At 44.5% G+C, this 144,179-nt stretch overlaps 3 protein-coding genes across 4 annotated transcripts; 1 reads left to right on the top strand and 2 right to left on the bottom strand.

Moving 5' to 3' along the window:
- Positions 1–27,324: 27,324 nt before the first annotated feature.
- CDKN1C (cyclin dependent kinase inhibitor 1C) lies at positions 27,325–30,941 on the bottom strand. Its single transcript, XM_083756073.1, has 3 exons — positions 29,311–30,941; positions 28,664–28,790; positions 27,325–28,109 (listed from the first exon to the last, which is right to left on the bottom strand). The coding sequence occupies exons 1-2, from the start codon at positions 29,903–29,905 to the stop codon at positions 28,669–28,671; spliced, it is 717 nt and encodes a 238-aa protein (XP_083612199.1). The 5' UTR covers positions 29,906–30,941; the 3' UTR covers positions 27,325–28,109; positions 28,664–28,668.
- Positions 30,942–48,698: 17,757 nt separating this feature from the next.
- On the top strand, positions 48,699–117,281 carry SLC67A1 (solute carrier family 67 member 1). The gene is made up of 11 exons (XM_083722173.1): positions 48,699–48,826; positions 55,111–55,329; positions 56,730–56,827; positions 58,005–58,150; positions 58,867–58,999; positions 81,554–81,669; positions 82,838–82,948; positions 86,770–86,870; positions 107,021–107,122; positions 112,689–112,809; positions 116,994–117,281. The coding sequence occupies exons 2-11, from the start codon at positions 55,147–55,149 to the stop codon at positions 117,179–117,181; spliced, it is 1,299 nt and encodes a 432-aa protein (XP_083578299.1). The 5' UTR covers positions 48,699–48,826; positions 55,111–55,146; the 3' UTR covers positions 117,182–117,281.
- A 2,313-nt stretch (positions 117,282–119,594) lies between these two features.
- LOC310837351 (pleckstrin homology-like domain family A member 2) lies at positions 119,595–123,077 on the bottom strand. Of its 2 annotated transcripts, none has more exons than XM_083723800.1 (2): positions 122,074–123,077; positions 119,595–120,040 (listed from the first exon to the last, which is right to left on the bottom strand). In XM_083723800.1, the coding sequence occupies exon 1, from the start codon at positions 122,544–122,546 to the stop codon at positions 122,115–122,117; it is 432 nt and encodes a 143-aa protein (XP_083579926.1). In that variant the 5' UTR covers positions 122,547–123,077; the 3' UTR covers positions 119,595–120,040; positions 122,074–122,114. The 2 variants fall into 2 exon arrangements, with proteins under 2 accessions (XP_083579926.1, XP_083579925.1); XM_083723799.1 differs by having other exon boundaries at positions 119,595–120,037; positions 122,074–123,074.
- Between the last annotated feature and the right edge of the window lie 21,102 nt (positions 123,078–144,179).

The following is a 144,179-nucleotide window of genomic DNA, read 5'->3' as shown; positions in this document are numbered from 1 at the left end:
GCCCAATGAAATGAACCAAACAATCATTATTTTTTACATGCATGTAGGACTGGAGTCTGTGCACGCAGCACAATCCTATGCAAGTTTAGTTGGAAATGAGCCACACTAACTTGAATATATCCAAGTGTGTTTAGGTGCCAGCTTTGGAGTGCAACCCTAGGCATACTTATTAGGCCATCAGCCACACTGAATACATCAGGTCTTACCTAGTGTGTGTCAGATTAAACTAAGTCTACAACTATATGCATACTTACCTGGGAGCAAGTTGGGATTTACTCAGTGGGATTTACTTCTGTGCAGATAGTCTTAGGACTGCACTGTACAGTTATTTGGTTTTGCTTTCTTGTTACTACAGATAAATAAAGCTTTAGTTGTGTCTTTGCCGCTTATTATGTGCTCTTTGGCAAATGGAGATATTTCAATTTATCATTTGGAGTAAAGGGCTAACCTTTGTGAACTGGGAAACATTAGGGCTAACATTTGTGAGTTTATCTCGTCTGGTTAGCATGACACATATTTGGTTTCAGTTGTGTGTTGTTTTTTTTAAAAAAAGCATGCATAAATAATTGCACATGCCTATTCTGTGTAGCCAATCTATACCATCCTTTCCTTCAAAAATGTACAATCCTGGACTGTCAAATAATTCCCTGTCCCACCGCTGAAGAGTAATGAAGAATTCCCCCTATCCAAGCTGCAGGCAACTTCCATTCTATTCCTTCCTTTTCCTTTCCAAAAGCAGTAGAGCCACGAGTCTCCTGTCACTCAGCCTTCTGCCCGGCTGATCATTGTGAAAAGAGCCACCCAGATGATAGAAGCACATGAATATTGACTGCAAACAAATGCGGACAGAGCGGCACCTGGAGGCCCTAAATACAGCCCTGGAGCCTGGAGGGAAGGAAGGTCGCTAGCAAGAGCAGGGCACCTCCACTACACTCCTTCCTGGAAGCTGCAGGTCCCTTGGTGACACTGGCCTTCTCGACACCCTCACATTCTCCTGGGCAGACTGGGCAGGAATCAGGAATCCGCCTGGGTCATGTTGCCCCCATTGAGTGCTCTCACTCTTTCCCTCCATCACTGGAACAGTTCACAGATGCAATGGCAGCACTTGTTGACCCTGAGCTGAATGTGTGAACAGTCTCCACTAAACAGAATTAGTTTTGCATGGGGATCATGTGTGTTCATTCACACATGTCAATTGTCACATATTGCTAAGTCTGGGAGACATTTTCCAGGTTGGTGTTTCCTAGCAGATGACTGTGAAACTGCTATTTGCATTGCTAACTGCAATGGCTGTGAAAGGATGGGGAAACTCCATAGCTCAGGGGTAATGCATCTGCCTTGCATGCAGAAGGCTCTACGTTTAATCTCCAGGTAGGTGGGAATGCCACCAATCTGAAACCCTGGATAGAGCTGCTCCCAGTCAGTGGACATAATAGTGGGCTAGAAGGACCAATGGCCCGACCTCCGTATAAGGCAACTTCCTAAACAGCCGTCCTTCTCAACCCAGCAAATGCAACTATACCTCCTCCATTGGACAATCCCATAGCAATGGAGGAAAATTGATTATGTTTTAAGATTAAAGTAAGGTTTATTTATAGTTTTATCCAAGGAAAGCCTTATCATTATCACTTTAAAAATCAACATGCCACAAGACCCTGTTGATTTTGCTGCAACAGATGGTAACATGGCTACCTGTCTGAAAACGTAATATGTTTGAATGAAATCAGTATGTTGGAATGTAGAATGAATGGAACCCACAACATCAGGTGTCCATTGCCTTGTTCACTTTGCAATGTAATAACATCATTTGCCAACAATACTCAACTCCTACATAAGGCAAAGAGGCCAATCTCTACACAAAAGAATAAATAGACACAGATATGACATCGGAAATGGCAATACAATTGAAAAACTAATGTTGGAAGATTTTAACCTCCCAGGATACACTGTAACTAACCTTAAGGTGGCCACATTCAGTATTGCAGGGGTTGTCAACCTAGTCCCTACCGCCCGCTAGTGGGCGTTTCAGGATTCTAGGTGGGTGGTAGGGGGTTCTAAGGCAGACGCTGAATCCTCCTTCCATTGAGCACTGGTGTGCGGTAAGAAATTTTACCATCAAGAAAGATGCATTAGTGGGCGGTAGGTATAAAAAGGTTGACTACACCTGCAGTATTGAAACAAAGGAACTTCAAACGGGGACAGCAATCTGAAACCACTACAATTCATAAAAAAGTTCAATGGTATCACTTGTGGAATGAATCAGAACAACAGATTTTTAACACACTGTGTGTTACTTAACTTTCCAATGCCACAATGGCTTTGTTGTTGTTGTTGTCATAATCAACAACAACAACAACAGTTTTGTGAATTACTGTTATTAATTATGTCCAGAATGGTAGCCATGCTGTTGCAGCAAAAAGAACAGAGAGTCCTGTGGCACCTTAAAGACTAAGAAATTTATTCTGGCATAAGCCTTTGTGGACTACAGTCTACCTTATATATACAAACTAATTTTTTGCAGTTATATATGCATGTGGTTTTGTATATTTCATTTTTCTCTGACTTTGCTCTTTACAACTGCACCACCTCCGACCAAGATTTGTGTATGTGCATCTACGGTATATGTGTCTAGCTATCCAGCTATCCAGCAATCTCCACTATAATTCATATGTCTGAAGGCCCAGCAGAGTCAGAGGCAGCTCTGAGCTGTAAGAAGATGGCAGAAGAATGTGTGTGTTCTAGAAACCACAAAATAAGGAGAAGAGGGGCGGCAGGAAAAAAGGGAAAGAATGGAGTGGCAGAACGCATCAGAGAGGGGGGCCAAAAGAGAGGGAGGGAGATGATGTAGCTCTGTCCACTTTGGGCTCTGACTCCAGCCAATATTGACCCTGGTTCTGCATACTGTCAACTATGTCCTTCCAATTGACTTTCCTTTCGTTTAGCAACTGCCGTATGTGTGTGTGCAAAATTCCTCACCCCTGTTTTAAATGTTTTTGCTTTCCCCACATGTACAATGCAAATGTAAAACCTGCCTTGATTAGCATGCATAAAATTGGGCAGAACAACTGAACTTCACCCCAGAAAGTTATTTTCCTGCATCCAAATCTGCTACAATAACTGTACTGTATCTGATCCGTAATGCAGTGGATTCTGGAGAACCCATTCTTAAACCACCAGGGAGCGAAAATAATATGTGGAAGAGTACACAAATGAGTTTATGTGGCAAGAAATGGTTTCCAATGTGTGTATAGCTCGTTGGCTCTTTACCAGGAGCTACGGTTTCTTCACTTTAAAGAAATATAAAACCAGTCACACGCTGGACTCATCAAATTGTCACACAGTCTCATCAAAGACATGATAAAATATGTATGTAAATACTACAATCTCCACACCAAAGAGCAAGATGTTTTAAGCAGACTTTAAACAAGAGTATTAGCACTCAGAACAAGCACTCCATCATTATTTTGCATCTCTGGGAGAACATTAGGTGTATATTAAATATCCTTTTTGATATGCCTTGCACTTTGTTGCATAGACTGTCGGTCATATGTATGTATAGTATATACTAACACATATAGTCAAATAGACACATGCTTGTATACGTGTGATGAGACCATGTGACGATTTGCTGAGGCCGATATGACTGATTTCATTACCTGTTGTTTCCCCCACTGAAGAGACAGTTGGCTAGAGGCATGATTGGGATTTGTTTCTTGACTAGTACATCGTTCTCTGATCCCCTTTATGCATTGCTTTTCCTGATGTTGTGTCTGGCACATCCTTAAACACAGCCTAGAGTGGCCTCACTGGGCATATGTGGAGGTGTTATGCAATGAGAAAGATGGATTCCATTGACCTCACACATGCTGCTGAAATCTACTAGTGAGTCCTACTTCGTTTTTACTGGGATTCTGGTTGGGTGAAACCCTGAATCCACTGCCAGGGTTCAGCTTGACTTGCATTTGAAAATCCCTATTTTTAAAATAACTAATTTGCAGAACATTCACACTTTTGCACAAATACAGTGTGAGGGGCTTAAGGATACTATAATGTGTAAACAAAGGTTTGTTTTGTTGTTTCTGGGTCTCACACTTTAGACTGCAGTTTATGTTTACATATCTGCTCTCTTTGTTTTACTCAGATAACTTGAATTGTCTTCCACTGTGCTTCAGTACACATCTATATAAATATCCATTGCCTCATTTGCTGATCATTCCCTACTTAAGGGTGTCTGCATTTGATCCTGCTGCTATAGCCCATTTGGGATTCTCTGCAAGGCAATTAAGAGACAGTCTTAAAGGGATTTGGGAAGGAGTTATTATATGCTAGAGAAACTAAACTAGATCTTCCCCCCCACTGCATTGTAAATGCAGTTACATACTTATTTCCCCAACAAAGTCTAGCAGGCTTCATTTTATTATTAAGATTTTCCAGTTATGCTGCAGCACATAATTTAGCTACAGTAGACAGTGCAGTCAGGCAAATTCATCAAAGTAAGGCTGGAGAAAGGCAGGCCCATAGATGCTTGTGTCATTTATTCACCAGCAGATTTCATTGTTGTAGCTGCTTTGGGTTGTCAGCTCTGTCAGCAGAACTCCTATGCATTTATCTCCTGCATGACAGGTAGAAGTGCAACAGGTGCCACCTCTCCTGGCATGGAGATGCTGTGACAATAAGCTGAGACTCACCTTGCAGCAACTTTGACTACCCTGTGTTTTCTTGCAATGGATCAGCTCCTATTCATGCAGTCAGTCTTACTTTTTTTGTTTCCTTTGCTCCCTCCCCATTTCACCTCCCCACCCCCACTGAGTGTCTTCTTCTAAAGTTATTGCTGTGAAGCTCACAGTGTGACCTAGGACCATTCATCGTCGTCATCATAATTAATAATAATTTATTATTTATACCCCAGCCACTCTGGCTGGCTTCCAACAAAATATTAAAATGCAATAGTCCTTCAGGTATTAAAAGCTTCCCTAAACAGGGCTGCCTTCACTATCTCTTAGCCTTACCTACAGCACAGGGTTGTGGTGAGGATAAAATGGGCTGGGGTCAGGAGAGCGATGTACAGTGCCTTGAGTTCCTTGTGGGGAAAGCCAGATATAAATGCAGTTAAACATAAATAAACATGGATGGAAAAGTGGAGAGTGATAATACAATATTTCAGTACACTTAGATGTGGGATGGACGGTTGGGGGGGGGGACAGGATACACCACACAGCTGTGTTTACAGAAATCACATATAAAAACAAAACATTTCTGGCCTTTTAAGGAAGCAGTAGTTGGGGGAAAGTTGGCAGTGCCCCCATTAAAATGGATTCTTCCAGGATGGGACTTTCCAGACCAGTCTGCTATCTTCCCACTCCAGAAAAAAAGATTTCACAATCTACTCTGAAGACCCTTCTTTAAAGAGGGCACTTACTGGGTTGCTAGAGCCATGGAAGCCTGGCAGTGTGGTGTGACAGCATCCAAGAGTCCCAATGAATTTGCCGGGACTTGTTCCCAAATAAGCAGGCACAGGCTTGGACTGCAGGTTTGTTTGGAAGCAAATGATGTTGTTGAAACTTATGGGTCTAACTAGCTTCCAAGTCAATCTGTTTAGTGGTGGTCTATGTTACAGGAAGGGGGGATAATTGAAGTAGGTGCAGACTGGCTTTCACTTTGGCACAATCTGTATTAACTTTAACAATGAAAGAGGTGGCAATTAAAATGGTCCAGGAAACCCGATTTTCTTATTGTTCCAGTTGTATCTGTCTCTACAGCCAGAGCAGGCATTGTAACTCTCCAGCAGTTTGACTTAAAACACACACACACACACACACCAGGAGCATTTTTCTATTGTCTCCCAAGACACCTGGATGCCAGCCAGCCAACCAGTTCGTTTTAGATTTCTCTCTGACCCTGGAAAACTTTTTGCTCTTTCAAGATGGTCCTTTTGGGGGCTGCTTGTTTTCCTCCTGCAGATCCTGTTCTTGTGAAAAGAAACAGATCCAAGAAAGCCCCACCAGAAGCTGGAACCATGTGCAGAGGAGGGTCTGGAAACCAAGCCTTATGAGAACGGTTGAAGGAGTTGGGTATCCTCAGTCTGGTAAAGAGGAGACTCAGTGGAGCTATGAGAGTTTCAAGAAAGGAGATTCTGACTAAACATCAGGAAGAACTTTCTGACGGCAAGAGCTGTTGGACAGTGCAATGGAGTCTCTTGAAAGGCTGTGGACTCTCCTTCCTTGGAGGTTTCTAAGCAGAGCCACCTGTCATGGATGCTTTAGCTGAGATTCCTGCATTGCAGGGGGTTGGACTAGATGACCCTCGAGGTCCCTTCCAACTCAACAGCTCTATGATTCTGTGAAATATCAGGGCAGGAGCCGAAGGAGCAGCATCGGGGAAAGGGACGGGATCTAGCAGACCACTAACTCCCTGCTCTTGATCTCCGCAGGAGAACTGGGGTGATGGTGATAGTCGCGGTAAATCTGCACCATGAAATCTTCCGCTTTCAAACCGCAAATCCCGAGTGGTTTGGCGGGTGATGGTCCCGAAGCCTTCAGGCTGTCGCTCGCTGCAAGTTCCCTGCAGAAGCTGCATCTCCTCCTCGCATCTCTCCCGGCTATTAGCCGCCTATTACGGAGGTGTGGTGCGCTGTCTCGGGCGCCTATTTCATCCCGGCCTGCCCTCCCTCCATTTCCTCCGCCGGCCGGCCGGTCCCCCCCCCCCGCCCCCGCCCAGCTCCATCCCCATCTCAGACAGTTTTGATGAGTGGTTTTTTGTCCGGATGGTTTGTAATGGTGCCTGTTTTGGGGTGTCCCGGGGGGTCCGGGAAGCTTTAATTCGCTGACAAAGGCTCATTTGCAGGTCAATGCCGTGGCACACTCGCCTCTCCCCTCCGCCTCCAGCGCCTTTTGTTCCCCCTCGCCTGCTCCTCATGCCAGATGGCCGCGGAAAATGCTAATTTCTCTCTCTCTTTTCGCCTTTAATTGCGGCTCTTTGCAGATGGGGGCTGCGGAGTGTGTGCTTCATTCAAATGAGATTTGCTTTTGGGTTTCCAGGCACGTTTCTTAAGTCCTATCCGAGTCAGGCAGGGATTAGTTTGACAGGGAAGTGATTAGATTAAAATCTGCACATGGGACTTGCTTCTCTTCTCTCTTTCTCTCTCGCCAAACCCACCTAGGAATAGCCTGTGGTTGAGACCCCAGCCGAAGAGCTGCTCCAGAATGGCAGGTCCCTCGCTTGAGGGCTGACGCATCACAGAACTGATCAGGCCCCACAGATAATCTCCCCAAAGACTTTCTAGAGGAGCCTGCCCACACCTTCAGCGGCCAGATACAGACGAGGTCTCTCCAAGTGAGGAGTCTTTGGCAATCACTCGCAGCCGAGTAAGATTGTCTTCCATGAACATGGTATTAACAGTGTGTCTGCAAGTGACTTTGGAGGCCAATTCTGGATCCACACGTCCTTCCACAGTGGGTACAGAGGTTTCTGCGCCGGGAGTTAATTGTGGTGAGGATTTGCCAAGCATGCCTTCCTCTTAGCATGTTTCTCCCTTTCAACCTGAGTTTGTACTTCTTCAAAGTCCATGACACCTTTGGTAAAGGCTGTTCTCCAATCAGAGTGCTCGCAGGCCAGTGATTCCCAGTTGTCGGTGTTTATACTAGAGTTCTGAATATATGCCTTGAGAGCGACTTTAAACCTCTTTTGTTGTCCACTGGCAATATGCTTTCCATTCTTAAGTTGGGAATAGAGTAGTTCCTTTGGAAGACGATCATCAGGCATCGGCACAACATGACCAGTCCAATGAAGTTGATGTTGAAAAATCATTGCTTTGACACTGGTGATCTTTGTTTCTTCCAGTACACTGACATTAGTTCACCTGTCTTTCCAAGTCATATGTATTTTTCCCCCGGAGACACTGTTGATAGAATCTTTCAAGGGGCTGGAGATGGCATTTATAAGTAGTCCATGTTTCACAAGCATATAGTAAAGTTGGTAGTACAATAGCTTTGTAAACAAGCATTTTTGTTTCCCGGCGAATGTCCTGGGCCTCAAACACTCTGCGTATAAATGGGGAGAAAGCTGCGCTTGCAGAGCTCGGGTGATGCTGGATTTCGGCATCAATGTCATAGAGCTTCAAGCAGGTAGTAGAGAAGCACCAGATGCTCAGATGTTCCTACCAGACCTGCTATATAATGGGAGAAAGTCCTCTTTGGAGGGAAGCTGCTACATCGGCACCATCTTCCCACCACCTTATTTTCCTTGGGAGGAAAGATTGTGTGAATATTCCACATATACAGCTGTGGGAATGTGGGGCTTGGTAGAAATATGCACCTCTATGGCCAGTGTTCAGTCACCAGAGGTGAATATGTAAGGAAGTGCCTGGTCATTTGCATAACAGAACACCCAAGCCAAGCTGTAGAAAGGTGCCTTATATGGAGCAACTTCACTGGTCCAGGTAGCTCAGGAATGTCTTCCTCTGGCCTGGCTGGCAGCAGCTCACCAAGGTAGCAGAACAAAGTTTCCCCAAGCTTCACCTGGAGATGCTGAGGACTGAACCAGTGGCCTTCTGCATGCGTTCAGGCCTTTTCATTCAGTAACTGTTGCACATACCAGCATGCAAAAGGCCCCTGGTGGGTCAATCCTTGATAAGGCTGGGAACAACTCCGACCTGCAACCCCTTGAGCCAGTTTAGAGCTGGAATGAGGAACCCAAGGCTCACAACCTAATTCTATTCGAGAGATGGCAGAGAGAGAAAGACTGTCTGTTGTGGGGAGGGGATTCTGCAGTCTTGCAGTGCAGCAAACACGGCCCACTTTGGCTTGACCAGCTATCAGCTGTAGCTCCAAATCGACTTTTCCTATCGGTCAATGGTACGGAAAAGGCTTCCCACTCCTATTTTAGACAACATTAAGCTAGACAAACAATTGCCGGACTCAGGAGGAGTCAGCTTCCTATGCTTTGCTTTTGAATATTTCTTCACATAAAAGAAGCTCCCTGCAAACATAGTGGGAGAAGAGGTTATATTCTAGTTCTTTGTCAACTTTACTATCTGCAATGTGTTTTTAATGTGGAGCAGCATTCAGAACTGTGCTTCCCCTACTCATAGTCTGTTATACTGCCCATTTTACCACCTCAGCACCTCATTTGGTTACATGGGAAGATCCAGGGCTGCCTGTCATTTATATTGGATGTCAACTGCAATCCTAAATACGCTCACCAGAGTGTAGAAACCCTATAGAACACAGTGAGACATATGTGGATAGAGGTTTGTCCTTTGCCTTCACAGCAAATCTATAATGCAGACCATGATTTTTTCCATTGTACAGATGGGGAATTAGAACTGGGAAAGAAGAAAGGACTTGCTTGTGCTCACACCAATGCATCCATGGTTGAGGATGGCACTAGATTCTCATTTTCTAGAAGACCATGGTTAAAATGTTGATCAACTGAAGCATGATTTTAATTAAAAAAACATATTTAGGGTGTGTGTGTGTGTGTGTGTGAGAGAGAGAGAGAGAGAGAGAGAGAGAGAAGGAGAGAGAGAGAGAGAGAGAGAGAGAGAGAATATTAACCACGTTTAATTCTTATACATTTATTTTTATTTATAATTTCCATATAATGAGCTAAACATTTGTTCAACTCTTCCATCTTTCTTGGAGATGCAAGTGATAACATTCATGTAGACAGACTTAAACATACAGCATAATAGACGCCCCCCTTAAAAAATACCTCTACATTTATTACATTGCAAATAGGATTAAAATATTTATTAGCCTGCTAAAAAAACCAAGCAGCCAGTTCATTCATTCTTTCATTCACCGAACTGGAACATACCTTGGGAAGCATGGTAGGAATTCTCTGGTTAGTCCACCCTATAAGTCATAAGGTAACTAATGGGATAGACTTAGAGGTTAACTATATATTACAGGCAGATTTGTATCACAGATCCCAAGGCTTCCCCTCCCCCTTAAAATAAAAAGCTGCTTTGAGAGGAGTTGTTGAAAAATGTAGAAACAATGCTGGGGGAAGGTGCTTCAGCCTCTTTCAAACTCATTTTTTCTGCTCCAAATCACTCCCATAAGATTCCTATCAGATGCTTTGAAGGCAAGCAGGGAACTGGAACCACGGTGGGGATAGCTTGTGAGAATGCAATTCTGAGCTGAAAAGTTGCAGGTGGACATGGGGTTAAGCACCCACACTGCGTCTCCACTCCAGAATGGCCTCTCCTGAAGGAACATTGATGCGTAAGGTGCTTCAGTGGTCCTCCTTTATTCATTAGGATGGAGAATGACAGTAGTTTCTGAAGTGGTTGGGGCCTTTGTTTCCCATGGACCTCTCTTTTCTCTCACTGATGCTTCTGGTCAAACAAGTTTTGCACATTTGTGGAACCATCTAAAAACATGTTTCAACAGGTGAACATGGGATGAGCATATGCACCAACAGCAGCAATCCCTCTTTCATGGGTGTAGCCAAGGGAGGGCAGGGGGGCAGCTGCCCTCCCCCAGATCAAGTAAAACAATAGAAGTCACTTCAGTTTTGCCCCCTCCCCAAATCCTGGCTATGCCCATGCCCTCTTTCAGACCATCTTAAACTCCAAAAAACAGACGACTGCCTTTCTCTAGCTTTCGTTTGATGATATCCCCAGGGCTCCATTGCTTTTTTGTAGTTGCATTTAATTTAAAGTGATATAAAGGCTTAAGATAAAGCCTGCCAAACTCTAATCCATGGAGTAGAGCAGGGGTAGGCAACCTAAGGCCCAGGGGCCAGATGCGGCCCAATTGCCTTCTAAATCCAGCCCGCAGACGGTCTGGGAATTGGCATGTTTTTACATGAATAGAATGTGCCCTTTTTAAAAAATGCATCTCTGGGTTATTTGTGGGACCTGCCTAGTATTTTTACATGAATAGAATGTGTGCTTTTATTTAAAATGCATCTCTAGGTTATTTGTGGGGCATAGGAATTCATTCTCCCCCCCTCAAAATATAGTCTGGCCCACCACATGGTCTGAAGGATGGTGGACCGGCCCACAACTGAAAAAGGTTGCTGACCTCTGGAATAGAGCGACAGGGCTGGCTGCCCAAGCCAGGCCTCATGCATGTAATGCATTGCAGATGCACTCATTTCACAGGGCACACGTTATGGGACAATGTAAATTGGTTAGTGGTTGTAGCCATAGCTGTTCTAGAACACTTGCACAGGGCAACCTGATTGAATTAGGCAAGGAAAGGCTGTGAGATCCGTGCTGAGCTCTATCCACTGATTTGTTAGATGAGCCTGGGCAAGATGGTTTGTTTTTAATGTTGGGAGCGAATCTTAATGGCACAGAGACTTAAACCAGAATACTACAACATGACGTGAAATGTGTGCATCCGGAAGCTTTAAAGCAGTTTTAAGCATGTCTGTATCTCTGTTCTGTGACTGTGGTGTTTGCCCCAAGGCAGTTTATTTTGCAGGCCTATCTTTAAGCCCAGGGCAAAAGGGAAAGTCTTAAAAGTTCAGTGTGCAGCTGAAGTCTAGGGCACTGCAGGACTGGGGACAACTCACTCAGGGCAGCAAAACTTCCTTTCCATGGAGACAGGGCAGAGTGTGGTACTGGCATGCACAAGCCACTAGCATGGCTTTGTAGCTCCTCAGCCTGTGCTCTAAAGTTCAGCATGTTAGGCTGTGTTTTTGCAAGTTTGGCACCTTTTGCTTTCAGCATATTAAATGTAAGCATCATGAAATGAGGGGGAATCACACCATTTGATCTATTGCTTTTTCCTGTATTAATGTTGCCAGTGCTGCCTGACTGCCAGCTGGTTCATCTGCTGCTGTACTGTAGTGGCTTGTGAGCTAAGAAACCCTGGCTACAAATCCCACCTTCTCTTGAATAAGTCACCAGTCCTTAGTCCCTACTGATCTTATGTTGTACAGGCATATCTTAAGCTTGAAATATCCCAACATAGGAACATTGGAAGCTTCCTTATTCTGAGCCAGTCCAGTGGTCCCATCTAGCTTAGTACTGCCTACACAGACTGGCAGGCTTAATCCCACTGAAAAGCAATACAAGAAACTTCCAAGCAAATCTGTTTGGAACTGGGGTGCAGTTCTTACAAAAAAAAAATTGTCCTTGAAAGCAGCTACCACAAATAAAAGTGCCACATCACAACCTAACATTTTAAAAACTGCATTGCACCCAGAGTCTTATTAAAATACTTCCAAGTTGCTGTGTCACCCATTTGGTGGACTATCCTATATGTTCTTAATTTTTTTAAAAAATGCGAGAACCTTTATTTGCTTAGAGGCTTGCCAGTAAAAAGGCCTCAAGTCTTAATCCGCTTTCTGCTACACACCAATGAAACTTAGGAAGCTCTTTGACTATTGACTTTTTCATGTGGAAACCGATCTGTTGAGACTGGAAGTGAAAAGGGGCCGTTCCTTGGAAGAAGAAGAAGAGGCGGGGGGAAACCCCTCTGAAACTTTGAAGAAGTCGTCATCCTTGGCCTGTGTTATAGCAGCAGCAGCAAAAGCTTTCTGATCCTCAGATTTGTAAACTTGTAGACATAATAATGCCATTTCTCTAGTGTTAGCAGGTGTCCTGTCTGGAAGTTGCTGCCTCAGTCTCCAGCAGTGCTGGGAATTAGAAAATTGTCTGTCTTTCCTGAACCGTGAAGTGCTTCTCTTAAATAAAGGCCAGGTCAGATGTTAAAGGGACATTCTTGTCTTCTGAAGCCGAAATAATCTACAGTCACGTAGAGAAATGAAGGCACCCTTCTCCTGAAATGGTCAATCTCTTGATCGGGCCATTATATTCTGAAGACTGAGATAATGGGTGAGCAAATAAATAAATACAGACTCCTCTGCTTTCTTGACATTTCACAGTATTCCCCTTTCAACTGCCAGTGCATGCTCCATATCAGTGTAACCTATAATCATTTTCATGTTGAGCCTCGACCTTTATAGCCAATATATAATTTCACTGAAAATTATTTCAAGGCTTCTTTTCCCCCAGGCACCCTCAGCCCACTTCCCCGTAATCCTTCCCCCCCCGCCCCCCCCGGCATAGTGTTGTATTGCTTTTACTGAGTTTAACAGTCATGTATCTGTGGGCATCTAAAAATAATATAATAATCTGATACTATTTTCTGTTTCCAACTCCCACCCTAATTATTTTGGATATAAAATAATTAAGAAAGAAATCCTAACACATTTACTTGGAAATAAGTTCTACTGAAATCAGAATTACTTTACAAATAATTCATAAACCAAGTTAAGTGCGGGGCCATGATCAGAGGCACAGATGTGCCAATCTACGTGCGCTCTACGTGGGGCTACCTTTGAAGGTGACCCGGAAACTACAACTAATCCAGAATGCGGCAGCTAGACTGGTGACTGGGAGCAGCTGCCAAGACCATACAGCACTGGTCCTGAAAGACATACATTGGCTGCCAGTATATTTCCGAGCACAATTCAAAGTGTTGGTGCTGACCCTTACAGCCCTAAATGGCCTTGGCCCAGTATACCTGAAGGAGCGTCTCCACCCCCATCGTTCAGCCTGGACACTGAGGTCCAGCTTCGAGGGCCTTCTGGCGGTTCCCTTGCTGTGAGAAGTGAGGTTACAGGGAACCAGGCAGAGGGCTGTTACAAACATCAATAAATATAATACTATGGCTATGAGGCATAAGAGCCAAGGAACTTTGTCCCAGAAACCACATTATCTAGATCAATGTAATGCTGACCTTTAAAGCCCTAAAGGGCCTTGGTCCATTATACCTGTAGGAGCGTCTCCACCCCCATCGTTCAGCCTGGACACTGAGGTCCAGCACCGAGGGCCTTCTGGCGGCTCCCTCACTGCAAGAAGCGAAGTTACAGTGAACCAGGCAGAGGGTCTTCTCGGTAGTGGTGCCGTCCCTGTGGAATGCCCTCCCACCAGATGTCAAAGAGAACAACAACTATCTGACGTTTAGAAGACATCTGAAGGCAGCCCTGTTTAGGGAAGTTTTTAATGACTGATGTTTTAATGTATTTTTAATCTTTTGTTGGAAGCCACCCAGAGTGGCTGGGGAAGCCCAGTCAGATGGGCGGGGTATAAATAATAAATCATTATTATTATCTTAACTGGTGGGCAGGGTTCACAAGGGAACAGATGACACACACACAGAGAGAGCTGTTTAGGATTTTAAATGTTAAAACCAGCACTTTAAGATGAACTTGGTAGCCAGTGTAAATGATGGAAGCCAAAAGTAGTGTGCTCCAGTCTCCAAATTCCAGATAGCTTCCACATTCTTAACCTTTGGAATCCTTTGAATTGTCCTTCAAGGCAACCCTAGATAGAGTTTTGCAGTACTTCAAACTGGGCCTTGGAAAATGAGGGTTTCAAGGAAGGAGGTCCCTCATACAAGCAGGGTTCAGGGCCACAGAGTCTACATCGCTTCAGCAATAACAGAACTCTGTCCTGTGCCAGTGCCTGGCTGCAGTTTTATTTACCTGGCAGAAGCATACCTGCCTCAGGATATATTCATTCACCCACTATTAGAGGAGTAGGGAAGACCAAATACCTTGTCCTGTTGAATTTTTTAAAAAAAATTCTGTAGATGGAAGGCAGGCAGGGTTTCTATGGAATGGCTTTGGGGAATCAAGACTTCAGGAGAGACAGCTGTAGAGTGAATTCTGCATTGTGTTGTCGGGCTGAATCAAAATGGGGTTTATTTTATTATGAGCTGGCCACCCAGCTGCAGTAACCTGATTAGTTCCGTATATATTGGCAGAAGTGTCCCACCATATCTATTTTCCTCCCCATAATCAATTCAGTTTCCAAAGAGGCTCCAGATGGGCTCTTTGCAAGGCTTTTGATTAAGTAGCATAACATATACAGCAGTCTGTCCTTCCCCCACCCAAAAATACAACACACTTGCTATGAACTCACTCCCTTAACAACAATTGAGGAAGGTATATTTAGGAAACGGGAGAAGGAATGAGGGGTGATGAATATGCACGATTGTTGTTATTTACACCGAATACATTGTGACAAAAGATGGATGGATTTTAAAAAGAAAACAAAGATATTCCCAACATTTACCCCTTGTCTCATCCTAAATTATTTCTCTGCTAAATAACAAATACTGGTGTGAAGAGACCTATAAGGAATTAAGGCAAGTGGCTGAAAACAAGGTTTGCATAAAAGAACTAGTATTATTAACCTCTTTCTTCTTGCTGTACAAATTAAGAAGGGGAATTTTTAGCTGGACTTTAATAGGAGCTGTTCTCTGTAAGGTGGGGAACAATGTTTTAAAAAAACCCATCTGTGTACATCTCTTAAATTAACTGATATCAATGAAATAAGGAATTGCACAAAGATTATTATTTTTAAAATATACCCAAGGAGAGACGACAATAACGTGAGTCTGTTCATGAGCTACCCCTCAAATATTACCTATAACTGGAGAGATAATGGTTTCTTTCAGTGACAGAAGCATTCATTAAAGGAGGGACACAAGGAAATGATTTTTAAAATGGCAATTTAGTCAAGCTGATATTGTTTAATTTATACACAGGAGTTGCAGTCACCAATAAATGTTCTCTAGCTGGGTCTGAGGAGGCAAAGAGCGGTTTCCATCTGAACATTTGGCGAGGGATGAGTCTGACAGCCACATCAATAGAAAAATGAATGAAGATTTTCCCACTAGCCAGCTTTCCCTTAATTTCCCTGCAGTGTGCCTAACCCTTTGGGAAAGTGCTGTAGGATTATCGCTTAAGGACACTCCTTCCATTCCAAGGAAGGAGGATTTCAACATGCTAAATTCACTTTCTGGCTGCTGGACAGGAGGAAAATGTTTCAAAAGGAACATTGTAACCTCTGTTCTTGGAAGAATGACCAAAGACAAAGAGAATTTCTAGTTCTCATTAACTCCAGAGGTTAATATTATTCTAATTGGTCCCGTTCTTCTATTGTCACATGAATCCTATATAGAAAATGCTTGATCCTGTAATATTCCTTGTAAACTAAAACTCTGCCATCCCCAAAATGCGAAGCTTCTAAATCTAATCAGTGTGTAATGCACACATCCACATCCTTGTGACAAATGGCACTTTAAAGTCCCCTGACAGATGAAGAAGCCTCAGTTAAATATTTCAAGATCTCCGCTACACAAGTTTCCTCTAATGCATGCACTTTTGGGGGACATCTGTCTTCGGCACCTAATAAAGTGGTCTAGGTATAAAATGAACTTCATAGGATTGCTTTGACACTAAAGGCACATATGGCTCATAATTAGCTGGATATCTCTTATAGTTAAATGATTCCTCCCTCTCTCTCTCTCTCTCGCCCATTCGCATCAATAATAGAAGCAAACAAAGTTCCAATTGTTCCCTGTTGCGGGACATTATGTGCCTGAATAAATGGATGTTGGCTGTGTCTACATGGATTTGCCATATGGCTACAAAGGCCAGAAGAATAGGGGCAGTGTGCTTTGTGCTGGGAATAAGAAGGAGGCAGTGCTATGAAGGGTGTAGCCAGTCAAAGTCGAGGAGGAAAACAGAACAGCACACCTTCCAAAGATAGAAAATGAAAAATCATACTCCCTTGTCCTCTCCTAGGACAAAGCGACTTGGAAAACTATTTCTATTGTTTCCAAGTGGATGTTCACATATTCGGTACCCAAAAAGTGGGCATTTGTTAACCAAGTCTACAAGGGATGCCAATTGGGACTGCAAGAACTGAGACTGCAGAAGGGGAGTAGAATCGGGCTCAAATTCAGTGGCCGAGTAAAATGGCTCTCTGAGTGTTCCTGAATCATCTCCAAGGAATTTTTAAAAAATCCAATGGTTTTCCCTCTCTTGTAGAACCCAAACTCTGTTACTTTGTAGCAGGAAAATATGTGGTAGCGTTTTAGTTTCCTCAAGGATAATTTTGAGTGCAATAAATTCACAGCCCTTACTCACTTGTTGTGGCCAAAGCAAACCTCCTCTTTCAGTAGCAGGGAAATTATGCTCATCTAGCACTCAAACCACAATGTTTCACCCATGGAAAAATGCACTGTGCTCTCCAGCTGGCACTTCACTTGAGATAATTTTGTGTGGATTGTGCCATAGTGCACCTATTAGATAATTCATCCACATGCCCTCTGAAATATAAGACTGTCAAATAATTTATAATAAAAAAATTTGGCCATCTAAAATACATTTGACAGTCTCTCATCAAAGGCTTGTGACTAAACTTTGCAGCCATGGGATGAGAGGACAGACCCTCTTACAGATTAGAAACTGGTTCAACAAAAACAGAGAAAGATGGCATGCCGAAATGGGTTCTCCCAAGGATCTGTACTGGAACCAGTGCTGTTTAACTTTCTCATAAATGAATTGGAGTTAGGAGGGAGCCAGTGAAAGGCCCAAGTTTTAGGATAACACCAAATTATTCAGAGTAGTGAAAATCCAGGTAGACGGTGAAGACTTTCATAAGGAAGAACTGAGAGCTTCATCCTAAAGTGATGCACACTACAGCAGAAAATCTTCACACCAGATAAGAGATTGTGGGGCCATGGTAGACAGCTAATAGAAAATGCCCTCTCAGTCTGAAGGAGCTGTGGGGGGAAAGCAAATTCCATGCTAGGAAAAAGGAATTACCTGGAGGGAGTTCCCTGAGGATCAATATTGGAACCTGTGAGCAGTAATGTAGCCAAGTTTGCTGATGATACCAAATTGTTCCGGAGGATCTAAACAAAAAGTCATTGTAAGGAGCTCCAAAAGGTTCTCTCCAAACTGGGTGAATGGGCAGTAGAAAGGCAAAGCAACGTAAGCATCATATTGAGGCATTAAAAAAACCCAAGCCATTACACCCTAATTTCACATATAAGTTAACAAGGTCTGATATTGCCAGGAATGTGACCTTTGGGCCATAATGGATAGCTGATGAAGGTGTCGACCCAGTGAGTGGCAACTGTGAAAAAGGTGAATTCCATGTTAGGGATAGGAAAGGGATTGATAATAAAAATGCCAGTATCATAATGACATTTATACAAATATACAAAAATACCAGGGACACTTGGAATACTGTGTTCAGTTGTGGTTGCCTCACCTCAAAAAGGTCATTGTAGAGCTGAAGACAGTTCCGAAAGGGCAACTACAATGATCAAGGTGTTGGCTGAAGTCCCCTATGAGGAAAGGTCACACAATATTGGGGACATTTTAGTTCAGAAGGAAGTGCAGTGAGACATGATAGAGGTGTACAGAATTGTGTGTGATGTTGAGAAAGTGGACATCCAGTGAGCCAATTATCTTTCATAATGCATCAAGTGAAGCTGAATCTTGGAAGATTCAGCAGGCAAAAGAATAGTACTTCTTCGCACAGCACATAGACAAACTATGGAATCCACTGTCACAAGATGTAATGATTATCACCAACTTGGGTAGCTTTTAAAAGAGGTTTACACAAACCCATGGAGGTGAGGCCTGTCAGTTCCACTGTTAGAGACAGTGAATATCAGTTGCTGAGAATCACAAGTGAGGAGAGGACTGCTGGACTCAGGGCCTGCCTGCAGGATTCCCATGGGCATCTGGTTGGCCATTGTGAGAACAGGATGCTGGCCTAAATGGGTCTTTGGTCCGATCCAGCAGGGCTCTTCTTATGTTGGACTCCAGCTCCCATTAGCCCCAGCTAGCATAGCCAATAGTCAGGGATGAGGGCCACCAATCCCCCATTCCTGCTGTTACATAGGCTTCTGCCTTATTAAAAACAATTCAAATTGTAATATGTATGACTGACAAGCATACTAACACATTGTCAACTTGTAACTTTTTCCTAAGAGAGAAACCAAATCAACAAATTTCTAAATTATTTATCAGCCTGTGATAATTTTCAGTAGACATTTGTACACCACCTCAGCTTTTGCGCTCTCTTCTAATTCTGTCAATTCACCTAAATATCATTATAACAGAACAACACAATTCCCTGTTTCCATGACATTTTGGAAACTCAAAACAGTATTATTTTTTCCCCTTCTTTTGACATTTTGGTGCTTCCAGGCTGTCACTATTTTCGGGTGGGATTCAGCCACACTCTGGCAAATTCAAAATGCAGAATCATAACTTGATTGGAAGGTCACCTGCTTCCCAAAAAGAACAGACTTTTGTGATAAGGAAAATGACTGGAAAATGTGCTGGATAGTGTGGGTAAAGACTTGCTTTGATCTAACTCCCTACAAACCATTCAGGATGATTACTGAATAAATGGTGTCCTGTCTACAATTTCCCTGGTTTCTAACTTCTACAAAGGCTTCTCCACTCGTGATGGAGCATACATTTCTATAAAGCAGCAGCAGCTGCAAAAACCAATTTGGGAATGTCCTGCAGCATCCTAGCCCGGATTGGAACACCCACTAGTCTAATGCTAAACATAATGTCCACCTCTCAACATCCCAAGATTTCAGCCACTGGCTTGCTGCAGCTTGGAGCTTTTATAGGCATCAAATGGAAGTGGACCGAGGGTACTTCCAGACTGGGCCTTTATATTGCAAGCAAGTCATTGAGATATTGCAAATGGTTAGTTGGCAACAGTTTTGTTTGTTCTTTTAAAAACTTAAACCCAGAATAAAGGGTAGCTGAATACAGACTTGCATTTTGATGCCAACGACATAGGGCAGATCTGAACCATACATTTAAAGCACATTCAATGCATATTTTGGACACATTACTTCCCCTAAGGAATCCTGGGAACTGCAGTTTGGTAAGTGTGTTGAGACCTGGAGCTCTGTGAGGGGGCAACAACAGTTCCCACGATTCTTTAGGGTAAATTGTTTGGTTTAAATGTGCGCTGGGTGTGCTTTGAATGTATGGCGCAGATCTGCCCATAGGTGCCCACATGGATGAGGTGTTCTGATCCCACAATAAACTCCCATCTGGAAGCATCCTGAGAGGGTGGCAGAAATTCATACTGGTGTACAAGGATGATAAACTAAGGGCAGACCACCGCCCCCCCAAAGGTCAGGTGTGCTTAAGCTCACTCATTTCCCTGAGCTCTGGACTGTGGCCGATTTTGACATAGCGTGTAACAGCAAAGATACTGGAAAAGCCAAAATAAAAAGCAAAACAGGCAAACAAACACCCCCACTCCCCAAGATAGCTGAAGTGCTGCTCTTCAATGGGAGCTAATCTCTAGATCTTAAAACCCTTGCAGGAGCATCCAGAATTCAAGGTTAGCTGCTGTGCCGCTTGCCAAGGTCTTTGTGTACAGATAAAATAGGATGCTCTGAAAAGCAGCTAAACTCCTAAATCAGTTTAATAACTGCCTGAGGGTGGCTTCTTGCACCTTAGCGGAGGGCTGCAGCAGCCGAGGCCGGGCCATTTGAAGGCTGAGGCCTGCGGATCTTTCATTTCAGAAGCTCCTATTCTTAGCCATGGGGGTGGGGTGGGCTGAGACAATGGCAGCCCCAGAGACACCTGCTTGCATGAAAGCAAGAGAAAAGCCCATAAATCCTGGAGGATCCAGCTGCCTCCCTCCATGTATTGTTGGCGTTTAATAAGGAGGGGGGAGGCTCCTTTCCCCCCACCCACCCAACTTTCACCTTTCAAAAGGGACAATCGCCTCCAACCAGCGCCATAGGCAGAGAGGCCTATGAAAAACATCCAGTTCTCTTGATTAAGTGATCATACAGTTTGGACGTAAATCAAGGTTACTTTTATGCCGAGGGGGCGGTGCCTGAGCTTAATCCCGGGGAAGAATTTCGAGGGAGAGACGATTCTGTTTTAAATCAGTACAACCGGCTGGATTCTTAAAAAGCTTCCCTGGCTTAGAATATGTGTTGTCGTATCGGACTTCTCTTACTCTTTTTAATATAAAAAGAAAGGACCGGGGCACCGGGTGGAGAGGAGAGAAGATATCCAGAATCCAGAGGCCGCTTGATTCAAGCAGGAGTCGAAAGGCCTCCCACAATAACTAATACTACTGCTAAGAGGAGTAGTATCTCAAGGAACCTCCTCTAAGGAGCTGATATCCAAACAACCCCACAGACCGACCCTGTCGGTCGGAAGAAGATACCGTCGGCGATCGCTTTGTAGCTGGAGGTGGGGGAGGGGAAGGGAAGGGAGGAGAACCCGAGGGGAGCAAGTTCACACACACACACACTCCCAAGACAGGGCTTTTCTGTCAGCTGGGTCCGACCAAGCCCAAGCGGGGCAAAATCAAAGCCAGGATCCCACAAGCGGGAGTCTCACTCCTTTCTGCAGACTGCGGAGAAATCGAGCCTGGCTTCTGAACTGCACACGGAATCTCCTCCTGCACCCTCGACGCCGTGCCCTCCCCCACCCCCCCGCTTCATTTCCCGCTACACTCAGGTCCTAGCAAGCATTCATTGAAAGGAAGCGAGTGGTCCCTGGAAGGACCGCTTCTTACACGTTGCGTGCAAAGCATCTGGAATGGCGGCTCCCAGAGTTTCAAAACACACACACACATACACGTCCCGACAGCGCCTTTCCAGACTTTGGTTCCCTGGAGTACTTGCAGCCGCCTAAGGCCGTTTTACGACGACTGTTTTCACGCGACTCCACAAGTTAAAAGCAACTTGGCGGAGGGGGGGGGGGTAGGCGGGAGCAGGTCCCGCTCCGAATAGCCCCTTTCTCTGAGCGACCTGTTACATGGAAGGAGCTTCCCTGCCTTTGGGTGCCACTGACTCGCAAGGAAGCGCCCTCTTTGAGCGGGAAGCGCCCCCCGGGATCAAAGAAACTGCGCCGAGCTCGGAGCTGCGGGGCGGGAGGAAGGGCGGGGCGAAGGCGGCCGAGAGCGCCGGGCTCCGAAGGGGCGGAGGAACCAGGGTCACTCCTGTGCCACTTATGAATATTAGAGCGCTGCGTAAAGGGGGTGTGGGGGCGTGTAAACGAGACGCAGAAGTTACCGTAAAGGCCAGAAGATATTCGTACACACACACACACACAAAAAAAAAAGACTCCGGACCAGTTTCACTTTACTGCTCCTAATAACCTATTGTTCGACGGGTAATTTGGGGAGACGGATTAACAGCCCTCCCTCAGAATTGCAAAATCAATCTCCTTTGCTCAAGCTACTAGAACCCAGATCTTCCCATTTACGACGAGATCCTAAATTCCAGATCTGTTTACTCGGAAGCCCCATGAATTGGGGTTGGATCGACGGTGCCGTCAGGCCAGGAATTTGGCTCAGTAAGTAGTGCAGTAGGGCAGGACGGGAAGTCAGTAGGGCTGGCTGCTTACCACATTTTGAAGCAAGTGAAATAACACACGTGGCCATCTAAGGAGGGAGGAGCCGCCCCAGGACCATCGAGTTGGATTCTTTTTAATGGGTTAACCTCATAAGTAAAGTTGCACTCCTACAACCCAGTACAGTACTAGGCATATTTACTCACACTTACTCTGATAACCGTGCACAGGATTGCAAGCTTCTGCACACTCCGCAGTAAGTAAATGGGGTTTTCACCGCCTGAGAAATCACTATTTAGGGACAGGCACTACTGCTGACAGAGGCTTAGCATAATAGAATCATGGAGTTCAAAGGGACCCTGAGGATCATCTAGTCCAGCTCGCTGCTACTACAACCTGCACCATTGAACAGTGATCAGTATTAACAGGTTGATATAATCTGGGTACTGAACATGACATGATTTTGTTATGTATGGAAAATTGTCTTTCCAATCCCCCCATCAGAAGTGAACTCTAGTTCATCAAAGCTTAAGGAATCTGTTCATCTTTAAAGTACCAGCTTTGTTTTGCTGCTGCAGGCTAGCATGGTGGCTTATTTTGAAGCTTCCAAACATGGACCTATACTTGAGCAAATCTCACTGGTTTCATCCTATTCTCTTTATGAGTAACTGAATTTAGGGACCATCTACTGCTTATAAAAGGCTCATTCCCAAGTAGAGTTTTTGGATTTGATATCCCGCCTTTCACTCCCCTTCAGGAGTCTCAAAGCGGCTAACAATCTCCTTTCCCTTCCTCCCCCCCAACAAACACTCTGTGAGGTGAGTGGGGCTGAGAGACTTCAAAGAAGTGTGACTGGCCCAAGGTCACCCAGCAGCTGCATGTGGAGGAGCGGAGACGCGAACCCGGTTCCCCAGATTAGGAGACTACCGCTCTTAACCACTACACCACACTGGCTCTCAGTAAGCTTGCATCTGATCCTAAACACTATGGAAAGTAAATTAAAGTGCTGTTTTTGACCTGTTAAAGCCTTAAATGGCTCAGGATCGCAATACCTCAAGGAACGCCTCTTCCCAAATGTACCGACCCAGACCCTGCGATCACCATCTGAGGCCCCCTTCATGAGAGGTCTGTTATCTTTCCACAAGGGCCAACATTGATGCCGAAATCCAGCATTGCCTGAGCTCTGCGAATGTGGCTTTTTCCCGATTGAAGTGCAGAGTGTTTGAGGACTGGGACATTCGCAGGGAAACCAAAATGCTTCTTTACAAAGCTATTGTACTACCAACTTCACTGTATGCTTGTGAAACATGGACCACTTATAAACGCCATCTCCAACTCCTTGAAAGATTCCATCAACGGTGTCTCCGAAAAATTTTACACATCACTTGGGAAGACAAGTGAACTAATATCAGTGTACTGGAAGAAGCAAAGATCACCAGTGTTGAAGCAATGATTCTTCAACATCAACTTCGTTGGACTGGTCACGTTGTATGGAGGCCTGATGATCGTCTTCCAAAGCAACTACTCTATTCTGAACTTAAAAATGGAAAGTATAATGCTGGTGGTCAACAAAAGAGGTTTAAAGACTGTTTCAAGGCAAATCTTTAACAAAAGGAGTATAAACACCAACAACTGGGAAACACTGGCCTGCGAGCACTCCAGTTGGAGAACAGCCTTTACCAATGGTGTCATGGGCTTTGAAGACACTCGAACTCAGGATGCAAGGGAGAAACGTGCTAAGAAGAAGGCACGCTTGGCAAATCAACACCGTGATCAACTCCCGCCTGGAAACCAATGTCCCCACTGTGGAAGGACGTGTGGATTCACAATTGGCCTCCATAGTCACTTATGGACTCATTGTTAAAACGGTGTTTATGGAGACAATCTTACTCGGCTAGGAGTGATTGCCAAAGGAGGAGGAGGAGGGTGGCAATACAAGAATGGGCTTTTTCTTTGCTGGCTCCCCATTTGTTGAATGTTCTCTTTAAGGAAGCTTGCCTGGCCTCTAGACAACACTGATCTTTAAGTAACTGTGGCCTTTTAGAACTGGGTGGGATGTTTTTAATGTATTTCTTTTTCCTCTTGGTTTTAATATATCTATGTGGGTCTCCCCTTTATTTGTCCATCTGTTTGGTTGTAAGTTTCTTTGGGTTGCCCTGGGCAAGATAAAACATCTAACAAATTCAATAAATAATAATATCTGTTTACTTCTGAGTTCGGATTGCAATTGGACTTCAGTAAGTTTTGAGGAAAGCTTTTGATTGCAATTTTATGTAAAGGTAAAGTTCCATTGAAATCAATGGTTCATGTAAATAAGAATGCTATAAATTTTTACTTATATGTGTTACCTGAAAATAAGTCCCATCGGTTTGCTTGGCACTTATTTTGAAGTCTCTTAGGCTCACAGCCTTAATCTATCTGGCTATATTGTATGTGTGAGTGAGGGAGAGATAAGGCACATTTAATTAAAGGCCAAGATTTTGACATTCCAGGAAATTTATGGCTGTGCTGGGAAGCATGCACAACAGATGCAATATTTTGTAAAGATATATGCTATTGTGGACAAGACCAGAATGGCTCTCAGCTATTGAGTTAAGGATTAAGGGCTCCCTGAGTGCATTGACATGGCAGAAGAGCCACTGTGGTTTATCGTGCCAATGATCCATAAATAACGGGTCACTAGGAGATTTAAACGGCCAGTTCAAATCTTTGCAGTAGTGTATGAGGGGTGTGCCAAGGCATGGCACACGTCAGGGGAACTGGAGGCTGCAGAGAAAGAGACTGAAACAGGGTACCGGTTGTTGAGGTCCTTCCATTACATCTCTTTATGTCTTATTGATGGTGGCCAGATCGCAATATGTGAAGTACCTCTCTGAAATGCAACCTGCATTTTGTTGTGATCATTGGCAAAATATTTACCGAGTTCATTGAATCGAAACACTTCTCTTAACAATGGAGTCCTAAACTTGGAATGACATCATACAGAGTGATATTTTTTGTAGCATACTGACAGATGCCCTTTGTCATTTTAAGCTCAAGAGAGGAGATGGAGCCAATCATATCTCACAGGCCCATGGACCTCTTACAATGCACATTGCTGAAAGCAGGTGTTCGTTACATCAGCGCAATTGCTTCTAGGCTGTATTGGGCACTGTGTTTTATGGGTACATCTTAACAATGTGGTGCACAATCGCTGGACATGAGCTGGAGTACAGAATTATGGCAGAAGGTCCCATTGAGCCATACTTAAAACATTCCCCCCCTTTATGGGCTACAATCAGAACCACATTTGCTTCCATAGAAATGAATGGGGCTTCTTTTGAAGTAAATATATTCAAAAGATGGATGTCACATCTTATGCAAAACTAACACTGATTTCTCAACTCCCACCTAAAAACAAATGTTATTGTTATAAAATTTCCATACCACCCTTCATCTGAAGATCACAGGGCAGAGGGCCATATACATACCTTTTAAAGACATTAGCCAATGATATTTTCAGAAGGCGATAGAAAATTCCTTCCTCGTGGCTTTTCTATTGACAAAAACAGTGTGCCTCCAATACACACACAACACCTAGAGTGCACCTTTACAAGCGTATAAAGAGCCAACAGGCTTTCAACCGACCACCATGCATTTCACAGTGTATTCTAACTTGCTGTTCCCTTTCCCACTGTTCCACAGGAGGCATCCATGGAATCAATTAATTGCAGTCATCCTGTGCCTTCGCAGCTGAGCAGTTTAGCTTCATGACGCTTTGCACCTCTAGTCTTAAATATTATAAGGTATAAGCCAGTGCTACTGAAATAAAATTATCCTTCTTTCCAAAGCATGGCTAGGAAAACTATGGCCCTCTAGATGCTGCTTCGATCCCCAGCTCACAGCCATCATTGCCAATAATCAGGGATGTCGTCTAGAGGGAGGCATGGCACATCTATGTTCCAAGATGCAGGTAGGATTAAAGTTAATAAGCCATCCTACATGCAGTAAATACAGTGCTGGGGGTACTGTTTAGGGTGGTTGTTGTTGCTGTTGAGAATTATTTGTAATTTTTTTTTATCGTTTGAACAATTTTATTTTTACATTTTTCAAAATTTATTATATAGATTCTAACTGTTCTTTTTCTCATATTATTTTATCATATATGGGGAAATTGTTCAGTTTAGTTGTGTACTTTCTGAGGTTTTATTGTTCGTGACTTTTGTTGTATTTGTAATTATGTATTTTTTTCATGTTATAAGCCGCCCCAGTATTTAACTATGGAAAGGCAGCATACAAGTAAAATTATGTATGTGTGTATCTCTGTACCTTGAAAAATATTCAAAACAAAAAAATTCCTTCCAGTAGCACCTTAAAGACCAACTAAGTTAGTTCTTGGTATGAGCTTTCGTGTGCATGCACACTTGAAAACTATTGTTTATGCAAATCACAATTCAAAAGACACAGCTAGCAGTTCATATTCAGTGCTGGACTGCTTCTTTTGGTAGTCCATGTGATACAGCAAATTTGTGTTCTGCATAAACAGGTGAGTAGATTGTCTCTCCAGTGTGAACCATACCAGACTGGTGGTACTGGGACATTCAAGGCAGAGAATTTGAAAGTGACTTTTATTTGAATGTGACTTAAGGATGCTTGTGTTTTATGGCTTATGTTTTTCCTTGTATTAGTTAATAAGGCTAATAATGGTACTTTCTGATGTTAGATGGTGGTGGTGCAAAAAAAAAAAAAAAAAAGATTAAGCCATGAGAGTAGGCTCCCTGCTCCCATCCCAAGGTAGTGGGTCTGAAACATGGGGATCAGACAGTGTGGTAGGGCCAAAGAGATACCCAGCTTTTCTCTTCAATGCAGGTATCCACTGGGTGTGGGAGAGAGACAATGGAATAGGGCTAAGATTGCCTTGAGTGTGGTTTTTGTGCAGTACAACGTCTGCAGCCAAACTTTCTTATGCAAGTTGTTTAATCAGGTGTGAGGTGAACATAACTTTAATCTAATGTCAGTCTATCCATCAGGTTTGCTCTCAAAGTACACAGAAGCTGACAGTCCTGCTCTTACATAAGGAACCAATGGCCATTATTGCATAATATTAACAGTGATGTTACACTATATTTTAAGAAGCCAAAGAAAATAAAATTGTGTGCACTGGGGTGGGGGTTCCAATCACAGAGTGATAAGAATAAAAGCTATAAACACCAAGGCAGCTTATTGACATTTGATTCCTTTTTATTTTAACATTGTGGCATAAATTTGCAGTGGCAGTGGTACAGACCGGCTCAGGAACCATTGTATCAGATTTATTTTCAAGTAATAACTAATTTTGATTCATAGCTACATTTTGTGAATGCAAAAAAACCCACTATAAAAATAAATTTACATTTTTGTAAATAACAAAAAAGCAAATATATAGTGCCCTTTGGCTTAACCAAATAAGAAAAACAAAAACCAAACACACAAAACAGACTACTGGGTGTCAACCAAAGTTATCCGCTTTTTTTTTCTTGACATAAATAGAAAATATAAGTTAGTATAACTCTTAAGTTGTTTTTTTGTTTTGTTTTTTTACAAATATACATTTTTTGTTTGTTTTGCACTGAGAGATCAGCAGAGATTAAACATTTATATAAATGACTTTAAAGCTTTTACACTTCTGGCCAGTGTACTCACATTAGGCATAATACATTTTTAATATATATAAAACGTAATACATTGCACAGTTGTAAATTAACACTGCTCCGTCAGGTGGCTTGTAGTCGGGCCACTTTTGCTACATAGAGGTACAAGCAGTTCCTTCTGGGGCACGAGTAGAAGAGGAGGAACGAAAAAAACAAAACGGGGAAGAAGATAAAAACACACACACACAACCAGGGGATTCTTCCTCCCTATTCTGGGTCTCTCTTGCCAGTCCCTTTTAACGTGTGGAGGAGGAAGGGCCTCTCAAGCTCTTGTGTTTCCAAGGAAACAATCACTTCGGTGTTGTAGTGCAAAATCTGCAAGAGAAGAGCAAGCGCATACATAGCACAAACTTGCACAGAGGACTCCCGGGCGACGTCGCAACTGGACGGAGTTGTTGGCCGATACAAAGAGACTCCCCCGCCCGCCCCCTCCTCCTCCTCGCTCTCCCCTCCCCCGAGGAGCAACTGATGAGTCAGCAAAAGCGGTGGAGGAGGGGGCGGAATGGCTTTAAAAAAAAGAAAGAAAAAGCAAGCAAGCCCCATGCAATATCTGACCATCAGGAAGTTACTCCAGATCGGGGGCCCGAGGGAGAAGAATGGGGAACACACCCAACTGACCAGTTAGGAGAGGCTCCTTTTGCAAGCCTCCGCTACCTTCCCATTCCCTTGCAATCCCCGCCAAGTTTTGGCAGCGGCCCCAACTGTTCTGCAAACGACCAGTCACGCACGAGAGGTCGCCCCTCTCCGAGAGGCGGGGCGAGCTGCTTCCCAAGGCCGATCGAAACCCCCCTCCCTCCCAAAAAAAGCTTGCACCCGTTTCTAAGTATTAAAAAATAGCCGATCTTGACGTGCACCCATCGCTCGCTCACCTCGTTCATCGGAGCCTTTTCCGGGGGGTCTGCTCGGCGGGGACAGCAGAGACTGAAGCTGGCAAGGCGCTGGGATGATCCCCGGACACTTTCGAGTCTACGACTCTTTTCCGCTTGGCGAAGAAATCTGCGGATCAGACCCAGGAGAAGGAGGGAGGGAGGGATTAGCAGGGACTCTGTGCGTGTGTGTTATTTTTTGGGGGGTCACTCGAGCCAAGAGCTTCGAGCTGGAAAGGGACACACCCCACCCTCGGTCAGGAACGGGAGAAAAACAATCGCGTTACACAGCAGGGACCCGCCCTGCTTGGCTCGCCCGGGCGCCGCCACGGAGCGCCTGGCTCTGGGCTCCCCCTGTCGGCGAGCGGCGGGCGCCGCAGCTGCTGGGGTTTGTTTACGTCGCAAAGGGGAGGCAGCCGCCGCCGCGGCGATGTGCTGCGTAAGCATTTTCCTTCCCCGCTCCACCAACCCCCGGGTACCTGCGCGGAATTTTAAGCAGAGGCAGCGCCTCCGGGCAACGTTTTAAGACGCCGCGCAGATGAGGAAGGGGTGGGGCGCCCCCATAACTCGGGCTGGGAGGGGCAAAGTGGAAGCAACCCCCCCAAAAAACAGGCACAAGTGCAACCCAATCCGACGGCGGCGCTGCTTACCTGTGATGTGCGCTACACTGGCCGACGACGCCCTTTTCAGCGCCGCCGCGGCGCACGGGACAGGCTTGATTATAATCCCTGAGTAGCTGTGGAGCTGAGCGGCCCGGTTCTCCTGGTTGAGGCGCTCCTCGCCCGCCGACCTAGTGCTTTCCAAGGGGGCCGTCTTGCCCGGAGAGCTGAGCGGGGAGGGGGCCGAGGGCACCCCCGTCCCCTGGGGATCGGCCTCCGCAGGCGCCTCCGCGCTTCCCGGAGGCGGCGGAGGCGCCTTGGAGCGGATCACCAGCACCGGGAAGCGGCACTTGCCGACCTGCAGCGTCTCCCGGTAGAAAGCGGGCACGGCGCCTCCGTCCACCTCTTCCCACTGCAGCCTGCCCGGGCCGCCCAGCGGCGTGTCGCTCTGGAAGTTGTAGTCCCAGCGCTTCTGGCCGTCCTCGCAGATCTCCCGCAGCTTGCTCTTCAGGTCCCGGTTCAGCTCGTCGTGATCCACGGGGCCAAAGAGGTTCCTGCACACCCCGGTGCGAGCGTGCAGCGGGAAAGTCCGCCGAGCCGCCAGGCGCTCCAGAGCCGAGGCGCTCGAGAGGTGCACGTTGGACATGATGGTGGCGGCGCCTAGTAGTAGTAGTAGTAGTAGAAGTAGTAGTAGTAGTAAGAGGGAGCGGGCAGGTTCCTTCTCCGCCCGACGAGGCAGCGGGTCCGATCGCCTTGGCAAATCCAAATCACAACCCCGGAGAGCAGGGCTGGGCTTTCGCCGCCTCCCTTCGCTGGGGGTCCGGAATAACCTGCGCGCGCCCCGATCCCCTCCGCCTTAACCTGCCCACCTTCCGCGCCTCGCTCCGCTTCTAGCAAGCCTGCCTGGGGCTGCCTCGCTTTTTAAAGCTCTCACCGAGTGAGTTCGAGCAAAACATCGATTAACATAATACTATTTCTCTGCAATAACACTCTTGCCATTGGTAGACGCTCCATTCTACCCAGGGCGTCGGACCGCCTCCCCAGGCTCCTTATTGGGTGAAAGGCGAAGTGTGGCAAGGCGCCAAAACTGTCCTTCTCCTTGCCATTGGATAGCGTGGCTTGTCCGTCACGGTTGTGTTTAGAAAACTGAGGGGGGGGGAGTTAGAGAGGGAGAGGAGAGAAGGCGGTGGCGAGTATCATGCGATTTAAAGAGATGGTTGAGTAACATGACACCCAGCCCACGGCTCAGCTCCCTTTGTTTGCAGTCGGCGACGGCTGCTTCTCTGCGAGTACTTTTTTGTTTTGTTATTGTCACTGGGCTAGTTTTTTAACACGAGAACTAGTGGAAGCACAGAATTACTGGAGGATTGGGTGGGTTTTAGGTTTCTGTTTGTGTTTGCAAGATTGAACAACTTTTCTACCCAGCATCTGAGAGTAAAAAATTCAAACGGCTTTGTGTAGAAAACAAAGGTTATATGTACAGTGGGGCTCCAAACGTTAACCGACTTTCAAGGAGTTGACGACTGCAAAAGGCAGCGAAGGGAACGGATTAATCCTAATATGTTTAGCATTCTTAGTAACAAGAGAGTCAATTGCTTGATAGGTTTTGAAACTGCATCCGGACTGGGACATGTAGGAAAATGAAAGCATTCTGTCTTTTTTCATTAAAAGAAAACCACTTAATCTAAGCTCGCTGTCTTAACTACACTGAATTGCCAAAGATTAACTGACTTGTGCGTAATACATCTTTGCAGGTCATTGCAAATGTTGCCATCTGTGGTTACTGGAGGGGGAGTTGAGTTGCCGAACTTTACATCTGCAACCAAGTGTCTGAGGCATCCTGATGGGAGTTTCGTACAGGGCTTCCAGCTTTACCAGAGTGAGGATTTCTCCCCCTCCCTTTGATGCTCCACCCCAACAAAAGAAAAAGAGAGAGCAAGCAAAAGAGTACCCTATTCTCAATGGTTTGGGTTTTTTTTATCTTGGCAGCTTTCACCAAGCTGGTGCCTTCCAGCTGTTTTGGACTACAGTTTCCTTCAGCCCAATCCAGGAGAGCCATGCTAGCTGGGGCTAATGAGGGTTGTAGTCCAAAACATCTGGAGAGCACCAGGTTGGCAAAAAACACCTGGATTAAAAAATTACTGGACCCCGCAGTTCTCCATATCTGTTCTTTATCACAGGAGCAAGGCTTAGTTTATATGCCCTCTACCATTCTTCATCAGGTTGACTACTGTGAGAAGAGGATGCTGGACTAGATGGGCCATTGCCCTGATGCAGCAGATTCTTCTTATGTTGCTAGTATTTAAGGTGTTTTGGTGCTTTATGCTTGAACATCCTGCATTTCAGGGCTTGTCTACACTTTTGCTTGTCCCGCGTTTAAAACGCATGAGTCCAAGTGGTTTTCCTCTTGCCCTGCTCCTTTCCCAGGGAAAACCTGCTCTTTAGTTTTAAATTGGAGTAAGCTACAGTCTAGAGAAAATCCAAATTGCCGTTTGCTCTGATTGAGCACTAAAGAGCAGTTTGGGAGCGGCATGCAAGAGGTATTAAAGTCTTTTAAAGAAAGACTCCCATTCTAATTCATTTCCTTGAGTTGTGAGTGGACGAAACTTTTCCTCTTTGAGGGAATAGCAGGGGAGGAACAGCAGCTCCAATCTACACATGATTTAAAAATATCACAAATATCTTTCAAGAAGTAGCAGAATGGATTTGATACAATAGTCAAAAGTAAAATTACTTGAGATCACCAAAGGTGCTGCAATCCAGGGAAGCAGTGTTGGCCTCTTAAATCAGGAGGACGTGAAGTAGCGTTGGCGGGTGGGGGAATGTCATTACAGCCCCAGTTCCTGGGGGTTTTATCATTGAAATGAAACTTCCAAGAGGACCATATGGCGATTTGCAAGATGGCCTGCAGTCCAGAAAGATGCTGTTCAGTGAACAGTTCATAAAAAGGCTATCATGGTTCAGTGACACTGACAATACACCTCATTAGGCAAGACGTAAACCCCTGTTGGAAGGGTTTTTGATGGGGCAGAAAGAAGAAAAGGTCAGTCATCCAATCAGACTTTCAAGCGAAAACAGGTGATGAAATATTAATTCCTTTGATTTAACAACCTATCAGATCTAGTCCACAAAAGAGATGATGGGACCAAAGCCAATCCCGCTTCGGAGAGTAAATGATCATGGTATACACAGTTATCCCTTTAGCGACTGGTACCCTGCCAAAAGAAGGCAGAATTCAGTTTCTTTTCAAGCCTTGGTAATGATTAACCAATAAAGTATAAGCCCCACAGACTAAGCTTTGTTCACTTTAAAGTTTGTGTTGGTCCACTGTGAGCCTGCCTATCCTATAGATGTGTGTCCATGTATCCGGGAGCAGATAACACCCTGGGCAAGGCGAGTGGAGCCCATGAAGTCAACTGCGCTGCATGCCAGCTGCACTCCAAGTGAAGCAGCTTGTTTGAATGTTTGGCATAGAGCTTGCACTGAGATATTTGGCTCTGCAGATGGCTTAAATGGAAGGAACCTAGGCGAGTAGTCCCCATCTTGTCCCCACACATTCTGTCATCCCCATGGTTTGTGCCACACAGCCTCTTCTTTTGGTGCTGCTCTTAGGGTTGCCCACGTCAGGCTAGTGATGCAGTTATTTAATGTTCTCTCCTGAACAAACAAAACTTTGAATTGGCTTTTATTGTAGTGATTGTTACTATCTAGAAAAGGCAACATGAATGCACAGTGTTTGAATGCAGAAACATATATTGTACTTAGAAAGTATATGTTTCTTGATTATGATGATTGTCTCTCTGTCCCAACCATTTACCCCAGGGGTAGCTGACTTTTCTTGACCTGAGGGCCATATTCGTCCTTGGTCAACTCTCCAGGGGCTGCATAGCAGCATTAGGTATTGTCTCCCCATGCTCTCATACACTTAATCTCATGTGCATGCATACACAGCCCTCAGCTAATCCATACAGGTCAGCTGAGGAAGGAGCTATCACTGGCCTGCTTTCCATTCATTTGCAAAAAGCAATGACATTGAAGACCAATTCTGTGTAATGGAACCCAGCCACCACCTCTGCCACCGTCACTTATCCAGCTCTATAACCAGTGTCCCCCCCCCCTCCGGGTACTCAAGGGAGCCTTCCTCCCCCCAAATTTTCAAAGTGTGGCACCTACTGTAACAACTTCATGGTGAGTACCCGGCTCTGCAGATGTTTTCTATTGAAAAAAGCAATGTCTGTAACAAAGTGCTTCTCGTTGTTATTGTTTAGTCATTTAGTCGTGTCCGACTCTTCATGACCCCATGGACCGGAGCACGCCAGGCACTCCTGTCTTCCACTGTCTCCCGCAGTTTGGTCAAACTCATGTTGGTAGCTTCGAGAACACTGTCCAACTATCTCATCCTCTATTGTCCCCTTCTCCTTGTGCCCTCAATCTTTCCCAGGTCAGGGTCTTTTCCAGGGAGTCTTCTCTTCTCATGAGGTGGCCAAAGTATTGGAGTCTCAGCTTCAGGATCTGTCCTTCCAGTGAGCACTCAGGGCAAACTAATCTGAGGCCTGTTTTCTTGTACATCACAATCCACCCGTCATTGCCTGTTGCCATAACTATGTCCTGAGTTGCAAACTAATTTTCCTGAACTTTGGTGGTTGTGAGTTAGCCATCCTAATGCTCTTTGACTGTGGTGTCCTGAACCACACATGGCATCAGCACAGTGGCTCCTGACAGGCTTGGGTCATCATTCATGGCTAATTTTTCTGATTCTTTAACTAGTATTAAGCCAGAATTCCCTGTTTTGAATGTACTGGGGAAACACTGACTGAACCCAAGAAAGAATCTTCATTGCCGAAGCTCATACACAATGCAAGGAGGGGAGTGTTTAGTCCCAATGCTTGTTCCTGGCATAATAATCCTTGAGTTGTTGCTTGAACTTGACCATTGTGTGGGCTCAGCCATTGTTGTGCAGTACTGTAAATATTCACTTCCAAACACAGTCATTCATAGAACTAAGTGACAAGATTTTGCCACAATTGGTTTTCTGATAGGGAATGAAACAAGGTTAATGTTAGTGAGTTAGCATTAAGCCATTAACCTCACATAAAGTTGATAGTAGCATTAGGCTTAATATTGATTTCCAAGAATACTGATGTTTCATGTTCTCTCTGAAGACTCAATAGCGGTGGCAAAATGAAAATATGTGTTACTGACTCTTCTGTTGCCAGCTTGATGTTACTCCATGGCAAACATGGAAATATTCATGTGACAGAAGCATCTGAGGCCTTGTACTTTGTTTCCCAACTGAGCTCAGTGGAAAATTTTCAGTCTTCTTAGCACAGGGGTGGCTGTCCTAGTCTGGCAGGTGTAGACCATGGTTAGGACACAAGCCTACAGTGTACAAGACCTCACACACATGATTGCCAGACAATGGTAGGGCAAGACAGGCATGCAAAGACAAACCAGGGTTAAGCACAAGGAACCAGACTGAGGCCAAATTCACAGCAAATATTAAAACACTAAGATACCACTTCAAACTGTCATGACTTCCCCAAAAGGATTCTGGGAGCTGTAGTTTATTAAGGGTGCTGACAGTGTTTAGGAGGCCCCGATTCCCCTCACAGAAATGATTCTCAGAGTTCCCTGTGAAAAGGCGTTGATTGTTAAGCCACTCTGGAAAGTGTAGCTTTCTGCAATAAGTTTTATTGTGTTATATTCTGCTCTTCCACCTAAAGTTGCCCAAGGTGGCAAACACATCTGCAATTTTTTTGAGAAAAAAAGGCATTCTAAAACAGTTTAAAAGATGGTAATCTTATAATTGATAAAAATTATATCTCTAGAGAACACAGATACATTAGATCTGGAGAGTGTTAATAACAGGTATGGGTGGCATGCCTACCTTGGCTACAACAAGGTGAAAGTTCACAGAGGATTTACTAACCATATAGTAAGGAATGCTCTATGCAAGGTTTTGACTAGATATCAACAATTATTAGAACCAAAAACGCCATCGTGGCTGTCCCCGCTAGAGGCATTTGCAGTAAAAAAATTAAATGCAGAAAGTAATTGGGCAAATTATAGTCAATTATTAAAAGAAGATCAGGGACAACTGAAGCTCAAAACATTTGAGGAGATAAGACATTACCTCACCGACTGGCTTCAATATCATCAATTAAATAATGTATTTAATTCAGACAAAAAAATAGGGTTTTGGAGAGAAGAATCTAAATTGCGAAAAGTATTATTAAAAAAAAAAGATATTAATATTCAAAACTTATGACCTTTTATTGAAATGCAATCTAAAAGATGAGGAACTAAAAGAAGTTATGGTCAAATGGGCACAAGATATCGGCCACGCAATATATATGGAACAGTGGGAAAGGCTTTGGAGGTTGGACATCAGCTTTACTGCCTGTTACACTGTTAAAGAGAATATAATGAAAATGTTCTATAGGTGGTATTTGACACCTTCCAAACTCGCCAAGATATATAACTTAAAAACCAATCTATGTTGGAAATGTAATAATGCGGAGGGGACAATGATTCATGTATGGTGGGGCTGTGAGAAAATTTAAAAAATCTAGGGGTGTATTCATGAAGAGCTAAAAAAGATGTTTAAAACTTCTACTGAAAAGAAACCAGAGGCACATTTATTAGGTGTTTTGGGAAAAGACATCCCACAGGATAAGAAAAGGCTATTTTTATATGCCACAGCCACAGCCAGATTATTACTTGATAAAAATTGGGAGTTGTTATCCCAACAAAAGATGAATGGATAAGTAACTATGTGAACTTATAAAACTGGTGAAGTTAACAGCAGCCATAAGACATCAGACAAACCAGAAATTAACGAAGGAATGGAAATGCTTTGGGACTGTATGAAAAAATACTGTTCTAAGGATAATATGTTGATATGCATAGACTAAGTTTGTAGAGTAGATAATCAGACAAAATAGATAAATAAGGAATAATATTTAAAAGACGCAAAGTTAATAAGATTAATAACTAGACAGAATGTCGAGTGGTGGTAAAGGGAAGTCACATGGGGACATATTAGACGGTATTGGTTTTCATTTATGTACTATGTAAGTTTCTTTTTCTTTTTTTTGTATGTCTATTTTTGGGTATGTCTGTTCATTCTCTGTATGTCTGTTTTTTGAATATATATTTTTTTTAAAAATGACACCAAGCATAAAAAAGATCTGCCTTGTACAATCCAAATTGAGTTTGTATTTCAACACTGAAGTCTAAATTGTCCGCAGTTAGTGCAGAATGCTGCAGTATAACTGCTGACAGGATGGAGACCTTATTCGCATGAAACACTTATGCCTTGGTGGCCAGTTTGCTACTGGGCCAAGTTCAATGTGTTACTAATAATATATAAAGCCCTTAACAACTTGGGACCAGTGTATCTGTGCGATCACCTTAATAAATAATAATAATATTTTTTTATTTATACCCCACCCTTCCTGGTTCAGAAAACCGGGCTCAGGGTGGCCAACAGCATATTTTAAACAATTGACACAACAAAAAAAGCATAAAATACAATATAAAACAAGGATAACAATAAATTCAGAAATCAAAAATCAATTTAGAGGGAAAATGCATCCAATAAACATTAGATAATCACCAGGGCTAGCTGGCTAAATTAGTCCTATTCGGGCCAGCGAGGAGACCAGGGGAGAATTAGCTGTGGGATCCCGGAGCGGGTAATCTTCATAAAAAGGGAAGGGGGTGGGAAGGAAGGGGAATTAAAGATTAGGCTAAATTCAAATTGAAAGCCAGACGCAATAGCTCTGTTTTACAGGCCCTGCGGAAGGAAGTTAAATCCTGCAGGGCCCTGGTCTCATGGGACAGAGCATTTCTCCAGGTCAGAGCCATCACTGATATAGGCCCAGTTGACCACTTTGCTCTGTGGACTGGCATTCTATACCCTTTCCATATTTGTAATAATACCCATTCCATATTTGTAATAATACCCATTCCATATTTGTAATAAATTGATATTCTACTCTAGCAGCACCCACACTTTGGGTGTGAGGCAGGTACTGTACTCTTGAATGTGCTGGCTTGTCGTGTCTGGAGGCTGAAAGCCAGCAAGGGAAGGCAGGCAGGCAGGCAGTGAGGAGCAGTGGCGTAGCGTGGGTTATCAGCACCCGGGGCAAGGCAAGTAATTTGCGCCCCCTAACCCATGGATTTGTGCCCCCTAACCTGTGGATTTGCGACCCCTAACCCGTGGATTTCCCTAACCCCCAGATGTTGCGCCCGGTGCGGCCGGCCCCCCCTGCACCCCCCACGCTACACCACTGGTGAGGAGATTCTGGTGGCAGCATGGGCTTGAGCTGAGTGGTTAAGACTGCACTTATGAAGCTGGTAATGCCCCACTACTGGGATTAATGTGTGCGTGATCAGACAGACCGGCAGGCCTCCTCCTCCCAGACATATATCCAGTCCTTTCTCCTTGCTAGCACTATTGTTTCTGCTCTCAGCATCACTAGTGCCGATGCTTGTGGTAACAGTTCAATTTAAAAACCAAACGAGAGAACTGGGCAAAACCATTTTACTTCAGCAGGAGGGTGGAGAGGGGGGCAAGGAAGGAAGCAGTTGGGGGCAAATAAGTCAGGAAAGTGTGACCACGCAGCCTTGTGCAATGGCTCCAACCACCGCTCCAACCAAGTGAGACAATTGCACTAGTCAGCTCACCCCATGCACTTTAGCTGATCTCCTTTTAAAGCCATCGAAGCACATGGCTGTCACCACATCTGGGGCCAGGAAACTCCAGCCATTAATTACGTGCAGTGTGACAACGTTCTTGCTTTTCTCTGTCTGGAATCTGCTGCCGGTCAGCTTTATCAAGTTGTAGTATTTTATCGGGTTGTAGTATTTCCAGCACTGTGGTAGCTGTTTTGAGATGGGGCAGGGAGAGCCGGGGGTTTTTTGTTATTGAATCATTAATTGCTTTTCAGTAATTAGAAAAATGGTGCACAAATTCTATTTTTTTTTTTAAAGAAAAAGTTAGAACTTTATTCCATGAGTGTATAAGGGCATATTCAGTCCCTTTCCTCATGACCCCTAGCATATAATTTGCCTTTTTTCACAGCTGTAGCATGCTAATTTAAGTTTTCATTGAATTATTTACCATGATCCTAAGATCATATTCCTTGTTAGTCACCATCAGTTTAGACCCTTTTGGTGTATATTTGAAGATATGTGCATTACTTTACCCCTATGTTGAACCTTGTTTGTCGATTCATCTGGATTAGAGAGAACCCTTTATATTTGCAGTGTAATGGGCTTTTCACCATCCTTAATAATTTGGTGTCATTCCAACACCTGGCCAATTCAACGTTCCTTTTTAACAGATCACTGATGAGCAAATAAACAGCATTGCCCCCAGTACAGATATTTGAGGAACTCTACTTTTACTTCCCACCACTGCAAGGCTTTTCCATTACCTCCCACTCTTACTAAGCCATAAGACGAACCATCTTCTTATCATGACTGCTAAGGTTGCTCAGGAACCTTTGGTGAAGGACTTTGTCAAAAGGTTTTTACACATCTAAATATACAAATAAACCTGATGATCAACATCTGCATACTTGTTTAATAGTTACTAGAATTGTTAGGGCTATTTGCTAAAGAATAGTATGAGGAATCTCCAGTTTTTGCTTCGATGAGATCTTAAATTAGTAGTATAATATTCTACCTAATCTAGTTCACTATGGAGAGAACACCAGTCACTATTACAAGTGTCAAGCATTATCTAAAAAAAGAAAACCCTCTTTCTTCCTAACCAAACCTGCTGAACTCAACTCTACCTTGCTCTCTCCCTTTGCTGTTCTGCCGAGTCACTCTGTGGTTGTGATTCCCTCAGTTTATGCCTTCCACCTGTGTCACTGAATTATTCCTGTCTGATTCTCTGACTCCCATCAGCTTCAGCCAGAATGGCCAATAGCCAGGGATGATGGCCGTTATGCTCCAGCAACAACTGGAGGCTCAAAGGGTCCCCACCCCTGCTTTTTCCTCTTAATTGACACTTACACTAGGGGTAGGTGTTGCTGGGAATTGTAATCCAAAACATCTGGAGGGCACCAGATTGGCCAAGGCTGGCCTAGATCTCTTGATTCAGTATGTGCTGCTGGAACACATCTGGAGCAAGGCCGGTGCCTATGCGGCTTTCATCAATGAAAATGCAATGCAGCAATCACAAAGCCACATATTATGAACAATATAGGTTAAGAAAACAATGCAATCTGAAATGGCAATCAAGCCAGCTGCTTTTTAAACAGCAGCAGAAATTACACACTCAAGGCCTTTTAAAATGAAAACATTTACAGAGGATTGTCTAAGAGAGAATAATGAGGGAGCAGCTGGATTTCCACAGAAGGGCTTCCCGAGTTGCGAAAGTGGTAAAATAAGCTTGACTCTGTGGCCATTTCTATAAGCCAGAATGCATTCTTTACATAAAACCCCAAGGTGCCCTTGGCTTGGGATATATCCCATACTACTTAATGGATGGTTAGGAGTGGACAATTTCTGTATTTTAGTTCTCTGTTCATCAGTGTCAGGTCAATGCAATGCACAACTTGGTGGTGTGGAATCCAGTTGGAATCCCAGAACAGTCACAGTAGAGTCTTGTGTCACAAGTATGTAGTTGTTTTTGATAACCCTCTAGAAGCCAAACAATTCCCAAATAGAAACCAGTCCATCCCTCTCATCCCTAGCCTTATGCTAAGCAGGCTGCTGATCCACAGAATCATAGAATTGTAGTTGTAAAATGAAACTGATTTGTAAAAATGTTACATTGGGGGGGGATACGAAAGACAGACATTGCACTCACTTTTGTAAATCAGGAAGATCTTTAATAAAAAAAGAAAAAAAGAATTGTAGTTGTAAGGGACCCCAAGGGTCATCTAGTCAATCCCCCTTCAGTGCAGGAATCCTTTCCACAGCTGTCCCTGGGTGGCCTCAACCACCAACCCTCTGGAGGACTTCTGGGGAAGATGGCGCCGGGTCAAGTCTCAACTGAGTCTCTGCTGCGTGAGTAGGAGCTCTAATGATCAAATTACCCTGATAAAAAGGCTCAAACTATGAAAATATCTGCCAACTTTTATCAGTAAAAGACTCTGGGAGCTGTCGGGTGAACTTTTAAACCTCCCCCCGCTTTCAAAGCTACTTAAATCAACTTTGAACTACCTCAATTGAAAAGCCCATAAAGCTGTGGGCTGGATAAAATAGCCCTATTTATCTCCGAGTACAAAGATGGTACTTACAAGACAATGTTGCACCAACCCTCTGGTTAACAATTATGCCTTTGGCTTATAGGCAAGATGGTTCCTGCTTTAGTGGTTCTGTCAGTCCTACAGGCCTCCTACTTTTGGGAGTCTTCATTGGTCCCACACTCTATCCCAAATTTCATTTTTCCTGCCAGTTCTCCTTAAAAAACAAACAAACAAACCCTGAAAATTTTCAGCATCTTTTCCTTCATTCAGGTAGCAAGTTCTGGCTCACTGCTCTGTGCTGCATTCAATATATCCTCTTACTGCACACAAATCAGTTGTATGGCTTGAAATGCTTTGCTCCAGAAGTGATCTATTGGTCTCCCCTTCCACAATTATAATTTAGAAGCTATAACACCTATTGTTCTGAGGGCTGCAAATTTTAAGTGTGTGCTTGCCCATAGTTTTCGGAACATTTTATTGTACACAGCAAGCCCCTGGCCACATGGTCCCATGTCTGCATTTTCAGTAGCATAGGGTAAGCAGGGTCAGGCTAAGTAAAAATAAAAGGCAGACAAGGAAGGTGGGCAGCACCCTGGAGAGCTCCAACTGGACTCCAGACAGGGCAGGCTTGAATGTTGCTCCAATAAGTGGAAAACTCAGACTGAGGGCTCGTCCGCACTTACTGTACCTTTGCTCTGCTTTTCTAGGCACAGGTCTGCGTTTTAAAGCTCAGTCAGTAGAACATGAGGCCCTTAATCTCAGGGTTGTGGGTTTGAGCCCCATGTTGGGCGAAAGATTCCTGCATTGCAGAGGGTTGGACTAGATGACCCTTGTGGTCCCTTTCAACGCTACAAATCTGTGATTCTGTCAAGAGAATTGGAGACGTAGCCCAGCGACTGGCCCCTAAGTACTGGCCCCCAAGTACAGCCTCAATATGGCCTGAAGTGCACTCTTGGAGATATTTTTTCTACCCTCCTCAGGTAGTTGCCCAGTAAAAGTGGGGTCCAGTATAAATAGCACCTTTAGGTTATACACTATATATATATTCCCCTTTAAAATGTCTTTGCATTCTGTGAAAGCCACATTTAGGTGGTCAATATTGTGTCTGCTTCTTGAGGCTGTCTCTATTTGCACACAGGGTGAAATGCAACAACAACAACAACAATAATAATAATGGTTACATTCTTGGCCTCCACCCTCTTAGGCCCATTCCAAATTACTGTGTTTTCTGCACTTGACATTATCTCCATATAAAGCCAGAAGTTCTTAAGTGAGAATTTAATTTTCAGATTGGAGTGGGGGTGAAATTCAGAGTTATTTGAGGGAAGCAAAATTATCAAAAGGAGGGACGTGGGTGGTGCGTTTCCATGTGCTGCTCTGGTTCGCCAGGAGCGGCTTAGTTTGTCTGTGGACAAACGCCGGCTCCCTCGGCCTATAGAGCAAGATGAGCGCCACAACCCCAGAGTCGTCTGTGACTGGGCTTAATGGTCAGGGGTACCTTTACCTTTAAATTAGCAAAGGTTTTGGGGTGGAGACTGACTTGGAATAAAAACAGAGGGGACAGAACCCCCTGCCCCAACCTTTCCATAACCATACTTTTGGCAGTAGCGGTGGAACTCCTCCGTGTTTCCATTCTCCCACAACTTACAACGCTCCCTTGGAACAACACCAAATCAGTACATGCCATGTTATTTCAAAGGCATTGTGGATTGCAGAGATAGCCCCTGCTGGCAGCCACCCCTCTCCCCTGTATAATGCTCCCAGAATTATACTATATTAAGATGTGGCCTAATTTTGTGGTGGTGGTGGGGAATACCAGCCATCAGAAAGGCCTGTGGAAAGGAGTTCCACCCCCGCAAGCAAAGTGTTTAGGGAAAGGAGGAGGAAGAGGCTGCTATCCCTGCCTGTCTTATTATGGAACATGAGCTGAGCGAGGAGGAAGGGAGTACAGCTCTGGGATGTTTTTCAGAGCAGGCTTGAGGGTGTCATCTGCTGGAGAACTGGGGTAACTGATGGATTCTCCTTGCTGCGGCGAGTGAGGTGATAATGAGGCTTTCAAGAGTTACTCTTGTTTGTGGCAGATTAGCATGGAGGAAGTCACAGAAGGAGGAAAATAAACAAAGACTCAATGCTTCTGTCCTATTTCATGCTATCAGTTTAAATTATAATGCCTCCTTGCGAGATTCTTTGCATTTCTAATCAAAAGCTTAAAGGATGCCTTTTGGGAAGCTGAATATTTTTTGGTGGAAGTTCTAATGTGGTCTTGAACCTATGCGCTGTTGAGCTTACAGTAGTACCTCGGGTTAAGAACTTAATTCATTCCGGAGGTCCATTCTTAACCTGAAACTGTTCTTAATCTGAAGCACCACTTCAGCTAATGGGGCCTTCCGCTGCCACCGTGCCGCTGCTGCGTGATTTCTGTTCTCATCCTGAAGCAAAGTTCTTAACCCGAGGTACTATTTTTGGGTTAGCGGAGTCTGTAACCTGAAGCGTCTGTAATCCGAGGTACCACTGTACTGCCAGTCCCAGGCGACGATGCATAGGAGTGCAGTCCACATGGTCGACTGATCTGGGATACGACCCCATGTTTCCCTAGCCAAATTCCAACATTATGCCCCCTTTTACCAGCTTACAAGTCTATCACTGTCCGCTGATAATCTTAATAAATAGGGTTTTATCCTACATACCAGCACTCTTTGTGTGTGTGTCAATAGATCAACACAGCTGCATGCATTTGTTGGACTCATGAGGGCTGTCACGATGAGCTCCTGCACTTCAAGATTTGCTACTACATCACAAAGCACACCTTTGTACCTCATAAAATTTCCATTTTCCAAAATCGGTGAATATTTTCACCATCCCTCCAATCTCAGAAATATCCCCCAAAGTGTCCCCTTGAAATGCGTGTGTGGGATTTAGGGGGCATTATTACTTCACTAATGCAAATACACATATATTGTACCAGTTTAAATGTGGAATAATTGGTATTTTGGTGTGTCATTATTATTATTATTATTATTATTATTATTATTATTATTATTATGCTATGAGTACATGGCTTAAGTAGCCAGTGTATATTTTGTTATATGACTAATTGCAACAGAAGACAATTTGGTGTAGCTTTACTAGATATATAAAAAACGGGGTTGGTGGTAGGTTGGAATGGGGAAGGCATTGCAAATTGCCTTTGTGCCCCTCCCCCCTGCCCTGTCTGTGGAATGGTCTCCTAAGTGAGACGCACCTTGATGCCATCAGTGACATCTTTTCCCTGCTGGGTTGAGATTTTCCTTTTTTTCTGGTCATTTGATGGATTATGATCTGGTCATGGCAAGGCTTTATGTTCCTGTCACATCCTTGTGATCCCCTTCCAACTCTACAATTCTATGATTTTATGCTTCAATCTTTGTGCAGAGATTTCAAGAGAAATGTACTCAGTAGCCTCTGGATCTAAGTGACTATTTGTGGTTCTTTGGTGCCCTCTAATGTTCAAAAAGCCATGAAAATCAATATTCAGTACTGAATGTGAAATTGGCAGTAACTGCCAATGTGAAAAGCAAAACACACAGAGAGACATAATTTTATCTGTATTCTGCCTTTCCACAGTTCAAGGCGGCTTACAGCATGAAAAAAACCCCCATAACTAAAGCATAAAAGTAGTCGTAAACAATAAATAAAACATTTTTAAAAACACACAACCAAACGGAACAATTTCCACATAAATCACAGCAAGATCTAAAATAAAGGTACAAAAAAACCCCAATGGCAACAACAGCAAAAAAGAAAACCCACAAAAAATTCCATAAACGCCAGCCTGAGAGTCTGTTCCTGCAGCCTCACCTTTTGTAGCTACAGTCAGTCAGCGCCCTGCCCTCCCAAGCCAGGTGAAAAAGGCCTGAAAGACAGAGAGGCTCCACTACTTTTTAAAGTTGTGTAGAAGTACAAGTTCTTCCTGGTGCTGCTGCTGCTTCAGCACTTTGAAGGGGGAAAAATAAATTTATGATATACATTGAAGGGAATTATAGAAACCTAAAACCTATAGCAGGTTGGATATAGATCTTACGATGTGTAAACCATTAATAATTACCAGCTGCAGGAGAAATAAATTATTTACATCAAGAAGCCTGAAATCGGGAGGGATGGAGGTCAATAGGGTGTAGAAGAATGATTTAAGCTTTCAAAGATACAAAGATACAAGTGTGAAGACAAAGAACTGTAACGGAAACTGATATTATTTTTATGTTATGTTCAGATATTATTATTTTTTATTATTTTTTGTAACTGTTGATTTGTTTTCCCTTTTGGTTATTTAAGTGAAACTCAATAAAAAGAAATTGGGAAAAAAAAATGAAGGGGGGCAAAAACACTCTTGGATAAATTCTCCCTCTAAGAAGCCCTCCCAATATACCTGTCAAAAAAAGACATTCATCCTGCAGAGAAATCCTTTTGTGGTTTGGATAGAACTTGTCAGTATCAATGTGTTGCTTGATAATCATTTTTGTGTATTTTGCATTCAAGAGGATATGTGACTTCTTCATTTGGGGGGAATGGAGAATGAGATTCTAATGTGACAGGCTGGCATAAGTCAGGGCAGCATATAATAGACAATTTCCTCCTCAAAGCATCACTCCAAAGACTTGTTCCTGTCATGTTGTGTTCAAATTTCAGTGTGACACAATGCAAAATGTGAAAGGTACACACACATACAGCTCCTTTGAAATGAGCAGGCGCCGTGGAAGAGCAAGGCGGTGCTCTTAAGACAGCTCCCATTCATTTCAATGGGGGGGGGAGGGTTGCACAGGCAAACTTCCTGATGGATCGGGTCCTTTAAGTACACAATCCCTACTACAGTCCTAAATATACTTCATTGGAAATAAATTCTGTTGAAATGATTGGGGCCCTCCCCCTCCAAATAACTCTGATTAGGACATAAATCACGCTATATCTACATCTGCAGATTAAATCCTTCTATAAAACCACTTAATCCTTCATTTAGAAATATAAATACTGAATTCAAACTCTGGCGGCTCCTTTCTGGAATCGTTGCAATGCTGGGAATGCAAAAGTTGGCTATCATTTCATTAACATCCAAGACGTTAGGAAGATACTGGAACGATGCAGGGTTCTCGAAAGCCTCTTGTGGTTTGTCAGAGGAATGCTGTCAATTTTCTCAGTGCACGCTACATTTTGGAAACAGCAAAAGAGTTTTGAGAGAGGGTTGCAGGAGGGCTTGAGCCTCCTCGAGGCTACAGGATGGGATGCACCCAGGACAGTGAAGTCCTCCTATGCTCCCAGGATGTCCCTTGTCTCTACTTGCACAGGAAAGCTTGACTGCAATGGCTATGAGTTCTCCTTTGGTAGCAACAGCATCTGCTGTGTCTGGTATCTGACCTCTGACTCTCATTCAATGCTATATTTGTAAGGACTGAGCGGATCCAGTCTGTGATCCAGACCAGGATTCCGGAATGCTCTGGCCTAAGAAAGCTGAGTCCACCCCAGGACTTTTGGGAGTTCTGGAAGCAAGAACTCCTGTCTTAATGTAACCCAGCAAGGAAAGTGCTCTGTAGTACAGTGGTACCTCGGGTTACAGATGCTTCAGGTTGTAGATGCTTCAGGTTACAGACTCTGCTAACCCAGAAATAGTACCTCGGTTTAAGAACTTTGCTTCAGGATGAGAACAGAAATTGTGCTCTGGCGACGCGGCAGCAGCACCAGGAGGCCCCATTAGCTAAAGTGGTGCTTCAGGTTAAGAACAGTTTCAGGCTAAGAACAGACCTCCGGAACGAATTAAGTTCTTAACCCGAGGTACCACTGTAATGCTCTTTGTTTAGCAAATGGAGTCTGCATCTAAGTTCTGTGTCTCAGGCCTCTGAACTTAACAGTACTGAGAATGCTTCTGTGTATTGGCAGAATGCCTCCATAATTGCAACCTGCCACCACAAGTCTTTCTAGCCCTTGATTCCCTGGCCTTGTATTTAAATAATAATAATTAGGCATTTGTAAATGAATACACTTGCTTGAGCGACTTTCTACCTCTTACCATGCTGCTCTCTTGATAAGACCTCAGATGTCTCCTCCAGTCCAACACCAAATTGACAATTTCTACACAACTCAGGTCCAATCTGTTAAATAGTGGATAGACATAGCAGACGACGCAGTGATTTCTCCAAAACAGCTCTTGTTTATTCACAGACCAGACCAGAACTGAACAGCAAACAGCTCAGCCAGCCTGCTTTTATAGACAGCCGGCTGTCAACATTGTTGTAACAACAACCCAGGGTTTCCTGCCTAAAGTAACTGGCGTGGACCTGAGTGAAAACTATATACACGATACTCCTAGTGGCCAGGGTGAGAACTTCAATACGTACATAACACAATCAGTTTGAATAATCGGATGAATCTAGGTGCTTAGACCCAGAGTGTCCTTTCCATGAATGGAAGGTCTCCTCTTGCAAAATAATAATAATAATAATAATAATAATAATAATAATAATAATAATAATAATAATAATTTTTATTTGTATCCTGCCCTCCCTGGCCGAGGCCGGACTCAGAGCGGAGCGCAAGTCGAACGTGCTCAACATGAAGCATATTCAACCCGAGGTATGACTGTACAGTCATACCTCGGAATAAATACGCTTCAGGATAAGTATTTTTGGGTTGCGCGCCGCAGCGACCAGGAAGTAAGGGAGCACGTTACTTCCGGGTTTTGCCGCTCGCACATGCTCAGATGGTCAAAATGACATCACGTGCATGCGCGGAAGCGGCGAAACGTGACCCACGCATGCGCAGATGTGCAGTCACGTCTTACGTTCTGTTCAGGATGCGAACGGGGCTCTGGAATGGATTCCATTTGCATCCCGAGGTACCCACTGTATAATGCAGCCAAATCAAAGTCAGAAAAATGTGCATCTATATTTGATTTACGTGATCTGAATGTGATCCGACGCTTGAAAGGAAGTTTTATTTTATAGTATTCTAGTATGTTGTTTTGTTATTAAACTTTCTGCTCTCTCAGGTTGTATATAGCCTAAAACTTAGGATCTGGTATATAGTAGATATCTAAGTTGCTGAAATGTATCGTAGCCAATCGCCTAGAGTGGAGCTGAAAGGAACAGCATGTGCAGTTTGAATTTCACCAGAGAAAGGCAGAATAATTTTTAATTTGAGGAGCTGGCAGGCAGAAAAGAACAAATAGTGGGGTTTTCTTTTTCTTTGGGAACAGAACTACTTGCCAGCTTCCCTGCCACCTGTTTCAACTTGAACATTTGTGAACAGACATTGCAAAACATGTCCCCATTACAAATCTCTAGAGCTTTCTCCTCCAAAAGATGCTGTTTTACATTGTTTCAATTGACCCGCTATAAGTATCATACTTTTGTTGCCTATTTCTTTTGTAATTCGCATTAATGTCGTTCACTCCTTTGGGGGCCTTTGTGCCAAAAGTGATGTAGAAACAAAACAGACCATAGCAAAAGAAAGGTGATCCTGTGAATCTACCTTGGATCTGTTCACCACCTGGGAAGTGGAGGAGACTGCGAGGAATGGGCGGAGAGGGATGGAACTTCTCAATTTTAAATTTGCAATAATCATATTAATTTTTCACTCTGTATGGTCTTGGACACAACTCAGTCATCTAAGTGAGACAGCAGAGAGACTGAAATACTTGCCTTGGTAGTGTGCAAACATGGCTTGTATTTGGCACTTTTTGAATATGAAAAAGGCACCAAATAAAAAAAGAAACACGGTCAAATTCATGCTGCAGTTGCAAAGGAAGAATTGCTGACTTCAAGCAACTGTGCCAATATGGAAAAAGCACAGTTCCCCTTCAGTGGATCTGCTAGTGTGAAGGAAGAGATATTTAGATCCCATGAAGCAATGGAGTAACAGTTCTGTGTGTTTACTGCACAACAGAATGGCTTTCTGGGCAGTCACAGAGTCACCAATGTCTCACCTCTCTTTCACTGTTAACCTTGGAACAGCAGAGCAGCAAGCTACCCTCAGAGAACAAGCACACCAATGGTGAGAGGAGGATGCCAATGTTCTGTGATCAGAGGACACTCTCTAATTTGCAGAAAGTTTTATTGCCCTTGTTGCAGACATTGTATCACCCTGGCATAGAATATACTGTAGGCTCTTTCGATAGCAAAAGAGTAGCTGTTGCATCATTGCTGGAGCCTTTCATAGCTTTACTGCTCTGCTCCCTGTTGATAGTTTTTACACAGTCCCTATTAGGTATAAACCAGGAAGTCAGGCTTTCTTTCTTCACTTGTGTAACTTGGTAGTAAATGAAAGCTGAGAAGGGCTGTTTATGCTCAGTGGAACTGAATGTTGCAGTCGAGCTGACCTGTTGTTAGTCTGTAAGTATTCTTATTTTATTCAATAACAAATATGGTCATCAACTAGAGTTTTGTTTTCATTCACTCATTTTCTAATTAATATTGCACAAATTGAATTGCTAGAAAAGTTATTAGGTGCCATTGGGGCTAGAGCAACTAGAGTTTACCAACTACAAAGTCTGCTTTTGCCTTGCAGCCACATCTTTTGAAGGAAAAAGGAAACAATAACCAGAATGTGATCAGATATGCACTGAAAATCACTCTGCATTTATTTTCCAAACCATCATAGAAGCATAGGAAGAATGGGGGCTTGTGGTGGCGGTAAACTCATATTCAAAAGTTGTTATATAGTTTTAAATAGTACTTGGCTGCTGTTGAGGCTAAGTTATGGTCTGGGCAAGTTCACCCACAATGCTTCACTCTGAGGAAGGATCCCTTTTTGTTGGCAGTGGGTGGGCAAGGCAAGGGCTGAGATAGTGGGTGGGAAGGGGAGAGGGGGAAAGGGGATGGAGGAGGAGGAGGAGGTTGTATCAAAATACAGTGGTACCTCGGGTTAAGAACTTAATTCGTTTTGGAGGTCAGTTCTTAACCTGAGTTACCACTTTAGCTAATGGGGCCTCCCGCTGCTGCCATGCAATTTCTGTTCTCATCCTGAAGAAAGTTCTTAACCCGAGGTACTATTTCTGGGTTAGTGGAGTCTGTAACCTGAAGCGTCTGTAACTCGAGGTACCACTGTATGTGAAACAGTCAGAGGTAGGACAGCAGTCAGGGAGAGAAACAGGTTAAGAAGTGAATAACCCAGAAGTGAATCAGCGCAAAAAGTATAGCGAGAGAGCAGGAGGGTCAGGGAGTGTTCAGAGTTGAAAGAAAGCTTGTTTAAATAAAGTTATTTGTTTTGTGATACTCCCGCTTGACTCTGAGGGTTCATCCACACTTTGCCCTATGCTTTCCAGGCATGGCTCTGAGAGGTTTTCTGTTTGTTGCTGTTATTAAGGACTCTAGAATCCACCTGTTGTTTTGCGGTGATCAGAGACAGAATTGTTAGTGGGACAAGAGATCAGCATTTGCGAGAGCAACTGTTGCGAGAAGCAGATTTAACACTGCGTCGCTGCCTGGAGATAGGCAGGGCAGCAGAACTTTCTGAAGCAAGAATTAAACCATTAGCAGGCCCAGAAGAGACACAGATGCAGGACACTGGGGTTTGCAACCTAGCGAGGGGGCACCCAGGATGCAACGCCTGTATTGTGGGAAACAACATGTAAAGAGTAATAAATAAATAAAAACACCTAGCATATGTAGACAGCAGTGGTGCAGTGGGGGGACTGGGGAGGGACTTGGTCCCGGGTGTAATTTTTTAAGGATGTGTCACCAGGTGCCTTCACAAGAAGCTCCTTCATAGGAGTCTGGCTCTGGCACATGAAGGAGCTGTGTCTGGGCTGTGGTGCTCATGACTGGCTGCAGCTCTGTTCCTTGGTCAGGTGGAGAGCAATGCCGCTGCCCACCCTCCTCAGCTGAGGTGTGCTTTGCGCCCAGCCATGGCAGCTCCAACCCCAGGTCAAGTCTGTCCCAGGGGCAGAGAGAGGACAGTGGGTGGTAACATTGCTGCCCACTCTTCTGGCTGTGGGGCTTGCGCCTGGCCACAGCTGTGCTCCCAGGTCAAGTTTGATCCAGGGGTGGAGAGCAGGAGGAGAGTTGGTGGCAGCTTCTCTACCCCTCTCCTCACCTGGACTGTGCTGCGTGGAGGGCGGCCTCTGGATCCCGTCCTCCTCAGGTGGCATGGGCATATGCTGTGCCACTGGTGCAAAGCACAGTGCAAGCCAAACCATTTTCAAAGCCTGTGCAGGAGGGTGAAGAAACCTCCCAGACAGTGAAAACAGTGCAGGATGACCGTGATGAGTCTGAACACTGTCAGGATATTCTAAAATTGACTTTGGGATCACCATATCCGGATGTTTACATCGTGGGAAATACTGGGGGAGGGGACTGATACCTACCGTACTATACTTTTCTTATGTGCTGTTGAACAAAAAAAATGGTTTGCTCTCTGCTGGATTGTGAAGCAAGCTGCAATGCGCTGCCAGTGACAATGGTTAATGAAAAGACAGACATTGAACCATGTCACCAGAGTATCCTGAAATCTGTGGGAAAGTGCAGAGTTAAGATTTGCAACAATAAGTTTTATTGCTTAGAATTTGTTATTGTGAATGGAGAGACCATCGATGGGGAGCAAAGCAGTGCAAGCCATGTAACTCATTCAGGTACAACATCAGAATAGAGTATATGTGCCACGGACCAGTAAAGAGAGCCAACCAGCTGCCTGGACAATGGTGAATATATTGCAGGTGTTTGGTGGTGTTTTTCAGGGAGCGGGACATCTAGTAGGGAAGCTGAATGCGGATCCATTGAGAACTCCCCAAAGAAGGGTACCAGTAGCACTGGCAGAACTGCTGAAGCAGGAACTGACCAGCCTACAAGCTAAAGGCATAGTTGCTGCAGTAAATTATAGTACAGCATGGATCAGCAGTCTAATTATTTTCTGCAAACCCTCAGGAAGGCTGCATATTTGTATTGATCCTAAACCTTTGAACAGAGCACTAAAATGCAGCCATTACTCACTAACATCCATTGATGGTGTAGGAAGTGACCTACCCCGAGCCAAGGTTTCCTCTGTGTTTGAAGTGAAAAAATGGATTCTGGCATACAGAACTCAGCTCAGAGTCAAGCTGTCTTGCCTCTTTTGCAACTCCTTTTGGCAGGTATATTTGGCTGTGGATGCTGTGGGCCCTGCCTCTGAAGTATTTCAGCATCGACCGAATCAAAAAGTAGAGAATGTTCCAGGCCTCAAAATCACTGCTTATGACATACTAATTGTGGGAGGAGATGATATTGGAAAGGAAGCAGCAAGAGATTGTGACAAAAAATTTAGCCTGTTTTTTGGAGAGGTGCAGAGAAAGAAATACAAAACCCAAATAAAGTCAGGTTACAACTGAAGGAAGTGCCATACATTGGCCACCTGTTGACAGCAGAGGGTCTGAAAGTGGACCCAGCAAAAGTAAGAGCAATCCAGGTGTTACCAAGACCTAAGGATGCAAAGATTTTTTGGGAATGGCAAACTACTTGGCTAGCAGATTAGTGTGAGCCACTCCGATAGCTAACACACAAAGAGGTAGAATGGGAATGTTCACAAAGTTGTTTGAGAAGATGGCCAGGAGTCCTGTATGAAGGTATTACAATCCAGGGGAGCAGTTAGTGCTACACAATGTAATGCATCTGAGACAGGGCCAAGAGCTGTGCTGCTACAGAAACAGCAGCCAGTTGCATTTGCCAGTAGAGCACTATCAGAAACTGAAAGAGGATATGCACAGATTGAAAAAAAAAGAACTGTTGGCTGTAGTGTTTGGCATGAAATGCTTCCATCAACTTACATTTGGCCAGAGAGTGCATGCACAATTGGACCATAAGCCACTGGAAACCATCATGCAGGGGCCATCGCTGAGTGCCCCAAACAGGCTTCAGCACATGTTTTCAACCACCCTGAGATCTACGGGTGAAGGGTGGAATAGAAAGATAATCTCATCATGGTAAACTGCTACTGCTACAACTTTGGGGGGAGAGATCCACTGCCAGAAATTATATCTGAGACAATTATAAAGAAACCAAAGTGCCATTTTGCCCACTATGGAATAGCAGATATTATATGCGCTGACAATGGACCACAGTTTCAGAACATTCCAAAAGCAGTGGGAATTTGATCATCAGACATCCCCAGAGCAATAGAACCGCTGAATCAGCTGTCAAAATGGCTCAGAGAATTTTGATGATCAAAGCCAGAAAAGCAAGGACTGGTGCATATCTAGATATCCTGGACCACCAAAACACATTTTCATAAGGTTTGGATGGGAGTCCAGCACAGGGAATGATGGCTTGAAGGACAAATGCCTTGTTACCAATGGGTGTGGCTTACTACAGCCAAAGAGCTCCAACAGATGAGCTGAGCTGATTGCAGAACAGAAATTAAGACAGGCATACTACTGTGACAAGTCAACTAATGACCTACTTAAACTACATGTGAGCGAGCAAATTTGGATACAGCCAGTGGAGTGACACAATAAGGAGTGGAAGAAAACTGAGGTCCAAAGTCAACTGGACAAACATTTGTTTGAGATGGTAACTCAAGAGGACCAAGTTTTGAGAAGGAATCAAAGGCAATTGTGTCGCAGCAACCAACCTGTACACTCAGACTAGCAAACAGACAGAAGAGAGGTGACTTCAGGAGCCAAAAGATGCCAGTACAGTTGTTGGCCCACTGCCTGTAGAGAATACCCACCTCCTCTTGCACAAGTAAATGAGAGACAACCCAGCTCACACTCATCTCAATCCTGCTTGGATACCACATATTTTGGTTGCCACCTAGAAAGAATTATAACTCCTGAAGTAAAACAGATAACCCCATTGCCTAAAAGACTATGTCTAAATTCAAGGGGACATATGGACTTTTGAAACTATATAGTTAACTGTAATAATTGTTCACTAAAAGTTATGAAAGAAAGATGTATCAGTTATATGTGGAACTAAGTAAGAGGGAGAGGGGACACAGGTGGCGCTGTGGGTTAAAGCCTCAGCGCCTAGGACTTGCCGATCGAAAGGTCGGCGGTTCGAATCCCTGCGGCGGGGTGCGCTCCCGCTGCTCGGTCCCAGCGCCTGCCAACCTAGCAGTTCGAAAGCACCTCCGGGTGCAAGTAGATAAATAGGGACCGCTTACCAACGGGAAGGTAAACGGCGTTTCCGTGTGCGGCTCTGGCTCGCCAGAGCAGCGATGTCACGCTGGCCACGTGACCCGGAAGTGTCTCCGGACAGCGCTGGCCCCTGGCCTCTTGAGTGAGATGGGCGCACAACCCCAGAGTCTGTCAAGACTGGCCCGTACGGGCAGGGGTACCTTTACCTTTACCTTTAAGTAAGAGGGAGAGGAAAGCAGTCGAGGAGAGAAACTTAGAGAGACACAGAGGGAAGGTGCAGGTAAAAGGAACAGCTGCCCAGAAGTGACTCAGCAGAAAAAGGACAGAGAAATCAGGAGGGTCAGAGAGAGTTAGGGTTTATCCACAACTACGATTTCCTCTGCTTTTTCCAGGCACAGGTCCATCCTTTAAAGCTCCAAGTCCAAGCGTTGTTGTTGTTTTCTAGCCCAGAACTTTCCCCGCAGAAACCATTTTTAAATGGACATTATTATCATTATGGACGGAACAACTAATGAAGCAACTTGAATAGGAATGAAGTGAAGCCCTGCGACCGACATATACACTCCATCTCTGTACTAAAACACCTTCCAGCCAATTGACTTTGAAGCTTCCTAAGCCATTTTAAGTTTCTTATCCATTCTGAGCTGCAAAGCATTTAACATCAAGTCCAGAGCTAGCAATCCAGTGCAGTGGGTAGGCAGGTCCAAGCACCCTTTATCTCCAGCAGAGCCACAACAGCTGCAGATAGAAAGGAGGAAACAAGGAGGGGGGAAAGGAAAACAAAACAATAGAAAATAAAAGATAAATAGAGGAGTGCCTACCAGCTCTCTCTGCTGGACATCTCTTTTTATCTCCACACCATGGATGTTCCTCCAGCTCTTAGCAAAGCAATCTGCTTATCGACGGGTACCAAGGTCACTCCAGCAGAAAGTCAATTTGACCCACAAGCAGGTGTGTTTTTTTGTGGTTCTCAGGGCTTGCTCAGTGTCTCAACGTTACACTGCTGCCATCTGTTTTAGCCCATCATGGTTGCTCTGGGACTTGCAGAATCCAGTGATTCCTTGGGCTTGGCAGAGCCAGATTAACAAACCCCACAGAATGCAGAGGGACTTACTTCCTTGCACAGAATCACACTGTCGTTTCAATTGTAGTTCTTTCTTCGTCTTCTTTTTACTAAAGCAGACCCTGTCAAAGAGGCCAGCTTGACAGTTACCTATCTTGAACGTCATAACAGGCAAGTGGAAGAATGTGACAGTCGTTCCAGACGACTGGCTTATTCGCACACAAAACTGGTTGTTACCCCCACACTTCTTAGTGCAATTGTCCTATCACTTTCCTAACTACAAAAAGTCTGATAAGTGTCAGAAAATTGCACTGGAAAGTGCTAGATCACAGCCACTAGCTGGCAATGTTGAGTCACCTCTGTGCTGCAAACCTATCAGCAGGAATGCTCCCCGACTTGACTGTCACCCTCCACCTCCACTGAAAAGCATGCCCTTTGTACCTTCTCTGTTAATGAGCTTGTGTTCCTTCCCTGCTGAAAGGTCATTCTCTTTTGTATTCCTCCAGACTAAGGTGTGTGCCTGACGGTTTACCCAGTGCAGCATGAACCTAGGAATCCCTTCAGAGAGAGAGCAACAACAGAGACAGAAATTGAGAGATGAGCCCTTGGAGAAGGATGACAACAGCAGAATAAATATGACCTCAAAGCAAAGGCTGATTCAGCTCATTTATCTGATTACAGTTGTGGAAGTGGCCTGCATGTTCATGCAGTTTGGGATTGTTCCAGTGAGTATATGGAGTATAGATTTTTACTAGCTCCACCCATTACTTTCTTTTCTAAAGGAAAAATGCTTTAGCAACTTCCTGATCTAACACCAGCTCCGTAATGCAGTATAAGCAAGTGTAAGTGAACCTGATTAAAATCCCCACATGGACATGAACCTCTGTGTCTGTCCTTGTTTCTCAGCCTAGCCTACCTCACAAGGTTTTTGCGAGGGTAAAAGGGATTGGGGAGAGAACCATGTGCACTGCCTTAAACACATTGGAGAAAAGGCAGGACATACATATATCAAATGCTTAACTTCAGAATCTACCACAGAAGAGGATTTGTGCAGGAAGAGTGTTTAGTTTGATAATGGTTCCTTGATCTAATTCAGTTGATCTACTGACATAAACTTTGCATTCCAAGGCGTGAGAGGGATATTCTAAAATACGTTAGAGTAGACCTGTCGAAATCAATGTACTTAATTCATTTCAGCAGATTTATTCTTCAGTGTGGCTTAATTGGATAGCACTCATTTATTTATTTTTAATTTTGCCTGAGTGGTGCAACTTCCACACTACGTTATATAACCAGCAGTACCCTCAAAATGTGTGCGAGAATGCCAAGTAGCTAATGGGAGCTGGTGATCAAGGAAAGCACTGGTGCTTTTCACGAATTACTTGTAATGAACACCTAAGCTGAGCCCTTAACAGATTATGTTTGTGGTATCTGCATTTCATACAACCTTGGTCAGGCTTCCTCAACCTCGGCCCTCCAGATGTTTTGAGACTACAATTCCCATCATCCCTGACCACTGGTCCTGCTAGCTAGGGATCATGGGAGTTGTAGGCCAAAAACATTTGGAGGGCTGTGGTTGAGGAAGCCTGACCTTGGTCTTCAACTGGATCAGGAGCCAATCTAAATGAAGTTGCACAAGAAGTACTCCCAGAGAAGGCCATCTATAGTATTCATTGTGGGTCATGTATTGCTGCAGGCAGGTTGTGATTAAAACTGCCCACCCCCAAAGAGTCCCTCAAATACTTCTCCCAGGTGTCCTGTGCTGTTTTAGTGCTCTTTGGAGGACAAACTCGTAGGACAGCATAATTGCTTGACTCAGCAAAGCTGATGGCTGGGACAGCAGCTTGTGAGACTGAAGACATGATGTGGTTCTGTGCCGTAGGGGGCAATTCTGTTAGGTGACAGCATGTTTTGAGCCAGTGAAGGAGGCCAAAGGAGGTCCTCTGCTTTGGAGCTTAAGAGGACATTATTTTGGCTTGAAGGGTGACCTTACAAGTCCTGCTCATGCGAATTTAAGAGATTGCACCATGGCCTCGACAACATTTTATGATTAAGTATTAGTTTCCATGTCATTCAGAAATACAGTATAACATACACCTTTCTCTTTGACTTCACCCCCTTTCAGTATCTGGCAACCAGCCTGGGTATGGATGCTGTTGAATTTGGCTACTTGCAAACAGTCTTTGGTGTTCTTCAGCTTCTGGGAGGTCCCATTTTTGGGAGGTAAATATAACAACCATTCTTGGGAACCCTGTGGAATGTCAGAATTGTTTGGAGTTAATAACACCATTTTATTTTTAGCTCAGGGAAATAATTTAAATAGCCATCTGGATTTCCCATACTGGCAGCAGGGGAATGAAAGGCTCTTTTACTACTGTATTGTATACTAACCAACTCTATATCCCCCCCCCCTTTTTTTAATGTTCTGATTGCCACTGGATATTAGCCAATGCAGGAACTGTTAATAAGCTGTATGCACACAAGTAGCTGCTAATGATAGAAAAGGGAGGGAGGAAGCTGCACAACAAGGCCAGCATTCATTTCCATTTCTTTTGTATTTTTAATTGGATGTTGAATGTGGGTAGGTAAGAAGTCATAGATTTGAATGCTGACGATTGCTAACCTTGTCTTTCAAAATACATCAATCCGTGGACAAGGAGAATATCTATGATGTCGGATTAGCAGGATTATCATTTGGAGCCTGGATAGCTCAGCTGGTTAGAGTGTGGTGCTGATAACACCAAGGTTGCAGGTTTGATCTCTGTATGGGACAGCGGCATATTTCTGCATTGCAGGGGCGGTGGCCTGGATGCCTATAGAACTGATAGCTTACCTTGAGTGGATGCTAATTGGCAGAGCTTTTCCTGGGAAGTGAGCAAATAGGGGTGACCTCCCCAGTGCTTTCGGGTCCCTTGTGCTGGCCCCAGTGGCCCCAGCCAGCAGCCCCACTTCCTGGCTGGACCTGCTGACTTCTGCCTATCGAATAAGGCTCCTCTGGCAGTGCTGCCACTAAAGCATCAGCAAAAGGGGGAAATGGAACCTGGGTTGGGGAGAGGTTTCTCCTGCCTCTACAGCAGAACACCCCCCCCCTTTAAAAAAAAGGAAACCAGGAGGGAGGAGGAGGAGGGGGCACTGCTGCCACCATTGCCGTGAAGGCAAGGCAGCAGAGGTGGGAGGGAGGGAGGGAGGGAGAGTTGAATGCAGTGGAGGATCCACACAGTGTGACTTGGCCCAGCCCCATCCAGGCACTCCTCATCAGCCCTATTGAACAGCCAACCTTCCCTAGGATCTGTGTTTACCTTAAAAGGCTGGAAGAACTTCTACAGTTTAGTGGAGGTTTGCTTTTATTGCTGCACACCCTGTTCTGTTTCTGAAGATGCTGCATCTCTTTCTATGCCAGGTTTGCTGACAAGTTTGGAGCCAAGACTGCCTTGGCCATCTCATACGTGGCTGGATCTGTGTTCTTCTTGCTTCTGTCTGTGTCCACCAGTGTCCCTCTGCTCTTTCTGTCCAGGGTCCCCTCCGTCTTCATGCATGGACTACCAGGTGATGTTATTAGATGATGCAAACATTAGCATGGGTTGACTCAAGGACTTTGGCTCCCAGAGTCAAACTAAGAAACTGCTGCTCGTCACATGTGGACGATGTGAGTTAAGGTCCAGTCAATACTGGGAGCAATCTGGAGGGGATGAGAAGAAGTTTTTGGCCTCTCGGGCAGGTTGGCATACGTCTGTGGTAAGAAGCCATTTTACGAAATGGCCACGGACCAACCTTCTTGCAGCACCTCCCTCATGAGCTAAAGCACCCACATTCATCTGCTCCAGAGAAGCGGACACGGAGCAATGGATCCAAACTACAAGAAAGAAGATTCCACCTAAACATTAGGAAGAACTTCCTGACAGTAAGAGCTGTTCGACAGTGGAATTTGCTGCCAAGGAGTGTGGTGGAGTCTCCTTCTTTGGAGGTCTTTAAGCAGAGGCTTGACAACCATATGTCAGGAGTGCTCTGATGGTGTTTCCTGCTTGGCAGGGGGTTGGACTCGATGGCCCTTGTGGTCTCTTCCAACTCTATGATTCTATGATTCTACGATTCATAAAACTTGTCAAGCTATAGATTTGGGGGTGTAACAAATCCATGGTTCATCATGATATTCACCCAAGAACTCTGCCCCTGAAATGCTCATTATCATATTTTTAAAAGGAAGAGCAAAGACTTTAGATGGTACACGATTAACCTGGGTTTCCCCTCCGTTTTTTAAATAGGTGCTCAAATGGTGATAACAGATTTGACCACCGCTGACGAACGTGTTGATGCTTTAGGAAAGCTTGGACTATGTTTTGGGGTAGGAATGATCGTTGGAGCTTCCTTGGGTGGCACCTTAACCTCAAAATTTGGGTGAGTGGTCATGTCTTGTTTCAGTTAACCGCAATGTCCTACTTTTAAAGGGATGTACTGTTCTCCTTTGAATTGCCAAAAATTGAGGTTCTGAGGTAATCTCACGTAGCAGTATGCACAAAGCCAGTGGAACTTACTTCTGAGTAAGCGTGCAATGGCAGGGCTATTATTATCATAGATTTCTGTATATCTCATGATGGTTTTCTACACTACAGATTTAAGGTGTATGTGGTTGGTGCCCATTATAATCCAATACAGTGGTACCTCAGTTTAAGAACAGCCCTGTTTACGGACTATTCGGTTTACAAACTCCGCAAAACCAGAAGTAGTGTCCTGGTTTGCGAACTTTACCTCAGTCTAAGAATGGAAGCTGAACAGTGGAAGGGCACCGGCGGCGGGAGGCCTCATTAGGGAAAGCGCGCCTCAGTTTAAGAAAGGATTTGGTTTAAGAACAGACTTCAGGAATGGATTAAGTTCATAAACCAATGTACCACTGTAGTGTGTAAGGCAGCTGAGCAAACTTATTTCACCCCAACACATCTTACAACTATGCACTCTCATCGCAAATATTAATTGAAAAGCAGAATTGAACGTATAATTTTATATTGTTGGACTATGTGTGTAATTTATGGTGAAATAATTTTGGTTTGAAATAAGTGTAGACAAAGAGATATGGAGAGTCTGGAAACAGAAATCTTGGAATAATTTAAATCAAAGTCCAGAGCAGGCAAAATGGGGCTCATCTGGCTTTAAATCTCTGGAGGCAAAGTGTGAACATATTTGTCCATTAGATGGCACTGTTTCACAGCCATAATTTCCCCCCTTGTTGGTTTTGTGTTCTTTGGCTGTGCATCAATGATGCTTCAACTATCAACCATCTTATATTTTTTAGGGGGCTGGAAAGGGAAAATACCCCACTGTCCTGTTTCTTGAGCATTTAGGTTTGTTTGTGTCTTTAAAAAAAAAAATGTGTGAAGTCTGTGTGTTCCTTCTTCCCTGTGACAGGATGTGCACCTTTCCTTTTAAAAAAGACGAGAGGTTCAAACTGTTACCCTTCCATGTGCAGGTGGCGCTGTGGTCTAAACCACTGAGCCTCTTGGGCTTGCTGATTAGAAGGTCAGCGGTTTGAATCCCCACAATGGGGTGAGCTCTCGTTGCTCTGTCCCAGCTGCTGCCAACCTAGCAGTTTGAAGCACACCAGTGCAAGTAGACAAATAGGTACCGCTGTGGCAGGAAGGTAGAAGGCATTTCTGTGCTCTCTGGCTTCCATCACGGTGTTCCATTGCGCCAGAAGCGGTTTACTCATGCTGGCCACATGACCCGAAAAGCTGTCTATGGACACATGCCGGCTCCCTCGGCCTAAAAAGCGAGATGAGCCCCACAATCTCATAGTCACTTTTGACTGGACTTAACCATCCAGGGGTCCTTTACCTTTTACCTTACAGCAAGTTACATGGTAGTGGGAAAGGTATAGTGCCCTTTTATAATTATTAGGTTGTCTTTGGTCTTGCTTTTATTATGTATTTTCTTTTATACATATATATTGTGAACGGCCCTGAGATATACGGAGCTTAGGGCAGTATAACAATTTAAATAATAATAATAATAATAATAATAATAATAATAACAGCACACAGGTTTTCAGTCATTCTGCTTCAAAACAGATCATCCTCCACTACCCTTCTTGCCCCTGCAATTCCCTCTATGGGGCTTTAGACAGGAACATAGGAAGCTGCCTCTTTGTGAGTCCGGCTGCTGCTTCATCTGGCTCAGTACTGTCTAAACTGACTGGCAGCAGCTCCCCAGGGTGTCAGGCAGAAACTTCTTCCAGCCCTACCTGGAGACATTAGGGATTGAATCTGGGACTTTGTGCATACAAAGCAGGTGTTCTGCCCACTGCGCTGAAACTCTTCTCCCAACCAAATCTGCTAAAAGTCCCCACTTTCACTCAACTTTTAAAGGAGCAAGAAAGAGCCCCATCTCCCTTTTCATCTGGCCACCCTGAAGAGAATACCTTTACCACTCTCACTGTCAAGAAACAGCCACAGCTGAGGACCAACCAAAATGCCATTTAGGATGCTTTGATTTAATGTCCACTAGATGGTGCAAATGTCTTGGAAAGAAGGAGAGGAATAGTACCATCAAGGCTTGTTGTGGGGATTTGTCGGTGAAAAAGTTCTGGAAGTTTGTGACACACACACACAAAATCAGTGGCATTTTACACAGTAATGAGAACAAAAAAAGGACACGTGTGCATGATGGTTTTCTTGAGTCAAAATGAGAGTACCCCTGAACATTTTTTTTTAAAGAAAAAAGAACTGGTTTTATGTAGTAGGGTTGAAAAGAAGAGAGAAAGATGGGCAGAATCAGAGTGGGAGATGCTTCTCACTCCCCAGAAATATATTAAGTGTCCTTTCTGCAGCGAACAGATGACATACAGCCATAAGTAAGACAAAATAAAACAAAGCAACACAATAAGAAAAGATGCAGAAACACAATTGGGGCACATTCATACCATACATTTAACTAAGGTTGCCATATTTCAAAAAGTAAAAACCAGGACACCCCGAAAGCTTCTTTTTAGACAAACCCAACAATTTTTCAATTACCCAATACCCAGGAGAAAGCACCACCTTTCAAAGATTCCCCCCAGACATAAATGACACCTTTGAAATCCCAGTAATGTCTGGGAAAATCTGGACATAGGGCAGCCCTTATTTAACAGTCATGGCTTCTCCCAAAGAATATTGGGAGCTGTAGTTGTTTAATGGAGCTGAGAGATGTTAGCTAAACCACTCTTTCTGGGTCTCCTATCGTTCCCTCTTCACAGGGAACTCTGGGAATTGCAGCTGTGAGGGGAACTCCTAACACCTCTCAGCACCCTGAGCAAACTACAGTTCCCAGGTCTCTTGGGGGTAAGTTAAAGTGGGATCACAGTGCTTTGAATATATGGTGTGAATGTGGCGTCAGCCACTGACAGCATAAAAGCAAATTGCCTTGAGAAGGACTTTATGAATGGCATTTGTGGCCTTTAAAAATGGGAGCTTACAAATAAATGTTCTTTCTAGACTACCCTCTCCTGTGACAGTGTTGTGTTACACTGCGGTCCTCTACATGCTCAGCCAGATATAAATCTCATTGTATTGAATGGGGCTTCCTCCCAGGAAGAATGCATAGCATTGCAGCCTTGCTTCGCCAAAGGTAGCTAGTCACATTTGAAGTCCTGCATTTCTTAAGGGCAGGTCTGCAGTGTCTTCTGAACAAGCTCTCTGAGTGCTCCAATGTGCATGCGGAGTTATTTAATATGCAGACTGTCCCATTTTGTTGGGGGGGGGAGCAGATCCATCCACACACGCAAATGAGGATGGCCTTGCTGTTGGCAGGGCTCTGGTGGAGGAGACTGGAGTTCCTGCGAACGAAACCACGGGATTGGCCAAACTTCATGCCCTCCTCTTAACACATTCCAAAGTTTTGTTTTAAAAATGGCCCATTTGTGTTAATTGTTGCATAATTTCCTATAAAGTCCCACCAGCTTTCTGTTATGCATTCATGCTTTACTGTCCTGGAATGGTTTTTCTGTTTGTTTGCTGTGATGCCATAGGGAAAGAATGTCCCTCGGGTTTTCTGCCCACTTTGCATTTTCTTGTCACTATTATTCAAGTGTGTGTGGCACTGACATACTTGTGCTTTAAATGCAGAAGAGGATAATTTTTTTGTTTGGCTCTTAGACCTATGTCCTTGGTCCTTCAGAGGTAGTGAATTTTAGGACAGTCTGCACTGGCAAAACCTGTCTTCTAATTTCTTGAAGCATATTTCGGCCTGCGAAATAAGCTTCCATTTCTCTGCCTCTTTCTGAGGACTCCCTCAAATCCCTTTAGAATATTGGTGGGTGGAGGGTTGAGCTCACTTTGTTGTGACAAGGTGCCTGTGAGTGGCGTGTGGGTGTTTCTCTTCCCATTTAACGTTTCTCATGCCACTTCACTCACCAGTACTATGGCACCTGCAAAACGTCTCAGTAAATATCCCCTCAGAAATCCACGCTCACCCCAGAGTGGGTGGCATGCGCACACCATTTTGTATTCCTGTTGCTTTTTCTGCTCTCTTAGATGTGGCAGCCATTTTGTGTTGCGCCACTCCTGTATTCATTTTGCGTCCTGCCACTCACCCCATGGCAGCCATTTTGTGGCTGATGTTCATGGCACTTGCACTAAATTCTAAATGCTTTGAAGAGGGCTAGCGAGGGAGGCTGCCTGCCGAGCACCTGAGAGTGGTGCACTCACTTTTGTCTTAAGAGAAGTCCTTGTTGCTTCCCCCAATCCACACCCATTGCCCAAACGTAGATCAGGTTACAGGTTACATGGTTCAGAAGAGACAGCAGAGGTTTAAGATGCATAGCTAGGCAGAAGCTAAGTCATTGTCCCAACACTTGATGCGCCTCCTAGGCCCCCTTTTTGAAGGATGGGGCAGGCACAGGAATTTGTGTGGTTGTTTCCCCAAGTCACAGGACTGGGCAACCAAGCAGGCAGTCCTACAAGTAGACTGGGTCTGCAAGGTCTGCTGATGCCAGCAACAGCATCCTTAGCAATGGAGGCAGAGTTTACACAGCCAGCTCACTGTTCATTTTAGCCTCAGGTGCCTCTCCAGTGGCGGTGGAGGCAAGTCAGGCAGCTTTCCCATGGTGGTTAGGGTATCCAATATTACCGAGGCAGACCTCTCCTCTGATAACCCATTCAACCCCTCCCTAACATCTAGATCATCATCTCCCAAACCTCTGGGCACATCCTCAGCACCCACTTCTGCACTCTCGTTCATTCCTCCTCTGCCTCACCCATGTAACATCAAGCATGTATTTATGGGAGATATGTGAAGATTAATAAAAAGCTAAAGGGACCGCTGACCATTAGGTCCAGTCGTGACTGACTGTGGGGTTGTGGCGCTCATCTCGCTTTATTGGCTGAGGGAGCCGCCGTACAGCTTCTGGGTCATGTGGCCAGCATGACTAAGCCGCTTCTGATGAACCAGAGCAGCGCACGGAAACGCCGTTTACCTTCCCGCTGGAGTGGTACCTATTTATCTACTTGCACTTTGATGTGCTTTCAAACTGCTAGGTTGGCAGGAGCAGGGACCAAGCAACGGGAGCTCACCCTGTCGCAGGGATTTGAACCGCCAACCTTCTGATTGGCAAGCCCTAGGCTCTGTGGTTTAACGCACAGCATCACCCACATCCCTGTGAAGATTAATAGGTGGGCAAAAAATGAAAAAAAGTGTCCTTAGCCTGCCCCACACATGTGCTTCTTCCATGGTACCCATAAAAGGTTTGGATCCAAGCCAAACTGACAACTATCTAGGTACGGATGGGTGCTAGACTTGGAGGCTTCTACTGCTAGCAGCTTTGATCCCTGAGCAGCTGGGATGTTCTGTACCACCATACTGGCTCGGACAATAGGTTTAAGAGGTTTTCCACCCTATCAGTGCAGTGTGATACTGGTTATTAATTAGATGAAATGGGGTGCCATTCTTACTTGCTTACAAAAGGCCGTTCTTTCTCCATGTTTATTGCTTGTAACTTAGCAGTATCGGCTCCGGAGAATTATCACGAAATTCCTTCTTTCTCCATCACGTTGGTGGAATGGAAAATCTGTGGGTGTTTAAAGGGGTTAAGCTTGGACCGCGGCTGGAACAGGGCAAAAGGCTAGAGCTCTCTGCTCTGCTTCTAGACAATTTACCCATTCTGGCTTGAGAAATCTCTCTTTCTCTGTGTTACTGTAGAAATGCTGGTATTTCTCAGCCTAGAATGGTTATGCTGATTAGCCAAGCAGTTTGCATGGGTGACCCAGGACACAAAAAAATCCTTTGTTCTCGATGACAAGGCATTTTGGAAGCTCTGGTTCCCATGGGATGGGGCCAGAATGTTCTTAAACTGTAGTGGAATTTTGGTAGATGACTGTTGCCTGCTGAAGATTACATCCTTCTCCGGATCATTTATCCCAGAAGGCCTACCTGGACCCTCGTACATGTGTCTATCTCTCTCAATCTCTCTCTCTCTGTGGGTGTGTTTGTGTGTGTGTAGTTGTGTTCTACCCCCAATCTCTGCCGAGCTGTGGCAAGATTTCAGGGTTCCAAGTGCTCACCCAGGGTCTGTGTTCCTTTGGTGAATTGAAGATACGGCAGAGGCTGTCATAGCTTTAAGAAATATGATTTATTCACATATTTACATCTGAATTTAGATGGAGGGAGTCCAGATCTTACAGCATGGTCATCTCAAGAGTGGCTTGTTCACAGCAGCAATTCAGCCCTGTACTTGAGGGCATCTTTCCCAGCTTCCCTTCATCCAGCCTGACCAAAGATGGAACTCTTGTCTTTTCTTCTCCCCCTTGTTCTCTGCACGCCTTGCTAAAGACACTCTTTCCCTGTCACCTCTCTCACACACCCTGCCACCTTTGGGAACCTCCTGTCTTCCCAGACCCAAGGATTCCTCTTAGATGGGCCATCAACCCCTTCTGTCATAGTAACAGCTTGGCTTATCCCCCGCTAGCCATGTGAAGCTGCCTGGGCTTGAGATCCTAAGTGGAATGGAAGAGCCCTTGGCCTAGTTGTTAATGGACCAAACTTTGCTTGTTTTTGAATTTGCATGAATTTATGAGTGTGCTCAAATTTTATCTCTTTACTGACTCTAGAGCTTATGGTGAGCACATCCCTCCCCAAACTCAACATCATAGAGACAGAGACAGAGAGTACCTGGTGGATCAGGCCCATTTAATCCAGCACTCTGTTCTCACAGTGGCCAAGCAGATGCCTCTGGGTAGCCCACAAGCAGAACATGAATGCAACAGCACTTAAAACATTACTAGCCTACTCTTCATTACTAAAGCAACCACAGAGCAGGTTACAATCAAATCAAACCAAAATACTTAATACAACTATCTGATAAGAAAACCGTCAAACCATAAACCCCACCAATAACAACTGATAGAATAATTATAGAATTGTAGAGATGGAATACTTTGGAATACTTTGGCCACCTCATGAGAAGAGAAGACTCCCTGGAAAAGACCCTGATGCTGGGAAAGATGGAGGGCACAAGGAGAAGGGGACGACAGAGGATGAGATGGTTGGATAGTGTTCTCGAAGCTACGAACATGAGTCTGACCAAACTGCGGGAGGCAGTGGAAGACAGAAGTGCCTGGCGTGCTCTGGTCCATGGGGTCACAAAGAGTCGGACATGACTAAACGACTAAACAACAACAATAACAAAGAGTTGGAAGGGACCATGAGGGTCATCTAGTCCAGCCCCCTGCAATGCAGAAATCTTTTGCCCAACCTGGGACTCAAACGCATGACACTGCGATTGGCCAAATGAAGAAGAAAGAAGCAGCCTGCATGTGGGGAGCCTTTTGTCCTCCACATATTGTTGAACTACAACTCCCATCACCCCTGACTATCGGCTGCTCAGAGTGGCTGGGGCAACCCAGTCAGATGGACGGGGTATAAGTAATAAATTGTATTATTATTCTGATGAGAACTGTAGCAACATCAGGAGGGTCAGAAGTTTCCATCACCTGCCCTAAGGGCTGCCTTGAACCAGATCTGTAAAAGAAATGGATTTGCATTTTTCTGTTTGACTTGCGCTCTGGGATTTAGTAGGGTCAGAGCACTTGAAACCACAGGGCCTGGACGCTTTTCTCAGTTTCAGCAAAACATTCCGTTCCCTGGTCCCACCTCTCATTGCAAGAGAGAGCTATTTGTTTAGGTTCTGACAGAGCACACATACCTCACCCGGCAATTTCCCTGGAGGAACGTGCTGTCGCACAAGGGCACACCGCTTTCTCCTTTTCCTAGGTAAGAACATCCTGAGGAGTAACTGAGTGGAAAAAAGTAACAAAGGATCTGGTGGCCCCTGAAAGACTTAACACAGGGGTCAGCAACCTTTTTCAGCCGTGGGCCGGTCCACTGTCTCTCAGACTTTGTGGGGGGCTGGACTATATTGGGGTGGGGGGGAATGAACGAATTCCTATGCCCCACAAATAACCCAGAGATGCATTTTAAATAAAAGGACACATTCTACTCATGTAAAAAGACAATGATTCCTGGACTGTCCGTGGGCCAGAATTAGAAGGCAATTGGGCCGCATCTGGCCCCTGGGCCTTAGGTTGCCTACCCCTGACTTAACAGATTAAAGTCCACTTCACCAGACGTATCTGACTTTAGTCCATAAAAGACCATGTAACATAAATCTGCCGGCACATCTTATTCTTCTTCCCTGAGTCCTGATCAGTGCGCAAGCTAAATATCTAGGATTCTGTCTGCCATCCTCTACGTTAACCCTCTGAGTGATGGGTAGGGAGCCTGTGGCCCTCCGGATGTGGTTGGACTCCAAATCCCATCATCCCTCACCATGGGCCGGGCTGATGGGAGTTGGAGTCCAAACGCATCTGGAGTGTCTCCATACTTGCCCTGAGCAATAACCTCCTGTGCAAAGCAGGAGGTTATAACATAATATTTCTGAATTTTAACTTTCCTTCAAAATATATTTTTCAGGTATACTGTAATTGTTATTCAATGTTCATATATAAAACACTCAGGCTGCAGTCCTATCTATCCATATTTACTTGAGTGAGCCCATGTAGGCAACCCCTGCCTTAAAGCCTCTGAAGGCTTTTGTTTCTCAGGCCATAAAGGTAAAAGGTAAAGGTACCCCTGCCCGTAGGGGCCAGTCTTGCCAGACTCTGGGGTTGTGCGCCCATCTCACTCAAGAGGCCAGGGGCCAGCGCTGTCCGGAGACACTTCCGGGTCACATGGCCAGCGTGACATCGCTGCTCTGGCGAGCCAGAGCTGCACACGGAAACGCCGTTTACCTTCCCGCTAGAAAGCGGTCCCTATTTATCTACTTGCACCCAGGGGTGCTTTCGAACTGCTAGGTTGGCAGGCGCTGGGACTGAGCAACGGGAGCGCACCCCGCCGCGGGGATTCGAACCGCCGACCTTTCGATCGGCAAGCCCTAGGCGCTGAGGCATTTACCCACAGCGCCACCCGCGTCCCTTCTCAGGCCATAGCAGGGTTTATAATAATTTCCTACTTCCTTTGCTTCTTTAGGTAGAGAATGCCATTTATTGTGTGCTTATTATGTTTTACTGCTATGTTTTACTGTCTTGTCTACATTCTTTACAAAGTTAAACTGAGTCTTGAGCTTTCTTCTGTTTTTTCCCTTTTAAATAATAAAGCACTTCATGCTGTTGCTTCTTTTTTTAAAAACCCCATCAGTTTTTGTTTGTTTACAAATCCTACCCAACAAACCCTGTCTCATTCCACCCCAGTCCAATGCTTCCTGACACTCTGCCCCTCAGCAACTCCTCTTGCCACGTTAAAACCACAACATTTTTTAAAAAAACAATCAGATCTCTGTGGTCCAAATATCAAATGTACACTGTTTCTGTGGCTAAATGCAGGTGTCAGTTTCACCACAATTCTCTTATGTAAAATTCCCATCAATTACCATGCCAGCTTTTGAGTCTGAGTATGCCAAGGTATGTGAAGCATCCACATTCTGAATATTTCCTTTACAGCTGAGACCCAGCCTGGTTTATGAATCGCTGTCTCCATGCTCACCAGGGAGAAACGCGAATCATGTCCAAACTTGCTTTTACCTGGGCAATGAGGTGTTGCAGCAACAGGGTAGGAAAAGGTGGTGTGAGGTATCATTTCCACATGGCAAATCAAACTCTGCCTTGGGTTAAACCCTTGGGAAACCCAGCCAGATGGGCGGGGTATAAATAATAAATTCTTGTTGTTGTTGTTGTTGTTGTTATTATAGTAGGAAAATTGAACCAAAAGGAGGCTTGGGAAACAAACTTGCTCTTTCCTCTTTCATACCTCTGCTCATTCCTTGTCATTAGAAGTAACCAGATAATTTTCTTCTCAGATACAGTATGATCTTCTTATGGCTGGGGGTAACCAACATGGTGTGTTCCCGGTTTTGTGGACAACTCCCATCATCCTCAACAATTGGCTATGCTGGATGGGATCTGATGGAAGTTGTAGTCAGGGCCAGCCATTTCATTAAGCTGATTGAGGCAACTGCCTCACACAGATACCCCCTGAGCCTCCTAAGGTAGTCTCCACCTCATAAGATAGCCTGATTCCTTTAGGCATTGTGGAGGATATTGTCCCGAAATCACTGTTGAAGTGAGGTCCCATCCACACCATACATTTAAAGCACTTCACTTCCCCCCAAGAATCCAAGGAACTGCATTGGCTTAAGGGTGCTGGGAATTGTAGTTCTGTGAGGGGTAAACTACCATTGTCGGAATACTTTAGAAGAAGCCATGACTGTTAAAGTGATATAAATGTGTTTCAAATGTGTGGTATGAATGAGACCTAAGATTCAGTTGCCAACCTAGTTGTCTTTGGCAGAATATTTGAGCTGCTTCTGTTGGATTATTTTAGACTGCAGTCTTATTCACTATTACCTGAGGGTGATCTCCACTCTGAGTACAGTGGGATTTACTTCTAGTAAACATGCATAGAATTGGACAGGCTGTGATCAGCCCTTTGACCTGAGGTAGGATAGCCAGTTTAATGGAACAGAAGGTGGAGTCTGGGTTTTGTTTCCCACTCCAGTGCATTTAGGTCCAATGCTGTTAGGTCTGCTCAAAATGAAGCTAAAATCCCTGTAAATTAACTGCTACCTTGATGGTGCATCATGCTTTGATGTGCCTTAGCTGTTGGTATTTTTAAAAGTGAAAGCTAATAAATGGCATTTTGACTTCCTCCTCCAGCAGCTGACTCTTATAGATATGCAAAAGAACCAGCCTTGAGAGATTTAGGAATATAAAGGTTTTTTTGTTTGCCCTGTTCCTTATGTCACCGCTCAGTGATGCAAATGCCAGCCCCCATGGAAGGGCACAGAAGAAAAGCCTTTCACATCCCTGACTCGTTCCGGAATATTCTCTCTCCGATGTTCATGACTAGCAGCTCTTTGATCTACACGGACATGGCCTAGCTGCCAGTGAACAAGAGGATTTCTACAGCATCGCGAAAGCAAAACAAAGCCCCAAAGAACACAAGGCGAATGTTTCATCCAGACAATATGTTCCGGCAACTGCCAAACTGTTATTCCGTTGGCCACAGGCAAGGACAGCTGTCCCGTTTCCCCGGAAATTTCACGTCAGAGTTCATGGGTTCATTCCAGAGCAGGAAATGATGTGGATTATTTCATTCCTGGGGTCTCCTGTGATGCAGGAGCTGCATGTCGTGGCTGATGAGCTAAGTGGGAAAGAGGAAGGGCAAGCAAGCTTCCCCTTTGTATAGGACTAGGACTTGAGTCACACAGCCACACCATGCTTTTGTTAAAGGTGCTGAGAGTTAGGAAACCCCTTACAGCGTTATAATTCCCCAGCACCCATAACAAACTAAAGTTCCCAGGATTCTTTGTGGGAAGTCGTGACTGTTAAAGTGGTGTAAGAGTGCTTTAAATGTATAGTGTGGATGTGGCTTCAGAAGAACAAAACATATGAAGAAGACCTCTTGTAAAAATGTGTTGCTTATCATAAAAACGTCTTACCACCATGGTAAACATTGTACCAGTTGAAGTATCTGATTGGCATTAGAAACAGCAGGTCTTTCTCCTGAGACCCTGTTCTAAACAGAAGATGCAGACCCTGTTGCAATATGAAAATGATGAGAGGTGGGTTTGTTACGTTGAACTTTATTTGAATCAAGGACATTGCCAGCACTTTTCTTAGGAGTGGGTTGACTCCCTGTGGGTTGAATTCTTCGTTAATACCAGACCTTTCAGGAGAGGAAGGCCTTTAGGTGACCACAGGGACAGTGAGTTTTTATATCCAAGAAAAGACCTTTAAAGACTTCTAGAATCTTTCCTTGCTGACACTGAAAGCTGAAAAGGTGCCCTGATAATATGACTTTTAGAAGAAGCTATAGGCTGTGTACACACTGTACATTTAAATCATATTTAAATAACAGCCCCCTACCAAAGAATCCTGGGAATTGGTAATTTGTTAAGTGCCCTGGGATTTGTTACTCTGAGAGTTAAACTACATTTCCCAGGATTCTTTGAGGGGGGAAAATATAATTTAAATGCATAGTGCATAATATGCAGCCAGTATTGTAAAACTAATGGAGAGCTGTGGGGTAGATATACCTCATAATTAAGGACACCTTTTATCAAATAAATCCCAAATAAATACATGACATGAGTAATGAATAGCTGTGGGCCTCATTCACATTTCTTCCCCACTTTATCATTTGGAACCATTTCAAATGTAATTGCCATGTGGCATAAGGCTTTCATTGACTCTGAACTTTATCTCAGATGGAGAGGAATGAGGATGTGATTGTCCTGTTGCTGTGCAATTTAGGCTGACTGCAAAAAGGAAGCTGGACATGTCCAGGCTTGCTTTATTCAGCCCTGTCCTGATTTGTTTGGAGAGGAATCTGTCACTGATAGGCCCCCCTCCCCACCAAGACCCAACAATGACAGGAATTTTTAGTGGGATAGGGGATCCTATGTCAGTAATGACTGCTTGAAACCATTCCCTGTCACAGAGACAATTTGTTCCTTTCTTTATCATCCTGAGAGAGTGGATGGCCCCCAGAACAAGGTGACCTACTTTGCTACCCTGTGGAAACCAAAAGAGCCACAAAATTAGTGCCGGTTTGCTCTAGGGTGCCTCCAGAATGTCACTATTTTGCACACGGGGTTCAGGAATGTACCAGAAATTTATGTTTGCCCAAATAAAGTGCATCTAAGTTCTCTATAGCCTGGAGCAACAAATTAAACATTAAACAAACAAACAATCAAACCAGACTTTTTGCTGTTAGGAAAGTGACAGGGGGAATGTGCTGAAAAGCATGGGATGAGTGAATGATGAATAGGAAGACATCTGAATCATGATGCAGGGTCGATCGTATAACTTTCCCACTAATAAATCAGATTGAGTGCTCAGTAAAGACCAGATGTAGTCTAACCTCTAAGCTTTGTGTGAGCGGATCAGGATGAATGCTCAATAAAAAAGGTCATCTGGATGATACCTAACTTATGCTGTGTTCATGCTCCCATTTATTGTGCACTCTCTGCATTTCCACTGCTGGGTTTTTAATCCGTGTTCAAACTATGTTATTCAAAACAGTTTGAATGTGGCCTAACAGTGGAATTCTAACCTCGTGATTAAGTCCTGTTGAATTCAGTGGTGCTTATTCCCATGTAAGTGTGGTGAGGATTGCAGCTTAAATTGCCTGTATCATCCTGCCAATGGTGAGGAGAATTTCCTCACTAGATTTACCACTCTTTGTGCCCATCTAGTTAGCACAGACAGCTTTTAAAGCATAGCTGTCAACTTTCAGATTTGAAAATAAGGGATTAGCAGCCTCACCTGTCCCGGGGACAGTCTACGGGATATCTAACAATCCGGGATAGTAGCGGGAAGCAGCGGGAAACGGCACTGGAATAAGGGAATTTCCCGCAAAAAAAGGGAAGGTTGACAGCTATGCTTTAAAGCAATGACCAATCCCTTCGGCAATCCTACATATTGAGTTGAGCTTCTCACCCTTTTTCTGCCTGATAACTGGGCAAGCCTCCTTGGACGCAGTCTGTAAGCCATATAAAACTAGGAAAATTGTAACCCTCCTGATGTTTGAGGCTTCAACTCCCATCAGCCCCATCCAATATGGCCTATGGCCAGAGGTGATGGATATTGTGATCCAGAAACATTTGGGAGGCCAGAGGTTCCCCATCTCGGATGTAACACGATAACTGCACACAAGTTTTGTATTGCTTTGATTTCCTTGACATAAGGCAACTGTAGTATGTGCAGCATCAGAGAAAGCAACTAATTGGAGGTGTTGTAAAAATAGTAACAGAAGATTCCTCCTAATGACTATAACAAAAGGGCCTGTCCATTCAGGCAGACCTTACAAGCTTTAATTAAGGGCTTCAGCTTCTGCCCGGTTTAAATGATGTGATTCATACTGCTAGCTTCAAGAACTACTGTTTCAGGAAATATATCTGCTTAACAGATAATATCACTTCCTTGGATGAAGGTATATCAAGGGACCATACAAGAAGTACAAGCAAGGACTTGATTATTCTTAGCTGACTACAACTGTCTCCATTGAAAAGTGTTGCATTTGTGTTCACATCAGATGATGTGAAGGGTCTGCATGCTGTGGTTGGTTTCTGACTGCTTTTTCACAACACCAAGTATACAAATGACTAAGGTGCCTGTGAACTGACATCCTGAATCTCAAGTTCCCTTTCTTCTGATTGAGTCACTCTCTCAGGGGGTTCTGAATCTACAGTGTTGAGCATTCTAGATCAAAGTGGTCCATGTGGCTGATAGGTTCTAGCACAGGACCAGCTCAAGCTGTTTAGTACATATAGCTGGCTTCCCACATGCACTTTGGGGATGTCCTTTTCAGAAAACACACCAACTTTTTCATAGGGTATTTCTCATACTTCCCACATCCCTGATTCTGCTTCATTTGTAGAAACTGCCGAGTGGAATGTTCTGTTTGTAGGCTTCCCCTCTAAGGCATCAGTTTGGCCACTGTGGGAGACAGGAGACAGGCCTTCAATCTGATCCAGCAGGATTCTTTGTATGTTATCTCCCCTCCGCAGACTGTACACTTATTGTGAAGCTGATAACATCTGATTGCAAACAGAGCGGGGGAATCATGTGGGTAGGTTTGATATATCTTTAGCTGCTATATTTCTATAGCATCTGTGGACTTCAGGGTATGTTACAAACATCAATAAATATAATACTATGGCTATGAGGCATAAGAGCCAAGGAACTTTGTCCCAGAAACCACATTATCTAGATCAATGTAATGCTGACCTTTAAAGCCCTAAAGGGCCTTGGTCCAGTATACCTGTAGGAGCGTCTCCACCCCCATCGTTCAGCCTGGACACTGAGGTCCAGCACCGAGGGCCTTCTGGCGGCTCCCTCACTGCAAGAAGCGAAGTTACAGTGAACCAGGCAGAGGGTCTTCTCGGTAGTGGTGCCCTCCCTGTGGAATGCCCTCCCACCAGATGTCAAAGAGAACAACAACTATCTGACGTTTAGAAGACATCTGAAGGCAGCCCTGTTTAGGGAAGTTTTTAATGACTGATGTTTTAATGTATTTTTAATATTTTATTGGAAGCCGCTCAGAGTGACTGGGGAAACCCAGCCAGATGGGTGGGGTATAATTAATTAATTAATCAATTAAAATTGAAATGACTCTTCCAGAAAAAGTCTGTTGTGTTTTACAAACTCAAAATTCCCCAAGAATGAATTTTTACTACTTTACTGAGTAGTGAAGGCATGGAATAATGGTTCCCTTCCCTGCATTTTCAAGTGTTTTGAAGTCCACAACTAGACCAGGATTGCATAGGAGAATTGGTAATAGAGCTCATTTGAAGCCGCACTTAACCTAAGTGGGCTGCAAAGAACTTCCTGAATCACCATCTTAAGACTGTGACACACTTGAAGCAAAGCCTGTTTGTCAGCCAGCTGGATGAAAAATCCATTAAATACTGCCAACATAAAATTGTGTTATTGCATTTTTAAAAAGAAGAGTCCCAAGGTCCACCTGCCAGGAGAAAGTAGGCAACCTGGTTTACATTAGCAAAGATATTTTTGAACTCTGCATTTTCCCTGCTCAATGCATATGAAAGTAATTGACACTCCAGATTTAATGATGCTGAGCTGTTATGGATGAAATGTGCAAATCCTCCCACATTGTGGTCAAGCGTAACTGATCTGCTTCTCTTCCTGTAATTAAACCAGAGTTTTTTAGAAAATTGCTGCTCTCAGTTCCCGCAGTGAAATTGGCTGGCAACGTCATGTTGCTCCCCATTGCCTTGGGAAATAGTTCTCCAAAGCATGCCAAAAATATTTCATTCATTTAATAGGGGATGTGTTATGCTTGGGCTGATTTTACTGAAGAGAGCATTTAGCTAGACAGCTTCCCATTGTCTTAGTTTCCTCTCTGGAAAAGGGCTCGCTACTTCATTGCTGGCTAAGTTTGACGTAGTCAGCCCTTCCTGAGTTCACGCAGGCTGTTTTTACTTATGTAATGTCCCAAAGCACATAGGCCTTGGCCTCTTAATTCATTAGTATCTTGAAGCAGAACACCCCCCTAAGCAGGATTTCCTGCTGCAAGGTGTAGCAACGATAGAAAAATCTGGCTGTAGCTCAGGGTTGCATTGATAGCATCACCACACCTATTTTGACAATTCCACCCAGGCTTGTGATTTGGCTCCCATGTGAATTTCTAGCAGACAGTGGAGGCATGGGAAGGGAAGGGTTTTGTTGTATGTCAACTGAACAATATGACTGTTTCTTTAGGCTTTTGTATAGGGTGATGCTTGCTGAATGGGACTTCGACAACAGAAAATGTTGCTCAGTAGCAGAGCACTTGGTTTGCATGCAAAAGGTCAGTCTCAGGCATCTCCAAGCAAGGCTGGGAAAGGTCTCTGTCTGAAAGCTTGGAGAGCTTCTTCCAGGCAGATAATATTGAGCCAGATAGGCCAGGGCCATGGTATAGGACAGCTTCCTTTGTACATGATGAGCAATCTGGAATGTTGGCTATGCCTACTATACCTGTAGGGTGCTGAGGAATTTCTGCCTTTGGTGTATTCTGCCCATGGTATATGACTGTGGTGTTTGAAACGTAGCCAGTGAAGGAGGAGATCTCCAGTCTGAGATTTGTAGCTGGCTGACAAAAGATGTCTTGTAACATCTTTGTGCTTGTGAAACATGCAGCGATTCCTTGCTATGTTGTTCAGCAATCTATGTTTCTTTTGATTAGATGGAGCAACACTGAGCTTCGAGCCTCATGCACCTACAGCTCTCATGTAGTTAGACACATAGTCAAAAGCAGTACTTGAAAGTAGCTGAAATTGCCATGAATGAAGGCTTTATGTTGCTTAGTTTTGAAGTAGGCATGAATCATTGAAATTCAGTTTGTACGTTCTTAGATCTTAGCTGTGACCTTATTGAAGGGGGAAATGGAAATAAGCAAAGAATGATTCAGATTTGTTAAAGGGAGAAAAACGTCCTGTTTCACGAATATGAATAGGACCAACAGGAACTGTCCAACAATGAATTTTTTTGGGGTGGCATTCAACTAAGTTTGACTCAGAGTAGAACCAGTGAAATTAATGAATGTAACCAAGTTAGGTCCATTAATTTCAACAGGTCACTCTGAATAATATTCAGTTCAATACCAACATTTTGCACCAGGTGAAGCTTCTGAATTAACTTCAAGTGGAGTCCTCCATAGAGTGGACCATGTTGCAGTATGTGGAATATGGAATACTCATTCCACAAAGTTACAAGATGAGGGTTGCAAGATCCCTCTCATCTAAGAATTGGTGTAGCCTTCATCATGGGCACATTCACCACATGTGTAGACTCTTACTGTCATCATATTTCTATAGGATAATAGTAATCCCATCAAACACAAACGGGGAACCCAAGACTAAAAGTATATTGAGAAGTGTGACATCAGTATGCATACTGCTCAGTGCAGTATGTTTCCAAATACCAGGTGCTGGGAATCACTGGTGGAGAGAGTGATGTTGCACTCAGGGCTTCCCATAGGCATCTGGCTGGCCCCTATGAGAACAGGATGCTGGACTAGATTGGTCCCATTTTGCCTGATGCAGTGATGGATGCATGAGAAAGAGGCTGGAAAAAGATAATGATGACTTGGGGAGCTGATTGGAAGAAAGTGAGTTGGAAGGGCCAGAAAGACAGCAAGGGGAAAAAACTTCCATGGACATATGGGAAGTATCGTATTCAATTTGATTTGCATTGAGAATAGGAAGCAGGAATAAGCAGCTAACCTCATCTAATAGTTTTTCAAATTTTATTTTATTTATTCATGTTCTGAACCACCTTTCATCATTTGTGATCTGAGGATGGCTTGCCACACAGTCACCAAAACACTGAAAACACAAACATTCAATCCAACAGTTTAATGTCAGCTTAAAACAATACGAGCCGGACACGTATCCATTTCCTGTGCACCTTTGTCAAATCAAATATATGGATCTTCAACTGGTGTCTAAACCCCAAAACGATGGTGCTAGTCATGCTTCAATGACGCCATTGCTGTCCAGTCTGCAATTCCTAGAAAACTCAGTTTTCTATTTTAAGATGTACTGTTTAAGATCCATAAACATTTGAGAATGTTTGTAGATGTGGCTTTGATATTGCCTGGAAAATAAGCACACTCCATCCAGCGACAGTTTTCGTTTTATCTCTCTACAGTGATTACTATACAAATGCAGCTACCATTTCTGTGTTTGGGTTGGTTTGAGATTCACCAAGGAAACATTAAATAGTGTTGTCCCTGACAGGTGATAAACCATGAATAGCTGCAGAGTGCAAAACCAATTCTGCAGTGTAAATGTTTATGACAGACTGTTGAATTGTACGTGCCTCCTTCAAGGTACTTCCATTCCAGTCAACCCTTTGCTTGGTTGAAGCCTTTGCCCACCATGTCCAGTTTTACGTATAAATGCTTGTGACTCAGACAACACAGTTTATCCTTGGAGAGGGCTTCAAAGATGTCTGTCTGTATTATGAGGCAGGATTTCACCCAAGGGATACATAAACAGGAAGACATTTAGCCATAAGCAGACAGTGCCCCTAAACACACAACATTCCAGCAGATTAACAGGCCATTGGGGAGGCAGGCTGCAGATCTAGACTCAAGTGGGTTGAGGCCTGTTGCTAGAGTCAGAAACGGAGTGACTCCTCCTGCAGTTTTGGAAATTTGACAAGCTTAAGCAGCAGTCCTACTCCAGATGTTTTGAAGTGCAGCTCCCACCATCTCTGCCTATTGACAAGTGGCTGGAGTTTATGGGAGGTGTAGCCCACAACATCTCACTACCAAGGCTATACACAATTACGTGGGAGGAAACCCCCTTGAACTCTGTAGGGCTTACATCTGAGGAGACATGCATGGCCCTTAAAGCCATCCCTCATTTAGTTAACATATATTTCTGGGGCCTGTATATCCCAACAGAAACACTGCCCCATGTTGTCCCTGGGATCTCAAGGCCCCTGTTTATTAGGGCGGTGGTCCCCTGGTTGATCTCCACACCCTGAAACCTTCTTACACCTTTGCATAGAAAATGCCAGCAGGAACTAAGGAACTCTGGAACTTGTAGTTTTTGAGAGAACTATGGCATAGAGAGACAGGCATCACTGTCTCTCAAACTGCAAATCCTCTTGCCTAGAGTAAACCACCAGAATCCAAATATTTAATCTCTCTCAGACATCCATCAGAAGTAGGACAAAAAAAGGCACAAACCCAGGACATTTGTGATATAAAAAGTTACAGGATTTCAACAGGAAGGTACAATATATGCAGAGATTGGAAATGAAGCAGTGTGACTGCTCCAGTACTTTTGCAGAAACCAACAGCATTGAAAGCAGAATAGCATGTGACTGTCCCAATACCATCATGACATCAAGACCACAGTCTCTGTGTGCCATGCACACACACATGGGAAGAGGACCATGAGGCTGTGTGGCATGCCAAGTTTTCAGAAATAAGGCGAGTCCCTGGTATGTCTCTAAGCAGTTCTGTTGCACTTAAAGCTTTTCTATCTTTACCTACATAATCCCTAGAAAAATCATCACAAGACTGCAAACACAGTAATCTGTTATCATGGTTGGTTTCCCTGCACAGCTGACAGAGAATGGAATCTGCCAGTGGTATGAAAGCTAGTCCAGGTGACTTGGGAAGCTCTGAAAAGCTGTCAATATTAACTTTCCTTGAATATACACAGCAAAATATGTGTCAACATAAGACCATTTTTGTCTTTGTTATCAAGTGGATGGAATGTTAGAAGCTTCAGTGCAGACAGGAACTCGCAAGCCAACTCCTACTCCCAAATGAAATTCAGAAAAAGGGAATAACCCAATAAAGTAATTTGGCTGGTTTTTTGTTTTTGTTTTGCTGTTCCATAGGGAATTTTAGTCAGTCCTAGGCCACATTCACACCATATATTGAAAGCACCATGAAACCATGTTAAACAGTCATGGCTTCCCTCCCAAAGAATTCTAGAAGCTGAGTGTTTTGTGAAGAGGGATTGATTTCTGACCCAACCAGGAACCAGCCACCCCAGGCTTATCTGGTTCCAGTGTCATGTAGTTCCCCTTGCTCCATCTGCTTGTGCTTTATAAGGAATGACGAATGGCCCTCATGCAGACCTGGGTTGGCCTGGAAGACCTTTTCAGCATTGCAGCCTATGTGTGATCCGTTAGAGGAAAGCCGGTCTGGTCCAGTCATTAGGCAGGGTGAGGCAGCTGCCTCAGGCAGCATGCCTTTGGGTGCCCTGCTTGCTTCACCACCAACATTGGGCAAGACCGTGCCTAACACCAAATCAGCAGCATCTTGCTCGGAATAGGCACTGATGGTGATGCTGGTTCTCCACCATTGGCAGTTGCAGCAAGGAGTGCAGTGGCAGCTGAGCAGGCAGCAGCAGGAGCAAGTATGTGGTGGTGGGAGAGCGGCAGCAAGGCAAGGAGGCACTTCCTGGTTAGCTTGAAGCGGTGAAATGGGTCTCACTATCCCTGCTTCAGAGTTTGGTAGTTTAAAGCCTTTCAGTGCCTTTCAGTGATGCGGGTGGTTGTGCTCACCCTATAATTTCAGATTGCCAGCTCTAGGAAATCCCAGGGATAAAATCCGCAATATATGAAAATGAAAAGCTTGAATTGTAGTTGACTACCCCACCCATGCAATTTTGGATCCTACAAGCAGAAGCAGCTACTGAAGCTGATAAAAATCTGTTCAGGTCTTAAAGTGTTGTGACTGAGTAAATGGATTAATTTTGTGGTTTAAGATAACAATTGCTTTGGCTGACGCCACCCAAGAAGATTGCAATTTGTTGAAATGTCTCTGTTTGCTTGAGGTGGTTTTCAGGAGGCTGATCTTATTCTCAAATAATCAGAAATTTGCTGTGGACTGTTCAAATTCTCATCTCCAGCAGTGCTTATGTATATTTTGCCCTTTGAAGTTCTTCAGTTGCACATACTGAGAAACTTGACTCTTGCTTTTGAGTTTTAGCGATAAATGGCACCATGCTGCTATTCAACAGCTCCTCCATCTGTTCTGAGAAAACACCTGAGTTTCCTAAAAATCTCCTAAAGGATATGGTGAACAGCAGTGCAAATACATGTGAATAATATGCCGCACTTTGCCTCTCACCTCCAAGGCAAATTCCATTGCAGCTGGGGTGGGAACCAGCCCTCCGCCCAATTTCATGTGGATGGCAAGGAGAGGAGTAATTAAGAGGAAACTGGGTGGCCGACGGAGAAAAGGGTGGTAACAGAATGAGAGAGAGAGAGTGCCTTGCCCACCATGGACTCTTCCTCCCTGCCAGCATGTGACCCCCAAGAGATTACCCCCCCAACCAGGGACCACGTCCCACTACTGAAAAAAAGGTTCCCTAACTTGCCATGCACAGTTACACTAACAGAAACATTGCCCATAAGATGTGGGCAATCATTGTACCCACAGCCTTACTCAGCCCTTTGTTTTTTATACAGCTTTAATCTGCATTTGAAGAATAGTAATAAACCTCAGTGAATACAGAAGGGAACACAATCTTTCCATGGAGAGAAGGTGATTTGGTATACATGACACGAGGCCAGCACAAAGGAGCCCGTGGTTTCCCATGGCCTCTTGTTTAAGTTTCTGCAGCAGGGCCTCTTTCGAGCCCTGTAGACTCCACTCCCTTCCTCCTCTTTATCATTCTTGTTTGCCATTTCATAGTTTGCTTTGTGCTGACTGGGATAACATAAAATGAAAAATGTGTTTGCTTCTTTCCTGAAGTTTTCATCGGCAACACCACTGTCTGTTATGAGGAAGTCAGTTGTGTGTTTGCTACAAGTATTGGTCACCTACAGAGAAACCCTGTACATATCCGCTCAGAAGTATGTCCCATAGAGTTCAATGGGACTTTTGCCAGATAAACAGGTGAAGAGCTGTACCCTGAGGGAGCAACCCTAACTCCCCATTCCTGCCCCACAGCCTGATGGGGCTCTGCGGTATAGCAGGGCCAGCCCTGCATCTGTAGCCCTGCTGCTTTCCAGAAGTGGCTGCAGGTTGCAAGAGGGAGCTCCACATCTGTGGAGTGACAGTGGCAGCTGCAGGCAGGTTGGCACAGGCCAGAAGGGCTGGCTGGAAGGACACCTTTGCCCACTCCAACCTCCCACCCCCAGGTGGGGTGCAGGGAGAATTCAGACTGCTTTGTGAATCATGTAAAATACTAGGGGGTGATGAGATGATCCCAAAGTGCCCTTCATCTTGGAAGGCAGGGCCTGGGAGACTGGTGGGATCTATATTTGAATGCCTATATATGCTGCTGAATTAAGAGGATATTATGTAAAATTTAAATAAAGGAATGTTATACATATAAGATTTTGAGGCAATGGATGGCTTCCCCATAGCTTGGCATTCCCCATATTATCCCCATAGCTTGGCATTCATAATAGCTACTTTTACCATTTTTGTTTGTTTGTTTTCCATCAACAGCGTCTACTTTCCTTGCTACGTTGCACTAACAGGATGCCTTGCATGTGCTTTGACCATCCTCGTTTTTTTCCCTGCGCAGACAAAGCCGCAGTTGAAAGGAGATGCTGCACACCAGAGTGAGTGCTTACCATTTCTGACCTTTCCCTAACCCTAACCGATTACGCTTTAAAGACTAAGCTAAAAAGGATTTAGGTTTGTAAGCCAAACATGAGCAAGTTTTCCATCTCCCACTATCCCTGGCCATTGGCTGTACCAGGTGGGGCTAATGGGACCCAAAGTCCAACAGCATCTGGAGGGTCACAGATTGGTCACCCTCCCTGATATTATTATTATTATTATTATTATTATTATTATTATTATTACCCATCCTTTACCAGGACAGGTCCCAGGGCAGGTTATAGCAATTTAAAAATACAATATTGAAATCAATGTAAAGCAAATGCAATCAAAAGAAAAGGGTGGCTCCTAAATATATATCATCTCTATATGTATAGTCAAAAGGCAGAGTAAAGAGGTGTGTCTTTGGCGTGCGATGGAAACTCCAGAACAAAGGTACCAGGCACACCTCTGTGAGGAAGGAATTCCACAACATAGGGGCTGCCATGGAAGTGAGGTTAATCAATATCAGGCCTCTGTGTTGGTCCATTATAACAAGAACCAGGGGTTCCATCGAATGAAACATTTATTAATACTAACCAGCATTCTCAGCAGTGAATACAAGATTCCACAGTACATGTATTCTTTAGGTTAACATAAGGCTAACTGTTTTTTAGAGATGAATTAGATCTCTTCTTTATCATGTTATAGATGGGCTTTAACATTTTAATTTTATTCTGGTTTTTATATTTGGCCTGAATGTATGTTTCCCTTTGTAAAAAGCAACTAATAAACGCAAATAATAATAATCAGCGATAACAGCTCTTGTCTGCAGCTTGCTTCAGTTTTAAGAAAGTAATGGATAAAAGTTCTTATAGAATCTAGGCACATAACTACTATACTTTACACTGGAATTTCTTGGGATTAGCACCAATGAATTTAATGGGACTTACTTTTGAAAAGTTGTGCATAGGTTGATACTACTGTCAAAGATAAAATTCTGGAGTACATGTCTATTGCATGTTCAATGCAGTCATGTTCCATAGGAAAGGCACCTATGCTAGAGAGAAGAGCGTAGAAAGTGTTCCTAAAGAAAGAAACCATTGTGCTCAGATATCATATGACTTCCTTGCTTTCTGGTGCCCACCTGGTTTCCCAGACTTTAACCTACTTTTTAAATTTTCCTAGGTGTGTCCCAGTCCACTAGTGTATTTAGTCTCAAAGAAACTGTTCGCCTAATGAAACTTCCAGGAGTAATGGATGTTTTTTTAATCAAGGTACTTTCCGGATTTCCTTCAGGTGAGTGCTGTGAGATTTCCCCCCCAAAAAATAAGATCTCCAGTCACATATGATTGTTGCTCAGGGATTATTGGCATCTTTTGTGTTTCTGTCTCAGCAGAAAAATGTATTCCTTTAGTTGCAAATCATATAATGCTTAGTGTTGCATGCTCCAGTATAACTCATGAGCTAGGTCGGTTTATATCTGGTGGCAGCCAGCATGTGGTCAGTCTAAGAGTGTATCAGAATCACTGCTGCAGAAATTATTGGGGGGTGGTTTTTTTAGCCTCCACCTGTAACAGATGGAGTGGTGGGGCAGAGATAAGGGTGATGTGGTGCAAACACACTGCCAGGAGCACTGGATTGACTCTGCTGGTACGTTTACACCACACTGACCCAGCCACCCTCTTGATCTTCCCACTCCACTTAAACAGCAGTGACTCACCTGCTTGGAGGTCAGGAAAGTGCCTCTGGCCTACCACCCCATGTCCTGCTGGCCTTCAGCACCTGAGGCCATTAGCAAGTGGCCAAATTAAAATGAGGCCAGGGCTCCTACGGCTTCAATACTTGTGCAGAAGAGGGAATTTCAACAGGTGTAGCTTTTTGTGTAAAAAAGGACCTGGGGAATCCTTAGCACAGGAGTTAAACACACCATCAACATAATGTCCAGTTTGTGTCTATATTTAAAACTCATTATTGTAACTTCTATACAATTACACAAGCATACCCTTATACTATTAGAGATGCTGCATACCACTTCAGTAGTGACTTGCTCAGTGGAGTGGACCTAAATCAGTAGCCTTTTGCTGCTTAGTCGGAGGGGTGAGGTCAGGGCTGCTTGGGTTGGCTCTGCCTGTGCTCGCATGTAACCCCTGCCTCATTGTGTCAGTGACACCCCTGACAGCAAACTATTACTGAAGCTTCTCCCCACTAGGCAAGCAGCTTTTGTACCACCTATATATACTTCAGTATCTTAATATCTCTGTGCTTTTATCATAAAAATACCATTGCGTCACTTCTTAAATAAAGGAGAAATTCTCAGAATTCAATACCATACAAAACACCCTTTAAATTGCAGGTATAGCATGGAATGTTTTTCTTACAATATTCAATAAGTGGGCTCCTATTCCCCCCCCCCCAAAGATACTCTGCCATTGTTTGAAGAGATTACATTTGAAAGACTGAACGAAAAAGAATTTGGGTTTGTAAGCCAAATGTGGGCAAATTTTCTGGCTCCAGCTGTTATCTCAGTACTGTATCTTCCCTTTTCAATCTGATCCTGTGCACATTAAACTGAATGGGTTCTTTTGTCCCCATATAATGCGTCAATCTTGCCATTAACATGGGTTCCCAGATTTTATCAATCCATTCATTTAGAGTTGGCATAACCTGTAATCTCCATTTACTTGCGTATAGTATTTTTGCTGCTGTCAACACCTACGAAACAAGGTCTTGTGTGTTCTTTTTTCATCAAGCCATCTATATAATTGAATAAGAAGAAGGAGACAGGGTCTAATCCTATCTCACATCCCACAATTTTTACAATTAAATTGTGTGAGCACCACCACTGCTTTTTTTTAAGCTTCACTCCTCTGCAGTCCTTAATCTCCACTGAACTTGGTGGGACTTTCTTCTGAATAAAGATGCACAGGGTTGGGCTGCCCAGTGCTCTGATGCTCTTTCTGAGCCTATCTCTGTCCTCTGCGGCTGCTGATCCAACCTGCTGAGACCCTGAGAAGGGCTGAGATTACATTTTAAGGAGATTTGGCTGTTATCCACTTATTCGTACCTCAATGCTGGAGGGATAACCTTCCGATAAATGTTCTCATTTATTTTCATCTTGTTGCTCCAACCATATAATTATTTTTAGTAATGTACACATATGTAGAGCCCAAATTATAGTGTTGCCTGTATTTATATTATAAGCAAAGCTGTGATGTACACAGGTTAGTGCTGTGCTGACAATTCCACAGGTGTCCATCTGCCCTGTTCTCCGTCAATTAGAGAAAAGAAAAGAAATTGCATTTGAAAAATAGCAAAGCGGAGTGAAAATTTTAGTAATCTTCCCAAGGGGTTTGTCACACTTGCTTTACTTCTGAGATGACTGATGAGTATTTGGAGATATCTTGTCTTTCATCCTACACATCACCTCACTAGTGGGCTGCACTCTGCAGCCTTTCTGCTTCAATTAAAGGCCAGGGTAAGATATCACCTTCTGGTGGGTTTTTTTACAGCAGGAATTGCAGCCAGGGAGGCTGCAGATTGCTGTGGAAATGCTTACTGAAAAGAAGAACACACACCCTTGGCCACCATTTAACGATGAGGCAAGCTCAAAATCCCACACCCACCAAAGTTCTAAAGAAATCTTAACATTCCCTGAGAGCTAATGCAGAGAAATGGAAGCCTCTTTTTCAAAACAAGAAAACTTTTGAGAAACTGACAAAGCACTAACACATTCCACTTAATTATGGTATTCTCCAAACAAACTCACTTTGGAAAGCATGCCTCTGCTGAACATTACAGTCCTGTGCACACTTTTCCTGAGAGTAAGCCCCATTGGACTCAGTAAGACTTACTTTAAAGCGTTTGTGGATTGGCTACCCTGCACATGCAATGTAGATGTGGACTTCATCTGTGCTAGACTTAACCATGATCTAGTGTTCACTGCTTAACTCCATAGGTTAGCTGTCCAAGAACATAAATTGATACTTATTTTTCTACAAGTGAGAGGTATATGTTTTAGTGCAGATAAGCATTTACTTACTGACTGCATGTATATATATGCACGTCTATCTATATCTATCTATATCATCTATCCATCTATCTATCATCTATTTATCTATCTACTATCTATCTATCTATCTATCTATCTATCTATCTATCTATCTATGATCTATCTATCTATCATCTATCATCTATCATCTATCATCTATCTATCTATCTATCTATCTATCTATCTATCTATCTATCTATCTATCATCTATATCTATCTATCTATCATCTATCATCTATCTAATCTATCTATCTATCTATCTATCTATCTATCTATCTATCTATCATCTGTCTATAATCTATCTATCTATCATCTGTCTATAATCTATCTATCTATCATCTATATCTATCTATCTATATCCTGCCTTTCGGGCAAGGAGCTCAAGGTAGCACACATAGTCCTCTGTCCTCCATTTTGTTCTTTCAACAACCCTGTTGCTGTGCTAAGGAAGTGTGTCACAAGGTCACACAAGTGAAACTTGTGATTGTGTGGGGATTTGAAGCCTGGGCCTTCCCAGTCCTTTCCCAACACCCCAACCACTACACTGTGCTTCAGACGTCTTTGGGTGAAAGGGAGCAAGAAAAAGTATGTGGCATTGCAATTTTAGACATACCAAATGATTGAGTTTTAAAAGATACCGCATTTAAGGGGGAAAGTATAGTTCAGTGGCGATAAAGCACATAGTAGCAGCCTGTGTGGTGGCAAAAATGAAGCACCAATGTTCTCCTGGCATCCACACATGGTGTGTTGCTGGTGCTTACAGCAGGAGGAGGGCTGAGGCCTGCGGAGCTGGAGGGTTGTACAGGAGCCTAAGGATGAGAGCCTCAGGTTGGCTTTGCCACACCGCAAAGCCCCAAGCCCACTTCACCTCACCACTCCCCTTCTCCCACAGGTAGGCACCAGCAACATGCTGCGTTTGAGACCCAGGAGAACAGCAACACTGCACCTTTGTAGGCCACTACAGATACATAGTTTACATGGCTTCTGTCAGTTCTTGATATCTCTAGTTAACAGCGCTGAGCACTGCCACCTGCCTTCTAAAAAGAGGTTGTCTTTTCCTTAACCTTAGGTGTGTTCCTGATCATGTTTTCTATCGTATCTATCGATTTCTTTGGTCTGGAAGCAGCGGCGTCTGGGTACGTGATGGCATATTGTGGAATCCTTCAAATGGTAAGGAGGTTGGCACTGAGAGCTGCTGTGATCTCTTGTCTCCCAAAGTCTTTTATCAGAAACTTTTTGAGAAGGTCCAGCCAGGGGTTTGGGTGCCTCTAGCCTGAAGATACATTATGTTTCAATAACGATGACTCAATGGAGGGGGGATTTTTGCTGTGGTGAGGACTGACTGGGTCCGAACCACCCATTAGCCAGGGTGAAGCCATCACCTCTGTGGGTGCCCTGCCCACCACTGGTGCCACTTCTCCAGTGGAGGTGGTAGGGTGGCTGGTGGTGAAATGGGATGTGCCACTGTTGGACTGGGACATTTTTGAGGAAGCAAAAATGCATATGTTATTGCGGCTAAGAAAAACAGAGTATATGGGGAATGGCCAGGACCAGATTGAACAGAGAATTTCTAGGTGCTGTGGGAAAGCTGCAGCAGCACAGGCCGTCTCTCCTAGGCCACCTCACCTGTATATCAGCCTTTGGGGTTCTGCTACACACATGGAGCAGGCTTTCCATTTCAAACCTTCTCTCTCATAGTGGGGAGAGGGGCTGGAAGGAAAACAATGGTGAGAGTAGGGGCAGCAAGTGTGACACCACCCTTCCCCTTGTGCAATTGTTGTCCCCTGAGGGGAGAATGCCTGAAAAGGGCTTGTTAGGCCTATTGGTCACCTCTCTGTTTCCCCCCAAAGGATTTTGTTCTCCAATACAATCCTCTCTGTGTACTCTCTTTGCAATATGTTGGTGGGGGATGTTGATGGTAGTTGTGTGTTCCAAATATTTATGGCACATTTCTAACATAAAAGGTTTGTTAGCATGAATCCCAAGAGGCAGTTGCCCAAATATGCTTTGGACTTGTGTTTCTCCAACAGCAGCCTCCCATACGACACGGCAAGGGGGGCTTTCAAATACTTTTGTGATATTTGAAGGTTTGTGATATTTCATGGCTGTCGCTGTTCCCAGAAAAAGGTCAAATATCCTCCTGTAATACATGCAAATCCTTAGGCCTATCTAAAGTATCGCTCTCTGGGACGCAGCCCATGAGTGCTAGAAAATTCTTCTTTTTAGGCTGAGTTATTATAATATTTTTATTGTGCCTTTTATTGTTGTTGTTGTTGTTGTTGTTGTTGAATTTATATGCCACCCAACACCTGGAGGTCTCAGGGCAGTTCACAGAATAAAATCAAAATATAAAACTACAAACTATATAATAAAAATAAAAACAACAACCCAATAACACCCCTCCAAAAAAACCCCACATTTTAAAAGGGCATAAGGCTTACAAAAAGAGTCATGAGGTTTATCAGATCAGCCTTCAAGCCAAGTCTGTATGTAAAACTGTCTAAAGGTATCTGATGCAGACGCTGTGGTAATTGTCATTTCTGCTGAATTCATTTACAGGAAGCAGCCCTTTTTGGCTTTGGATTATATAGCTCCATTTTCTTCTCCATTGTGTTGAGGGTTATGGAAGTTAACAAGTCGGTGAATTTCATCTGACTATAATTGGATGGTTCTGTTTAGCAGATTTTATAGACAGCTAATTAAAATAATAGAGTGCTAATTAGTAGACTTTAAGACATTCTACATCATATAAATTATGAACATAAGCACAATGTAATTTTCATTTCAGTGGAAAGAAGAAAAAGAAATAAAAGAGCAAAGGTTGATCTTGGGGGTGGGGAGACCACTTTCATCTAGTGGACAGGATCAGTAAGCGCCCCACCCCTCTTTGAGCCACTTTTTCATAGAATCATTGAGTTGTAGTTTTGGAAGGTGCCCCGAGGGTCATCTAGGCCATCCCCCTGCAATTTTGACAGGTGGGTGGGTTCACCTTCCTGTGATCACATGTGGATCCAAACCCTCCCGGCGGTTCTCAACCTGTGGGTCCCCAGATGTTGTTGGACTACAACTCCCATCATCCCTGAGCTCTGGCCTTGCTAGCTGGGGTAATGGGAGTTGTAGTTCAACAACATCTGGGGACCCACAGGTTGAGAAAGGCTGCCAGACAAAAGCAGCCCTTGCTTGGAGCACTGAATTTAAATATTGCCGAAAGCCAGCTCTGTTGCAAATGATCACTCTGAAGCTGTGCACTCCTGGTTGTGCCTGTGCAGTGGGGCTTGCACTTGGTGCTTTTAAAATTCTGTGCCGAATGCAAATCCACTGAAATTGGTTGCACATGGAAACTCCCAACTGAGAGCAGCATAGCAGAGTGGATTTATTCCAAAATAGCAGAACTTGTATTTGGCACTAAATTTAAACAGCACCAGATGTCACTCCCACTGCAGAGCCCATCAGGAGGGCACTTTAAGGCTCCGAATTGTTCCTTTGCAACATTCACTTTACTTGCCCCACATCTGATGTTGAGTGACAGGTCAGCTTGGCTGGGACCAAATGGCCTTGCAAGCCAAATTATGAGCTCTGCCAGGAGTCATTTGGGTTGTGTGCTGAAGGTTCCCCATGGTTGACCTATCCTAGATCAGTATTCTGTTCCCACAGTGGCCAACTGGATGCATGTGGGGATGCCCGTAAACATGTACAGCTCTGATTGTTTATGGACTATATAGCAATACATGTGATTTTGGAAAGAATTCAACATCATGCTCCTCTGCTCGTTCCATCAGTGGAAACATTTTCCCCACCCCCCTCTCCTTTCCCCTTTCAGTGCTTCTGGGCTTCTCCTGACCCCCGCCCTGAAGCCAATTTCAGGGGTACAGGAGGGATATGGGGGAGAGAAAGGGGAGAAGCCCATTGCTCAAGCAGACATCTTTGCACAGGGCTTCTGCTGACGGGATTCATTCATTAAATCCCATCGTGTATGCCTTTTATTTTGTTGTCCAGCAAATGTCCGTCCCACAGTTTTGCTTAGATTGAAAGATAGCAGGCCTCACAGGAGAAACCTCTTTGAAATACACAAATGTGTGAATTACTTTCTTTTTAAGCTTTGGGAGGGAAAAGTGGCTGATCTTATCACTGAAAGGAAGGAGGCAATTCTATCAGTATCCTGTTTGCTTTAAATCTTCCTGTGTGTTTGTGTGTACATTCAGAAAAGAATGGCTTGGTTATATGAAAACTCAAACAGACACACACCCATTGTGTTTCAGAAACAGTGAGGCATCTGCTGTAGTGGGAAGAGAAGACCATTTGTTTATGTGTACTCATAGCATACATTCCACATTAAGAACAAGATTGGGAGGGGTACGGATCCAGTGGGTGGGGGGAACGGGTTATGCTCTTGCAGAAGAAAATTCCCCAATCCAGAGCCAGTGCCTCTTCAATGCATCAAAGGTTTGTTTTTGTGTGGGTTTTTTGTTGGTTTTTGCTGCTGTTCATAAAATAAGTGATCTTCTAAAGCAGGGATGGCTGATCTGCAGATCAAATGTGCCCCGCACCCAAGAATTTTAAGCCATTTCTTCTCTGTTCATCTTCCTTCCCACCTAAGAACATTGCCCCTTCACTCTACTGCCATTCTGATTTTATGGTCATGAGCAGCTTGTTTGCCTATTCAAAACATGTGTTTTAATGTGTTTGCCAGCATTTAGTTTTTATGAGCAGCCCCTTTGGATTTGAAAGAGGTTCACCGTTTCCTAAAGGAAGGAACTGTGGGCAAATTATGCCGATCAAGATCTAGCACTGCCACACTTATTATGTACACATGCTGAGGAAACAACTTGGCTTCAGCGGTGGGTGATTTGTTCATAACTAGGAACCACATCAGAAATACAAACTGGAGAGCTGCCAGTTATTTCCATACATGGCTACATGCAATTATAACATAATTTTCATATCATTTCCCCAGCCCTGGCGAATGCCAAATGAGAGGTTACAAACACTTTATTCTACTATTTCTTTTTTTATGGTGAAGCTATTATTTGGGGGAAGCACCAGAAGTCATAATTCAGTGGTTTAACTCCTGTTTGAAGGCCAAAGGTCCTAAGTTCAATGTCTGGCACCTCCTGCCTAGAATTCTAGAAAGCTGCTGCCAGTCAGCGTAGACAATGCTGGGCTAGATGAACCAATGGTCTGACTCAATACAAGGCAGCTTCCTATGTTCTGCGTTCCTATTGGACACAAGTGGAGCGATGTGGCAGGAACTCGAGACAACCACTGAAATCTCTTCATATATATGTGTGCAGGGGCACCATCTCTAGGGGGCCCTGAGCACCCACAATTTTTTTGTTCTGGGTGCTCGGCACTCCCACCACAGGGTCCCCGGTGCAACTTCTGGTACCTCGTGAAGCACCAGAAGTCACGTCCGAGGCCTTGGAAATGCTGTCCAAGGCCTTGCAAGACCTCGGAATCTGACTTCCGCGGAGCACGTGACATCATGATGTCATGCTGCAACGTGATGTCATGTTGCTCATGCTGGGCACCCAAAACCTGGGGCCCAAGTCGGGGGGTGGGGGGTGTACGTGACATGGCATTATATCTTCCAGAAATAGTTTTGCAACTATAAGGGCTGGAAACTTAAAATAAAAAATAGATGCTGAGATTCTTTGTGTCAGAGAATTGCACAAACTTCACATGTCTGGGGAGAAGTCTGTGCTGCCTATGCATAATGCCTGTAGCAGCCAGTGGGGCTGCACTGTTCTGAGTTTCCAATGCCCTATGTCGCCTGTTACTGAGAGGGGGAGGGGGAGGGCGGTGGGGAGCTCAGCATGGCGTAAGCACAGCAGCAGAGCCAATCCTACCCTTCTGACATGGCATCCATAAAGTGCCCAACTCCCTGCTGCTCCCTCTTGGCATCTTTCAGCAATGTGCAGTGTGGGGCAGGAAGAAAAGCAATGCAACCCTATCTGCACAGCCCTGCCAGTCTCTACTGCTTAGTGTGGGAAACTCTTCTGCATCCGTGTACATTCGTAAGTGTGTAACTCCTCTACATTCATGTACATAAGAATATCCAGCAAAAGTACAGCCGCCTTTCTCCCTGGACTAGCTTGCAACACAAGAATTAATCATATGTCACTCACTTTCCTGGACTCCTCCCAGTTCTAATTAAATGACAGTAAATGCAAAATCTAGTCCATAGGCCAGGGTGTCAGCCAGGATTTCGATAATAAATGTACAACACCCCAACAAGGAGGAGGCTAAGGTTTCTATTATTTCTCTCTCTTGGTTCATGAGAACATAAGAGCTTGCTGGATCAGGCCAAAGGAGACCTAGCCCAGCATTGTCTTCTCAAAGTGGCTTGACAGATGCTCTGGGGAAGCTCACAAGAAGAACCTGAACACAACAGCACTCTCCCCACCTGCAGTTCCCAGTGATGGGTGTTCAGCACTGCACTGTCTCAAACTGTAGATGTAGAACATAGTCACCATAGCTGGTAGTCCCTGCTAGCCTTATCCTCCATGAAGGATTCATACAGCTGCACAATCTTAGAAGAACAGGAAATTCCCATATCCCATGTCAGACTGTTGATCCACCAAGTTTGGTGGTGTTGTCACTGGGTGTCAAACAAGAAGCTGTAGCTGGAAGTACCAGGAATTCAACCTGTGACCTCCTGCATGCAAAGAGCATGCTCTACACCTGAGCTCAATGCATTCTTTTTTCTTTTATTTTTTAAACTTTATTCTTAGGGAAGTACTTAAACAATCCCTATATAACACCCCCCCAAATAAATTCCATGCATATACAGTGTAAATGATTAAGTCAAACATTAAGCAGGTTTGTACAATAGTGTAGAGTTGATTATATCTTTGAAGCATCTTCTATTCTCTGCCTTAACGGATTGTCCCAGGGTGAGCTGTGAGTAGCTGGTGACGACGGGACAATTGTCGTCCTTCCCAGGGTACCGAATAAACATGTACCGTTTGGTTTCAGAATCATCTTTGGTTTTTGGGTTCCTTTTTTAGTGGAGCAACATTTTCTTTTCATTTCTTTTGTTTGGATAACCTTTCTATCTTTGTTCTCATCCATGAGTGTTTCCTTTTCTTCTTTTTCATACAATATTTGGCAAGGCTTCTGGGGCTTGATCACCAGGTGAAAAAGGATGAAGGGGTGAGAGGAGACAAGATTTAGGGCCATGAATAAGATTAAAGAAGTACAATAAGAGACTTGTGGAGCACATTGTTTTCCTTTAAAAGGATAATTCTTAAAAGTGTTCTGACTTGAAGCTGACATTCAGAATATGGAACATGACCAAAGTTGGAATTGCTCAAGGCATACCAATAAATGACAGTGGCGTAGGCAGTCTCATGGAAGGAATCCAGAAGCAGAATCTAATAAGGAAAATGTTCAGCCATCATGATGTGTAATTATTTGGAGCTGTGCCAGTATACATCCAGCAGGAAGCTCCCTACACCAAAAGAAGAATAGGTAATAAAATAGGATTGAAGTCCCCCCTCTGTCTCCCAAGAGACCTTGGTTTTACAGAAATGGATTAGCCATATGATGTACAGTGTATTTAAAAGGCATCTTCCAGATCAATGACTAGAAGTCTCCTTAGGGCTCAGTTAGACATGACACTGTATTTGCCTTTTATGTGCATCTTTTTAAAGCTGCAAATAGAATTAGCAGGAAGGGAGGATTTAACCCTGCTGTGATCCAGAGGAAAATCCCTCCCCTGCAGGTGCAGTTCGCATTTGGGGAAATTCCCTGTTGGCAACCACTTAGGAGGAAAAATTTTCTCAGCAGGAGTGGGGGATGGATTAATTTCCCCCTCCACATCTACAATCCTGAGAATTATCATCCCCTGCCCTCAGAAAAAAAAGCTGATTCTATTTGCATTTTTCTTTTGAAATACAAAGATATATTAAACATCATGTCTAGTTTGGCCCTTAGACAAAACCCTACTATCTGTGATATCAAGAACACTTAGGCCACACTTACTTTCTTTAAGTCACTCAGATGTGTGCCATATCCAATTCATATGCCCCTCTTTAGATGATGTTGCTCATTCATCGATAAACTTTGATGAAATAATTCCATGCTGGGAATCTTCCTGCACAATCACCTTTATGTGCTGAAAATAGTATTGGTGTCTGGTTTTTTGCTTATGATGCATGGATTGTGAGGGTATATCTACAGTATGTACTTGTGTGGGATGTATGCATCGCACAGCATCCTCAAGCAATGCTTGCTGTGGCTCCCTTTACAAACACACCCCGCCCTCAGCAACTAAGCAGACTCCATTTTATTTTCTCACAATGTTCCCAATATAGCATCACTCTGGAGCATGGTGGAGAATTAAAATGTGGATCGGAAGAGTCTATGTTAGATGAGCCCATGGAAGGACGCTGGCACAGGAGGAGTCCCTCTGTAGAGCTCTATGCCCCCAAACACTGTCTCTGGCCCTGATTTCCCCAAGGGAAACTGTGAATTGTAGTTTGATGAGTTTGCTGTGCATTCTTTGTCTGATATTGCCTGATGCATGAGTCTACCATGACTGCCACGTAGTGCCCACCAGTATTTTCTATGGCATCCAAGAAAGGTCTCATCATTAGATATCCTCTCAAATTTCAGCTATGTATTTGAGACGATTTGCTCTTGGTCATATCCTGTTTGCACTGACTCGGGCTCTCCTACATTTCATTGGATGCCAAGAGTAGACACCCACACTTCCTTCTGTTCTGAATAGAGAAGAGGTACAAAGAGCTTCTCACTGTGAGTGGGCATGATGGAGGCTCTGCTGTAGAGCCTTTTTCCCATTGGTGGGTTCCTGTCTCTTTGTGGCCCTGCATCTTTTTCTGCTCTTTCTGATGCAGCAGCCATTTTATACATTGTGCTCCCACAGCAATCATGTTGTGTTATTCCGCATCCCCATGACAGCCATTTTGTGATTGGCATCAATGGCATTTCCTAAAAATTATGGCCCCAAAATGTTGGCGACCCTAGTATTCCTATAGAAAGGGGATGTTTCTTAAGCCAGTATATGGGCTTAGCCACACTTACCCACTCTTTAGCACTCAATTGGAACAAACGTCCATTCGGATTTTCCGCATATTGACGTTTGCTCCAATTTGGCTTTAAAGAGCAGGTTTTTGTGAGGAAAAGGGGGTGCTCAGGCACAGCTTTAAAGTGTGGCTCATTGCCTGGAAAGAGCAGGGGGAAAGGTAAAGTGTGGATAAGCAATATCCCAGTAAGTACCAGTATAAGTAGATGCACCCTAAATTTTCTGAGTACAGAGATTTGTTATTTATTTGTTACATGTATGCAATGCCTTTCCATTAAAAAAAATATATGTCCAAGGCATTTCCCATGGCAATATTTCTGTACCTAAGGGAAATTCAAGAGTTTTTCAATATAGCATTCATTCATTGCTGTTTTGACTGCATTTCCCCTTACCAAAATTATTATTACCGGTATTTTTTTTTTAATTTTCATATAATTCTTTCAGAGCTGTGTGCTCTCCCATGACATTGCATCAATGCAGGAGTGATCATTAGCTGCATTTTAATGAATAAGAGCACAAACCACAGTGTTCCACAGTTTCAACTTCTTTGGAGACCATGAGCTCCCCCTCCCCTGTGCTGAAAGGGTTATCTATCCAGCCTTTGTAAAAAGAAAGGGGACAAAAATAATCACGGCTATTCCCTACCCTCCCTATCCCAGCACCTGGATGCAATTTGAACCTTTGAGAAAGCTAGAGCCTCTAAAACCTCAGATGGTGCTTAGCTCTTATTTTGAATCCACAACTGAATGAAATGAAAACTGAGATTTGGCCCAGAGGCTTAATTAAATATGAGCCAATCGTCTGTTTTCTTGCCATAGAGCTCTGGCTTCCAGCAAAACATCTGGAGGGGAAAAGCTATTACTGGATGGATCAGAGAGGAAGGAAGGTGCAGTGTGTGCACTCTCATTAAGTCTCTCTGCTTTTTCATCTAAACATCAAACTTAATTCCAAGCTGAAGGAGCAAAACCATGAAGCACTGTGGCTGCTGTGTGACCTCCATGCACTCATTAAAAAAAAAAGTCTATGCTTTTTCTTTCCAGGCAAAGCCCATCCAAAGCAGCTTACAATGGAGAGAAAAAATTGTAATGGTGGAAAATCAATATGATATAAAACAGAATAAAACCCATTCGGATCCTCTGTAACATAATCCACTCCAGCCTTGATCCAGCAAATTCCCCAAGAGAAGGCCAATTGAAACAAATAGGTCTTTAATACTTTCTAAAAACCCTTAAGTATAAACACCAGCTACAAATCTACTGGGAGGGAGTTCAAAAGTCGTGGGAGCACCATGATGAAAACTCTCTCTCTCTGATGGCCACCCACCTCACAGACCCAAGGGGTGGACACAAGAGGAAGGCATCCCACTGAGACCTCGTTGTGTGGGCAGGATGGCACAGATGCACGTGGTCCAATAAATAGGCCAGGTCCAATGATTGAAACTACTTTGTCCCAGAAATGCACTGGAAGCCAGTGTGGCTGTATAATAGAGGTGTTGTTGGAGCTCAGTGAGCTTTTCACCCTGAAGTTTTTATTTGCAAGCATGTAGACCAGCTGGGTCATAGCCCTTGCAGGTGTGGAGTTGTGTAGAGTTGGTGTAGCCATTTCATGGATGTTACCTGAGCAGTTGTACCTTCAGCTGGCCATTGAAGCTGAAACTAGTGCCTTGTGTTACAGGATAAGGAGGTTTCAGAAGCTGGTTAGTGTTTCCTTAAGGAAAAGTGGCCCTACACCTCAAAGTTTCTGACATGGGTGCCATTTCCCCCTTAATCCTAGGCACTTTGAGGCCACTGCTGATCACTCTTGAAGAGTGCAAGAAATGTGTTCTGCTCAGTCACACGTTATTGGGTCTTGACATATTCCAGGGGTGAGCCATGACATGGAAATCCGTTCCCAGGAAAAGCACTGGTGAGCTCGAGCTTAAACTAGGCATGTAAACTGTTGTGGTGGCTGTTTCAGTTTCTTACCAGCCCTTCCCTAGGAAAGTTGCAGCAATTTGAAAATGCAATATTAAAAATAGTTTCTAGTTACAGTCACAAGAATAGAGTGGGTCTTAAAAATATATATCTCAGGTGCGTAAGGCCAGGGCAGAGAAGCGCATCTTCAGCACATGACAGAAACTACATAATGGAAGTGCCAGGCTGTGTGGAGGGAATTCTGCAGCTTAGGGGCTGCCATAGAGAATGCCTTCTCCTGTGCTGCCGCATCTGCCGCCCGCAAACCTCTGAGGGAAGTGAAGGTATCAAGAGTGGATAGAGAAAGCAATCTGCTATTTGGCACCCAGTTAAAAAATCATCACAGGGCAGCTGTAAATGTGTTAACATAAGAAGCTGTTCTAGATCAAGCCATTTAGCTCAGTGTGGTCGTCACAGGCTAGCAGTGGCTCTCTAAGATTTCAGGCAGGCCTCTCTTCCAGCCCTGCCTAGATGCTCTAGCACTGGACTATGGTCCCTTCCCTTAGGGCAGAGCCAGTCATCCATAATTTCCAGCCATTGGGGAAACTTTGCTCTTCTGCATTTAGACGTGTAGGCATGTTAGTGTCCACCTTACTGAGTGTCCCTAATGCTACCAGCTATCCCATGGTGAGTTTGTGGCCCCAAAGAGCAAACGCTTGTTCTTTGCTGCCTCAGAGAGCAAGAATAGAACTAATGGGCTTGAGGTAACGGGGGGTGGGGTAGATGTCAGTTGAGTATCAGGAGAATATTCTTCTTAACTGTATAAGCAATTCAGCAACAGCACCAACTACCTGGGCTCTTCCCTGCTGGAGTCTTCAAGCAGAGACTGGGCAGACATCTACTGAGAACACTCTAGTGCTGGATCTCCTACACTGAGCAGGGGCTTCGCATATAAGGACCCCTCCAGTGGTTCTAAAGAGTCAGCTCTAAGTTCTTGTGACAAAAGCACACTGCCATTTGTCAGCTCACAGCACAGTGGATGTGCAGTGAATATGGACTGGCGATCTGTTTTCTAGTGGCAGGATATCAACATCCTAAAAGTCATCAGTGAAATCAGAGCCAACAGCTGTGTTTGTTCTTTCCACGATCTTGCTAGGGCAGGGTTTTGATCTGGCTAGGACAAGAAACCTTGCTGTATACATACACGTGTGTGTGCATGTCAACACCCTTCAGGTTATTTTTAGTCTCTTAACACTAAAAAAAGAAGAAGTGCTATTTGTAAAGCCACATTTGAGACTTGTTAATGGTTGTCCTTGGTTGTAGCGATCTGCTCTTGTATGTCATGAAAGAGATCTCTTGTCAAGCTGCTCTTTGAGTGAAAGGTTGGTCTAGAAAGGCAAATGGGGCACTGCCCCACAATTTTCAGTCTATGCTTAACCTACCTATCTTATTACTTACAAGCATTCTGTAGGGGGTGGGGGAGGTAACCCTGACTGTCAGCTTCCTCTCCCTTAATTTCAGCCCCCACCTGCACTATACATTTCAAAGAGTATCATACCACTTTAAACAGCCACGGCTTCCCCCAAAGAATCCTGGGAAGTGTAGTTTGTTAAGGGTACCGAGAGTTGTCCAGCGTTCCCTGTTCCCCTCACAGAGCTACAGTTCTCAGTCAATCCTTCTTTTCAGGGAACTCTGGGAATGAACCCCTTTGAGTAGAAGAGGGATCTCCAAGCAACTCTCAGCAACCTTAACAAAATACACTTCCCATGATTCACTGGGGGAAGGCTTTACTGTTTAAAGGGGTATGGCAATGCTGTAAATGTATAACATAGGTTGGAGACAAAATGAGAAGTAATTGGCTCTGCCCAGGGGTGCCAACTTGAATAAAATATGGGGAGCAGATAAGCCCTACCCTGCATAATCAATCACATGATGCAGTGCACACACACCATTTGAATGGCAATGCCCATCAACTTTTGGGGAGTGCCCCCTCAAATATTTCATTGGGAGGGTGAAGACCCCTTGGCCCTGGCTCCTGTGGCTCTGCCTGTGATTGGCTCTGGCTCTGATTCTATGTACCATTGGCCTCTCTTCTGTCTAGCCTACCAATCCCAATGGGCCACAACTGCCACTGGGTTCTTTACAGACAGATTTGAAACCAGATGGATGATCTTGCTTGCCATACTTGGCCCTTGAGTTTTTACAGAGCATTGCTGACTGCTTATACCCTGAGAGGGTTAGGGGCCTGAGGGCAAGAGCCCAACCTTCTCCAACTGTTCTGGTTTCCTAGCTGTGCTTTGTGGGTTAACACTGCACAAATTCTGCTAATGTTTTTAAATACTAGTAGAAGGAACTGAAGCTGAAAGCTGGTTACTTCAGTTCTGGCCTTTGAGTTCCATATTCATCAGAAACCTCTCCAACATACAGGCTATTGCATGCCTTTCAAGTTTCTATGAATATCTTTTATGGTGTGTGTGTGTGTGTGTGTGTGTGTGAGAGAGAGAGAGAGAGAGAGAGAGAGAGAGAGAGAGAGAGAGAGAGCTGATAGAATATTATGTATTAATAATTGTATCAAAGGCACCTCCCAAGGCTGACTTCTATCCCAAAAGGAGATTAAATTTTATCTCCACTGTGTATTTTTCTCCTTTCAGATCTGAAAAGATCAGCTGGAAATGTGGCACGGTAACCATTGTTAATGGCGCATGAAGAGAAGAAAGACAGATTTTACTGTTTGGCCATATTTGCTGGGAGTTTCCAATTAAATATCTCCACTGCCGTTCAGACGCTTATCTGTCTTTGAAAGAGGACAAAGACAGAGTTGTTTCACCTGCAACTTGTGTACATAGCCATGGGCGGCTCTTGTTATGTCACTTGCAAACTATTTCCTTCCTCTTTTGTGTATTGATGACAGAGCAGATTCCTGTTAAGGTAAACTGAGCCTTCTGTTCGCACACAACTTCAAAGAAGGTTATGTTTCAAAGGCAAGCACAATGGGGCCGGATGGGGTGGGGGAGAAGAGGTCCAGGCAGCCCCCTGTGTGCTGTGTGGGACTGAAACACTTATCAATATGTGGAAGATTGAAAAGTGGAGGCGAGCTGGATGCCTAAACCAAAGATCCTTCAAACACGTCTCCACAAATTTGCAGTAAGGGAAGCAAAGCTGAGCTGACGTCTAATGCAAATAGGCATATAAAAGCTGCCTTAAACCACTGCTGCTTCTAGCTCAGTCTGCACCTAGGATAAGGGACCTGTGACCCAGCCAGCAATGGCCAGTGGCCAGGATCAGGGAACAAAGGGAGCTGTGGTCCTGCAATATCTGGGAAGCCAGAAGTTCTCCACCTTGCTCTACATAGTTGGGCTGCAGCAGTTCAGGATTTCAGACAGCCCTAGCTGGTGATATTGGGAGTTGAGCCTGGGAACATTTGCATGCAACGTGTCTGCTCTGTTGCTGAGTCACTCAGGGCCCTTCCCTGTGGAGTTCTTTCTGTATCTGCCTGTAGCCTCTGTCTGCATCAATTGCCCATCCTGAAACTCTTGTGGGCATAGGCAAAGCTGCAGGAAGGGATTTGCCTGGAAAGCAGGTGGATTTCACTCGCAAAGCTAATGTTGCACTTCACCAGTTTCAGCTGAGTGTCAAGAAGTCACACAGCATATATGCTACTGATCTTCATTTGGTGGGTTGAGACCCCACAAGCTGTGCTTTGGGGCAGTCTAGGTTTGAGCACACCAGAGGTGCCAACACCCATTTCTTTTGGCAAAAAGCAAAAAAAGTGGCAAAAGAGGGTTAAACTAGGGTTGTCATATTTCAAACAGTGAAAATTCAGACAGAAAAGCTGTTGAGCGTTGTTGAGCTCTTTGGAGGGGGCAAAGCCATTTTGAGGCTGCAATATGTTCAGAGAATTATGGACGTATGGTATCCATAGTTAAGCAGAAAAAGGGGGGTCTGAAGGGAGAGAGAAGGAGAAAAAGAATGTTAGGGGGTGCCGATTTATTTTTGTTGCATTCCTGTAGCTTTGGATGTTGTGGTTCTATATCTTGTTTTTTATTTGATTTGTTGAGGGGCATGCAAACATATAAATACAAGGAGGAAAAAGCCTATGTTGGGCTGTATCCAACAAAGTTTTTCTATTCCTGCAAAAACTTCTTCTTGTGTGACATGCCTTCTCTCTCTCCTTTACTCACACACTCCACACTCCAGAGGATTGGCCAAAACCCTTAAACAGATTTAGGGGCACGGGAAGAAGAGAGGGTGGGGATGTTCCATCACGTAAGCGGAAGCCCTTGTGCGGACAGGAAAAGTTCATTGGTACAATCCACTCTAAATAGTGAAAAGTGGGTCCCATGTAGCAGGTGAGGTTAATGGCAGCTCTTGCCAGAGCCTGGAAAAGTTGAGAACTATGGGAAAAGATACTGTTTGGGATACAGTGTTCACACACTACTTAGGTGACAAAGTACGAGTGTGAGAATGTTTGCATGAATGTCTCCTTCAGAGATTTCTCTGCAAAATTTATTTGGACAGAAATGAAGACAGGGCCCAATAAGTGAGCATGTATATCTTTACCAGCCTTCTGCAAACTCATGCTCTCCAGGTGCCTTGGACTACAACTCCCATCATCCTTTACTATTAGCCATGCTTCCTGGGAGTTGGAATCCAACAACACTAGGAGGGCCACAAGTTGCCCATCTTTAAGGTGTCCCATAGGCAGTAGCTGCCTCACAGCACTGCTCGCAGTCTCCTCTGAACACCCAGAGTCTGCACAATTGTCATACTTCCTCCCCTTGTGGTACAATATTTTTCATTCCCCAGTTTTTCTTCTTTTTTCTCTTCCCACTCAGGAGATCTTTTGTATATTCTCTCATTATTGCTGATATTTACAACTTAGAAACAAAATGAATTACTGCATAAGGTGCCAATATCTCTTACAATAAACCGGTGAGATCCTGTTTTCAATTTGGCAAGGTCTTTTTGGACGCATCGAGATTTTCATAATTTTCGTAGCAAGTCTGCAAATGGAAGAGTCCTCGGCAAGTTTGGAGCAGAAGCACAGTCCTCTCTCCTACATTGAGCTTAAGAGAAACCCACTGAGTTGGTGGTCCTTGTGTCAATTATAAAATTGCCTCCCCATTCTTAGAACAATTTTTCTACTGTAAAAGAACAACACTAAGGTCCTTTCCCCCTATATTAAGCTCTAAATAAAAGTTTGATCAAGTAAATATGCATGATGGTTTCACAAATTGGACAGGCAAGCCATCAGAAGCACAGAGGAAGAGGCATTCAGCATTCAGTTCAGAGGATGCATGCATGATATTTAAGTAGGGAAGGCAGGAGGAAACAAGTCACCCTAGAGAGCCACATTACCTGAACCCACTCCTCTGTCAACGCATCAGAATGCAGCCTTTGTTTTTTTATTTTCTGCAGGGTTATTTCTTACCAGTTACATTTCTATACTACTTTTCCAGAACATCAATCCCCAAAGTGTAATGAACAAGAAGGGGCCATATGAAACAGGAAATCAAAAGATTACTAACAGAAAACTCCCAACATCATCTCTCAACAGGAAATAGCTAAAGCTCACTAGCAGAAAATGTCAACAGTTAAGTCCCCAGGGAGCCTTTTGGGTTGTATGAGCAGAAGGCAAGCTCTCACAATGAATTTTCCCCTTCTTTTCCTTTCCCCTGCAGCCCCATGTACCACTGCCCCCTAAAAGTCTCTCCAGAGAGTCTGGGGACCCTACCAAATATTGTGGGCTTTGTCATATGAGGCTGCAATGGGTGGAAGGAATTGCCCAAAACAGGGTAGAGGAATCTTGCATCAGTAGAGCATAGATTTCTTCTATCTGAGTTTGGTTAATTCCTCCCGTGTCCCCCTGTGGCCTCATATGATACAGCCCACAATGTTTGGTAGGTCCCCCAGATCCTGGCTTGGACTTGACCCTTGGGGTCCCTTCCAACTCTATATTTCTATGATCCTCCGGAGAGACTTTTCAAAGGGTAAAGGGGCACTGGAGAGCAAAGGAATGATAAATATAAACATCCAAAGCTGCCTTATTACTGAATCAGACCATTGGTGCAGCTAGCTCAGCACTGTCTAAACTTGCTGGCAGCAGCTCTCCAGGGTTTCAGACAGGAGACGTTTGCAGTCTAGTAACACTGGGGATTTCACCTTGTATCTTCTGGATGTAAAGCAGATGTTGCACCATTGAGCTATGGCTCAGGGAATATTACTATTATTATTATTATTATTATTAATAATAATAATAATAATATACCCCAGCCACTCTTGGCAGCTTCCAACAAAATATTAAAAATACATTAAAACATCAGCCATTAAAAACTTCTCTAAACAGGGCTGCCTTCACATGTCTTCTAAAAGTCCGCTAATTGTTTATTTCCTTGACACCTGATGGAAGGGCGTTCCACAGGGAGGGCGCCACTACTGAGAAGGCCCTCTGCCTGGTTCCCTGTAACTTGGCTTCACAGCGAGGGAATCGCCAGAAGGTCCTCAGCACTGGACCTCAGTGTCTGGGCTGAAGGATGGGGGTGGAGACGCCAAGGCCATTTAGGGCTTTAAAGGTCAGCACCAACACTTTGAATTGTGCTCAGAAACATACTGCATTTAACCCAAAGATAGGTTCACTGACGTCCGAAAAGCCTCCACTGTTGTCTTCCTTGTACAGATCACAGAGGAAAGTCTGGGTAACACAGAATATCTAATCCTCTGTCTGTGAAATGTACCATTGCTGAGTCAGTGACACCGAGCTCATAAAACACTTGGAGCCTGGCGTAACCTCCACCCCTTCATGCAATACCTGGCGGATGAGCAGGTATGATTCATGTGACTTGTTCATTCATTTCAGTGGGAGCTGGCCTTCACAGCAGCGCTTTGAGGTCTCGCCTTCTGGTGTGGAAACGTGCAAAATTTTAGTGATGGTTCACTTTTAAGGAGGTGTTTGATAGCATGAAGCTGTGATGCTTCTCATCTACCCTCCATGGAAAGGAGCCGCAAATTACTTGTAATGTTGTGCTAATGATGGCTTGAAGCCTGAGGTTGCATGAGAACATGAACAGCCTGATTCTGAAAGGCCATTATTCTGTATCACCCTATATAATGCCATAGAATTAAAGCCAAAATAGCCAAAGGCCAAAGCTTGGTTGTTAACATGGCAATTATTCTGCAGTCCTCTGTAACACTCTCACCTCTTTCCCTTCCTTTTCCCAGCTACTGTCAAGCGATGTGAATAAGAACCTGTAATCTGTTTAAGAGTTCAACACCCACTTCCCTTTGAGCTGTTGTGAAAATGGGAGTTTGCTCAATCCTTTCAATTAATGTGTTCCTTTTCACACGTGAAGGCTAGACAGGAGGGCGAGGAAGTTCACCATTTGTCTTCCTGAAGAGGAGACTGTGACTGTTCGTGGTTGGTGGTAGATGTGTTGCTACCTAATTTTGGCCAGGATTCTATGGCTTTAACAGAGGTGTACCAAGCAGAATTCAATGGATCAAGTATATTGCTGGTATGAGATACACCAACGGGGAACTGAATTTTATGTGTTCAGTTTGGGTGTATTTATGATTTATTTTACAGTTTTGTAAACCGCTTTTAGGACCATGTGGTAGCAAAGTAGGCTATAAGCTTATTAGACGTTTATGGTAAAGGTCTTCACCTGCTGAATCTCTTGCCTGTCGGGCAGTTGTTAAAGGCACAAGAACCCTGCCCAAATAAAAAGTTCTTGGAATTTTCTTGGAATTTTCCCACTTTCCTCTTACCATGAGCATTGCTACAGTCATAAAGGCAGGCATGTGTGGTACTGACACTTAAGCACTGACACACTAATAGGTCATTCTTCCCCCACCCCCGTTATAATGTGTCAGACATATGCATCATAGCTGTGATGCAATTAAGTGAAATGCAGCAATGGAAACCTTGATTCTTCTCTGGAATAAGTTAGGTCACATAGGGTTGCCGTATTTTAAGGAGCACAAAAGAGGACACATGTGCTGACCTCTACTTTTAACTATGGATCGCTATGACGACTCTCATTTGACATACCCATGTATGCACTCTGGACATGTATGTACTCTGGACTCTGCCATAAGCCCCCCTGCCACAGCTAACTCTCATCAGGAGCTTCAGTTCTGATCTGAGGTCAGAACTAGCAAAAAAAGGACAGGCCTTCATCATCTGTGCTCTCATATCTGCTTCACAGCCTCTTCTCCCCTATCACACTGCCTGAAGCTGATCCACCCATAACCATAGCCACCCTGACTGGGCAATGATTAGGAAATGATGTCCCTGGCCCAGCGCTCCATTTTCCTTATTTGCTACCCATTTCTCCAGAGCAGAGCCCCATGGCTGTTTCCCACATCAACTATTTTCTCTTCTTTTTTTTTGGACTTGGAGATAATATCTTTGTTGGATCAAGAATGTTGTTTGAAGTGTCCCACAAGTGTTCCTGTTTCTGCAATTGTATTGAGCAGATTACCTCTGTGTAGGAAAATTTTCAGTGCATGACATGACCATTTGGTGTACTTTCCTCCTCTTCCTTGCATAGGGGCACAGCCTCAGGCAGTTTGAATTGCTCTTGGGGATAGTCCTTTCCTGCTCAGTCGTTCAGCTGTACATGAGCTCTTATTACTGATACTTCTGCACCCTTCTTTTCAGTGCAGTATCTTGTTATGACTGGTGAAGGAGAGGAATTGATTTGCTATAGCTGTGCAGCTTGTCTGTAATTATGATACAACCGTGATACAATTACAGAACATCACTGAGCATTTCTTTTATTGTTGTTCCTGTTCTTCCTTTTGCTTACCAAAGGAAGGGGGAGAAGGAAGAATGAACAGCCCACTGACAATTTATGTACACATATATGCATCAAGGTAACCACAGATGGAAGCTAGAGAGAAGAGAAATACAGTGGACCCTCAGGTTATGTTATCTTCAGGTAACGTAATCTTCGGGTTGTGAACACAGAAGTGGGTTTGCCGCTCAAGCGTGCGCTGAAGCACTTTGCGGTGCTGTGCACAGAAGCGGTCCTCCGGTTACGAATTTTTCAGGATATGGCTGGGCCTCTGGAACAGATCCCATTCGTAACCAGAGGTACCACTGTACCGATAACAGTTTACTAACCAAACTGAACAAAAACAATATATAATTTGAGGATAAAAGAACAGTGAGGTTTTGTCTTTTAGGTTAAGCCTTGATAAGAACAGAGTTAAGTATCCATCTAAAGCATGCAGAGAAAAGCTCCCTCAGAACTCCGCAGCCAATCAGCACACATGTTACCTCAGTGAAGATCATGCCAATCTAAATGGTTGCTTAGCAACACCATCACCACCTCCCTTGGGTAGTTCACTGACACTGGAACTAAAATTAACCCTTTCTGTTACAAACTGAATGATCCCTGCTGTTACACTTTCAACAACAAAGAATTATTCAATATTGAGGCATCGACATATGTGGCTAGGCCTGCTGTGGTTTGCTACAGTTTTGCTGTAGTTTTGATGTGGTGGTGGTTGTTTTAAAAGAGGATCAATTGGATAAGCCTGGATGTTTTGTAGTAGATGAGTGCACAACCTGCAAGGATTTATTTCTCATTTCAAAACTAATGAAAACTAATGAAATTTGACAAAAATATGAATACTCATGGTATGATGCGGGCAGACAAGATGGGGGCTGCGTCTCCCACCAGTCATGAGTGAGCTTACTAAAGAGTTCCGGGGACCTGTGACACTCATGCAACTCGGGTCCATGTACCAACTGCAATAAAGCTCAAGTGGCCGCACAAACCAGAAAGTTTCCCATGGCCCCAGCTATAAGGCTTGATTAACAAGAACTTCTCCCCTCTGAATTGGCATAGTGTCAACGTGGAACTGAGTTTATTAGAATGTATGTCTAGGGAACTTGGGAGCCATCCCTTAGGGCAGGGTGGGGGGAATATAATTAAACGCCAAACCCTATAATTACTCATATAGTGAAATGGCACACCTAGAGGAAGAACCTCCCAGGAGATCTGTGCATTTAAGAACTATTTTCAGGATTAGGTTGCACCGTCTCATTTCCTCTTTTCCTACGTTTGCAAGCTTGCTCTTCCTTCAAAGTGATCCCAGGTGGTCTCTATCTAGGCAGTGTTCAGGGCCATACACATTGATCTGCAGCGTAGAGTTGTTTCATGTGCCCACAGACATGCACATGAACTTAAGAAGATCAAGCCTGATGCCTCAAGCCAATGACCCAGCTAGTCCAGCAGTCTGTTCTGACAGATGACACTCACAGATACAACACTGAGTTTCTGGGCCTTGTTAGTGTACAAAAACAAACATTCACTCTGGGCTAGAAGCATCTGAGAATTTGACATTGTCTATGTCTCTGCCCTCTCTTTCCATAGGTTGTCCAGGGCCTAGTAATTGGGAGATTGACAAGTCGTTATTCAGAGTGGACTCTGCTCATGTTGTGCGTCCTTGTCTTCTGCGGAGTGGGTGTTGGTATGGTAAGGTACCAGACACACATACATTACCTGATAAGGCTGTGCTTTTGAATACTCTACACTTGATGCTATGCAAGTGAACATATGAAAAGTATTGTGTTTGACATAATCTGGGAGTTTTGTCTGTTGTGTTATATTAGTGGTGGTCCATTCACACATTTTTCAATTTTCTCCCATGTGTGTTTGTGTTATGACCAAAAGCTCTACCAGGCTTCCAGATCAACAGTCTGCTTCCTATCATGGTCCAACCAGGACAAACAAGGAGGGGATGATTTAAGCCTTTACTTCCTCCTGGAATTTTAAAAATATTTGCAAGTTAAAGGATGCTTTGCTTGGAATGGATTTTCCCAAATCTTGCCAGAATCTCCTGGGTTGAGAGAAAATATAAAAGCCAACATTTTTTTAAAAAAAGGTGTAATCAAACTTCTGCTGTTTGCGTTACATTGTCCAGAAGGACAAAAAATACATCTAACCACACTAGATTCAATGTGGTTGATCCTCCAAACCATCACTTGGAAGATGGGAATGTACTGCAGACTCAAGAGCTCCCCTTTCAGATTCCCCCTTCATTTCCAGGTGCAATAGTGGCAGAAAATTATGGTTGCCCTCAGTGCTGGATTTACGTATAAGCTAAACAAGCTATAGCTTAGGGTCCCAAATAAAATAAAACCTACATACAGTTAGAGCCTAATAATTATTTCACTATTAATATACTTCTCCTTAATTGTATTTCAGTTCAACAATTACTTTGATAAAATACATATTTTGTTATGTGCAAATGGCTTTAGATACCTATTAGGTCCATAAATTACCATATAGCATATATTCAACACAAAAAAACAGCGACAATTTGTTGTTGACAAAGGACAGCTGGACATATAAAGGGCCCCATTAGCTTCAGTAGCTTAGGGCCTCATCAAACCTAAATCCGGCCCTGGTTACCCTGGCAACTATGGTTGCAAACTCTGCTTCAGATCATGGTTTGAATATTACCACTAACCATGTGTTTGAAAAGTCATGAGGCCACCACCTTGCTCTGGTCAGTGACTGGAAACAGGAACATGCTTTCTTTGGTTCCATGACTGCAGGTAGGCAGTAGATGTTAACCCTTACTTACCCGATTTGGCTATTGCAGCAATCTATTTGGATGCTGCGCAACTTGGAAAGAGAGTTGGGCTGCAAAAGAGGATGGGGCTCCTCCTGCGCTTTTAACAGTTGCCATGCAAGTGATACCTGCTGAAATTACACCTTCGACACAACTTTTAAAGGGGCAGGACCTCTCTCTTTTTTTTCAACTGGTCATGCTAATCACAGCATGTTACTTCTATGGTGGAGCACCCAAACCGAGCCCAAACCGGTTTCTGCCAGCAGCACCTAGGATCTCTACTATCAACTTGGTTCAGAGATTACAATCATTTCTTCCACAAGGCTCTCCTCACTGCCACGGAGGCCTTAAAGGGCCCAGAAATGCCATCCCATGAAAACTATTGATAGGAAACTACAGCTGCAGCGCTGTTTGCAAGGGAAAAAAGCTTTATAATCAAGGACCTGCCAAGAAAATATCCCATCTCTGGGGGCGGTTTATGTGCTGGGTTTCTTCCAGGGGAAAAAGCGATCTTGACGCAACTTGGCCAGAGCTTCAGGAATATCCCTGTCTGAACTAAGCGTGCAGTTTATATATCTGCTGACATAAAAACAATTTTATGAGCTCTGCAGCTCTTTTATGAGGAGGACATTTAACAAAGATCTCCAGTTACAACCCCCACCCAAACTAATCACTTCCTTTCAGTGGCCTCCAAAATATGTAGAGCTGAAATTAACAGAGAGGCCAGCTGCACTGAAAAGAATCCCAGCAAAGGTTTAGGGTAGCAGATGAATGAAAAAATAATGGGAAATAGAGAGCAGTAATGAACAGGGTGCTCCAAATCAGCAAGAGTTCAGCCTCATTGCCTTCCAAACCACCCCAGATCCAATGGCTTCCTTAGGAAGAAACTATGGTTTGGGGAAGGCCACATAGTTCATGCAGAAAGTCTGAGGTTCAACCCCTGGAATCTCCAGTAAAGAGAATGAGTTGCAGATAATAGGAAAGACTTGTGACTGAGACCCCGGAGAGACCCTGCCAGTCAGAGTAGACAGTGCTGGCCTAGATGGACAAATATTTGACCAAATATATGAACAGCCCCATTAAAATTTTAAATTTCATCATCAGTAATTGCTTTTTCCTTATTAATACTTTTTATTAAGCCTTCCAAAATATTTCAGCAATAGTCAATGAAGCAGCAATAAAAACCAACAAAAAGAGGTAAAGAATCATTTAAAAGACTTGAGTTTTAATCTTGCACCTAAATATCCTTAATGAATGTCCCCCTCAGATCTGCTTAGGGAGACGGTATAAGGTTTGATATGAAATGCAAACCTCAAGTGTCATCCTTAAACTTCATGGGCTGCTTATCTCTTTAAAATATTTGTAGTCAGACTCAATTTCTCCCGAGCAACGTTTTCGCTGCCGTGTCAAAATGTTAAGGGGGGGGGGAGCCACCATGCGCTGTTCAGATATGATACACTACGCATGCCTTTTGCCCTCAGGTGTCACACAGAAATCTTGTTTGAAGCAGTTTGGGACTTCTTGCAATTTCCCCCCATCTCAAGATCTCAAGGTGCTGTGAGAGCAATTGCAATGAAGAAGGCAGCAAGCAGTTTTGTTTTGCTTACAAAAAAATTCCTATTGATTTACAAAGTCTTCTGGCCACAGGCAAATGGTAGATGCAGCAGCAGATCAGGTCAGGTGGGCAGGTGAAGCTTGAACCCTGAGCTTTGAGAGCCACCATTTGAGGGACCTCCTCAGCCTTTGGCACCACATCTTTTACCTGTGCTCTTTTTTCAGTTTATCATGGCTATGGTTCTAAATTGTTGTGGCCACCCACTCATGGTCAATACCTTGTCAAAATATCTGCAGGAAGTGACAGCAGTATTTGGGGGCTCCTCCCCCTCTCCCCCACTGGATATTAAAAAGTGAAAAGGCAAGTGGTGTGTTACTGCGCATAAGGCGTTTAACAGTAAAAACTCCTACTAACCCACCTACACTTTGAAAGGAGATATAGATTTAAAGGGTTGTTCCCAAAGCTACTTGAAAAGCTGGGTGTGGGCAAATACACCTATATCTTTCCAGACTCCCTGAGAGATCGAAAGTTGACTACCAAACAAAGAATGTAAGAAGCCGCCTTATTATCACTTATTGGTTTTATTTATCAAATTTATATCCTGCCCTTCCTCCCCAAGGAGCCCAGGGCAGCACATAGATGCACAATCTGAAAGAAAAGATTCTAAAAACAATTACAGTAAACAAATATTCTTAAAGCAATTATCTTGGAGTTGCCAGGGACAGTACTCTTCAGCCACCAAGTGCCTGGATAAAAGTGAATGTTTTCAAAATCCTCTTGAAACTTAATAACGATGGAGACAGGCACGCTTCACTAGGGAGGCCATTCTACAACCAGGGAGCCACCTCTGAAAAAGGCCCTGCTGGGCAGTCCCTAACAAACACACCACCAATAAGGTAGGTCAATTGGCTACCACACCATACATTTAAAGCACATGTACAGGATACTCATACCTGAAAGAATCCTGGGAAGTGTAGTTTACTCTTCACAAGAGTTATACTTCCCAGCATCTTATTTCCCAAGATTCTTTAGGGGAGTGCTTTAAATGTATGGTCAGGCAATTTGTCCTTCTAACCCAGGCTTCCTCAACCTCAGCCCTCCAGGTGTTTTGAGACTACAATTCCCATCATCCCTGACCACTGGTCCTACTTGCTAGGGATCATGGGAGTTGTGGGCCAAAAATATCTGGAGGGCCGAGGTTGAGGAAGCCTGTTCTAGTCCAGTGATGGATCTCCTGAACAGAGCAGCTCCCCAGTGTCTCGGGAATAAGAGGTCTATCCAATCGCCCTCAACCCAGTACTAATAACCAGGGGTTGAAGGCGATTGGAAGGCAAAGTATACAGAGTGATGGTCCCTGCAGTTCTGGAGTTCTGGAGGTGGGTTATGAGTGCATTCCCAAATTCAGAGTCTCTGCCTAAGCATGTCTTCAGTGCTTTTGTTTGGGTGATAAAGATCTGGAAGGATCTTTGAGCAGCTGCACGATAAGAAAATAATTACATTCACTTCTTAGGCACCCTGATTTGCATTTATACTTGAGAGACATTCTGGCTGACAAATGTTCAATTGATTCATTAGCAAGTGAGCAGGCCAGACAGGTCGCACACACACACCAGTTCTGCACTCTGTAATGCGCTGCTGCTCGTTTGTTTTGACAAGCACGGTTTGGCTTTAATTATCTGTGCTAATACATTGCTGGTAAATATTGTGCAGGCAGTCTTGGGCTAGTAATGAGCACTTGAATGAGACCACATTACAGCTCTCTCTGCTGTTTAAATTGCCCCTGCGAAGGCTGAGCTAGATGTGACACATGGCTGGCATATTTCTTCCCCACAACATTGTTTAAAAACCAATTGAAGCCTTGGGAACCCGCTTTTGGAGGGTGGTTTTTTTTGTGTGCTTTTGCATGTGTATACCATTGGGGGAAACTGCACTGCAACTGCACATCACATCATGGAAGAATCTTAAAAACAGCTGTAGCTCTTGAGGTGGTTCACCGGATGAAACCTTTAGCAGCCACTAAGTGGTGATTGAGAAGGGAACTTCATGCCAGTATCTTTAAGCACTGGGAGGTGATGGAGGAGCTGGCAGGTGGGTGTTGCAGGATCCTATTGCTTTGCAAAGATACCATTGCTGAGTAGATGGTCATTCCTGCTGACATCTGCAGCCTGCACCCATGAGAGAGGCTACCCAGTGTGAAGCCGGCCACTTGTTCTGTGCTCACACATGCACACCACTTTCCCACTGGCCTCCAATACTTAAAGATACAGACAGAAGTTCCTCTCTCCTTTCAAATTGCTTCGCAGTGTCTTCCGAAGGTTTCTCTGTAAGAAATCACTGTATGACGCACCAAAGCTTAAGATGGAAGATAAAAGAATTTCTTTGCTGGCTCATTAAGTGAACTTGTGACAAATACTTTTTTTAAAGTCAGGTGGCCTCTCTTCTTTCTGAAATCCAAATGCCTTCAGATGTTTGGTTGTGACACTGGCACTAATCAGAACATATAGGTTCATTTTATTAACACCTAACAGTAAGCTACCTTACCAAAAAATGGCTACTAAACTACAGAATCAAGTCAGTACCTGCCTGTTTCAGATCTAAGGAACCTAGTGGCTGTCTTTTATTTAATAAGGTTCCATTCTTCAATCAATTGACTTTCAGCTCTTTAAAAAACAAAAAACAAAAACCTGTCACTTTTTGTCAGCCAAACATGACTGGTGTAGAGCAGAGCTGCTCCTCTGTATTGGCAAGTTTTGGCTCTGTGGGCCTTGTCACACTTATGTTTCGCAATGCTTTTTCTTTATCCAAGTCTTCCTGGATACTGATACACACACACACACACACCCTGCTGCCTTTGTTGTATTCTAAAGCTGGCATTCTAACAGGCTTTCCTGCTTTGTCCCATCTCTCAGGCCCTGATGACCAACATTTTCCATTATTGCCTCATTGTGCCCCCCATGATATTCTCCTTTGGTACTATAGCCGTCATTTCGGACATCATCCTGACCAAGTCTGTCCCTGCTTCTGACACTGGTAAGACCTGCTCCTCCTCCGGATGGATTTCCTTCTCCCTCTTTCTTGATAAAACCAGCTGGATGTGGCGCTTGATTCCGGTTCACTTCTCTGAAAATGCTGTGCACTGCCAGATGTGTGTCTTGTGCTCTGCCAGAGAGCCCAGCAGGAAGAATGCCCAGTTCCAAAGTCTCTGCACATCTCACATGTATTTTTTTTTTTAAACAAAGGGTGGCCTTCAGTGGGATTTGCTTATTTGCCAAGCTGGCGAAGACTAGTTAGGATCAGTAGGGCTGGAAGCTGCAAGGGTGCCTGCAAGGAAGCTGGTGACCCATATTGACTTAATGAGCAGGTTGCAGAAGAAAGAGACAGAATCTTGCAGAGCTTCCTGGGATTAATGTCCTTGAGAAAGACCTGTGCAGTGTCCCTCTGCTTGGAGGTAGGACCTAGGTGTCATGTGGCCTCCTATCGCACCAGCGCCTTGGGACCACCTCTTGGCTTGCAGCCTAGCAGCACTCATGCATAGGTGCAATGTTTGTGAACTGGTGCCTCCACAACGGGGCTATGTGCATGTCCACCACTGCAGTACGTCTGATCAAAGCACCTATAGAGGCATCCATGCTCATGTACTGTCATTGCAAGAATGGAGCCTGGCTGTGGCGCCCATGCACTCTCAAGGCGCTTGCTTGAGGGCCACCACAAGTGATGAATGGGAGTCTTCATAATTCTTCACTCTTCTGAAGAATTCCATGATGGCGATATGCAAGCTGTACCCTGGTGCTTCACAGTGTCTCCTCGGAACAATCCCTTTACCTAAGCAGAAGACAAGCCATAGTGTTGTTGTTTTTCCAGAGAGTTGAAGGTGGTTTGAAAATGGGGCCTGCCTGCCAATCACCTAACTTTCAGCTCTGGGGGGAAAAGGTTTTCCACGTTTTTATACAGACTTCTGGGATAGCTCAGTTGGTAAAACATTAGACTCTTAATCTCGTGGGTTCGTGGGTTTAAGCCCCACATTGAGCAAAAGATTCCTGCATTGCAGGCAGTTGGGCCAGATGACTCTCATGGTCGCTTCCAACTCTACAATGCTATGATTCTATGATTGATCCCGGATTATAGCAGGATCAAAGGAATATGTATGTGCAATGGCAAGCAAAGGCCCTCTCAAGTCACTTACAGCCTGTGTTCAGACTCGGATTGGGAAGAGCCAAGTTCAAATTCCCACTTAGTTATAAAGTTCGCTGGACGGTGTTGGGCCAATCATCTCCCTCAGCCCATCCTAACCTCACAGGATTGTAGTAAGGATACAACTGCATTTTATTCCATGTGGAATGTTGGTGCCAATGTGGAATGTCTCCAGCCTTATACCACATGCACTCTGCCATGATTATTCTGAGAACACTTCCTGTGAATCATATGTTTAGTTTATTATTTCTTTGTTTACTATTGCATTTATAGCCCACCTATAAATGGGCAGTGTGGCATGTGGGGTTCTGCCCCCCTCACCACCTTATCCTCACAACAATGCAGGGGCTGGCGCAAGGTTGCCTAGCGAGCTCTGTGGCTGAGTGGGGATTTGAACCCGCCACACCAGCTCTTTGTGTCATTAAAACATGACTAAAGTGACGTTTGTGGTTGCGAGATCAGCATGAGCTGTGGATATCGTCAACCCTGGAAGCAATCCTACGCTTCTGAAATGAAGAAGCTGAGAGGGAAGGTTTAAAGGCAGCAGCTGGCACGGCTTCAGGCATCTTCTCAAAAGAGCTGTTATAAGGGAAATGGAGCCTGCTCTGCTTGCTTCCTGAGCCCAGAGGGGTAGCCTCAGTCACATATGAATGCTCCCTCAGTGGCCTAATCCCAAACCTAATTTGCATAGATTATTAGGTCACAGTTCAGAAGAATTTGCCAGTGTCTGCTTGGGAGCAGCAAAATACTGGTAATATAGCCTAGGAGCAAAATGTATGGGGAACAGTGGACTGGGACCCAGAGAATATGAGAGAGGGAAGAGGGGGGGAGGGAGCTGCATATAAGGGGTGGTGGTTTTGTATTTCCATTCAAGTAGATGTGTGTACTAGAATAATAGTAGCACATAGTAGATCAGGGCTGGGTTACCGGCAGAGACATGTCTAGAATCTGTGCTATATTTAACAAGGATGTTTTGGGTCTGTACTGAAGCGTGTAGCAATCATGAGCTTAAAACTACAGCTTGCATATCCCAGTCGGAAAACCATATGCTTTCAGCTGAGGAAAATAAGTTGCTAGTGCTGTGAGGTGCAGAGGGGCTGGGCTTCAAAGTGGGACATTAGGGACAGCATGTATCACTGGAGAAAATTTCACAAAGTCTTTCGACTGCTCTTATTAAAGCCGTTTCTGGCAATTAATGCAGTGTGGGTGACTCCCAAAGCAGCACAGCTATTAAAAGTGCTTCAACACCCATTTCTGGCTGTGGGTGGAACTGCACGTTACCTGACCCACCCATCGATTCATTTAAAGACACCTCCCTGCTTTACAATCATGCATTGCCAGTTGAAATGTTTTCATTTGTGGCTTTTTATTTTTTTTATTTTTAAAAAAACCCTCAATCTTTTTGACAGTTTCTTCACCAGTTGCAATTATTTCATTCATGGCTTTTCTTGTCAAACAAACTGAGGTTTTCCGGTGAGGAGAATTGCTAGACACCTTAAGGAACATAAATCAAGGTCCTTTTTCAGGAGGAGCATGCATGCCTTGGGTGGCCAGTGTGGGGGAAAATATAGAATTTCTGCACCTTTGGTTGCCATGCAAACTGCACCTGCTAAAATCCCCTCTTCTACACAAACAGTCAAGGTGCAACAGCCTTGCCCTTTTTTATCACCTGTCCACCCTGTGCCAATCACCACGCAGTGTGCTCCAGTCAGGTGAAGCTCAATGCTAGCTCGAACGGCCTCTTCTCCAGCCATCCACTCGTCAGATTCTGTTGGCGTGTCAGCCATCTATGGAGTCCACTCTTCTCGGGTTGCTGTTTCTCCTGCCCTACCCTTTCTGCTCTCTGCTGCAGTGCCAGCTGCCTCCATCAGTCTACAGTCTTCTGGGTTTCTCTTTGGGACGGATGCCACTCTGCCCTTCCCTTCAGCATCCAGAACAAGCTGTTTGGGTGTTAGGGAATAGGTCGGCAAAGTTCCAAGCTAAGGTCACTTGCTAGCACCCATGGTAGGGTGACCAGGTCCAAAAAGAGGGCAGGGCTCCTTTAGTAGCTGTGTAGAAAAGGGGATTTCAGCCGGTGTAGCTCATCATGCAATTCTGTGCAACAGAATTAAATATATGCTTACATTTCCTGTTGATACTGGTGGCCTGCTTTTGCGCATCATGCTAAACCAAACTGTGGCTTAGCGTGATCTCCTGGGAAGGTGATAGTGGCTACTTTGCTCCTCAATTTAATGCTGCACCGTGCTGACCTAAGCATTGGTTTGATTTAGTGCCTTGTCCCAATTTGGTGGTGTTGCACTCTCCAGATGAACCGCAAGCTGTAAACCAAGAACAGACTTTGGTTGCAGCTCATGGTTAGCCTGGAGACAACTAAACCACAAGCCACAGTTCAGATGACATGTTTAGCCAAACCATGGCTTAGCTCAGCCCAGTCTGCCAATGAAACATGCAGGAAGGAGCAAAATGGTCTCACAATCTCCTTGGGAAGTGGCACACTCACACATTTATGCTAAGCCACGGTCAAAGGCACTGACTTGCCCCCCACATTGAAGGGGTGCGGTGTCACATGACATGTATGACATCATATCCATGACATCAGCGGGCAGTAGGGCCTCAATATTGGAAGGGCTCAGCCTCCTACCCAAAAATATTGAGGGGGCTGAAGCCCCTTCTGCCCCCTATAGTTGGCACCCCTGGCCATGGTTTAGCTTAGTGTGACATGCAAACTGGGCCAGTGGGATTTACTAGTGCTTCATCACACCCATCCCTTGTAATGCTGGTGAGGTACCAAGTTCCATGTTTGGAAATGGACTTCTCTTCATTCCTTATTTCAATTGCAGAGTTGTGTGAACTGTGTGAAATCAGATTTATGGTCTGCCACATTACTGTGTTTAGGACTGGCATATGAAATCCCTGATTGCAGAAATGCTAAAGACACATTGGTCTAATACAGTGGTGTTGGAGTAGATACTGACATTAATTTTGATCTGCAGAATTAATTTTCTTTACGTTTTCTCCCCTAGGTGCCATGCTGGGAATTAGTTCCTCAGTTCAACCATTGACAAGGACAATAGGCCCAACTATAGGAGGATTTTTATACAGACGATTTGGGGTCTCATCCTTTGGTTATTTACAGCTGCTAGTTAATATACCTCTGTTTTTCTACATCTTGAGGAAGAGAATCCCTCACAATGAAGGGAAAGTACAGTAATTAAGTCTTTAGATGGTGTGCTGATGAGAAGATGTGCTATAACTCTATCTTAGGACTTTTAATTGCCCTATCTGACAGGAAATAAACTAATTTAAACCAGTTCCCTTAATGCACTGCAATGTACTGTAGATATGGTTGGGTAACTGTTGATGTTGGAACTGTTATCAAAGCCTAAGAGCTCTATCAAAGCATTCCGCACCTTTGATTGCAATCACACTGGGGGTCTGTGAAGGCTCTGCAGATGGAATGTTCTTTCTTTAGATAGCAACATGTATTTCTGCCAGAGCCTCAACAGAATTTCTATTGTAAAAAAGAGGCCTAGTTTGGAATACAAGGTGGGGAAAACAGAAAAAAGAAAACCAAGAATTTCAAGTCACACGTGTCATGTCAATTTTGTCTCTAAGAATAGGATCCATGAAGTTCCTTGTCCACATCTCACCCCAGCCAGAAGCTCACTGCCAATTCCTAGAATTGTAGAGTTGGGAAGGACCCCCAAGAATCATCAGGTCCAGCCCCCTGTAATGAAGGAATCTCAACATCCAATTTGAAATTAAACCAAACCCTACTTAGCTTTGCAACTGTGCTAGCAGTTTTATTGCTGCACCCCTGTAGCTAAATAAGCCAGCCACTCTCGGACTAATCCCCACCCATTGTAATATGAAGAGGATACTGAGCTGCTTTATGAGATTGTCTTTAAGGATTAAAAAATTGTGCATTCATGGCACTTTGAACACTCACATGATCTATATAAATGCTAGGTTCTGTTAGTTGCCTTGATTCTGCCCTGTGGCATTGTCACTCCTTACCAGAGTGCGTGGCTGCATCATTTGGAACAAGTAGACAGGAGGAGTGTCAGAGATGGAAGAATCTGCTTCTGGCAGAGACCTATTCCAGTTGGCAGTCACCCCTTTCTGAGCCTACAGATCTGACAAACAGACAGCAATATTTGAAAAACTATATCCTCTCAAACAGAGCATGACTTCCCTCAAGTCAGCAGAGGTGTCATGCAGCTGCTTCAGTTAACCTCACACTTACCAAGCTGGCAAGCTACACAGCTGTAAAGTGGTTAAACTGCTCTGCATAGCCGAAAGTGCTTTCAAAGCCATGTTTTGGGCTCAGCCTGTGTGTGCAGCATTGGGCTTGTAGTCCAAAACATCAGGAGGGCACCGGGTTGGGGAAGGCAGGTTACAGACTTCTGGTAAGTAGGTGTTCAAAGATCTATGCATACCGTAACTTCAGTAATCCTAAGGCAGTGTCAGTGTAGTTTCGTGGTGAGCTGAAACAGTGGGACATGTTCCACAAGGTACAAAAAGTGGCATTTTGCATGGCTAAAGAAACATGTAGTGCTCCTTCAACACCTGCTCCCCACAGCCCTGATCTGTCGCTGTTCTGATGTCTTAAATTCTTCCTCTCAGCAACAGTGCTGGTGTCATGCAGGAGACTGGTCTGAAACACATTGCAGCAGCCAACCAGGGCTGCTACGAGCAGCGGCAGGGGTGGGGAGGGGAGTCACTTTTTAGGAAGTTATCGGGGCCCCACTGAAAATGCTTGGTGAGCATTCTGTTCTATCCTAGTGGTTAGCAAATCACACAGGAAAATAGCCTCTGCCCTGCAAGCTCAAGGTGCCCCTCCATTGCCCTTGTCTATGCTCTTGGTGTAGAACTTGGATGGCTCAGAAGGGAACTTGCTCAGATGGAGCTGAGAAAGCTAGTTCTCCATAGCAGTGAAGAGGTACTGCCTTCCTCCGCAGTACAGTGGTACCTCGGGTTAAGTACTTAATTCGTTCCGGAGGTCCGTTCTTAACCTGAAACTGTTCTTAACCTGAAGCACCACTTTAGCTAATGGGGCCTCCTGCTGCTGCCGCGCCGCCGGAGCACGATTTCTGTTCTCATCCTGAAGCAAAGTTCTTAACCTGAAGCGCTATTTCTGGGTTAGCAAAGTCTGTAACCTGAAGCGTATGTAACCCGAGGTACCACTGTATGTTGCTTCGCTGAGCTATGTCATCAGAAGATCTTGAACTGGAGCCACCTTAAGGTACCACACTGGTTCTCTGCATGCTATAGTGTGAACCAGGTAGGCTGACGGGTTTTTCTTGCAGTAAAGCCTTGGTCTGGATAACCTTTTGATTTCTTTTTATGATCCTGAGAAAGCATTCAGTGAACTGACCGCTGGTCTGACTCAGTTGGGCTGCTGCGCTTTTAAGACAGGCCAATGGGGCTACTCTACATGCATTCCTATCCTATCCCCAGCAAGGCTGAGCCCCCACTCTTTATATCTGCAGATTTTGACTCCTAAAGACACATTTGCAATTCTGCTAATACAAGGGCTTTCTTTAGTAGTACCCCATTGTCAGGTGCAAGCAGAAAACCTCATTTCCACATCTGCTGATAAATAAAAGACTTCACCTCAGATATATAGTAATAAAAAAGCATTCAATTTGGAATGGACATATTCAAATGCCAGAAGCAATTTTAAGACAAACATGTGCTTAAGGATATTTTATCAAAATAAATACAAATATAGATATTACAAATAATTTAAACTGGTTTTGCATCAGCAGGTGCTGAATATTCTTTGCATTTCATAAATAGAAAAACAATAGCATTTTTTGCAAAGCTAGGCATCCTGCTCACACAGCCATGCTTTGCCCTATGAGTCTTTTTAAAGAAAATGTAAAAAGTCTTTGGTCTGCAAATGCCTCTCGTAGAACAGCCTGGCCTCTTTGCTCAGCCACCTCATCAGACCTGGGAAGAAGCCGGGCACTCCTAGCCTTCTCTTTTGCTTTCCTTCATTGGTGTCCTAATGTCCCGGTTCAGTCTAAAACAACTGATTTTCTTTGTCATCCAGAGGTACAGTCTGCTGAAAACAAGAGAAAAGCAAATTATTAGTGATGCAGCAGGACAAGCAAGCTAGTAGCAAAAATAATAATAATGCTAAACTAATAGCAAGACTGCCTTTTTAAAACCTCAGGGATACAGGAAGATCCTATAAAGAAGCATCTAATAGTGTCATCCTTTTCTGAGGCTTTGCCACCATAGGCTAGACTTTAGTAGTTGTGAACGTTTACTTACAGCACAGTCCTAAACACGGTCTCTTCAGAAGGCAATCCTACTGAATTCCATGGGGCTTATTCCCAAGGGAATGGAGTTAGGATTACAGCCTCAGGAACCCACTGAGGTCAAGTCATCCTACTACCAAATATACAGAGAAAATAAGAAGCTGCCTTAGACAAGAGTCAGACCACTACACTCTGCGTGGCAACAGCTCTCTAGGATTCAGGCAGAGGGTTTTCCCCCATTCCAATGGGAGATGCTGGGAACTGAATCTGGGATCTTTTGCATGGAAAGCTGTGCTAGCTGGGGCTGAAAGGAGTTGTAGTTCAACACCAGGGCAGTACCAGACTGGCAAAAGCTATATATTAAGTTATTTGGGTCAAATAATAATTTGGGTAATAGCACAAATAGACACCCCCAAACTCTACTGCAGAGACTCTCTGCAATGAGTTCTTAGCGCAAAACTCACAACATCTCAAGCCTCCATTCTCATCCAGATGACTTGTAGTACGAAACCAGGGACAAGGAACATGGTATCCTCCAAGTTATGTTGGACTAAAATCCCCTCATCCTTGGTCACTAGCCATGCAGGCTGCATTTGATGGGAGTTGGAGTCTAACAGCTCCTAGAGGGGTACAGTGTTTCTCATCCCAGGAACTCCTAAAAGTTTGAACAGCTCCTCTCTTCCAACATCCTGGTCCTAACTTTTTTCTCCTTTTACTTGGAAGTGGATGAAAGTCCCCATTTAAAAATAAATGGCAATTCCTGCCTGTAATATGGGTGTGTGCTGAAGCAGCACATTGGCCACACAGAAAAAGCCTTTGTCTGGGAGTTTGTTAAGAAGAGCCCCAGATGCACACGAGTGTCACCCTCACTTTAGCCATTTATTCTGGATTACCTTTAACAAAGCCAGAAAGAGCCATTATTTGAGGAGGGCAATAGCCCAAAGGAGGCTTCCAGAGCCACCTAGCCTCTCACTATTCCTTAAATGGCAGCAGCTGAATTAGACGAAAAGTCAAAATGCAGCTTCATTTTTTTTTATTATTTTTTTTTGCAGACTGCCTGGCCCCACTCCGGTTCTGAGTTCTGCTTCCTTGGCAAATGCACACATTATCCTAATCCTAAATCTGGGAGGAAACCATGGTACATCCAAGTATTCTCATTTAAAATGATTAGTTCATCCCCAGTTTAAGCTGATGGAATTTAGGCGGTTTAAGACAAATGCTCCTGTTAACTTCAGTGGTACCTTGGTTTACGAACTTAATCCGTTCTGGAAGTCCGTTCTTAAACCAAAGCGTGCTTTCCTATAGCAGCAGGGCGACTCAATTTACAAATGGAATACACTCAACAGGAAGTGGAAGATGGTCTGCTTCCAAGGCAAAGTTCACAAACCAAAACACCTACTTCTGGGTTTGTAGCGTTCTTAATCCAAGTTTTTCATAAACTAAGCCGTTCTTAAACCAAGGTACCACTGAAGTGTTACTGTTCACTGACGCTAATCTACTGTTAGTCAATAATCTGCAAAATCATCATCTAGAACCAAGCTCTGCTGCCCACAGGGAGGTTACGCGCAACAGATTCCACCGAATCGCTTTCTCAACCCACGATAAATTCTCTACGGGGTAAGAAGGCGAAGGCTACTGAATTGCATACAACTTTCCCAAAGTTGCGCCGGTTATCGACGGAGTGGTTGTGATCCAGCAGGCCCTATGAAGCAGAACAGGTCTTAGGGTTTTGATTCAGATTAATCGACTCAGAGGATCAATGAGTGAAGATGGGGAGGCGGGGAGGGGGCGAAGTCAGGGGGCAAACGACACCAAGACGGCAGCACTCGCTCACCTTAGGTCACTCTCTCGCTCGGGGGCGCGCGTGTGTCGGGCTCAGGGCGCGCGCGCGAGGCGCCTGTCCCGGGTGGCGGCGGCCGCGTGCTCGGCGGCCTCCTGGCGGCTCTTGAAGTCCTCGATGGCGCGCTTGTTCTGGAAGTCGATGAGCGCCATGGTGATGGAGGCGTTCCAGCAGCTCTCGCCCGGGCACCGAAAGTCGATCTCCTTGCGGTCCGTCGTGACGATGGTGAAGTACACGTACTTGCCCGTCCGCTCCACGCAGTCCACCTTCTGGATGGAGCCGAAGCGCAGCTCCTTCCCGCCGCCGCCGCCCCGGGCCTTGCCGGCCTCGGGCGAGAAGAGGCTCAGGCTGTCCTTGCTCAGCACCACCGCCTTCTTCTTCCACAGCTGGAAGAGGCTGTCGCTGCGCTTCTCCAGCTCGCCCTCGCGGATCACCTCCGACGGCGGCGCGGCGGCCGGGCCCTTCATGCTGCTGCCGCCCGCGCTCGCCAACAGAACCGCCGCACCGAGATCGCCTCGAGGGACCAGCGCCAAGGCCACGCTCGCCCGCCTGCCCGCCTTGCTTGCCTGCCTGTCTTCCGACGGGGACGCTGGCCTCCGGCTCCGCAACGCCGCTGCTGCTCCTGCTTGGGCTGCTGCGCGCTCTCGCGGGCGAAGAACCGGCTGAGCCCTTTATGGCTTTGGGGCCGCCCTAGGCCCCGCCCTGCCGGCGCACCTCCGCCCTCGCGAGGAGACCCGGGATGACTTGGGCGCTTCTTCCTGCCGCCCACTCGCTCGCTCAGCCCTTCGCACAACCAGCCGCCGCCGCCCCCCCTTCCTGCGGCCTCCCGGCGGAAGCGGATTGATCCTCAGCCCACCCTCGGGGCCGGGAGGCGCCTGGCACCGGCGGCTGTCAAAGCAGAACCTCCCTGCCTTTCCCTCCTCCAGGTCGCTTTCCCTTAGCCTTAGAGAGCAGCTCGTTTCCTATCTGCTGACGTGTTGGACTTGCCTTCTGTTCTTATTCCGCCCCCTTAAAGCTTTCGAGGGGGGTTCCTGTTCCATCCGTTGGCAGTGGATCAGGATCTGCTGATAGGTCTCTTGCGTGGCTTGCAGTAGATCAGCAAGGAGATCTATGCACACACCCACCCACCCCTAAATTAGGCTGCTGAGTTTAAGGACTTTTGGGGGGAACACTTGTGTTAGACTGCAGGATACCTGAGTCTCTTCTAATCCCTGGGGTCCTGGATCCAGCAAGGGTTAAAATCTAATGGAGGACTCCATTGCTGAACTATGGTCCTTATCACCACCAGAGTATGGGTCCATAGTATAACAAAGGAGGTTGTTCTGTGTCAGAGGGGAAATGGTTGATGGGCTCCCACCCACCCTCACCTGGCTGGTAGTGAAGAGGTGCCACCCGGGGGGGGGGCTACTGCCGCCTGAGGCAGCAACCTCACACTTCCTAAGGGCTGGGCCAGCTCTGACCCCCTGTTTCCCCCATCAGCAACCAGCTACGTTTCCTTGCCTAATGGTAGGGCTTAGTTGTAAAATGCAGGAGCCACTTTTGTAGAGTTATCATATTTTGAAGAGCAAAAGAGAGGACACATTTGCCAATTTCTGCTTTTAACTATGGATTGCTATGACAACTCTACCCATAAAAATGGACCTGTCCTGGAAAAAGAGGACATAGGTGAACCCTACTTTTGAGGAATTAACATTCCTCATAGAGAGTGGAAAAGAATAAATAATTTGTGCTCTATGCGTGTGAACATATGAGGCGGCCTATCTCAGTCTTGAGGTTTCCTGAAGCAAAGGAAACTGAAGGAAGGGCGCTTAAGATAAAGAGGCCTAGCCCTCCTCCATGAGCCAGACCCAGCCCAGCAGCTGAATGAAATCTGGGAGGCGTTCCAAGGCTGCAGCTGACTCAGGCGTAGATAGTGGGCCAGGCAACAGCTGCATTCCTGGGGCCAGTCATCCTGTGAGGTGCAGGCAAGCCAGGGAGGGAGGGAGGGAGGGAAGGTGAGGAATAGGCGAGAGCAGAGGTAACCAACATGGTGCCCTCCAGAAAATGGACTACAACTCCCAAGAACCTCTGCCAGCACAACCAATGGTCAGGGATGATGTGAGTTGTAGTCCAGAAACTTCTCGCATGCTTCCTGGGTGAGAGGCTGGAAGGAGAAAGGAAAGATCCCAGATAAGAGCTGGGAGGGGCTGCTACCTCCTATGAATGTTAAGAACTACCTTTAAGAGAGGACACCATACCTTATTTTTACTTTTTGTAGTTGTTTTTGTTTTCTAATTTACATCAGTTTTCTATATCTATATTGTGTCATGAAAAAACTTTTAATAAAAACCTGAACACAGAAACTTCGCATCAGGTTGGCTACCCTGGAAGTTTGCCACCCTAGGCAGCCACCCAATTCCCCTACTGGTTCAACCGACTCTTAGTGCAAAGCACCATGCCATTGCCCACATGTGGGTAAAGTTGAATCAGCTGGTGTCATAGTGATGTCAGGTGACTGACAAAGTGGGTGGCTGCACCCACGTGTCATACCTGACCTGGAGGTGGTGGTCAAGATACGCATCTGGCTTGCTGGCCAGGCCCAGTTCCCCACTCTTGTGTCCATCGCCTTCTGACCTGAGAGCAGAACACAGTGCCCCTCTTGTACAGCTTTTAGTCATCAGCAGCCGCCCATGAGCCTTGGCTCCCTAAATGAGGAACAAGGGGAAGGAAGGCACACAATCTTGCAAAAATTAGCCACACAGCTAAGTGCATTCCCTTTCCATTGTCTATAGGATTTAATTGCAATGAACTTTTGCTAAATGGTGCCCACACCCGGAGGAGAGTCCCTCAATGTCTCACTATTTTTTAAATCAACGTTTCCACTTCCCTCCCTCCCCTTTTTATATTTTTATCCAGCTCCCTTTAGTACAAACGGGCTGCATTGCAGTCAAAGCCCTTGGACAGGCTTTGAATTGACTTTGTGCACTTGGAAAGGCAACAGAAAGAAGGCATGAATGAAACCCAGATCAAGGCTGAGCAAAGGTCAGGTGTGCAGGCAGGCACATGTTTGCACACGCCCTGCTCCAGATGTCCTGTTTGAAATAATGGGTTTTATTTCCTGGGAACCACACGTTTGCTATGGGATTCTTGACTTTCGGTATTGTGCTGCTTTCCAAGGCCCCACCCAATTCATACTAGCACATATTGGTCATTCAAATGATGTGAGTGCTGTTCCCCCTGTCAGCCTACACATCTACCTACACTTGCTAGCGTTTGTTGTTGTTGGGTGGTCCTGAACAAAAGCAGACTACATAAGGGGTTTGGTGAATTGTTTGGGGATCCACAGCTGTGAGGCAAGAGGCAGCAGCATTTCTGGGGTGATAAACTGATAGTATCTCACTGGACAAATCTGTCATTTTGGTTCTCTAGGGCTGTGTACACATTATACACTTAAAGCATGCGCATGCACGCAAACTCACAAAAAAGTATCCTGAAACTGTAGTTTACCCCTCACATAGCTACAATTCCATCACCCTTAACAAACTACAATTCCCAGGATCCTTGCGGTGGGGATGAACATGTTTTAGATGTGCTTTAAAGGTATGGTGTGTACACAGCCTAAGTTTCTCATTTTTCGAGTCTTAAATTCAGTTCTCCACATTTCTGCAGCAATCAGCATTTTAAAATTAAACATAAATCCTCATCAAGGTTTGTCAGCTTTTTAGTGCAAAATTATAGTAATAAGCATATATTTGTAGGCAGTTTTGACTAATAGACAAATTATTGCAAGCTAGTTCTCCTAATATCTTGCATTCTGTATGTTATTTTCACTAATACACACGTTTTATGCACATTTACCCCAATTTGCATTTTGCACGTACTCTTTGGTTGGAGAACTGCACTGCAAAATTCAGAGAAGTGTGGATTTTGAAGAATACCTGTGTTTCAGTTCACATATTGGATTGAGAAGTGCAAATTAGGTAGGTTCTCATTTAAATGCAAACAAAATCAAATGTCTCCTCCATCCCTATCCATCGCATTGAGGATATTGTTATGAGTTTGGTGGTGGGGAAGGCTGTATGCCAATACCCTTCTAATGCTTGGGTACAGCAAGTGTTAAGATCTAAGCAATGGTTCAAATTCCTGGAATAGCCAGGCTAGCTTTCTGGTGTGATAATGGCCCTCTAAATATGGGTCAATAAGGTAACAAAGGATGTGGCTATGTGCCAGACGACAAATGGGAGCCCACCCTCCCTCAACTCACTGGTAGGTAGTTAGAAAAGACAAAGACCAGAGTTGAGTTGCATGTGTATGAGCTAGAAGCTGGAGGAAGAAGCAGGCTGAAGCCTGTGGAGGAGAAACATGCCTGATTTCTGCTCATATCCAAGGCTGTGGCTATGGGTGAAGAAAAACTCTCTTGGAGTGTTAACACTGTGAACCCCTCTATCATAGGCTCAGGTGGTATATATGTGTAATTGAACCATATATCATAAAGATGCAACCGTTTCCGCTATATCTCATTCCAAAGGAAACACAAACCCTGGGTAAGCGCTACCTGGAATCCCTTGAGTCTTGCATTGCTTGGAGATTGGAATGGCGTGCAACAACATGCTTACTGAGAAATGGAGGAGTCTTGAGAATGGGAAATGCAATAATTGGTGCACCAGAAATTGTCTAGTTTCTAAAGTTTGGGCGACTGAACCTGAAACCAGCTCCATAATCAAAAGCTCCGTTATGAACAACCTTTCTGCTGGTATACAAGTATGTCGCTTCCATCCGGTACACCTGCATGAGCTTTGAAAGCTGGATTGGCCTACATTTTAACAGTTGGCTGGTTTCTCAATCCATGCCCAGTTGACAAAGGAGCCCATCAATTCTGAAAAAAGTAAGTTTTTCAAAAACAGGGAAGGGAATTGAGAAGATTAGAATTCAGGCAGCATTTTTGAACACCTTGGAACAAATGAATCTTGGAGCTGTATTCATTTTTTGTGTGTGTCTGGGGGCGGGGGCAGGGAGGTCCTGCATGAGCAAATGTCATGCTGGGCAGGGTGAAAGGCTTTTTGCTGAAGGAATATTGCCTTTTCCTGCTTCTTAAATGCCTTGACAACACAGGTTTCTATTATAAAAAAAATCAATTTCACGTTTAAAACAGCAAATTTTCACCTTGGATTTTTTCCCCCAAATCATGCTTGCACTTGGCTGCTCTGGTGCAAGTGTAGCTGGCAATTACAGAGCCAGGTGTTATTTAGGTTTCTGGGTTTTTTAAAAAGATGGTTTCCATAAGAGATTCTGGTAATAACACACAATGGCTGTCAACCCACCTTTTTATAAATTTTGGCCCTTTGGAGTCAAATAAATGAGTGAAGTGCAGAACAAGTCAGGAAGTTAAAGGAGGAACCCTACCCCTGCCCATCACAGAGGGGTGTGTTGACTGCAGAATAATCTGCCTGCTGCCCAACCCACCCCTGGAAGCAAGGGAAAGGCTGGTTCTTAAAGGGTGGCCTTCTTGTTGACCTTACCCTACGATTGCCTGCTAGCTAGATAGCTGGAAAGTGATAACTAGGCCAATTGTATTCGACAGAGCCAATGTGGCTTCTGCATTGCAGCAGTGAAAGAGTCAAAGGCATGTACATGGCTGGCAAAGCACTGTTTTCACAGCAGCAGGGAGTTCTTGGGTGCGGCAGGTGCTTTGCGAGTTCTGTGGGAGGGGGCCAGCTCATGGGATCGCCTTGTCTTGCCACAGCCCTGTCAATGAATTCACTTAACTTTTCGTTAGGACAGTAGAAACCAACATCTCCTATCATTAACCAGCTTGCCTTTTTGTTAAGACCAAGCAGTATTCAAAAGTGCAGTATGAGAGAGTCCAAGTTACGCAGGCTTCTTCCCTGGTTGGTAGGACGAAAGATGAAAGGTGTCCCTTTCATAGTTTTGTAATAGTTCCCCCCCATCACTGCCCTGGTCAAAGCTCCTTCCTTTACATCCAGTGTCAAGGGTCAGTCCTCCCTTCTTGGAGAAAGAATCCAGCCTTAATCTTGCCCACTGTTTTGTGACATTTTGGTGGCTCCCTGTAGGTGTTCATAGACTTCACCGTGCAAAGCGAATTGGCACTTAAGGATTGTTTCGCTTTCGCTCTCAAAGTGTAGATTTAATCTAAACGTTTTAATGGCAGTAGCAAAGAAAGGCTAAAAGGACCAACCATTCAGAATTATCTGCTGAGCCAAAGGAATAAAGGTCCAAAGTGCAAGTACAAATCCTGAATGGCAGGTTTTTCATTACCGTGGAAAGAGAGGTATTTATTGTCCAGTTCACCAGGCCAGGAATGTGGCATTGAGAGAGATATGCACACAGACACGAGAAAGAGATTGTTTTATAGCTGGCAACACAGATCATGGAGGAGACAGGGGAGGGGGAGGGAACAGAACTTGCACTGTGGCTTTTGGAAAGACAAGCCGGTATAATACAGAAAAGCAAACAGGACGGCATGTGTGTCTGTGACCCGTGTTCATACAGACAGCTGTTGCAGGAATTTATGTATAGGTTGGGGAGGGGGGTTTGCCCCTCCAGCAGATATCATGCACATGCAGCCCACTACCAAAATCAGCACAATCACTTTTGTGACTTTCGTGACTTGTCCCCACAAAACACTTCATCACAGTTTCTTCCAATCTTTTCAAAGGGCCTCTGCTGCACAATACCAAATGTAAGAATTCACTGATAAATGTATCTATGTACTGGCTCACTGGGAAACCTTCAGAAATTCATATAGACATGTGAGCTCAGCTACTCAGCAGCCTCTCTGCCTGAGTGATAATTCCTGGCATCTTGATACCTGAGTGCCAGGCAGGTAGCCATTCCAGAAATAACAAACCCAGATGAAGACAAAATGGTGTGGTTAACGTGGCTGGGAAATGTAAATGTCTCTTTTGTTACACTTGGTTGGTGGAGGGCAAGGGGAACCATGGGGCAGGGTCCAGGATGCTCAGATTACTGCCACCAGACCTCCCCTTTCATGATGTAACCATGTAGTTTGGGGGGGTGTAACATGGGGATTAGCAGCTAATAAAATTTTGGGTTCTCTTTTGTTGGGGGCTTCCATCTTGTTTCACCTGGTGGCAAGTGGGAGTCCTGTCATGACAGTCTTCAATAAAGACCAAGCCTACTGGCTGCTGTTTTGCCCTGGTATTCCTGAATGGTGTCCTTGTTTTTTTGTCCAAGGCAGCCCTCAGATTTCTCCATTAACAGAGCAGACTATGTGCCTCCTAGACTCAGGCATGCTGGTCATTAAGAAAGACAAAGAAAAGAGACAAAGAAAAGGCATCTGTAGAAGTTGTCTTCCAAGTATGCAGCCCATGCATCTAGGCATCCCTGGGGTGGCTGCCTGTGTCTTTTGCTGTGGGTGGGGATATCCATTCCCATCTGTGGCCATTCATCACTGTGCATGACTACGGTGCAGTGCTATACACGTCTCCTCAGAGAATCAGTAGGGCTTACTCCCAGGGAAGTGGGCAGAAGGTCGCAGCCTGGAGCTGGATTGGGACAGTGCATTCTCGGATTTGCAGCTCTTTTGGTGGATTTCTGTGTGTAAGTTCTTTTAAGTTGCCTGTGGCAAAAAAGCAGCCAATAAATTTAATAAAAATTAAAATAATGGCTGCTGTACTAAAAGGTTTACACTATAGATCAGGGGTAGGGGACTTTTTTTGACCTGTGGGTTACTTTTGCCCACAGGAAATGTTCCATGGTAGTGAAGAGTAGGGTAGGAGGTGCATGGGACTAGAGACAAATGTGGGTGGAGTAACAAATGCGATTCTTATCTTCATACAGTAGGCTACACAGAAACCAGAGTGTCAGCTGCAGGAAAATCCTGCTCTGCCGACTCTCCTGGTTGCGGTGGCATGATGGGAATTGTAGTTCAACAGCATTTGGAGGACATCAGGTTCAGTAAGGCTGTGCTAATTATATGATACTTTGCTCGTTGGGAGAGTGGATTTGTAGAGCTGCTTCCACCTAATTAAGGGAGGAGCCAGAGTCCAGGGATTGTGACAATTACTGTCACCACCTGACACTACCATTAAAAACTTCCATTACTTTCTATGTAGATTGCCTGGGTTGGTGCTTTGGGAACTGGATTACGTACAAATGCAGGCAACCAGTGTGTTCCAAGTCTAAGAAAAAATACATTTGGATCTACATAATGATAGCAACTGTCACAGGCCAGACTAGGGGTGGGGTGGGGGAATCAAATACTTTAACTACAACCATTTCTCTCCCCCCCCCCGCCCCCAAAAAACCAACAACAGAAAGTTCCTACCCTACTGTGTTTATATTCCAAGACTATAGGATAGTTAGGGGCATGAAGAGCACTGCACACTTGTAGCTTCAGCTCTGCTGTATCCTTGACACCCTCTCACACTACGTACGTTCTTAGCATTGACTTCAAATTCCTGGCAAGCTGGCGTGCAATTCCTGTTCTGTGGACTCTCCTGATTATGATGGCATGACCAGCTCACAGCATTTCCTGCAAACTGCTTTGGATGATTGGCACTTGGCACCATTCCACACAGTTCACTTTTCCAAAGAGTGATATGACTGGCAGCTAGAGAATAATTTCTCCTTATTTTAAACACGACACTGTTTTCCCTGGTGAAACCCTCCTGCACCACATATGGGGAGCAAATTGCCTGCAAGGAAAGAAACGCTGGTGTTTGATGCAAAGACCACTGAAGGAAATATTCAATGAGCAAAACCACTTTCAGTTTACCAAGTTAAGGATCACATTCATGCAAGCTGCAAACCGCTACAGTATCATGGCTGTGAAAGATCATGGCCTTAGAGATGTGTTATTATGGCAGTATAGATATAGTATATAGTGGTACCTCGGGTTACATACGCTTCAGGTTACATACGCTTCAGGTTACAGACTCCGCTAACCCAGAAATAGTACCTCGGATTAAGAACTTTGCTTCAGGATGAGAACAGAAATCGTGCAGCAGTGGCATGGTGGCAGCGGGAGGCCCCATTAGCTAAAGTGGTGCTTCAGGTTAAGAACAGTTTCAGGTTAAGAACAGACCTCCGGAACAAATTAAGTACTTAACCTGAGGTACCACTGTATTGTGTTTACTTCAGGCTACCTTGGAGCTGGGTGATTGTCAGTGGGAGAGGGCTGGACCTCAGCCCCAGATTTGTATATTCACTGGAATAGACAAATGAGGTCATTGCAACTGAAGGTACAATTCGATGTTGCAAAATACCCAAGATAATAATAATAATAATAATAATAATAATAATAATAATAATAATAATGTCCATTGAATGGAACTTTCCTTCCCTTCCAGATTTCAACAAGGGAAGATATCTGTTGTTTGTGGAACATTAAGGATAGAGATTTCAGTTGTGCTGTGGCCACAAGGGAAGCCACCAAGATTCCATTGCAATCGTTGATTTAACTCCCACTCTGTGTCAGAAGCTGTTAATCTCTTGCTAGCAGCCTCTCAACCGTCAGTTTTTGAAAGGCACTTCAACATGTGAACAGGGGCACCATTTCAGATGTCAGTGAGCAAATGGTTGAAAAAGACCTGCTGCCGAATACATTCAACATTTAAACTGTAGAAGGAAGGAAGGAAGGAAGGAAGGAAGGAAGGAAGGAAGGAAGGAAGGGTATTCTAAAACCATGTGAGGTGATTATTTTGTTATTCTATCAACGCAGATCAACAAGTCATCCATTTTTTTAAAAAAAACAGCCCAAAGCTAATCTATTTCCGCCTTTGGTTTGTATGCCTAGTGTACAGGCCATTCACTTATTTATTTTACAATAGACACTCAGGAGAGGAAGATGGGAAACTGCTGTATACTAAGGCTCCCTCCCTCCAGACCCCCTTTCATGGATAGGGCTGGGGCAGGTGAGCCACAGCAATGCCCATGTCAGGAAGGTGTCTCTTCCCTGCTCCACCTGCTGTTACTGATATATACTCTACTCTGGCAGCAGCTCTTTTGGGGGGAGGGTGTGTCAGAAAGATGCCCTTCCCTCCAACTGCTTTTTGGTTCTCTTAGCTAGAGATGGCAAGGTTTGACCCTGGGACTATTTTCATGCAAAGCCTATGCTTGGCGACACTGAGCTATGACCAGAGATTTAGGTGCTCCTTAGAAATAATTGCTTGTAAGGCTGCAGCCTCAACACTATAGCAGTATGTATACAAGAAGACGGGTGGGTGGGGAGTAGCTCAAGGGAGAAATTGTTCCTATGGGATTTCTCCGTGGAAGGAATCCTTTCCTTCCTTCTCTCTTGCCTTCTCTAGACTTAAAATCTGCTTGTGTGAATCGCATAGTGTACAGTAAATACATTAGTATGCATGCTTGTGACTGAAAATTGCACACACCCTCTCGCATATGATAAATTGTTCTAATGCAGGCATCGGCTGGTGTGCCACTTGGTGTGCCTAATGATTTATGGATTCACTCCTGCCTGAAAGATGCCCCAGTAAGCATATGTTTGGGTAATTTATTATTTTCACCAAACAAACCAGAACAGAACAAGTAGAATAGCTTGACAGCACAAGGCATTTACGGGTCCCAAGTGCTCCATGTTGGTACCTCTGCTTTTCCTTTCAAGTTGATGAGATAAGCATGGCACAGCAGGTTTGGCCCCTTGGTGTTTGCTAATTCAATATTGGTGGGTGGAGCAATCTCGTCAAGTTGCACTTTTCATCTTCCTCCTCCATCGGGTATTCAGATCCTCTGAACACGCCTTGCTAACCAGCTTCTCTGGGGCATGTCACAGACTTTGCTTCCTTCCGTTGAGGGTTTTGAAATGCCCTGAAATAATGCCTCCTCAGTAATTTAAGAAACGGAAAGGCATTAACAATCACCTGAGCAGGAGATTATGCGCTTTCCCAATGGTGCGCATGGGATGCGCCTCATCAACACTCTGCTATGCATGTGGGCCGCAGCAAAGTTTTAATGACAAAGAAAAAAGAGCTGTAAAAAGGCAGACGGTGTGTCTGTTAAAAAGGACACGAAATTCAAATGTAAAAGTGGCAGGTGATGACTTCTGTAAGCAGATGCTTTATATAGAATCAGCAAGAGTGTATTTTGAGTAGACAAATTCATGGACGAGAAGGCTGACAATGGCTGTCTACTTCCTCCAGCATGCCTCTGAATTCCAGTTACTGAGAATAAGGAGTGGGAGAGAGCTATTTCACTCATGCTCTGCTCATCAACTTCCTATAGGCATCTGGTTGGCCACTGTGAGAGGAAAATGCTGCACAAGATGGGCTCCTCTTGTATTCTTTGGTTGAAAAGAAACTAGAGGAATTCTGGGATATTATCATGTGACTTCAGCAAATGTGATGCTCTGGAAATGGAGGAGAAGAGGACAGGCCAAACCCTAATGCGCATTTTTCAAACCTTGTGGGTGAAAAGTACAAAAGTGAAGCATGCCTCCTGCAGCAGCTAATGCTGTCTGCTTAGGTTCATATGAGCAGCCATTCCATCCAATCCTATGTATGTTTACTTAGGCTGTGTACACACTATACCTTTGAAGCACATTCAAAACATATTCTTCCCCTCAAATAATTTTGGGCACTGTAGCTTGTTAAGGGTTTCTGGCAACTGTCATTCTGTGAGTGGTAAACTACAGAGCCCAGAATTTGTGGGGGCAGAATGTATTTCAAATCTGCTTTAAAGGTATGGTGTGCGCACAGGCTTAGAAGGGAGTCCCACTATGTTCAGTAGGGCTTACTCCCAAGAAAAAACGAAGATGATTGCACACTCTATGGTGGCTATCATCAACTATTTTTCTTATAGACAAAACTTCAATGAATTGTTGCCTGAGGCACGCTGAAACTCAACTTACTGAAAACTTGACTCATATTTTAGCTGATCGGAAAAGTTGCTTTCATAGGAAAAATATTGCTCATCAGTAATGAGTTATTAAGAAAATGAAAGGGTAGATTAGTGAAACTGAGCTATCACGTGATGCAATCCTGGGACTTTGCCTTGATTGCATTGTGATTTCAGAGATTGCAAACTACTGAATAGTTATTAGTGTTATATATATTTGTCTTTATAAATATATAGTCAAATGTGGCTTAAGGGGCACCTTTCCAGACTAAAGTTATGCCCAACACAGTACATAGCCTGTGATCAATATTGCTTATACAGTATAAGGATGCTCCCATCTTGACAGCAACTTACCATAAAACTGTAGCTTCATAATTATCATGTGCCATAATGTGTCTTTGCTGCTTTCTGCTCCTTTGTAGAGAGATCATGGCTCAATGGCGGAGCATACAGAAGCTTCCAGCTAGGTTCAATGTACTTTTGTTGTTGTTGTTTAGTCATTTAGTCATGTCCTAGTCTTCGTGACCCCATGGACCAGAGCACGCCAAGCACTCCTGTCTTCGGCTGCCTCCCGCAGCTTTGTCAAACTCATGTTCGTAGCTTCGAGAACACTATCCAACCATCTCATCCTCTGTCGTCCCCTTCTCCTTGTGCCCTCAATCCTTTCCAACGTCAGGGTCTTTTCCAGGGAGTCTTCTCTTTCCGTGAGGTGGCCAAAGTATTGGAGCCTCAGCTTCAGGATCTGTCCTTCCAGTGAGCACTCAGGGCTGATTTCCTTAAGAATGGATACATTGAAGTCCATGGGACTCTCAAGAGTCTCCTCCAGCACCATAATTCAAAAGCATCAATTCTTCAGCGATCAGCCTTTTTTATGGTCCAGCTCTCACTTCCATATATCACTACTGTGAAAACCATAGCTTTAACTATATGGACCTTTGTCGGCAAGGTGATGTCTCTGCTTTTTAAGATGCTGTCTAGGCTTGTCATCGCTTTTCTCCCAAGAAGAAGGCGTCTTTTAATTTTGTGACTGCTGTCACCATCTGCAGTGATCATGGAGCCCAAGGGAAGAAATGCCTCCATTTCTTCCCCTTCTATTTGCCAGGAGGTGATGGGACCAGTGGCCATGATCTTCGTTTTTTTGATGTTGAGCTTCAGAACATATTTTGCGCTCTCCTCTTTCACCCTCATTAAGAAGAAGAAGAAGAAGAAGAAGAAGAAGAAGAAGAAGAAGAGGAGTTTGGATTTGATATCCCGCCTTTCACTCCCTTTAAGGAGTCTCAAAGCGGCTAACATTCTCCTTTCCCTTCCTCCCCCACAACAAACACTCTGTGAGGTGAGTGGGGCTGAGAGACTTCAAAGAAGTGTGACTGGCCCAAGGTCACCCAGCAGCTGCATGTGGAGGAGCGGAGACGTGAACCCGGTTCCCCAGATTACGAGACTACCGCTCTTAACCACTACACCACACTGGCTCTCCGAATTAAAAGGTTCTTTAATTCCTCCAATGTTCTATGTTAGACAAATTCATGGAGGATGAGCTATATGAGCCATATGAATATGCTGTTGCCACTGAACAACAGTGGGAGAGGGCAATTTCCCTCATGCCCTGCTTGTAGCCTACGCAGAGGCATCCGGTTGTCTGCTGTGTGAACCCAATGCAGGATGTTGCTTAGCATGATCCACAGTGAGTCTCCACCCAGACACCTGGAACCAGAGATCTCAGAAGTGAGGGTATGGCTTCATGTCTCATTTCAGCCCTGAATGTGTCAATTCGTTTCAGAAATATGGGACTGGGAAGAAAGGAATCCACTTTTAAGAAACTAACTGTAAAAGGTTTGCACTGTGACATGTGCACAATCAGTTCTTCAACATTCAGAGTGGATTTTTAAAAAGCTGTGTGCAGTTCATAACTGGTGGGTCCAAAGACTAGACCAACCGCACAATAGTCTTGTAATGGCTCTCAGCGTGTGAAGAGGGTGGGTGTCTACAGTCCCCAGCCACATGAAAAGTCTCCTGCTATTTTCCTGGATTTTTGAGGTGGTGGGTGTAGAAGGGGTATTAGCCATAGGTTCAGTGCCAGAGATTACAGAGGATTGCAAGTGCATAGAGTCACCAGATGGTGTGGGGTTTTTTAAATGTTACTGCTACCTTGGTGGTGTAAAACCACCAATAAATCACTGAAATGAAACGGGCAGAATGGGTGAAAGGCAAGACTTGCCAGCAGATGGTCCTTGCACAGGTGTGGCACTCTGCCTGTGCACACAACGGGCTTTAGTGTGCCGCCTGAGTACACCCTGAGACCTTTGGAAAGTTAAGATAAGTTCCTTTGAATGGCCAGTCTTGCCCTTCCTGGATGTGGTTTCCCTACTTCAAGAGAGCTATCATCTGTCAACGCCCAAATCGCCTTCATGTGGCCGCAGAGTAGTTTATTTAACTCCAAAGTCCTTTTATGAATCAATTTGCAGTATGATTAGATATTCGAGGGAGGGAAGGGGGGCTGCCGAGCTCCATTCAGTCACCAAGACTGAGAACTAAAATGGGTGAGAGGGAAGGCAGGCATTTAAAAGAAGCAGGTGATGTCAGTCTGAGCAAATTGGCTTGGAATGCCGAAGGGACTTCCCACCTTATCTACCTGCAGTCAATCAGATAAGAAGCCAGTATGCTAGTCTTATCTCTTATGAGTCACTGTTTCCTCTGCTTTGATTGTACTTTAATCTCAGCTACTTATTCTATTGCCCATGGCAGGTGCCTCAACAATTAACGCTCAATGGACAAAGACTTGGAAGTGCTAAAAGTCCCTGTCTGACTTTACACCAACTGATTTACCCAAGTGCAGGGAAGCTTGGAAGGAAGAGAATGAAAGTTTATTCAGAGATTAGAAAGAGCTTTAAGAAGGATCTCTCTGAGATCTCCAAGTGTTGAACGGAAGAAAAAAGAAATCACAACATCTTAGGCTGTGTGGATGCAACCCCTCACAACTCGTTCCTTCTTGGTACAGGAGCAACTGTACCATTTCTCCCTCCAGCAGGGACATGATCAGAGTAGGTGGGAGTCAAGTGCTGTTTGGTAGAATAAGTCAAATGTCCATCCTGAAAAAATGTGAGCGTGGCCTCCCTCCAAGGAGCCTTGGTCACCCAGTGGGTCACCAGAACTACCCTCTAAATTGGGTTTGTCTGAAAGTTGGCAGCTTGCCAAAGAACATTGAGTGAGTTTCAGGGCTAAATGGAGATTTAAATATGGGTTTCACACCCAAATTTCTAGCCTTTGCATCTTGTGATGGAGAGATCCTCCTCCAGTCTTTAGCTATTGTTACAGAGAGAACCGTGGATCTTGAGAAACATAAGTAATGAGGGAGCAAAGAGTTTTGTAGCATCTTTACAGTGTCATAAGACACTTTGTTGTTTTTTCTGCAACACACTGGTAACTTTGCAAGCCCTCTAGAATAATAACAGCAACAACAACAACAACAACAACCCCTACATGGCAAAGTTCTTTATTGCTGTGTTCCTTGACGGGCTTTTAGGAGAAGATGCAAATATGTTGTCTTTACCTCTTTTCGTATAGTTAAAGCTATGGTTTTCCCAGTAGTGATGTATGGAAGTGAGAGCTGGACCATAAAGAAGGCTGATCGCCGAAGAATTGATGCTTTTGAATTATGGTGCTGGAGGAGACTCTTGAGAGTCCCATGGACTGCAAGAAGATCAAACCTCTCCATACTGAAGGAAATCAACCCTGAGTGCTCACTGGAAGGACAGATTGTGAAGCTGAGGCTCCAGTACTTTGGCCACCTCATGAGAAGAGAAGACTCCCTGGAGAAGACCCTGATGTTGGGAAAGATGGAGGGCACAAGGAGAAGGGGACGGCAGAGGACGAGATGGTTGGATAGTGTTTTCGAGGTTACCAGCATGAGTTTGAGCAAACTGCGGGAGGCAGTGGAGGACAGAGGTGCCTGGCGTTCTCTGGTCCATGGGGTCACGAAGAGTCGGACACGACTAAACGACTAAACAACAACAACAACCTCTTTTAGACTAGTTCAGCTGTGGGGGAACATTGCTCCCACCCCAAGATGTTTCTGAATGACAACTCTTACCATCCCTGGCTATCACCCGTGCTTCCTGGGGTAACATCTGGAGGGCCAACGGTGCCCTACACCTGGACTAGATCCCTTTTATCTTTATGGATACAGTACAATGCTGATTTCTGCATTGTGGCCCTGCTTCTGCAGCAGCGGCAGCAGAAAGCAGTTCCATTGCTGCTAAAACACTGCTGAGGTGTAACGCCTCAGTGTGGAAGAGAAGACCAACATTGCACCAGTGAAGTTCCCCCTCAGGACCATGCTATGACAAGATGCGTGCTGATCTTCCCATTCTCTTTCTCACACAGTCTCTATACAACCATATGCATTTCCCACTCACAGAGGGAAAGTATGAAGACTTGGGTGGAGTACAGGGAAGCCCAGAAAGGAATACTATTGTGTTGCCGTGGAGACATACCACACCCACAACAGAGTATGCTTAATGAATCACATAATTTGTACAGTAGTTTGCTGCAATACTCTCCCTGGGACTGGTTAGTCATACAATTCCATGCCATCCCCATCAGCTTTTTCCATGTCATTAGGGTGCCTTTCCTTATCGGTGCCCAAATCCTTGGCAATGTTCAAGTCTATGAACAGCTATGAACAAAATCCTTAATTTTCTTGGAAAAGGCCTGCCAAAAGAGACAAGGCCCTTTCCTGGCAGGCTTATTGCATGCAGTTGCCAGCTTTTCAACTGGCCCCTGTAGACGGGCCTTTGAAGAGCCATTTGAATTACAACTCTGCACAGATGGTCACGCTGTGAAATCTTCACCTTCTAATTCTTGTATATCAGGCTGATTTTAAGGGCACAGGAGGCTTGGCTGTGTTTTCCTTTCCTTTTTTCCTCTGGCCAATTGGTAATCCCATTGTTCAGGTGTCTGTCAGCCTGAGAACAGCTGGTGTTAGCTCCACGTTGAAGAAGCTATATTTCAATGTGCATGAGTGTCAGGACCAGGAGTCAGGCGGAGGGCAGTAATAAAACAACAAAGGACCCAGTGTCAGTGAAGATAATTCTTTAGTCAGAGAAACAAAACAGCTCAGTTCTAGTGGTCACAGCAACCTTTTCTAGTAGGTCTTGCCCCAATGAAGCAGTTGTGAGGCTTGAAGGTCCCCACCACTCTCTATGTCTCTTTCTCCCGTGGTTCCTTCCCCAACAGCCTTAAGGCTCCGTCATCTTGTCTCTCATTGCTCCACCCTTTTCATTTCTCTGCATGTTCTGGGAGACTAGGGGAGAGAGGAGCTGGTCTTAGCAGGAGGGGGAGACTCCCTGGCTTCTTCAGCAGCCTGCCTCCTACCTATTGGCCCACCTCCTCTCCAGCCTCCGCTTCTGCCTCTGATTCTGGACTGCCCTCTGCCACAGCCTCTTCCTGCTCACTAAACCCTGTTAGCTCTTCAGGTTCTGACACCTCCTCCCAGTCTGCTCCCTCTTCTCCCTCTGAACACTCATTGTCATCCCACCACCAATCCCCTGTCTCTGAGCCTTCTTCTGCTGGTGGTTCCCCAGCTGGCCCCACTCCTCTGCATCCAGCCAGTCCATGGCAATGAGCCTTCCAGTCTTTACTTGCAGCTAGTGTTGTTTTCTTTTCTTTCCAGCAAGGCTTTCTGCGCTGCCCTTAAAAGCAGTTTGGCACATTTAGCTGGTTAAACTTTTGCTAACGCACATCTCCCTTCCAGGGTGCCAGGCATAAGAAGAGGACAAAAGAAAAGAAGAAGAAAAGAAAAGTTGGCACAATACACAATGTGTGTCAAAACAATACTGCCAACTTTTGAACTGGCCTTTGTGGCTTTGCTTTTAAGGGTGACTTGATCTGCAGTAAGAAGCCCAACACTTTCCTTGGATGAAGCAAACCAGGGTTCAAATCCCTACTCAGCCATGAAGCTCACTGGGTGATCTTGGGCCAGTCACTGCCTCTCAGCCTACCTCAGAGGGTCGTTGTGAGGATAAAAACATTGGAGGAGGAGAATCATGTATGCCACCTTGAACTCCTTGGAGGGAAAGGCAGGGTAGAAATGGAATAATAAATCAGCAACAGCAGATCTGGGCTGGATCTAGACACACCAAAAACACGATTCAGTTAAACATGTTGTAAACTTCATCAAGGGAAATCCAGTTGGTGAAAGGTGGGACTCCACAGTGCCATCTGGTGTCACAGTGTTATAACACATATAAAGCGTTTTTTCTTTACCAACGTAGCTGGAGAAAAAGACCACTGAGCAGCACACGAGGCGCAAGAGAGTTTCCAGAATTCCCTTCAGCCAATGGCGTTGTGGGGATGCAAGTATCAAGAGATGCACCTGACTGGTTTAAAAGGGGGCATTTCTCATCATTCCTCTCCTTCAAGGGTGGAGAGCATGGTTGCACATGCAAGAAGGGAAGCGATGGAAAGGGGCAGGGCCTTTGTATTCACAGGAGGGAATGAGAGCATTAGTTTGTCATTGTGAAATGAGTGCTGCCGACAGTACAGGTTACATAAGGCAGACCGTGTTTGATTATTGCAGAGAGTATCAGTTACATAAGATTACTTAGATTCATATGACATCATGTTGAAAATGTCCCTTCTTCTAAACTGTGTGTGTGTGACACATCTAAGAAGGCAGGAGCATGAGTTTGCACAGTTCAGTACAGGGAGACCCCTCTCCAGACTCTCACTATTTTGCAGGAGGGATTCAAGCACATGCTGGAAACTGTGCTTGTGTTTGTGTGTTTAATTACTTTTTGGAAAGGGACAGGGAAAGATCCTGAAAAGTGCAAGATGAATGAATAAGTAACAGAAAGTTGCATAACCACCATGCAAGCACACCAGGACAAATGTTCATAGGCATATAACCTCCCTGTGACCAAAGCAGGATAAATGTTCAGTAAAGACCAGACATCGTATGCCCTCCAAATAAACTTTCTACGAGCAACTCAGAATGAATGCTCAATGCACAGGGTATCTGGAGGAGCCCACGTGGAATCAGTTCCGGAGGGAGCAGAGGAACCTTCTGCCCACAGCTCAGAGCAGGGAGAGTGGGAGCAGTGGTAATGCATGAGATGAGAAGGCCAAAGAGTTTTGCTGGTATGCAACTGGAGAGTGTGGGAGCATAAGTCTTGGCGCATTAGCCAGCTCCCTTGGGGCTCAAGCATTTCACCCTTTCTACAGCAGCAGCATTGAAGACTCTAATCCACAGGAAGCACCTTAGGGAATATATTGAGAAAATGGCAAGTTGGCTTATACCGAAGTCAGTCAAATGGTCCGTCTAGTTCAGTATCGTCTACATTGACTGGTAGCAGCTTTCCAGTGTTGCAGGCAGGAATGTCTCCCAGCCCTACCTGGAGATGCTGAGGATTAAAACTGGGACCTTCTGCATGCAAAGTAGATGCTCTACCAATGAACTATGGTCCTTCTTACAGTAGAAACTGGAGCAGGAACAGGCACTCTGTGGCCCTGCAGATATTACTGGGCTATAACTCACAACATCGCTGACCATTGGTGGAAGCTGGACTCCAAGAACATCTTGAGGTTAGGCTGGCCTCAACTAGAGCCAGGGCTTTTTCGGCTGCGGCTCCAACCTGGTGGAACACTCTGTCACAAGAGACAAGGGCCCTGCAGGACTTGACATCTTTCCGCAGGGCCTGCAAGACAGAGCTGTTCAACCTGGCCTTTGGTCAGGGCGCAGCCTGACTCCCTCCTTTGGCAATCTTTACAAAACTTTAGTTTATGGTTGCCATCAATTTTGATTTTAATTACTTTTTATAATATTTTTATAATGTTGTACTGTTTTGATGTTGTTAGCCGCCCTGAGCCCGGCTTCGGCTGGGGAGGGCGGGATATAAATAAAATTTATTATTATTATTATTATTATTATTATTATTATTATTATTATGGCCACAGCTTCCCCATCCCTGAATTTGAAGGAATGCACAGCTGCTTTTAGCTACCATCCCTTCCCCTTGTCCAAGTTGCACACATAGATTCTTCTTTATCTTTTATTAAAAAATAAATAAATCCTGAAATTCTGCAATTGAATCTTCACAAAGAGAAATTGGCACGGGTCCGACAAGAGAGGGCAGCAGCAACAGCAGCACATGAGAGAAGAGCTCCTAGCAATTAAGGGTGTCTGCATACCTTTGCCCTTAATCCAACTCCTCAACGAATGCTGGCTTCTGAAATTGGACACCCAGTTTGAAAGCATTTTGGAACGGGTTGGAGGCTTCTCCTTTCCCAAAGAACACAACCTACTGGTTGAGCTGGGTTGAAGTTAAGGAGGAGACGGGTGACTCTCTTTCTCGCTTTCTCTCCACCCTAATGGCAAAGGCAAGCTCTTCCACTAACTGTGGGAAATGATGGGCGAGGCTGTCTGCTCTCCCAGACTTGGGCAACCCTGGGCTCAGCTGTCACTCCATTCATTAAGCTGGCCACCACATTGCCACACACCCACACCCTTGCTGCTGGCAGCAACCCTAGTCAAGTGATGGATGTTGGGAAGCCAGAAAGGTAGTCAGTGGTCAGGCCACAATTATTGTGGCTGAGCTTCCCAACTTCTTTTGTGTTTTTCAGGTCAGACCTGTGTGTCCCACTCTAGTCATCAGCCAAAGCAATCTGTTTCTTTTCTTGTTTAATTACTCACGTGAGGAGGACAGGTTTCTGAGGATTTGGTCTCAGACTACATTTACACATTTAAGACACTGCTTAAAGTTCTTTTTCCTTTCCTTTTCCCCAGAGCATATAGGCTCCTCCAATCTAGAAAAAGACACTGGTTTCTTTCTTATTTTTTCTTAAAAAACAAAAATCCTTCCTGCATGACAACACCCAACCAAAAGATGGCTGGCCTGTTTGGAAGTGTTTTCTTACAATGAGACTTCTGACTAAAAATGCATAGGATTCCACTGTACATCCAACTGAAAGCAATGAGACTTTATTTGAGGCTAATTTGTCCCATTAGTGGTGATGCTTGCAATGGGTGGCACCTTTTCAATGCAAGCCTTACAGTCTATACAAAGAAAAAGGTGCACTTTGCAGTATGTTTTGAGGTCTGGCTGGAGCCAGGAGTGCGGTGATGGTGATTTGTCAAGGGTTTTTGGCCAAAATCTTAGACTGCATTCTGGCTGCTTTAAGGATTATAAGCAGCATTTAGAGTTCACACACTTCAAATGAAAGGCACGACATAAGTGCTGAATATTATGTATTAATTTTAATAGTGTCTGTCTGATGTAATTATCCACCCTATATTAAAACCACCCACACTTTACTACCTTTGCTATAGCCTCTTAAAATCTGGGGTGCACTAACTTTGTTGCTAGAGTAGTTGAGGAGAATCAGTATTCCTTCTATGGGCGGTCTACCTACAGGGTAACAAATGTGGTTTCCAATATATTAAAGAGAGAGGCTGGAATTTAATACATTATTGATGGAAAAATATTAACTGAATGGCAGTTCCATAGGTATCACCATATATTTATTCATTTCCATTTATAATCCATTATTACAAAAGAAGTCAGGTAATAACTTAATAACTTAACCCATTTGAAATAATTTAAATCAATCTGAAATATGCTTGATCTTAAATATGCTAAGTACATTACATGCATGCAAAATATGAACATGTAAATTAGGGTGGGCTTTTTGAATATGGCAAACAGAAATGAACAAACAACAAATTTCATTCATTGGTCAAATATTTTAAAACATTAGTTTATTAGAATCAGTCTGTTTTGTTATAGGTATTTTAGATCAAGCTTCAGTCATATCCCCAGGGTAGTTTGCAAAAAGAAAAGAAAAAGAGTTAACATATTATACTAAAAACTACATAAAAAGCAGCATGAAACAGTCAGTAGGATTAATGTTGAATCTAAACAGCTCAGAAAAATAAAAGACTTTGCCTTCTGACAACATGACAGTAAGGTAGACACCAGGCAAGCCTTTCTGGGAGGTGTTCCACAACTGAGGCACCACCACCAAGAAGGCCTCGTCTCTGGTAGTAAATCAGTAACAAGGAACTCAAAGAACCATGTTAGTTTCAGTGGAGACTTGTTTAGTGCCACGTCAAATCCAATGGGACCCCTTCCTCCCCTCAGTACATACAATGAACTTGAGGTATTTTGACTTCTGGACACTTGTGGTGTTTGCTACTATGGCCAGTCACTGGAGCTTCCTTCATGTGTACCTTCAGTCTGCAAATCCCACCCACTACACATTCAGGACTGCAAATCCCACCCACTCCACATTGT

The sequence above is a fragment of the Podarcis gaigeae genome (genome assembly GCF_964106915.1).
Source record: "Podarcis gaigeae genome assembly, chromosome: 1".
In the NCBI taxonomy this organism is placed as follows: domain Eukaryota; kingdom Metazoa; phylum Chordata; class Lepidosauria; order Squamata; family Lacertidae; genus Podarcis; species Podarcis gaigeae.
This window is presented reverse-complemented; position numbering and strand designations above follow the sequence as displayed.

Coding starts and splice junctions, on each gene's coding strand:
- CDKN1C (XM_083756073.1), bottom strand. CDS start 29,905: ATGTCCAACGTGCACCTCTCGAGCGCCTCGGCTCTGGAGCGCCTGGCG. Junction 28,791..29,310: donor CAGTGTAGCGCACATCACAG/GTAAGCAGCGCC, acceptor TCTGATCCGCAG/ATTTCTTCGCCAAGCGGAAA.
- SLC67A1 (XM_083722173.1), top strand. CDS start 55,147: ATGAACCTAGGAATCCCTTCAGAGAGAGAGCAACAACAGAGACAGAAA. Junction 55,330..56,729: donor TGCAGTTTGGGATTGTTCCA/GTGAGTATATGG, acceptor ACCCCCTTTCAG/TATCTGGCAACCAGCCTGGG. Junction 107,123..112,688: donor GCGGAGTGGGTGTTGGTATG/GTAAGGTACCAG, acceptor CCCATCTCTCAG/GCCCTGATGACCAACATTTT.
- LOC310837351 (XM_083723800.1), bottom strand. CDS start 122,546: ATGAAGGGCCCGGCCGCCGCGCCGCCGTCGGAGGTGATCCGCGAGGGC.